This window comes from Arvicanthis niloticus, chromosome 6 (assembly GCF_011762505.2).
Source record: "Arvicanthis niloticus isolate mArvNil1 chromosome 6, mArvNil1.pat.X, whole genome shotgun sequence".
Lineage (NCBI taxonomy): Eukaryota > Metazoa > Chordata > Mammalia > Rodentia > Muridae > Arvicanthis > Arvicanthis niloticus.
In genome coordinates this window covers 33,963,178-34,104,193 of record NC_047663.1, presented here as the reverse complement: position 1 = coordinate 34,104,193, position 141,016 = coordinate 33,963,178, and the positions used below count along the sequence as shown (strand labels likewise).

The window sequence follows — 141,016 nt, the reverse complement described above, 5'->3', positions numbered from 1 at the left end:
GAACGTCCTACTTTATCATCTCGATCTAGTATTGGTTTTATTGTGCTTTGATGAGCTTGTTAATAAAGTGATGGTCAACTTAAGAATTCGTTGGCAAAGAAACACAGGACTAGCTGGCATGAGGATTGGTGCAAAGATGGCAAATGCTTTCTTTAGCGGAAGCTTACAAACGGTCGTTTTACAGTAAAGGATTGATACGCTTTAGATGTAGCTTAAACAATATTAGACTGAGTGTGAATTTGATAGAGGCTGAACAAAACAAGTCCTTTATGTAAGGGAGAAACCCATAGTTCATCTTCCGGAAGTTAGTTGAAAGATCCTATGAAATACTTTTAAAAGCTACTTAAACGATTCTTTTCCCGGATAAAGCTAATGCCAACCTGTTCATTTTCCCCCCACCCGATGAGGAGATGTGAAAGCTCATATTTAGTCCTGGACATGCAGTGTGTGCTGTGAAAATCTTTGAAAAGCTGTAATTTAGAGCTGAGGACAGTGAGTAAAGAAAGCCATTCATATGGAAAGGTGGCATAGCCAGGCAGTTCTAGTTGTCAGTGACCCCCACTGGGGAAATGCAGAGTTAAAAAGTCTCAGAGCATCATGCTGAATTTATATTTTTAAGCAAGGCTTAATAACCTGCCTGCTTACCAGATAACGTGGTGGGAAGTGAAAGTGTAGCTCTTAAAATATTTGATGGATGATTCGTACAGGACATTCGAGAGATGACTCACCGATGCTAATTTGTTTCAGTACAGAATCTTTTACCCTCTGGCAACATAGATTTCATGGTTCCACATCTTACCACCCTGGGTGATGAAATAACATTTCTGGTTTTGTTGTTGTTTTGTTGGTTGGTTTGGTTTGTTTGTTTGTTTGTTTGCCAGTCCCCAGCGAAAGGAAAACTTGAGGAGATGGAGAGCTGTACACTTGAGTTAGAAGATGAAATTTAAACTTTGATGTGGTAATGCTAGTCAAATAAAGCTTACTGAGAACTTATATTTGAGAAATAAATCACTTCACTGAAAGGCAGGCCATGGTTGTCAGAGAACAAGTTGAGGAAAATTGACTTTCTTAGCTAGTGGAGAAGTGTGGGCTCCCAGCAGTCTTCAGAGACTGATTCTCCTAGTGCTTCTGTAGCATTTTACTCAAGACATAGGGACCTGGTGTGGCCCTCATGAGTGAGTGTCAGTGATGCTGTAAACGAATCTGTAACGCATAAACACCTGAAATGGTGAATGACAGAAATTTCTTTTAGTATTCCATCCTACTAATGGTTGTTTACAATTGAAAAATAGCTCAAATGTTATAAGTTTGAACTTTGTCCAGAAGTTTTGCATTCTGCAGTGTCCGATCTGTTAGCCTTTGAAATTGTATATCCTGAGCTAGCTTCTTCAGCTCTTAACTGTTTGCAGTCTGCTTGGAAACTTGGGTATCCTGCTTAGCTCAAAAAAGAGTAAGATCAGAGACCAAGTTCTGCTATCACCTGGGTGAGTAGACCCCAAGTTCTAAGAGCTGCACAAATTAAATGAAAACGAGCTATAATTCAGTAACCCATTAGTAGCTACAGTTTCTGAGTATCATTCTAAAGCCTGAATGACATTTAGGTCAAAATTGTTAAATTCAGACTACTGCCTTTGGACGGACGCCTTGCTTCCTGACCTTTGGGGGAGACTGGTTCCAGGCATAGCCGCTGACTTCTCATGAAGTGAACACATGGGGTAGATGTTCCTGACTGTCAGGGGAGGAGCTTTGCCAGTCTCCTTGGGCATTTGCTGTTTTGTTTTCTGTGTCTTTAATCAACTTAGCTAATCAAGTGACTAATCAAGCGTATGATAGTAAGAAAAACTGAAGTGTCTGAGGTAGTGGGATAGGCTCTTCTTCAATGTTATAGGCTTAAAATATGTGGGACTTTTAGCTTTATCCTTTTAGGATTACAGATCTCAAATATAGGGCTCGGGTTCACTGTCAAGTATTTCAAAAATAATGTTGGTAAAGAATAACATATTATGGAGAGCTATTTCAAGCTTTTCCCATCATCTTCTAAAATTTCCAAATAGTGGTCTGGCTCCACCAGTCTTGAAGTAGAGAAGCACATCCTGACAGCATATATCTAATCCCTTATCCAAAGCAGTGGGTAAGGTGGGTGAGGTGCAGTGCGTGCAGTTTGGGTTTTGTTTTACTAGTGTTGGTTAAGGACGCAAACTCTAGTGGAGGATTCGTGATCTGAGAAACAACTGGCAGGTGTTTTGCCACCTTCCCAGATGCCTTCCCAGTTGATAAATGGCAGCTTTCGACTCAGCCAAATCTTGTAGTGGTGTTAAGTGATGAACTTTCTAAGTAGAGTTACTGGCTGCTCTGTGTCTCCACAGAGCACCATTCCTCATTGCTTAGCGGGCCCTTTCTCAGTCACTGGGTTTCTTCTTATAGAAAGGGAGAGAGAGACTTACTTGGTGCTTTTTCTGTCCTGAGTAACAGACAGTAGATGATTGTGTTAGTCACAACAGAGTTTGTATGTTGATGCAATCTAAGGGACTGTTAAATACTTAGTCTGGCATTTTATTTATTTTTTGACAAGTTATTTAAACTTGGTTTCTGTATTGACAGTCAGAACGCAAGGGGTTGCATCAACTAATATCCCTCATGAACCAGGGTACTGTATACTTTAGTCAGCTGTTTGAAAGTACGATTGCTGTCAGCAGTGTAGATGTAAAAACATTTTGATCAGCTGCAATTTTTATTGTTTTGTACCCAGAGCTCTTGAGAGTCTCTGCAGCTCTGTTGCAGAAAACAAGAGGACAGCTCACAGGCTCCTGGACTATCTCTTCTGCTCTCCTGTCTGGAGCATGTTGAATAGTTAAGGTCACTGTAGAGGCTCAAATTCTCAAGTGTAAATGTTTGGTTTTAGGCCCACGAAGCGTCCCATCATCAACAGCAGGCAGCGCAGAACAGCTTGCTGCCCCTCCTGAGCTCTGCTGTGGAACCCCCTGATCAGAAACCGTTGCTTCCAATACCAATTACTCAGAAACCTCAGGCTGCACCAGAAACATTAAAGGATGCCATTGGGATTAAAAAAGAAAAACCCAAAACTTCGTTTGTGTGCACTTACTGCAGTAAAGCATTCAGGGACAGCTATCACCTGAGGCGCCATCAGTCCTGCCACACAGGGATCAAGTTGGTGTCTCGGGCAAAGAAAACCCCCACCACGGTGGTTCCCCTTATTTCCACCATTGCTGGGGACAGCAGCCGAACTTCGTTGGTTTCAACTATTGCAGGCATCTTGTCAACAGTCACTACATCTTCCTCGGGCACCAACCCCAGCAGCAGTGCCAGTACCACAGCAATGCCTGTGCCTCAGTCTGTCAAGAAACCCAGTAAGCCTGTCAAGAAGAACCACGCCTGTGAGATGTGTGGGAAGGCCTTCCGGGATGTGTACCACCTCAATAGGCACAAGCTTTCCCATTCGGACGAAAAGCCCTTTGAGTGTCCTATTTGTAATCAGCGCTTCAAGAGGAAGGACCGGATGACTTACCATGTGAGGTCTCATGAAGGAGGCATCACCAAACCCTATACTTGCAGTGTTTGTGGGAAAGGCTTCTCAAGGTACTGCATTTTGCTTTGCTTCTTCGTTATGGTATTAGTGGGCTTCAGCTTGTCTGTGATCTAGGCTTACGTGAAGAGATGAATGAGCAAGGTCTGCATTAGTAGAGCAGGTGCTGATGATTATGATGTGCTCAAGGCTAACTCTGTTTGCTGTGATTGACAAGTGGAGACACAGCACTTAACCCGTGATGTCATTTAAGGAGGTACTTTGGTAACTCCAGGCCTTCATTTGGCACATGGATTCTTATAACTCCAAATATCCCACCAGTGTTTAGTTCCATTGGAGAACTGGATATAAGGATCACTGTGCAAATCAAAGAAATGTTCCTGTTAGTTGGGATGAACTTGGATATTCTTTTCTTCTCTCTCTCTCTCTCTCTCTCTCTCTCTCTCTCTCTCTCTTTAGATTTATTTATTATGTATACAGTAGTCTGCTTCAATGTATGCCTGCAGACCAGAAGAGGGCACCAGGTCCCATTACAGATGGTTATGAGCCATCATGTGGTTGCTGGGAATTGAACTCTGGGCCATCTCTCCAGCCCCACCTTGGATATCCTTAATGCAACTTTTAGCCAGGTCATCCTCTACCATACCCCCACCCTCCCCATTTTTTATGTTTGTATTATTTCATTAAAAGGCTATTAGAGTTGACATAGTAGTAGTTACTTCTGGTATTGGAACTAAAACTTTGAGTGTTTGTGATTGTAAAGAATCAGGACTTAGTATGATCTGCAGAAAAGTAATAGGTGAGTGATTAAGGTTTGTGTTTGTGACTTGAGAGGTAAGGAGATTTGCACTGAGGGTGGAGGGAGTTGGTAATTCTTGCTTTCTGCAGGATGCTCCCTGTAGTCTGCCAAGGTGCAGTGTCACATAAGTAGCATTCTCTCTGAGTGTTCCATTACATCTTCTGTTTGAAACTCTTTTACAGGCCTGACCACCTAAGCTGTCACGTAAAACATGTGCATTCAACAGAAAGACCTTTCAAATGCCAAGTAAGAGTTAAAATGACTTATCCTTACATAGCACTCGGTGCACATTATCCAAAAATTGGAGCCAGTCAAATCTCTCGCTCCTCAAATAGTGTTCAAGTCACTGATTGGAGTGAATGTGGTTCATTGGAATTCTACTTTTATAATATGTATGACAGTATATTTGTATAATAAAAGATGGTTTTTAAATATAAGTATATTGTTTTTGTGTAGCTACATTTTATGTAGCTCCCTTTCCTTAAACAATGGCAATTTTTGGTGTTAGAGGGGAAATTTTTTTGTAAATAAAAATATGTGTATGTGTATATACCTAAGTGTGTGACTGTGTACCATATGTGTGCAGGAGCCTGAGTAGATTAGAAGAAGGTATCAAATCTCCTGGAATTAGAGTCACAGATGGTTGTGAACCACTACATGGATGCTAGGAACTGAACTTGGGTCCAGTGCTCTTAACTGCTTAGCCAGCCCCTTTTGTAATTTTTTTTTTAAGACTTGGGTTTTTTTTTTTTTGATGTTATGTATATGAATATTTGCCTTATGCATATTTATATATGCACTGTGTGCATGCCTGGTGCCCAAGAAGGGCAGAAGAAGTTGTCGGATCCCGGGAACTGCAGTTACGGATGGCTGTGAGCCGCCATGGGGTGCTAGGAAACAAACCTGGGTCCTCGGCAGAGTAGCCACTGTTCTTAAACAATAGCCATCTCTCCAGCCAAAAGAAGGGGATTGTTTTTAGTGCATTTTCTGTTATCACTGGGATAATTGTATTTTCTGGATTTTTGTATGCTGTTACCAAATTGGAAAATTAAATATATATATATATATTTAGATTAGTGATTTTGACATAAATTGTGAGAATAAAAAAGTTAAGAATTTTGCTAAATCAAATGACTGTTTTAGGCATTCCTGATCTTAGTCTGTTGCTGGACATTTGTTAGTTCACCTTTCAGTTGTCCATTAATGACTGGTTTTATTAAGTAAATGACTTGAATTCTAAGAAAAACCTAATCCTGGAAGAAGGGTGCAAGTGCCATTGAGTGAGTACTAGCCGTGTATCAGGCTCTTAATCTGCCAGGAGTTTTGTGATAGCTGTTAATCCTATTCCATGAGACATCAGATAGGCTGTCTTTGTTCAGGATTGCACTGCTTAGTGATTTGCACAACTCAGTTTAAATCCAGGCTTTTTGTTTTTTATTGTTTTGTCCTTGCAGTGCTGGGAGTTAAATCCATGAAGGAGGTACTCTATCACTGAGCCCCACCTGCAGCCCTAAATCTAGGTTTAACTGAGTGTGGGCCTCATATCTTTTCACTACTCTGTGTTGATGTTTTCTTCTTCCAAAATAGAAGCATCTAAAATTAAACAGATGTTTTACTATGATCTGTGATTCTCGGTAACACATGCAATGAAAATTATACTAGTTCAGCCAGCTTGCTGATATGGGTAAGGGTAATATGTAAAATATACGTACTTTAAAATGAGTTGAACAGGATAGTCTATATTTAAAAAAAGTTTTCCTCCCTCATGCAGACATGCACTGCTGCCTTTGCCACCAAAGACAGACTACGGACACACATGGTGCGCCACGAAGGCAAGGTATCATGTAACATCTGTGGGAAGCTCTTGAGTGCAGCATATATCACCAGCCACTTAAAGACACATGGGCAGAGCCAAAGTATCAACTGTAATACGTGTAAACAAGGCATCAGCAAAAGTAGGTGATGTTTTAGATTGTTTTGCATTTCATATTGATGAAAATGTAGGTTTTTTTTTCAGTATATCAAAGATAATTGTGCCTATGCTTTCAGGACTGTATTAATGTTTCTCTTGTTTCCTCCTATCACCAAAATAGCATTGGAGAGAGTATATTGGGTTGGAACAGTGCTTTAAATACATGTATGCAAACAACAGTGTTACACTCTCCATTCATTTGCTTCTAGTTCCATACTTGTCTACTACTAATTGTACCATGGAGCAGAATTTCATCCAGCTGTTTTCAGTGGTGGTGTTTATGAGGCTTGATAAGAGCTCAGGTGCTTAGAATTGCAGCAGCTAAGTGTGGTCTTCACACCTGTATTCCTAGAGCATGGGGGGTGGAAGCGGGAGTATCAGAAGTCCAAGATCAGAGCTTACTACAGAGTACATTTGTGAGACTGTCTCTCAAAGTAATATAGGATAATTTAATACAATAATAATAAGCTGAGGATGGTGGCACATACTTATAATCCTAGCACTTGGGAGATAGAATTGGGAGGATCAGGAGTTCAAAGCTAGCATCACCAACAGACAGTTTGAGACCAGCCTGGACTACATGAGACCTTTTGTCAAAACATGCATGTGCATGCTTGCGCGCTCTCTCTCTCTCTCTCTCTCTCTCTCTCTCTCTCTCTCTCTCTCTCACACACACACACACACACACACACAGAGGGGGGCATATCATAACATTTGAGGGCCTGAATATTTGGCTTGCCTTAAATTCATAATTGAAGACAAAATATTCCAGAGACTTATGGATAAAATTTAATACTTAATTTACCCAACTTTTTATTTTAAAAATTTCCCTAACCACTAGAAAAAAGTTAATAATTCTGTATGGTATTACATATATATTTTATGCAACGGAAATGCCAGATTCTATAAATAAATGTTCATGAATGGCTTAAATAAATGGGAAAGTTTATTATGTGTTTTGTTTTGTAACCTTGGCTGACTTGGAACTCAGAGATCTGCCTTCCTCTGCCTCCCAAGTGCTAGTTAAAGGTGTGCACCACCACACCTGGCTCATTTAATATGTTTTAATCTCATCTACTTGTGCATCTTTGTGAGTGTACTGGGTTCATTATCTAGCATGCTATACTTTATGAAAATTTACTTTTAATGTGTGTCATTGTGATAAATATGTTTGATAGATTAGGTATTGAACCCATGCTAGCATTATCCAACTTCCTTTTTCAAAGATTATTCCTTTTTAGTATAGCTAAGAATTATTTTCTTTCTTATAGTAGTTTTCTGTAGTTCTATAGATTATTGAAAATGATATTTAGTGGGTGTACACAAATCCCATTGTGCAGGTATGGAGATCAGAAGGAACTTTGGGGATTTGATTCTCTCCTTCCACCACATAGGTCCCAGGGATTGAAGTCATCAGGCTTGGTGGCAGGTGCCTTTTACCTGCTGAGCCATCATGTTGGCCTTAGTTTCCCGGTTTTTAGTGAACGTATTTGTCTTACTTGATATAGATACAAGCAGGGGAAAATGCACTATATTAAGAGCTATTGGTTAAATGACAGTGGTTATAGAGGCACAAGGAGTCAAAGCATCTGGGTTTGGGTGTTTGTTGGGTTTGGAACATGGTCTTACTATATAATCGGCTGGCTTAGAGCTCACAATGTAGACCATCAGATTGGTTGAGAACTCATAGAGATCCATCTGCCTCTGCCTCTTCCTCCTGAGTACTGGGATTAAAAGTGTGCCAACCACACCCAGCTTGGGTTTCTTTGCTGCTGTTTTTGACAGGGTTTTATGTTGAGAATGGAACCCAGGCCTTCCTGCATGTTAGCTAAGCATTGTTACAGCTGACCTATATCTCTAGCTCCTAGGTTTGGATTTGAAAACGTGGCTGTACTTTTTTAAGGTAAACACAGTGTTTGTACTTTGTCTTTGGAATAGCGTGCATGAGTGAGGAGACCAGCAATCAGAAGCAACAGCAGCAGCAGCAGCAACAGCAGCAGCAGCAGCAGCAACAACAACAACAACAACATGTGACAAGCTGGCCAGGGAAGCAGGTAGAGACACTGAGACTGTGGGAAGAAGCTGTCAAAGCAAGAAAGAAAGGTAAGAAGGGGCTTTCAGTGCTCTGGGTGTGGTTCAAAAAGTGTGGAATTTAGTATTCCAGGTAATGGAAGTGGGGGGACAGCAGTGTAGGAGTCTAGCTTCACACTGCTGTTTCACTGGACAGGATTTAGTGCAGGCTAGTATTGGCAGCAGAGCTTCCATTTAGGACTTTACTGGGACATGTTCTCAGTGCTTCCTGCCTTGTTTTGTTTTTCCTGTGGATTTACTTTTTGTTAGATACACAGTCAAAGCTAGGCACCTTTTTTTTTTTTTTTTTCTGTTTTGTTTTGAGACAAGGTCTCTCTCTATAGGCCTAGCTATCCTGGAACTCTGTATGTAGACTAAGCTGGCCTCAAAATCACAGAGATGGACCTGTCTTTGCCTCCCAAGTGCTGAGATTAAAGGCATGTACCACGATGCCCATCATGGGCTCCTTTTAATTTTTAGAATGTTCCCACTTTTTGAGGTGAATGAGCTGTCTTTGAATATATTCATTTTCTCATAGTTTATTTTCTATTTCTTAGGACTGGTCCTACAGTGATTACTTGGTGGGTAATTCAGGCCTTATATCCTGCTGTCTTTTCTCTTGGCCCTTGGTCTCTCTTTTAGACCTTTGAAGGGCTGGCCCTACCTTAACATGTCTGCACCTCTGCTGTTGAGGACTTTGTATACAAGTTGAGAAATAATGATAATTGTGTAGTACTTGAAAGTAATACTGTGGGGTATTCTCACTAGAGAAGGAGTCGAAGTGTTTGAAGTCATAGTAAGAGGGTGCTTGAGGGCGGGGTACAGTTCAGTGGTAAACATCTCCCTTCTATGTACAGTACCAAAAGTTTGATCCTCTAGAGTGAAAAGAAGACTGGAGGGGAGGCAGGGAAGTGGCACCTGAGACAGAAACGCCTTCCTTTGAGCAGAGATGAGAAGAACCTCAGCAATGGCACCGTCACCCAGGAAGCAGAAAGCGCGTGTGCCTTCTCCCATTCCCACTCCATGCACACTTGTGTTCCTGTTGCTTTCAGTCTGTTCTATTTGCTTTGCACAATAAGACTTGTTCAGCTCATCTTCCGACCTGCATTAAACAGAATGCTATTGTGTTCTTGTTTGTAGCTGGAGTTGCTCTCTGTTAATAACACCACATTTAGGGAGAGAGGAGACTGCTATATTGAAAAGCTAATGAAAATCTAAACATGAATCAAAAATGTCACTTTTTTGTTTGTTTTGTTTTTTTGAGACAGGGTTTCGCTGTATAGCCCTAGCTGTCCTGGAACTCTCTATATAGACTAGGCTAGACTCAAATCCACAGATCCACACCTAGCCAGAAGTGTCCTTTAAATATTATACCTAAATAAATTTAAAATTCCCAAACCTGGATAAAAAAGTCAGATAATCATTGAGGGAACTTTAACTTTATAAATTTCCCAGGCTCCATTTCAGTTTCTCTATTGAATATACCTTAAATTTTTTTTTTTTTTTTTTTTTTTTTTTTTAAATGAAGCCTCTCTAGCTGGTTTCCATCATGAGTCTCGTGTGGCAACTCCTAGTGTGTAGTGTGGCGCACACAGATAAGGTCACCCCATCAGAGAAGGGCTGCGCACAACTCCAGCTGTAGATATGCATGGGTGTTCAAGGTCTGTCTCCTTACTGCCATTTTATGGCATATTGGTAGGTGGTACTGAGTTTTCTTGAGGGGGAGTGAGGTGAACTGTCATCTTCTAGGGATTTTTAAAATTAAGGTTTATTATTTATGTGTATGAATGTTTTGTCTGAATGTATGTCTGTGAACCATGTGCATGCCTGGTGCCAGCAGAAGCCAGAATAGACTTCAGATCCTCTGGAACTGGAGTTACAGATTCTTCTGCGCCACTGTGTAGGTGCTGTTAGAACCCAGGTTGTCTGCAAGAGTAACAACATACTCTTAACTGCTGAGCCAGCTCTCCAGCTCCAGGAATCTTTTAAAGAACTATTCAGGCATTGCAGCGTAACAAAGACTGGGGTTCTTTGACATGCCACAGGACTTCCTTGCTTTACTTAGTCCAATTTGGTCTGCTTAGTGGTGTGTGTAATGTGTACATTACATGATACTGGGCATGAAACAGATAATTATATCAGCATTAGAAAGAAAAGGAAGTGGGGGTGTGAAGGAAAGAAGAAGTCAAGACTGAGTAGTAGCTTTTCCCTTAATATAAGAAGCTTTATAAATCAGGCACACCTTTCATCCTATCACTGGGAAGGTAGAGGCAGGTGGAAGATCTCTGTGAGTTTGAGGCCAGCCTGGTCTACATAGCCAGTTCCAGACCAGCAAAGGCTACATAGTGAGACCCTATCTCAAAAAGAAAAAAAAAATTACAAACTACATTACTTAACTTAATTTTCCTCTGACTCAGACAGACACTGAAATAGTGTTCATTGTTCTTTATCTGTTTTTAAAACCTCAACAGAATGTGGCTTTCCACCCAAGAAGCCCTAAACATGTGCACATGAGTAGATCTCTGCTAGGTACATTGTGCCGATTGAGAAATCACCAGCACAGCTCTGTGTGGATAACTCTTTCCCACTGGCCTGCTGGTGGTTGACTCTTCCCAGGAAAGGCTAGAGAACTCAGGAGAACTGCATGAAAGAAGTGAGAACATTTAGTCCTACTTAGAATCTCTGCTCCCCAGAATGTCTTGCAGAAGTTAACTGATACTCTCAGCATCTCTGTGAGGTAGGTAAGTAAATCTGAACTGAAGTCAAAAGGTCAGGGCTAAACAAGTTGCTCAAGTCCTCCCAGGCATTAGAGAAGAGATCCATATAGTGGGGTCCCTGGCCCCAGGATGTGCTCAGGAGGTCCTCGCTTTGTATTTGATCACTTGCTAGAAACTGTAATTTGATTTATTAAATGTTCTTTTTAATTAAGAGAAATTAGTTCAGAAGCTGAATTTTGCTTATAGTTTTGAGAGTCTAAAGTCCCCCTTTTGTCTTCTCCTTTTAGAAGCTGCCAACCTGTGCCAAACCTCCACGGCTGCTACGACACCTGTGACTCTCACTACTCCATTCAATATAACGTCCTCTGTGTCGTCTGGGACTATGTCAAACCCAGTCACAGTGGCAGCTGCAATGAGCATGAGAAGTCCAGTAAATGTTTCAAGTGCAGTTAATATAACCAGCCCAATGAACATAGGGCATCCTGTAACTATAACCAGCCCCTTATCCATGACCTCTCCTTTAACACTCACTACCCCAGTCAACCTCCCCACCCCTGTGACTGCCCCAGTGAACATAGCGCACCCTGTCACCATCACATCTCCAATGAACCTTCCCACTCCTATGACATTAGCTGCCCCTCTCAATATAGCAATGAGGCCTGTAGAAAGTATGCCTTTCTTGCCCCAAGCTTTGCCTACGTCACCGCCTTGGTAAACAGTATTATAAAGTCAAAATTTGGGTTAAAGTAAATATTTACCAGCAACTTAACTTTAGTTGATTAAAGCAAAAAGCAGACCATGAAATTGGGAGGTATTATTATGTTAGTTAATAAGAGTGTAGTAGCTCCAGTTTTGCTGGGGTTGTCGAGAGTAGGGTATATGTGTGACTTATCACTGGACCACTTTAGTTTAATCAGAACCCCCGTAGCTGACAGCATTGCTTAAACATGATAGTAGCTGGCAGGGTGAAATGCCAGAATTAAAACCAATCATAAAACCATTTCAAAATAAAAAAGCATTATTTGTTTTTATTATTGTTTTTAATACAACAGAATCATTTTTTTGTAAACACTAGCAGAGTTCTTCCCTCTGTATAAGGTGGATGGTTTTAACCTGAAGTTCTAAGCCCACAGACTGAGAGCCAGTGTAGCATTGTCTGTGGCTTTGTTCAAAGTATGAGTGAACAGAGGCATCGTCATAATAAAATGCATTTCAGAGAATATGCATTTTACCTTTGGGAATATGTTAATTTCAGGCAGCATTCCCTATGGGAAAGGTGATACCAGCTCTGATATGCAAAGCATATGATAATTTATCATTCTAACTTCAACATATAATAGGGATTGTGACCTGATATTTGGAGATGTAAATATTGCTCAGCATATTAATCCTGATGGAATATAGCATTGTAGTTGACTTTTTAAAAAAAAAAAAAAGAAAGAAAAACTTAAAAAAAAAAAAAACCCAAGAAATTGTGTTTTGATGAGAAAAGGCCGCAGCTGACTGAGGAGAAGTCAGGTGTGCACACAGCAGGCTCCTAATGGGTCAGTGGATCCAGTTCAGGAGTAAGAGAACTTTGGAACAGTTTAAATCTATTGCTTTAAATTGGAAGACATTGGAGGCACTGGGATGTGATATGCCCCTCTCTCTCCCAATCAACGTCTGTTGATGTTACAACAGGCACAGATGTGTTAGATGCTCACTAGAGTTTATGTCTTATATTAAATTGTATACAGTTTTTATTCTAACCACTAACTAGGTAGTATGCCCCTTCAGAACAAGCAGAGTGTATCTTTTTCCCCCCTCCTTCTGTTTAATCAAGTATTGTGCAGATTTGTTCAACTTTGTAAATATGGACATCACTTTTTTTTTTTTTTTCCTTTGGGAAAAAAAAAAAACAAAACACTTGTAACCGCTTTCTGGAGTTTTCAGGGAGGCAGCTGTCTGCATGCTCCATGGAAACCCTGCAGTGACTGTGCACGTTGAGACATGTGCTTTTTGTTTCTTAGCGGGATGCTTTATCCCTGTACATACGGTAGAAACCAAAAGCTAGGGAAACAGATACTCCTTACGCCATCATGCCACACCTCATGTTTTCAAAGCATTGTGTTAGATACGAGTTCATTCAAACCAAGAGGCTCTAATTGTTTTCTACATTGCAATGTGTTTTGGGTCTTTTTCATTTTTAATCTTGCAGTTAAGAGATATGGAAATGAGTTTTAGCCCTGCAGAATGCATGCAGGACTGTCACACCAGATGACTTCCGTTTGTTTATACCCCACTGTGTCAGTACAAACATCAAAATACCATGTCTAAGGCAGACTTCCTACATCAGGGACAGGTATCTGTGTGTCATTATACAAAACAGTTCTAGGGGGATGAACTACATAGTAAAAAAAATTAAAATAAATAGTACCTAGTGTAAAATAATTTTATAAATGATCTTTTGTACTTTAGGACATTAAATTGTACAACTTTTGTATATATAAAGCTTAGGAACTTTCTGTTTAGCAGGAAGGCAACACATTCCTACACTTTTAATGTATATGTTTGTTATAATGTCCATGTAAACATGCCCTATGTTTGTGCCTTTTAATTAGTTTGTCTCAATAAACAAAATGTAGAGAAAAATATGTAGCTATGACTTTGTTACAACAGTTCTTATCCACAGTTGAAAAATGGTTTGTTTTTAAGTGTAGATCATTATGTGTGGGCTCCTGCAAGGGCTCATGGGGGAAGGCCTAGGAATGGCACTGCCAAGACCCGGGAGGGCAGTGGTCACATGTGGAGGAAACCCTCATTTCCTGGCATGTGCGCTGCCCGCTGGGCTGTGACATCTCTGTTGTGCTGGCAGTCATGGTCCGTATGAGACAACCCAGGCTTCCTCCACAGTGGCCAAGGAGCAGCCCTCAAAGTGGGCAGGTGTGGGCCCTTCCCCCAGGCTACAGCGTGGTCATAAGATCCTGAAAGTATTAGTTCTTACAGGAAAAAAGATGTATACTAGAAATGATTGTTTTATCAATTCATTGTAAACAGGAGTGAGACTTCATTGTATGACTTCAGTTAAAATGCTATTTTGTATGCATACTTTATTCACTTAAGAAGCTTGTCTGCAATAATAAAGCCACGTTGTGTCTTCTTTGGGGAGGGAGAGAGTTGAGGCAGGATGGGCGAGGGTAGGGCAGAGGGGGCACAAACAGGCCGTGTGGTGAAATCCTCCTGTCTTGGAACTGAAACTGAGTTGTGATGCTGATGTACTGATTCAACCGTGTGTCGAAGGCACCGACGGACGGCCACCATTCTACAAAAAGGCAGAGTATGTTTTCCCTCCCGGTTGTAACCCGGTGGAGAGCTTTCCCTTTATCAGATTGGCAGCTAAACAGTTGTATTAGATAATCTTCAAATCTGACATCCAGCCTGTTATGCTTGCTCTAGGGCTCGCTGCTTGGCCTGCATCTACCTTTTACTGTGTATTCATTTCCCTCCTAAGGTGTGCTCCTAAATGAAGGTTTCTATGTACGCGGATGATGATTTTACCTGTCAATACCAGCACTGTATTACTAACATGCAAAATACTGCAGATTTATTTTGACAAATTAAAGTTAACCAGTCACAACTGTTATGATGGATTGCTTAATGCCGCAGAAGCTTCCTCAGTTCACTGTGACGGTAGAAAAGTGATTGAAGTATTACTTCCCCTGGTGTGCACCTCCTTCTTAGGTATATACTGGGCTGGGAAGGGAGGGGTGGTTGGTACCATGGTGCCACAGAAAAGGGTGGGTGGAAAGGCACCAGACTACTGAAGAGTAATCACCCCTGCCACCCAGCTCCACTAAGGACTGACAATAAGCCAGGCTAGGGTAGGCATTGTCATGTAAAGCCTGGTGGGTGGGTGGGGGAGGGGTTAAGGCAGATGTGACAAGTACTCAAATGACAATATCACCAAGTAGCAGATCAAGATTCTGACTCTTCATTTAATGGAAAAGTTTTGGGTGCCTCCAGATTTCCTGTGATAGTTGCTTTAGTCTCTTTATTGATTCTGAATACAGCTGGAGGGATCATGTTCCTTGTAATGTTTTTGTCTTGGGAATAAGGGAAGCTTCATTTCACTGAGTTGCTAGTTGATCCAGCCCCATGTGTCAATGTTTCTGTTCTTCAGGGGCTCCATAATTTGGTCCTCTGGAGAAACCTGAGGTCAGGATATAGAGGGTAGAGGTTTGCACTTCATTATTCTCAAGGACCACTGGACAGAAGGTGTGATCAGTCCTTAGGCTGACCCAGCTTCCTGTCCGTTTCTTCTCTAAAGTGTTTATAGCCTCAAAGAATACCACTCAGACCCATGTGGATCTGTAAACCTCACCACCTTGGGGCTGAATATTGACTGAACTTGGGGAGTAAAGTCCAGTTTCTTTTAGTAAGCATCTAAGGTGGGTCCAGAGAACCCAAGTTTGATTCTCAGCACCTGCATCCGGAAGCTCACTCCTTTTTAATCCCAGCTCTAGAACATCCAACACCTCTGGCCTCTGGGAACACCCGTACTCAAGAGGGCATGCACACAGACAAACACACGTGCATATAACTAAAAATAATCAAAATATACAAAATACCTTTAAAAAGAGAATGGGGCCACTCATAGTAGGTGGGTCTTTCTACCTCAGCATAATTAGGCTCGTCCCCTCCCAGATGATTCTAGATCCTGCCAAGTTAACAAGTAACATTAGTTACAGGCCTAGTTCAATTTTGATTTAAGTGCATATAAAATGCTTATCACGAGGCCTGATGCAGAGTATGGGACCTCAAACTCAAAAGATTTTATTTTATGTATATGGATGTTTGTACATATGTGTGGCTAGTGCCCTTAGTGACTCTCATCACTGATCATCTGCAACTGGAGTTACAGTTGATAGGCTCCATATGGGTTCTAGGAATGGAACCCGAGTTCAATGGAGGAACTCTTAGCTGCTGAGCCATCTCACCAGCACCTAGAACCTCAAATTCAATGCATCCCATCTTTACCCAGTCCTCTTGCTTAGCTTTTGTTTAGGCGGTGCTGGGCATCGAGGCACGGACATAGTGATCAAGTGCTCTGCACTGAGATACACTGCCAGCTCTCTTAGATCCTGCCTCCTTTATGATGATATCAATTGGGGCGGGACTGTCGTTCAGCCTCGTCTCAGGAATGAGAAAATCCGATGGAAGACACGTTGGAAGGCTACCAATTGGAGATTAGCTTGAGATGCGAACTGAGGGGTTCATGCTAGAATCCCGAAAAAAACCCAAGAGGTCAGGAGATGGGCTATGTGCCTGTCTGGGTATGGTGATCTTGGACAGGCATTCCTTTCTCCCTCCTCTCTCCACCTTTACGGTGTCCATTGGAGGTATTGGGGTACAGCTCTCTTGAGCAATCCCACCCTGCGGAACAGCAGCCTCCCCCTTTCCTTTCCAAGAAGAAAGGGAGTGGCCCCACCTTTTTAGGTAGGATGAAGGACAGAGGTCACGCATCCTTTTAGACCAGTGGTTCTCAACCTGCGGGTCGAGACCCATTTGACAATCCAATCTCCAAAAATATTTACATTACGATTTATAACAGTAGCAAAATTGCAGTTATGAAGTAGCAACGAAAGTAATTTTATGGTTGGGATCACCACAACATGAACTGTATTAAAGGGTCGCAGCATTAGGAAGCTTGAGAAACCACTGTTCCTAGATCCTCTTACTCCTGAGGCAGTTTCCGCCCTCCTAGGATGTCCTGGGCATAGTGCAATAGGCAAATGCGGCGTTGCCATGGCTGCAGCAGTCCAGGTTTGTTCTTTGCCTGCACCTTTGGTTTAATCTACTTTGTCGGCCTCTCTGCAGCTTCCAGGCCTCTTTCTCCCTAGAACTGAATGCCAGGGCCGTGGGGGAGGGGCACCAGACCAACAAACAACTCTTTCGGAGCGCCAGCCCCGCCCTGCCTGGAACATCTCTGAGCTGGGATTGGCTGAGGTATACTGAGCCCTGATTGGTTGGTTTTATCCTCTTGCTCATTCACAGATTGCGGGCTACTGCATCTACAGAAGCTTGTATGTGGAAAGCTACTTCCCTTCTACACTTGGCAAGATAATTTGTAATCATTCCACGTAGACAGGCAAAATTCAATTCCATGGTTTCCCAAATCCGGCGCTAGCTCCTCTAAGGATGGCTGGCTGAGTCGGTTTACGTATCCTATATCCAAATCCTTTGAGAGCAAGCTAGGGAACCAGCCTGTGCGAAGGAGTGGAGGAACAAATATGTTTTGCAACCCAGACAAGACCGTGACTTGTCATGGAGGGTCGACTGCTAGGCTACCCTTGCACCCCCTTCGCCAGCGGCATCTATACTTACAACACCTCCTTCCTTTGGTCATACTGACCCATGTGCTAGAAATGTTTTTCCTTCCCATTTACCTATTGTTATAATGTGGCTAAATGCTTTTGCTCCTTTGGAACCCGTTCCTTACCCCAGTCCCCAGAGACAAAGATGATGCAGAGTTTATGCAGGGAAAACTCAAAGCAAAAACAAAACAAAAAAGTAAACAGGGTGTCATAGTCTCTGTGGTACCTGTTCCATGACTCAGTCAAGAATGCACATCCACCCAATTCACTGTCACTCTATTTTCTCTTCTCTTCTTCTTCTTCTTCTTCTTCTTCTTCTTCTTCTTCTTCTTCTTCTTCTTCTTCTTCTCTCTCTCTCTCTCTCTCTCTCTTTCTCTCTCTCTCTCTCTTTCTCTCTGTGTGTTTCTTCCTCCATTCCTCCTGCCCTACCTCTCTCCTTCTCCATGTTCTCATGTACCTCAGGCTGGCCTCAAATTATCTAAGTAGCCAAGGTTCATCTTGAATATTATTCTTTCTCAGAACAAAATAAGAGTGGCAAAAAGCAGAACAGACACCCGCTGTTGAATATGAAACTAGAGAGCAATAAACTACACAGCCTGACTACCCATGACTTTGGCAAAAAGCAGCAAGTGATTTAGTCTCTCTGTACCCAGCTTCCTTGTCTATGAACCGGGGATGACAGTGGTACCTGCTGCAGGGTCACTGAGCAGTGAGTCACCATGTGATTGACAGCTCAAAAGCTTTGTGTGCTTGCTATTAATGTTATCAGCAGCAGTGCAGTGAAGTGCCGGGCTCTGGAGTCCGGATGAGTCTGTATCTTTCTCTAGGACTTCAGATGACTTATTTGATCTCCCTGTATCTCAGTTTCTTCATCTGTAATGTTTGTCAAGCTTTTCCCTTGAAGATTAATTAACATATGCCAAAATTCTTAAAACAGAGCCAGACACACTGTAAATGTTCAAGAAACATCTGGACCATCAAGATAGCTTAAAGTTTACCTCTGACTCACACACACTGTGACCACGTCCATGCAAGTGCTCAATCAGACTAATACACATGCACGCACACACACACACACACACACACACACACACACACACACACGATAAATGTAATTTTAAAAGCTTTTTTAAAAGGAGAATGAAAGGTTATTCTTCACTATTCCTATTTCCAAGCTATTGAGATAAAACTATCCTCTTTGCCATTTATAGATTACAAAAATAGAGTCAGGGCTAGAGAGATGGCTCAGTGGTTAAGAGTACTGGCTGTTCTTCCAAAGGACCTGGGTTCAATTCCCAGCACCCACATGGAAGCCTACAACTGTCTGTAACCATAGTTCTAGGGGGTCTGATGCCTTTATACAGACATACATAAAGGCAAAATACCAATGCATATGAAATAAAGATAAATAAATCATTTAAAAATATTTAATGAATGAATGATAGAAACGGAGGCTAAGCCACCCAGCAAGGAGGTGGTACAGCAGAGATCCACCTGTATCTTGGCCTGACCATCATTTCATCTTTATCATGTTCTGGGCAACCAAAGGGAGTTCAGGAAGTACAAAGCAGGCAGAGCTCCCACACCCAGGGGACTAGCAAGCTCTTCTCTTGAGTCTGTGAATTATTTGACGCACATGCTTGCCTCCAACTTGGTTTAGCTACCTGGTATGGGGCCTCATTGCCTTAGCTCTTGATGTCTTCAGGAAAGTCAGAGTAAAAATTCCTGTCAGTTTTAAAATCTTCTTTAAAATCCCTGGGTGCCACCCCATCCACACAGGCTATAGATTTGGTCCTTTGTTCCACGTTCCAGACCATTCCCCATTGTCACATCCGCCTAAGGCTTCCCAATGTGCTTTGATGTTCACTAACCATCTGCCTTACAGACCACTTTGCTGCTATCCCTCCCCCACCCCCACCCCATGCACATGTCATCCACCCCACATCTAAGCAGAGCAGACGCTCACTGGTAGTCAGATGTTCCCTAACCTCTCTCCTCTATGCCTTTACTCCTCTTATGCACAGAACGGAGATACTCTAACATTTATTCAGTCATTTCTGTCTCTCAAGGCTCAGTGCTTCAGAGGCACCCTCCTTGGACCCTCCCTCCCTACAGAGCTAACCACTTCCTCCCTGTGCCCCCCACAGATATGCATGTCACATGTCATCAAGTGACATACACTTTGTGACATTAGTTAACAGTTCCTTCATATCTGCCTTCCCTGAAGACTTAGTTGTAACATCAGGGAGGAAGTACTACATATTTTTCATCTTTGAGGTCTCAGTGGGGGCCTATGAGAGAAACACATAAGTGGTTATGAACTGAGTTAAAAACATTGTATGTTAAAGATAATTATACAGGAACTAGGGATGTGGCTCACTTGGTATGGTCCTTGTCAAGCATGTATGAAGCACCGAGTTCTGACGTGATGGTGCCTACATATAATCCTACACTGAGGATCCTGAAACAGAGGGATCAGAAGTTCCAGGTTGGGGCTGGAAAGACGGCTCAGTGGTTAAGAGCATTGTCTGTTCTTTCAGAGGAATAGGTTCAATTCCCAGCACCCACATGGAAGCTCACAACTGTCTGTAACTCCAGTTCCAGGGGATCCGATAACCTCACAAAGACATACATGCAGGCAAAATAACCAGTGTGCATAAAAAAGAAATAGACCATTAACCAAAAAAAAATTTTTTTTTAAAGTTTGTTAAAGCCATGCCTAGTGATTCGCACCTGTGACCCCAGTCCCTGGGAAACAGGTGCTAATCTTCTCTTTATGTCTATAACTAACTAGAAGAGAATGAATGAGATCACCTTGCAGTGAATCTTTTGAAACATCTTTCTCAAAACATTAGATCAAAATGTTCTAGATAGTAAACACACTCTGAAAACAATTTTAATGGTTACATGGGATTCCTCACGTATGCCCAATTCCCCCTAGGCTTTACTGAGATCCAGCTACACAGCTTGTGTGCAGGAAGGTGGAACCTAGGGCGGTCAGATTTGTCACCACTCAACACAAAAGCACAAGGTGTTTTTTTGTTTGTTTGTTTTGTTTGTTTTTTTTTGCCAGGACAAAGTAGGTATGTCTTGGGGCTGGAGAGATGGCTTAATGGTTAAGAGCACTTCTCTTCTGTAGAACTTGAATTTAGTTCCTAGCACCTTCACTGGATGGCGTTGGGTGGCTCACATCTGTAACTTCAGCTCCAAGAGAACAGGAAGCCTTGTCTGCTCTCTAAGCAAACCCATTCCCACGAGGCATATACTCACACAGAAACACAAAACTAAAACTAAATCTTAGGGAAAAAAAAACTTTCAGAGCTAGTTATGTGTCATGTACCAAGAAGTTATTCCTGAGTCAGGTATGGTGTCACATGCCTTTAATCCCAGCATTCAGGAGGCAGAGGCAGTCAAGCTCTGTGAGTTAGAGACCAATCAAAGTTACATAGTGAGATCTGCCTCAAAAAAAAAAAAAAAAAAAAAAAAATCAAGTTAGATGTGGTAGCATTAATACTCAGTTGGTGAACTTCTGAATTTGAGCCCAGCCTGGTCTACAGTTAACAGAGGACAGCCAGGGCTACACACACAAAAAAAATTCTGTCTCCAAAATAAATAAATAAATAAATAAATAAATAAATAAATAAATAAATATCTCTTAAATAAATAAGTAAGTAAAATCAAGAAACAATAGAGACATAGATAGAGAGACAGAGAGACACAGAGAGAGGTTGGTCCTGGGGCTAGAGAGATGACTCACTGGTCAAGAACCAATATGGTTCTTCCTGACAACCAGTCAGCTCATAGCTGCCTGTAACTCCAGCTCCAGGGAGATCCAATCCCTGTGGCCTCCAGACGTGTCAGCACTCATGTGCACACCCACACAGGAACATAAATCTCTTTTAAAAGTTGGTCCTTAGGCAAATAGTTACTCTGTTTTACAGGCTTGGCAGGCTAGTGGTCTGGGAGGTAGAGCAGTATCCCCTTCTTCCCGGGAATTCTGCAGAAACTGATTACACTGCTGCTGGGCTTTCCCATATCTAGGCTGCCTCGCTGGATGTAGAGACAACCAGGGAGGAATATGCCTTACAGGAGAAGATGGTGAAACTCTTGGGATGTTTCTCAGGAATTAGAGTAACACCCTCCTAGTTATCCACTTAGTTATTATCCCCTAAAAGGATTGTGTTCCCCCCCACCACCTTGTTTTTAGATACTGCTTCTCTGATTCAAATCCTCAAGTGATGTCACCAGTGATTGACATGTCTCCTTTAGTTTCTCCATTAAATCAGCCAAGCTGTAGAGGAGATGGGATTATCCAAGTGACCAAGTGGTCATACACAACCTCCTCACGCCCATCCTCACTCTCCTGTCCTACCACAGGCCTTGTTAATGTCTTTGGTGGTGCTAAGAGGAAGGTGGGGGTGTGTCTCATGGTGGCACGGGGATGATATGGTCACTTTCAAAGCCATGACTGCTTGCTCGTGTGCATTGTTAGTGCCTTGGCAAGAAATCCTAAAGGTGAAGCATCCTGTCTCCCCTGGAGTCCAGCTGTTGGGCAACAGCTGTCCATCAGTCTCGTGTATAATGACATCATGCATAATGATATATGCTCCAGAAGCCTGAGCTTAGCATGGACAGAGTCTAGACCGAGGCTCCCATCACCTCCCCCATTGCACTATGATAGCAGCAAGCATCCATACATGGTTCTAGCACAGGCAGGCGGATCAGAGTAGGACAGGAAGGGGAATGGTAGAAAGGCACACTGGGAAGACCTTACAAAAGGAAGGTTAGTTTGGATGCTTAGTTTACCAGGTTCCGATTAGTGATGGTGGTTTTGGACTGAGAGATATCTACACCTCTGTGTATCTCTTAGGATGCTCCCCGAGAAGACAAATGTATGCAGTGGTGGCTGTAGAGAAAGACCCACCCTCAGCACAGCCCAGATCAAAGAGGAGTTTGAGGGAAAAGAATGCGTGCTAGCCTTTCCTTCTTTCTGAGCAAGTGTCGCTGCTGCTGAGTTCAGACACCAGCAGTACAGGCCTTTCAACATGGATTCAGAATTAACTCTCGCCAGAGATTTTGGTGCATGTCCTCAGGACTACTGTGGCATACCGCTTCTGGGTCTGAGCAGCTACTGGGTTCTTGGTTACTCCAGCGTGCAGATGGCCATTTTTAGGTTACCCAATTCCCATCGTGTAAATCAACCTAATAAATCCCCTTTAATTTTTTTTATTATCTTATCTTACTTTTATTTTTTGTGTTTTTCAAGACAGTGTCTCTCTGTGTAGCCCTAGTTGTCCTAGAACTCACTATGTAGACCAGGGTGGCTTCAAACTCAGAGACCCACCTGCCTCTGCCTCCCAGTACTGGGTTTAAAGGTGTGAGCCACCACTCCTGGCTGTGAATCCCCTTTTATGATATGTTATATAATATATAATAATAACATATACATGTTCTATTGGCCCTGTGCCTCTGGAGTTCACCTTCTTACACTGAAGGTCACACCCTCAGATTGGGTTGCATAACTGAATGTAAAGGTTACAGAATTTTTGGAAATACTAAAAGGTTTCTGGATGCATAGTGACCCAAAATTAATTAGAAATCAAACACACAAGGAACCTGAGCTTTTTCTGGCAGCATCCACGCGTGTTGTACCCATGCTTCACTGGAGACTTTGTTCTGAACATAAAGCAACATACACATTTCACACCAATGCCACTGCAGAAAGCAAACAACAAAAACCAAAGCCAGCTAATACATCCAGAAACACATTGGCTGGAATTCAAGACTATCATACGTTATGACTTGCAGTATTTTTAATATATGCAAAATTTCCTGTTTTTTTTTTTTAAACAGAAACAGAGCAGTTTAATTATAGAAAACAAAGAGCTTTAATTTGTCACTCCCCAGCATGGATCAAATTATTATTATTTGTTAGAGTGTTCGATTTTTAAAATTGCTGTTTGAGTTGCTGACTTGACATTCATAGAAAGTATTAAATGAAACTAGGCATAGTGGTGCTAGTCTTTAATCCCAGCACTCAGCAGGCAGAAGTGGGTGGATCCCTGGGAGTTTGAGGTAGGTCTGGTCTACACAGTTAATTTCAGAACAGCTAATGTTATGTAGTTGAGACCCTGTCTCAAGAAAAATTAAGTGAATTTTTGCTTGGGATTAGAACAGATTCCAGAAAATTTTGAAATGGCCCTAAACATATCTTGCCAACCTTTACTATGTATTTATCTAAATATGTTCTCAGAATTGATGATTATAAAAATCAATATATCAAAACTGAAAACCATTGAAGATGCTTTAAAGCCTGCAGCAGCAAATATTCAGCCAAGATTTGATTCTTTATGTAAAAACAAACAAGCACATGCATTACATTAGTGTGCAATCTCACTTTCACCTTTAAGAAATGGTAAAAGTTATATGTATATACCAAAAATGACTTAAGTATTTTTATTATTTATTAACAATAAACATTTGATTTGTATAACTATTTTATACAGCTATATACCTAGGGTCATGGAAAAAATCTCGAACAAAAAGAGGTCAAGAGTTTAAGAAGTCTTACTCTAGAGAGCCCTGACAAACACAGAGTCCATGATCAATGTGCCTGTGGCTTCACAGGCGTTAATGAAGCGACACATCATGACAGGGGCGTGAGTCGAGCAAAACTACTCATCTCCTGGATGGAGAGAGAAAGAGATGAGGAAGGGGATATAGGCATCACTATTCTCTTTGAGGTCATGGAAAGAATATCCATTGTGTCCCACTTCCCGAGCTCTGCTGCCTCCTAAATATGCTATCAGTAGGGACCAAGGGTTCACACAGAGGCTTTGGGTAGCACTCCAGACTTGAACGGGAGCAGAGTTTAAATTTTACCCTCCGTGACAGTTTGAAGATGCTTGGCTCAGGGAGTGAGACTATTAGGAGGTGTGGCCTTGTTGGAGTAGGTGTGGCCCTGTTGGAGGAAGTGTTTTACTATGGGCATGGGCTTTAAGACCCTCTTCCTGCCGGGCGGTGGTGGCCACGCTTTTAATCCCAGCACTTGGGAGGCAGAGGCAGGCTGATTTCTGAGGCCAGCCTGGTCTACAGAGTGAGCTCAGGACAGCCAGGGCTACACAGAGAAACCCTGTCTCGAAAAAACCAAAAAACAAAACAAAACAAAACAAAAAACAAAAACAAAAAAAACAAACAAACAAAAAACCCCCCCAAAACCAAAACAACCAACCCTCTTCCTAGCTGTCTGGAAGCCAGTCTTCTCCTGTTTGCCTTCGGAACAAGATGTTGAACTCTCAGCTTCTCCTGCACCATGCCTGCCTGGAGGCTGCCGTGCTCCCACCTTGATGATAATGGACTGAACTTCTGAACCTATAAGCCAGCCCCAATTATATGTTGTCTTTATAAGAGTTGCTTTGGTTATGGTGTCTGCTCACAGCAGTAAAACCCCGACTAAGACACCCTCCAAGGATTGGGGAGTCACCAGCCATGTTTATCAGAGGGAATCACCAACTGTATGCTTCAGAATAATAGCTGCTAGCACTGAGGAGGGTGGTTGGCAGGCAAGACCCTGGTAGCAGAGCCTGAACCAGGGTAGAGAATAGAAATTCCAAATAAATTCATAAGTCAGAAAGCCCTGAGGTTATTGTGGGGTTTGCCTAGGAATTCATAGCTCAGTGAATGACATATGTCTTTATGGCGTAAACGACAGAAACTTTGACAAATGAGAATGTGGGGATGCTGAATTATGTGAGGAAGAAATGGCCATGGTACAGTCTGTCCAATGGCAGCTGTGCATTCCAGACAGTAGACTCAAAAGGAGGGAGGTACAGGGATAGGCAGGTCATCGGCCCAATGTCTTAGGAAGACTATTGTCATTGTGAAACACCACGACCAAAAGGAAGTTGAGGAGTAAAGGGTTTATTTGGCTTATACTTCCACATTATCGTCTATCACTGAAGGTCAGGGCAGGAACTCAAAGCAGGGCAGGGACCTGGAGGCAAGAGCTGATGCAGAGACTGTAGAGTGCATGCACGAGAGGGCTGCTTACTGGCTTGTTCTTCATGGCTTGCTCAGCCTGCTTTCTTATAGCACCCAGGACCATCAGCCAAGGGATTGCCCACCTACTGTGTCTGGGCCTCTTACAACGACCACCAGTTTAGAAAATGCCCTTCAACAGGCTTGCCTACATCCAGATGTTAGGAAGACATTTTCTCAACTGAGACTCTCCTCTCTTTGATAATTCTAGTTTGTGTCAAGTAGATGCAAAACTAGCCCGTACACCCCAGTATACCAGACAGTAGATACAGGAATATATTTATAACAACACTGAACATGTAGCATGTCAAATGCTGTTCTGTGTACTTCAGAATGTGTGGACTAATTACATTCTCACCATGATCCTTTGAGGTAAATGAACAGGCTGGGGAGATAGCTCAGTAGTTAACAACACTAGATGTTTTTCCAGAGGACCTGCGTTTGATTCTCGGCATCCACATAAGTGGCTCACAACCATCTGGAACTCCAGTTCCAGGGGATCTGATGCCCTCTTTAGGCACAGACAATTATGCACGCAAAACACCTAAATACATTAAATGAACTAGACCTTAATTGGCACAAGTAAGGATACTGAAGCACAGAGAGTTAAACGCCTGGCCCAAAGTCATGTAGCAGATCGAAGAAGCCCTGAGGGTTGGTGCCCACTGAAAACTTAATCTCTGTGAACGCATCCTAGGAAGTAGTTTATTGGAAGAACAAGAAGGAACTGGGTGCTAGAGAAGGCTGCTAAAGGAGTGTGGGGGGAGTCGGGAAAGCCTTGTGGAACGGGCAATCTGTGGGGTGGGAGTAATTTCAAAGAAGCCTTAATAGCATCTGGGGTTGCATCAGAGCCAAGAAGTGGGGTGAGCAGGAGGTTCATGGGTTTAGACAACCAGGTGCCTGCCAGGGCCTCCCACCGAGTGTAGCTCCTGGGACGGCTGGGGAAGAAGGCCAGACCACAGGAAAGAAAAGCTAGAATGAGGCTGGAACAAGTAAGAGATATGTGTCTCTATTTTAGAGGAAGTCTGTTACGAATGAGAAGACATTAATAGGGTAATGGCTCGTGGGCAGGGCAGGGTCGGGACAGGATTTATTTAAAAGGGGGCATCTTGAAGTATTGGTAGGCTTGAAGCAAAAAGGGGGCGGTGGAAAGAAAGAATGATTGGAGTCCTCTGAAGCAGGCAGGAAGTCTGGCTAGAGAGCAGAAGGGGTCTCTCACCAGCTGCGGAGAGCAGAGCACAGGGGCTGGAGCAAGGCAGCAGCTGTGGGAAGAAGTGGGGGAAAGGGAAGGATGGACTACAGCTGGAAAGCAATAGAATAGCAAGGAGGGGGAGGGCAGGGGCTGAGCTGACTAACATCTGTGCCAAAGGTGGCCTTTAGATGAGGAAGGAATGGTTTTGAGTTTGTTGCTAGCTTCCATGAGCTAGCCAAGGGACCTGCTGCTGGAGATCTCAGGCAGGCAGCAGATATGAGGGGCTGGGTTGCAGGAGAGACCTGCTCTGAGCCTCTGGGTGCTCAGGAACAGTAGTAGGGGTGAGTGAGGCAGTAGGGGGAGCTGAGAAAAAGCTTCCGGGATCAACCCCAAAGGAGGACATTAGCAAAGCCCACAGACAGGATGCTTCAAGGGTGCCCATCACAGCGACTGGCTGGCTTTGCTAATGACTTTAATGACCATACAGTTAGTAAGCATTCCAGAGACATGCACAAACAGGGAAAATCTCCACATTGGTAGCTCCCAGCCCAGTCCCAAGTCCTGAAATGTCAAAGTGACTGGGACACAGATTAGAGAAAGATTCTGCCAATAAACAGAAAAGTGACAGGTGAAGTTAACACTATAGTATAAGGTGGAAAACTCGATACCATCATCTAGGCTTTACTGGTCAAGAGGATGAATCCTGAGTGCTTGGTGACAGCTCAGGGTCGGCAGCCACATCGGAGCACTCCAGATTCAGAATCTCTAACATGGGGTCTAGGAACCAACTCCTGGTAGTTTGAGGGTGAAGGGGCATGGGTAGAGAGGTACAAAAGATTCTCAGAGGTGAGGCTTCTCTCAGGGTATCCTCAGATTCCACCTTGCTGAAGAAATTACCCTTGACATGCAAATAATGGAAACGCTGGGACCTTGGTTTGTGGTTTTTACCATCAAATGTCTCTTGGGTCAGCATGCCCAACCTTCCCAGCAAAGCCTGCTGGTTGCCAGCCTTCAGAAGAGGAGAGGGGCTGTTTGCAGGGCTCCACACACAAATGGGCAGGCTCTTCCAGGAGGGTTGAGAGTTTTCATAAGATGTTGCTGATTTGACCTTCATCCTCTTTAGATCCCTCCTAGGTAGCTCCACTTCAAAGCAGGTCTTGGTAATCATCCCCTCTGCTCCCTCTTCTCATCTCCAAATTAGTGCACAAAACCAAACCACTTGGAAAATTAGCCAAAGTTGATCGACCGTTTATTAAACCATTAGTGGAACCCCTTGTCCAGGCTCAGAAGCCTTGAAGTGATGGCCAATGTTGAGTGGAGATGTTACTGGGTGGTAACAACTATAAGGTGAACCGGCTGGGACTTTGATTTCCCTCATCAACTCCACAATTTCTTCTGGCCTCGTTATTAGATTTTATTTCCTTTCCAGAACCCTAACTCCACAGAGCTGCCACTTCCCCACATTCCTGGTGTCACAAGGCCCAGAGGTTCGTGCACCTTCTGCAGCCCTCGCTCGGGGCTCCTGGTATATGTCTGCAAATTCAGGTCGGCCTTGCGCTTAGGTCCCCCACTCTCCCAAACCTCCCATGTCTCAGGTCTCCTTGCTTCAACAACCCCTTAAGGTGCTCCCCAAGTCGCCAGAGCCCAAACGCACCGCACCGGGCCATAAAGGATCACCGGTCCTCAAGAGGAGCGGTCCGGGCAGATGGCACGGGAATGCACAGAGGAGACTACTCCAATGTCCTCAGATGTCCCTTGCCCTTTATCCCTTGCCCCTTATTCCTCGCAACCGCATTGGCCTTCCGACCCCTATTCCTGCTTCCCGTTCTGGGAAGAGGGTCTGGGGGTGTCGCAGCCTGAGCCCCGCCGCGCGCGCAGCCCCGCTCCTCCCCGCGCGGCCCCACTTGTGGCCCCGCCGGCAGCTTCGCAGGGACAGCTGCATTTCTCGCCGCCCGCCGCTAGGAAGCCGGCCTCGCCTCGCTTTCTCCGCCTCCCGGCGCCCAGCCGCGCCGCCGCGCCACCGAGCCGGGCCCGCCGCCGCCGCGGGACCGCGCCCCTCCCCCGCCGCCCGGCCCCAGCGGCCCCGCGGGAGCGGACGCGCGTGCGGTGCTCGGTAAGACCCCGATTCGCTCTCGCCGCCCCTAGCGCGAGCTCGCGGGCGCCGCGCTCCACCCCGGCCCGGCGGCCCCACCTTCCCCGGGAGCATCGCCGAGGCGCGGCCGCGAGGGCCGGGCCGTCGCGAGTTTGAGTCCTCGCGCGGTGGCCACGGCTGCCCGGGCGCCCGCGGCAGATCCCCGGCCGCCCTCCCTCCGCGGATTCCCGCCTCGTCCCCGATCCTGGGCGCAGGGGGCGTGCGGAGCTCCGGGCCGCGATCCGAGGGGTGGTCGCCGGCCAGCCGGCGCCGCGGGGAAGGGACGCGAGGCCTTGGGGAGCCCGCTCGTCCCGGGTCTCTGCACCCGGGTTCCCCGCTTTGTGTGGACACCCTCCCGGCTTTGCCCCGGCTTGGGGGCGCAGCCTGAATGGCGATGGCGAGGCGGGGGCCTGGGCTGGGAGCTGAACTCCTTTTAGGGGGAGGGGAGAATCGTTTCCTGCTCCCGCCGTGGTCACCAGTCGGCTCAGCCTTTTCTGGTCCCACCCGGTCCCCTGGGAGCTGCGTCTCTCCGCGACCCGGCTGGAGAAAGTTCAGAATGCGCTGTCCCCGCCCCTGCTCCCCCGCCCCTCGGACTCTAAGTGCCTGGGGCGCTGAGCTCCAGGGGGCCGGGGCTTGCCTTTATTCCTTCCGTGCTCTTGGTTTTTCTCCCTGAGTGGTTGGTGGCTTTGCATCCCAGCACAGGCTTGTCCATTTTCTCCCCTTAATAAAAAGTTTTAGCTTCAAGAAATTTATACTGCTATTAAATTCCTGGAGAGGGTGTTTTAAGGAAGAGAGATTTTAGATTTCCTTTATTTGTTTGTTTATTTGCTTATTGTAAGAATAGAGGCTGGGGAATATTGAGGGGTATAGTGATGAGACACCCTAGAGGTGATGTCGGATAGAAGACCATGTGCCTTGATCTCCACCTGTTCTTCAGGTAGCCTGAAACCCTGGAAATACACCTTGCAACACCCTGAGCAACAGCCCAGGAGAAGGGGTTCTGGAGGTGCTCTGGGCCTCTCAGGCCTGCTGTTCTTTACAAGCTGACAGAGTTAACTATGCTATTTGAAGGAAGTGTATGATACTAGGAGTCTCCTTATAGATGCCATCTCATTATGAAGTTTGGCCCCTGCTGGATCAAATGTGAAGTGGGACCTCAATTTAAATGGAGGGTAACACCTTTGTGCAGCTGGCTTGGGCCACCAGAGGTTGAATCCAGTAGGGTTGGATTGGAAATGGCCCGTCCACCTTCTCCTACTGGAAGGAGCGGGAGACAAGGAAACAGCTGGGTACAGTCTTGGCAAGCAGAGGCTCTGGGCAGTTAGGGGAAGCTCAGGGCTGGTGAGAGATGGAGAAGACCAAGTCTGAGGGTTAGAGCAAGGGCCTCTTTGTGATCTGGTGAAAGCTATACCCTAACTACATCCCTAACATGTACAAGTGTTGGAGCAGTTCATGTCCACTGTCAGAGGGGTAATACGCCCCCTTGGAACTAGGGCTCTAGTTAAGATCCCTGTGTTAGAGTTTGCAATCTAGTCCAGTTCTTTCGGAGCAGATTCCTCCTTTGTGGCTGGTTAGTACATAATCCCAGGGGACCAAAGTAGAACTATTGTGAGGTTCTTTCTCATGCCACTTTGAACTTGTGGCCATGGAGACCTGGAAGCTCTGGCCCAGCTCCCAGCTCCCTCCTGTTAGTTAGAGGACAGGGGCAATTGAGGTGGCCGTTCTCCCAGGGCCGAGCTTGCTGTCTGTTTGGTGGAGAGGTCCTAAGCACTGTGTTAGGGTCACAGGGGGATTGAACTTGAGGGAAACAAAAGGACAAATGTGTGTAAGTATAGGAGACATTTTAAGGAGCCCCAGTTTGTCTTAGGGACACGAGGGGTCTTATGGAAAGCATTTGTAAGTGTGGAAGAAGAGGCTTCTGGGGAAAACAATCTGGGTATTTGCAGTTCTTTCCATACCTTGAGACTTCAGAACACAAGTGGAGGACAAACAAGCCATTGGGGTTCATCCCCTGTGCAATCCCAAAGACAGTGGTTCTGCGATTCTTACCCATAATGCTCTGGATGCTGGGCTGTTGGGGTGCTCTGCAGGTGTCTGTTCATCTACACCTTCTTGGGATCTGGAGGAATCCAGGATCTTCCATGTCAGACATATCTGCCTCAGTACTGAAAAGTCTTTCTTAGGCTCACACCATCTCTGATGGACTAGAGCATCCAAATGTCCTTTTAACGAGGCCGCTAACATTGTTTTTAAAGCCAGTCACAAACAGTAAATGCAGAAACAAGGCTTGGAACTCCCATCTCAGAAAATGCAACAATGGCATTTTTGGTTCTAGTGTGAGAAGAAGTTCTGACTCCACAGATCTAACCTGCAGCCCACCGCACCCCATGCCGTCCAGTGCATGGTGAGTTCTCTTTACCTATTGAGTACAGGGCTTGGTGTGCAGCAGCATCTGTTTTATTTCTTCAGAGTTCCCTAAAGTCACCCTGCTGTTACTAAGCAACAAAGCTAAGAATTTCTCAGAGCCTTGGGCTCACCTCTGACCAGGCAAGGTGAGCTGGAGCAGGAGGTGCCTGGGGTTTGCTGGCTCCTGCATCATGACAAGTAACAGATCTGATGACCCAAAATGACTGGGATCTAGCAGTCCCTGATATGGGAGTTGGAAGGTGTCATGGTGGCATGCAAGGCTCTAGTGGCCAGGACTTACTTTTCTGCAGAAGCTCTGGCTGTCAGACATTGGTGGGTAGACTCAAGATGTGAGTTGCCCTGGGTGCTCCGTTGTCTAATCCTGTCTGCTTCCAGCCACCCAGAAATACTGCCAATGTACCAGCGCAATAATAAAGTCTTTCCTAAGAAAGCAGCTAAAGTGCTCATCTTTGAAGGAAGCCATGGGGCTGGGATGCAGCTCAGTTGGTAGAGTACTAGTGCACTTTCCTAGCATGCACAAAACCCAAGGTTCAAGCCCCAGCATCCAATAAACTGGGTATGGTGGCGTAAGCTTGTCATCCAAGCCCTGGGGAGGTAGAGGCAAAGGGATCAGAAGTTCAAGGTCATCCTTGGCTATATAGAGAGTTTGAGACCAGCCTGGGTTATGTTAGACCCTGTCTCAAAAAAAAAAAAAATTCATAAATATAGCTGGGAGGTGGTAGCGCACGCCTTCAATCCCAGCACTCGGGAGGCAGAAGCAGGTGGATCTCTGAGTTTGAGGATAGCCTGGTCTATAGAGTGAGTTTCAGGACAGCTAAGGCTACACAGAGAAATCCTGTTTTGAAAAATCAAACCAAAGCAAACCATAAACCCATTCACAAACAATAGATGGGGTAATTGCTTGGGAACATAACTGCCTTCTTAAATATATATATATATATATATCACTGCTTTTCTGTCATGGGGGTATCAAGGATCTTCAAGGAATTCTTGGCTGGACACAGAGGTCTAACCTGTACTTCAGGAAGCAATCAAGCCATTTTTTATGCCCATTTCTACTAAGAAATCTTCATGGTTTGGTTTGGTTTTGTGGTGCTGGAAATTGGATTCAGGGCCTTGCCCCTGCTAACTACGCACATGCTCTGCCACCGAGTTCCACGCCAGCACCGTGGCTTACAGGATTCCCAGTACTTACTTAGACATCCCTTCCGGGCTCTCGATTTGACTCTGAAGCTTTATAAGTGCTTCCGGATCTCATTCTTAGAAGGTGTCGGAGGACCATTTACCCCGGACAGAATGAGTTTCTTTGATAGTTGCTGTTATTTCTGCATGTGGGCTCAAGAGCTCTGAAACTTGCTGCTAAGGAAATAATCTTTGGTCAAAACTGTAGAGGCTGAGACAGATGTGGTGTTAGGGGGAGGAGACAATAAGTGGAGGTGTATGGTTGCTGAAATGTCAGAGTGAGATAAGAAGCTTGAAATGACTCAGTGGGGTTGAATGGCTTGTCTTTTAATGTTACTGTTGGTCTTGAGGGACAAGGTACCTAGTGAGGGTGTGGCAGGGTAGGCAAATTAAGAGGGAAGTGGAGTGACTAGTAAAGATTTTCCTTCCCGTGAAGGAAGAAGCATGGGGACTGGGTATATGGCATAGTAGATAAAAGGTCTACACACACACACACACACACACACACACACACACACACACACACACACAAGTAAAAACATAATCTCACTCCACCAAGAAGCCAGTCCTTGCCATGGTCAGATGTATTCTTTTTGTTTTGTTTTTGTTTGCTTGAGACACGGTCTCACTCTGTAGCCCTCGGTGGCCTGAAACTTGCTATGTAGACCAGGCTGGCCTCAAACTCAAATATCCACCTGCTTCTGCTTGATGGTGTGTGTATGTGTATGTGTTGTTTTAAAGAAAATTGTTAAAGATTCATTCATTTTGTGTCTGAGTGTTTTAGTGCATGTACACCACTGTGCCCCTGGAACTGCAGTTACTTACAATCATTGGAATAGGTCTGGTAGGTTCTCCTTAATACAGTTCTGCTACCATGTGGCTGCTGGGGATGGAAATTCTGTCCTCTACAGGAGTAACAGTTGGCCTTAACAGCTGAGCCATCCCTTCAGCAAATCCTATGTGTTCTTAATTCTCGGGCTGGAAAGATGGCTCAGTGGTTAGGAGCTTTCTCATGAGACCCTATGAGGTGACGTTCATTTCTCAGGTGAGGAAACAGACCTAAGAGGTAGCAAGGAACTAAAAAACATGCCTCAGGTCATGTATCTCAACGTGGCAGAGTTGGGGTAGGTGGGAGTAAGGCGGCTGTGCTGTACTCAAGGTCTGCCAATGCAGTGTCTAGGCACTGGAATAGGTCTGGTAGGTTCTGCTGCCGTGTGGGTGCTGGGAGTGGAAATTCTGCTAAGAGTTGCTGGCCAGGCAAGCCAGGTAGGCCTGACCTAGGACACAAAGCTCACCAAGGCGGCCCTGTTCTCAAGAGGCTTGCAGTCCAGTAGCAGGATAAACTGTCAGTCTAGCATTTTAATCACCCTGGCTGTGAGGAGATGAAACACTGGCACCTGGAGTGTAGCTCAGGGGTAGAATCCTGATGTGAAGCCCGGAGAACCCATGCCCAGCCCCCATAAAAATGAAAAACGAGGTAAAACACGGAAGAAGAGGGTAATTGCCAGTCAGAAGTGCTGCTGGAGCAGACAAGGCTTGTTGGGGGAGGGGACTTTTGAGTGGAGTTCAGGTAAGTGGCAATTGTCTTCCAGGCACTCCATCTGGCTCCAGCATGTTCTTGCTCTGAGATGCTAGTACAGCCCTTTGGCTGGCCTGTGGCATGTGAGGCATGTTAGGTGGGTTTTTGTTTTTGATCCTGTAAAATCTTTGCTAGGTGAGGCAGGAACCCTGAAGTGTGGTCAATTTCCTGGATACATTGGGGTTGTTTCTTTGTCTTTGCAGGTTTTTGTTTTGTTTCTTATTTTTGGTTGTTATTTATTATTTTATTTTATTTATAAGTACACTATCACTGTCTTCAGACACACCAGAAGAAGGCATCAGATCCCATTACAGATGGTTGTGAGCCACCATGTGTTTGCTGGGAATTGAACTCAGGACTTCTCTCGAAGAACAGTCAGTGCTCTTAACTGCTGAGGCATCTCTTTTGCCCTTTTGTTGTTATTTTTGAGACAGTTTCTCATTTTAGCCCAGGTTGACCTGAAACTTACTATATTGGCCTAGACTGGCCTTGAAGTCAAACACTCTGTCTAGCTCCGCCTCCCAAGTGTTGGGATTATACTTGTAAGCTACTGTGCCAAACTTGAATTTGTTTTGTTTTGTTTTGAGACATAGTCTTACTTTGTAGACCAAGCTGTCCTCAAATTCACTCTGTAGCCTAGGCTGGGCCTCAAACTCCTTTTGCCTCTTCCCTGCCCTAAAGTGTTGGGATTATTAGCCACCATGCCCAGCTGCTTTTTGTGCTTTTTCTTTTTGATGATTATTTTTAGTTATGTGTATGGATGTTTTGCTTGCATGTATGTTGGTATACCACATTCATGCCTGCTGCCTGCAGATGCCAAAAGAGGGCCATCTAGTCCTTGGAACTGGACATACATATGGTTGTTAGCAATCATGTGGGTGCTGAGCATCAATCTGGAAGAGTTGCCAGTGCTCTTAGCTGCTGGGCCGTTTCTCCAGGCTGGTTTTTGTGGTCTTCAATAGCTAAGCAACAGTCACTTCTCATAATGCCTTCAGCGAACACACTGAAGAGACGGATGTCTCTTAGCTTTGATGCTAAGAACACAGCAGTTCACTAGACAGAGGACCAGAGGTGAATGAATTTAAATCACAGAGTGGGGATGTGAAGAAGATAGAGGGAGGATGTTCCAGATAAGCTGTAATGAGCGAGAAAAGTGGCTCACAGGAGCAGAGGGGAACGCCCTACCCCCACCTCCGAAGGGCTTAGGAAATAGGAACAAGATTCATTTATCTTTGTGGTTTAAGAAGTTCATCTGCAGACAGAAGGATGAAGTGGAGGCCCCTAGAGGTCTGTGCTGTATCAGTGATAGAGGGATGAAAGCTGGAATTTTTGAGGTAGAAGGTTGCTCAAATCTGGCTTAGCCTCTCCTTGTGGTGTGGAGTTGTTTAAGAATGCTGCGTGACAGAGGGCAGTTGGTCCATGAATTTAGAGTCAAGACGTAAATCCTACCTACTCAGCAGCTGGAACTCATGCTTTGCCTGGGTCCCTGTTACAGGAGTGCTCTCTGGGAGTGACCTGCAGCCCCATAGGATGGAGTCCAAGCCTTGGGAAAAGAGGCAAGCAAGCTGGAAGTAACTGGACATTTGTCAGTAACTGGCTGCAGAATCATCCGCTCTATTCAAACGACAATTGTGCTTGGGGCTCCTGGGTTATCAACTTCACTTTCTAGTCAGCTCCCTGAGCTCTGCACGGAGACAGGGGCCCTCAGTAAACCCTGTAGAAGGAATGAGCAAACAGTAGCTAATCCAAGTTAATTCTCTGTGACCACTTATTTGCCGAGCCTATGGTACAATCATTTCATGATTGCTCCCAGTGGCAGAAAAGGATCCTGATAGGCTGAGGGGCAAGGGCAGGGTTAACAAAGTACATCTGGAAAGCCTTCTCAAAATGTGTAATTCTTCCAAAGATCATCAAGGGCAGGCATGTTCATTTATTATGGCTTTTTCCTTTCCCCCGAATCCCGCTTCAAACATAAAAGGCTTCAACATTTAGGGAAAACATGCATTATGACAATCTCAGCACATTTAACAAGATAGCTACAGTAGTGTCAGAAGAAAACATGCTTGCTCTCAGAAGGAACTCATTAAGAATAAATCAGACTGGGCACATTGGCACACACCTTTAATCCCAACACTTGGAAGGCAGAGGTGGGCAGATGGATCTCTGTGAGTTTGAGGCCAACCTGGTCTACATGGTGAATTCCAGGAGAGTCAGAGCTTAATTAATCAGGGAGGCATAGCGGTACATGCCTGTAATCCATGTCGGGCAGCTTATAACCACCCATAACTACAACTCCAGGGGGGTCTGATGCCTCTGACCTTGATGGGCATCTGTACTATCTGTACTTCATGTGGGTGCATGCACACAACACACACACACAGAGAGAGAGAGAGAGAGAGAGAGAGAGAGAGAGAGAGAGAGAGAGAGAGAATGAATTTAGGTATTCTTTTTTTTAAAGCAGGGCTGGAGAGATGGTTCAGCAGTTAAGAGCTTTGCCTTTTCCAAAGCTGGATTTGGAGCATTGCTCAGGCAAAGATGCTTTGTGGTTGTGTAGGGTGACCAGGCACAGGAAATGATTTCACTTGGTTTGGGTCTGAGATTGGTTTCAGTTCCAGGCTGTACCAGGAGCGGAGTGCTAAGAGAGTCAGGGAGAGGCCCAGTGGAAGGGAATTTCCCTGTTGTTTGTGTACAGAATTGACAAGGTGGGTGGACAGGGGATTCCTGGCTGAGCAGGGAAAAAAGGTGACTCTGAGATGGAACCAGAAAGCAGCCGTGAGTGACTGGAAGCTAGGCTGGCACAATTGGTGTAGGGATTAAGTGGGCATATGAAGATATATGTGCAGGTCAGAACTGCCCCCCCCCGCCCCCCCCGCCCCCCCGCCCCCCCCGCCCCCCCGTTGTAAGACAAGAAAGCCACAGGCTTAGGCAGTAGGGAAATCTTACCCACAAATGACCTGGGTGAGGTAGCTTTCCCACAAAGAGGTGGAGAAGGCAAGCTCAGCATGGTCAAAGGTAATTACATCTTGTGCTGGCATCCTTGAGACTAGCCCCTTCTGTCTACAGAGATGGCCCGGCAGCTGAGTACTCTCTGTTCTTCCAGACAGCTGAATTCCCAACTTCTGTGTCAGGTGGCTCACAAGCACCTGCAACTGTAGCTCCAGGGAAATCTGACTCACTTCTCTAGCCTCTGAGGACACACGTGTGGCATGCTATCACACACACACACACACACACACGACTTTCTCTCACATATACACTCTCCCTCTCTCTCTCCCTCTCTCTCCCCCCCTCATACACACACAATTTTTTAATATTACTTATTTTATGTGTATGATTGTTTGCCTGATAGATATATGTGTACCACACATGCTTAGTGCCCTTGGAGACATAAGAGGACATCATTAGATCCCCTCAAACTGGAGTCAGTTGTGAGCGGCTTACACAGCAGCTTACATGAAGCTGGGAACTGATCCTGGGTCTTCTGCAAGAGCAGCAAGTGCTCTTTAACTGCTGAGCCATTACTCCAGCCCCTACAAATGCTTTTTTTTTTTTTTTTAAATTAACTTTTAAGGATTCATTTTATTTGCATGTATATGCACACATACAAATGTGTGTATGTGTGTGCACGATACGTGTGCAGGTGCCCTTGGAGGATAAAAGAGATTGAATCCCATGGGAGCTGGAGTATGAGCTGTTCATGAGCCACCATGTGAGTCCCATGGAAGAGCAATGCATGCTCCTGACCTCTGATCCATCTCCCTAAGCTTCAAATTAACAAAAAAGGGAGGGGGCCCAACCCTTCCATGGGACATAGTGGCACATACATACCTGTAATCCCAATTTTCAGGAGGTTGATTAGTCTGAAGCCATTCTGGGTTGTATAGTCAACTCCTGACATGAACAAATATAACTAGCCTCTGATGGGTAACATTTTCTTGCATTTGACTCTCTTTATTAAACACACACACACACACACACACACACACACACGTTGAAGAAGTAATCGTTGGAGACTTGCAGACCTTTGCATGCAGCAGAAACTCTGAGACCTTAAGCTGTCAATTTTCCCAAGGCAGCTTGGGGCCAGCCTGGTGGTTTCACTGAGACCATCATTACCCTAGGAAGTCAGAAGATTTCCTCCTGCCTGGTTCTGGGTGAGGCATACACAGATGTTTTTGTCCATCTTAGGGAGTTAGAACATCCTGCATTTGATTTTTTAAATTTTTTTTTTCTTGAGACAGGGTTTCTCTGTGTAGCCCTGGCTATCCTGGATTTTGTTCTTTAGACCAGGCTGGCCTCAAATGCTGGGATTAAAGGCATATACCACCATCTCTTTCTTTCTTCTCTCTCTCTCTCTCTCTCTCTCTCTCTCTCTCTCTCTCTCTCTCTCTGACTTGATGAGTTTAATCGGGATTGCTAGCATGAGCTTGTGTGTGTATGTGTGTGTTATTTACCAGAGCACAGGCAGCTTCCCAGTGGCTACACCACTGAAGAAAATGCCTCTTGCCCAGCCACCATTAACATCCACAGCTCCTCGGCTCGTGCTGTCTTGAGTAACATGGAAAACTTGTGACAGAGTATGTACAGAAGCCTTCTGTTAAGTGTTGATAGTGGACCTGAAAGATGTAGCTCGAACCCCTTGCTAGATCCTGTGAGACCTGGGAAGTGGAGGGCATCCTTGTGTTTAAATCATTTCTGCACACACCATTGACCAGCATTTAGAGGTTTCACCAGATTCTTTGCCTGTGCTCAGGAGTTTGGAGGTGTGTGTGATATCTCCATTGAGTTCTTCTCAGACTGGTAGTATCCATAAGCAAAAGCAGCAGGGTGGCCCTTCGTGCGTCAGGGAAATGCCCCTGTAGTTTGCTTGCTCTGAACCCAGGGTGAAGACAGTGCAGATGTTTTTAGAAATATATGAGTTTGGCAGGCGTTCACTGTGAGAGACCATGCCTACACAAATGCTTCCCAAGTGATTTATGCTGACCTTTTACAGAGTTGCTGACAGCCCGGGACCCTCCCGAGAGAGTCTGAGACACTCTGGAAGCCGGTGTGGGCCCTAGCCTTGAGTTGTCTTCATCACTTTTGGAGGGTGGCATCCTTTCCCTAAGGATGCTCTGGAGTGTTTTTCCTAGACTATGAGAAAGAACAGAAATTAATTTTGTTTGGCAAGCTACACATCACTCCCTTGAGACACTCACTGCCTTTCTGGGGGCCCAGAGAGTGGAAACTGGATTTTGATGCTGACACTTGAGACTGCTCAGATTTCCCTGCCAGGAAGAAGGAGCGTGTTAATGAGCGGGAGTTTTGAGTGTGCAAATTGGAACACACAGATAGAGCTCCTGTCGAAGCTATGCCATGTAAGGCAGCACCGTTCTCAGCAGGTCATGTTGCTTTCTAATCTTGTGCTTCCTCTCTCTCTCTCTCTCTCTCTCTCTCTCTCTCTCTCTCTCTCTCTCTTTCTTTTAAGATAGGGTCTTGACAGACCTCATGGAACGTGACTTTAGTGCCAGCACTTGGAAGGTACAGACAAGTGGATCTCTGTGAGTTTGAGTCCACCCCAATCTACATAGTGAGCCCCCACCCCCCACCCCAGCCAGGGGTACATGAGACCCTGTCTCAAAAATAAAAATAAAAACCAAACCAAAACACAAAAACAACCTACAGAGATCTGTCTGCCTTTGCCTTCAGAGTGCTTGGAGTAAAGGCGTGTGCCACCACTTTTGGAAGAAAGTAGTCCTGTTCAAACTGAAACGTGTTACGTAGGCCAGGTTGGCCTTAAACTTGTGATCTTCCTGTTCTTCTGCCATCAGACTGCTGAGCATGAGCCACCATACCCACTCCCATGTGTACTTGGGCTTTGCCACTGATAGTACCCTATCCCTGAATCTTGTTCTTGGCTTTTCTTCTACTTTTTATTCTGAGCCTGGATCTCACTAAGTCATGAAGGCCAACTTTCAGTTTATTCTGTAGCCCACGAAGGCCTTGAACTTGGAGATCTTCCTCCCTCCGTCTCATGAGTAGCTGTATTTCATGCCTGTGCCACCACTAGGCTCAGCTCTGGTGTATTATTTTTTCCACAACAACAAATGGCTGTAGAACATACTTGTCAAACAGAAGTAGAATTAACACTTTCTATGGCACAGGACTGCTGTGATGGTCCAGTGACCAGTCATATTTGTTGTATGCTTACTGGATGCCAGAAGGCTTTCTATCCATGTAGGAGTCCTACTGTATTTATTATTATTATTATTATTATTATTATTATTATTATTATTTGCTGGAGGAGATAGAATTGTTATTATTATTATTAAAGATTTATTTAGAGAGACTGTGTGTATGTGTGCACTTTTACATCAACCTCGAGGTAGATGCAGAAGTCAGAGGATAATTATCCAGGAGTTGCTTTTCCCTTTGGTGGCCTTTCATTGTTTTGAGCTAGGGTCTTTTGTTGTTTTGCCAATTTTTATCGCATCTCGCAGTCAGAATGTAAGATTACCAATAGAAAGCATCTGTCTGCCTTTTTTGTTTGTTTGTTTGTTCCAGGAATGCAACTCTGGTGGCCAGGCTTCTATGGCAAGCACTTTTGCCTGCTGAACTCCCAGAGGTCAGATTGTTACCAGTTTACAGGAGGGAATGAAGGAACACAAGGAAATTGACTTATCTAAAGTCTTCTCCCTAGGTAGTCGAGGAGGTGGGATTTGAACTCAAAAAATCCCTGCTGGGTCTATACACATTTCACTAAGGTGCTTTGTCATGCAGTGAGTTAAGGGAGGGATAAACTGAACCTGGGGCAGATTAGCTGTTCAGATCTTAAGTGCTCAGCTCACGGTACTGGGAGGAATGAGGAGCTGAGCGGAGGAGAACTGTTTTTGGAGTTCCGAGGAAACAGCTGTTTCTAAGTTTGGGATGGAGCTGAGGAGATTCTGTAGGGACAGAGAAGGGCCTTCATCAGGTAGTTTTTTACTCACTGCCTAGAGAGGCTGCACCCTTAGAGGTTTAAGATTCACAAGCCCCACCCCCACCACCATAGTGTGCATTTGGAAGCCAGTCTTTAAACGGGAGTTAGCCCAGCTTCAATGGGCGTAGGGAATTCAGCAAACTGCCAGAAACAGTGGATTCTTGAGACAGGGAAGGAAAAGATGTTCAGTGTGTCTAGGTGACGAGCCACGGAACAGCTTGTGTCCAGTGGATGGAGGGCTGGGGACATGGATGCTTCTCTTTTCTTAAGAGTTGATTTAATAAGGGAATGAATCATCCTGTTAGTTTTTGTCCTTGAAAAGATAGAATTCCGGTGACCTGGCATTTGACTGAAGCCAGAAGCCGTCTGTGTCTGTCACCTAGACAGATGCCTAGGCCTTGGCAACTCCTGGCCAGGATGCAGTCCCTCCAGAGGCCTTGGAAAGGCCCTTAGCAACCTGTTGTTACTCTCTTGGTGGTACTCTTGGTAGTACTGTCTCCTGGTGGGGTTCTGAGGTCATAATAAAGGGATACAGTGTCATTCAAAGTAAATGGCTAGGGCTGGAAAGATGGCTCCTAATAAGGACCTGGGTTTGATCCCCAGAACCCACACACCAAACAGGCAGTGGTCAAAATAACAAAATAAGGGCTGGAGAGCTAGCTCATCAGTTAAGAACCCTTGTTACTCTTACTAAGGACCTGTCTTTAGGACCCAGCATCCACATGCTGGCTCTCAACCATGCATAACTCCAATTCAAGGGGATCCAAAGCCTTCTGACTTCCATAGCCACCAAGCACATATGTGGTACACATATATACAACAGGCAGACCACTCATATACGTAAAATAAAAAAAATAAAATATAAGATAAGAACAAAAGATAGCCCTGTGCGATGACACACTCCTAATTCCAGCATTTGGAAGGCTGAGACAGACAGGCTCTGTGAGCTCTAGGTCAGCCCATGCTACATAGTAAGAACCTGTCTCAGAAACAAAAACAAGCCAGGCATGGTGGCGTGTATTTATAATCTCAGACCTGGGGAAGTAGAGACTAGAGGGTCCCTAGGACTTGCTAGCAAGCCAGCCTCTTCTGTTTGGTGAGTTCCTTATCAGTGAGAGAGTTCATCTTACTGGTAAAAAGTAGCTGGGCAGTGGTGGCGCATGCCTTTAAACCGGGCACTCAGGAGGCAGATTTCTGAGTTTGAGGCCAGCCTGATCTACAGAGTGAGTTCCAGGACAACCAAGGCTACAAGAGAAACAAAAAAACCAAAACAAAACAAAAAGTAGACATTCCCTGAGGAACATGGCCCAAGGTGGCCTTCTGGCTTCTACATATATGCACACAGACACCACACACACACACACACACACACACACACACACACACACACACACAAGTAAAGGACCAGTGAGCTCACAATGATAGTTATGTTGAAGATATTGGTATAAAAATTCATTCTACCACGAATTCTGTAATCTTTGCCTGTAAGCAAAGCTCAATGTCCAATCCTCAGTACTAGAAAAAAAAATCATTCTAAATGTCTGAAACTAGACAGTGGAGAAATAGTTTGACTTTCTGGGATATGAACAACCCCATCCCCTGCCAATGAAGGCAGCAGACCCCTTCTGTGCTAGTGCCGGATTCCCTGGACTGTCTGTGGGGACATGCTGTTCTCTCTCAGACTCCAGCTGCCAGCCTTTCACGTGTGTCCTGCCCAGCCTGTAATCTGGCTGTGGGAGACTGAGGAGCACATCCTGTTCTGAGCCAATCTCTGTGACCTCTCCGTGGAATGCTGACCTGTGACCTCACCTCAGACTCAGAGCTGAGTGAGATCTCCAAGGAAGTGAGAAGGGTGCCCAGCAGGAGACCTGAGGGTGCCATGAGAACCCCCAGATGTTTAGGAACATTAGCAGGGTGACTCCATGATTCCATTTGCAGACCCCGGCTGCTGGTCACACATTTCCTAAAGTGCTTGTTTTTTTTTTTTTTTTTCTCTGTGTTCCATTTGCCTTTGCTTCCTTCCTGTCCCCAGCCAGCAGCACTGGCTGCTCTGAAGAGCTTCCATCTGGAAGAAGACCTGCTTTGTTCAGACATTTTTACTTATATAATCTAATTTAGTTCTTACACTAACCGGTGGCCAGTGATTGCTGTCATTTTGGATATGGGAACTGAAGTTAGCAGGTGTTCATTTGTCCAAGCAACAAACCTACTTTCTGGGTGGAATTTTGCTTGCTTGAGTTTTTGCTTTATTTGTTTCTTTGTTTGTTTGTCTATTCATTCATTTATTTTGTTTTTGTTTGTTTGCTTGTTTATTTTGAGACTAGGTCTCTATGTAGCCCTGGCTGTCCTAGAACTTGCTGTGCAGACCAGGCTGGTCTCTAAGTTAATTCACAGAGATCTACTTGCCTCTGTCTCCTGAGTACTGGGATTAAAGATGTGTACCACCGTGCCTGGCTTTGATTTTATTTGAATTTTTGAGATTGGGTCTTATGTAGCCAAAGCTGACCTCAAATTCACTATATATCCCCAGGATGACCTTGAACTTCTGACAGTGTTCCTTTATCAGGCTTTGTGCCACGATGCCTGGCTTGTGCAGTACTAAGAATAGAACCCAGGGCTTTAAGTGTGCATTGGAACACACTACTGAGCTATACCCCTGGCCCTTTGATTCACACTCTTATTATAATAAATGTTAAACACATGCAGAGTGTCAATACAATGAATTTTCTTGTACCTACCACCAAGCCCTGCCATATGCCTTTGAGTCAGCTAGAAGAAGGGCTCCTTCCTCCAAGGTCCTCAGTCTGGTAAGCAGAGGGTGGGCTGAATTCCAGCCCTCTCTGTCCCTCTGGCTGGGCACTTTGTGCTGGGAACAGCCTATGTAACTGTATATGACAACCCTGCCTAAGAGTCTTTCTTCTCAACTTGCTTTTGGCATAACAAAAAGCACCAACAGCCAGACACCTGGCGGAGTGTTGATTGCGATGGTCAGTGCTTTGCTAAGTGGGACACAGGGAGAAAAGCTCAGACGACAGGGACTTTCCCACTTCATAGTAAGCCTGGAGACAATTCCAGAGGAGACTGCTTATATACAGAGGCAGGAGGAGACAGATGAACTGTGTCCTGCTGCTCCTATTTCCTGCAGCCCTCCTGTTGTCTCCAGGATGCTCCTGCCCCCACCACGGATGCTTCCCCTTTCCCTTCTGTGCCTGAGGGACAAGGGACGTGCTTGTCAGTGGCCACCACAGTCCCAGGCTGGCAGAAGGAAGTAGGTGGAGCTCAAGGTGTGAAAACCTAGCGTGAACTGCTGCTTGGCAGCTACCCTCCTGGAGTGCCTCACTGGAACATTCTCAGCCCCGGGTGGCTAGCTTGTTTGAGGCTCTGCTTAGTCAGGGGCTGGGTGGGAGTACTACTTTTGCACCTAGAGAGCTTTTTCTTTGAGTTCCAACCAGGCCCTGTGGATCATCAGATGTGGGGCTTCTTCAGGGTAGCCAGTGTGTGTGTGTGTGTGTGTGTGTGTGTGTGTGTGTGTGTGTGTGTATTTTTAACTGCTGTGTTCTTGGCTATGCCCAGCGCCGTACTTGGTATTGGTGTGCGAATACTCTTCAGACAGATGTGTTACACAATTAATGTCACACAGCATCCCATGGAACAGAGAAATGTGCCAGAGGGCCCAGGCTGCTGCTTCATGCCTCTGATTGCATCTCAGGGATACCCAAACTCTGACGAGTGGCTTGACACAGTTGAGGTGTGGTTTTTTGTTGTTGCTTTTTGAAACAGTGTCTGTCTCTGTAACCCTGCCTCTCCCGGAAATTGCTATGTAGACCAGGCTGGCTTCCAACTCAGAGACCTGTCTTCTTTCTGCCTCTCAATGCTGGGATTAAAGGGGTGTGCCACCACATCTGGTTCCCGGTGCATTTTGCTCATGGAGAATCTGATGTGCCTGAGGTAATCTTGACTTGTGACAACTCCGTCTGGAACTTGGGACTTTCAAGGCGATGACAGGAGCAGAAGAGGGAGGAGGAACCATTTACTTAGTAGGCAGAGGCAGGTGGATATCTGCAAGTTCAAGGCTAGCCTGGTCTACATAGAGAGTTTCAGACCAGACTGGACTACATGGTGAGAATTTGTCCTCTCCTCCCATTTGTAAAAACTATTTACTCATCGTATCTGTATGTGTGTGAGCATGCTTTAGCACTTTTACCTAAGCTATCTCAGGCTCCTGCTTTGTTTTTAAGACAGGGCCTTGCTATGAATCCCAGCCTGGCCTGGAATTTACTCTATACCCAAGACTGCTCTGGAACCCTTTACCCTCTGGCTTCAGTCTCTGACGTGGCTGAGGTTAGAGGCATGGACCACAACACCTGGCCTGTTACTCCTATTTACACTCTCCTGACAGAGCTGGTCAGGTAGCATGGGGCGTTGGAAAGGGTGAGGGACAAAGGACTATCTTCAGCTTCCAAAGGGCAGACTTTTATATTCCCATCATTGGTGGTAGGTCTACCCAAGTGCCTCTGGTTGAGTTGCTTGCCCCAGTCACTGTGTTTTTACTGGACAGAAAGAGAACACCTGCTACTTAGGCCCAGAAAGGAGGTGGGAGATAGCATTGAAGAGAGTCACAACGGCAGTGTTGGCGTTGACATTCATTAACAAATGTCATGTCTGGAACCTTTTTTTTTTTTTTTTTTTTTTTTTTTGGTTTTTCGAGACAGGGTTTCTCTGTGTAGCCCTGGCTGTCCTGGAACTCACTCTGTAGACCAGGCTGGCCTCGAACTCAGAGATCTGTCTGCCTCTGCCTCCCAAGTGCCCGGTTTAAAGGTGTGCGCCACCACTGCCCGGCTGGAACCCTTTTCTTATCAGTGTAGGGGAATGGTGAGAACAGCCTGTCTTGTTCACACTCCCCTGAGTACAAGAACAAAGCTATGGAAGTCATGGGAGAATTGAGGAACTGAGAGCAGGCAGCCCAGCTGGCCTCCCTAGGGGAAAAGGTGCCTCTGCCTGGTATACCTGCTTTTGTGAATGTGAATTTGGTGTCATAGTGTTTTAGTTCTCAAATATAGTAACCAGAGAGCAAACCGTGCCTGGACCTTGAGTCAAATACGTTCCTGGGAGAAGAATTTAATTGATTCATGTGAGTCTGCCTTCTGCTGGTCCAATCATCTGTGATTTGCAGACGTGGTCATATGGCACCCCATCTCACTGCAGGGTTCCCCTTATGAATGGGGATGGAGGCATCCTCACAGCAGAGACATGAACTGGGAACCTACTCAGAAGCATACCAGACTTACCTCCTTGGACCAGATTGAATAGGGTTGGTTGGATGTTATCTGAAAGAAAGATGTGAGAACTCTAAGGGACCACTTCAGTGTGAGCTGGTATGGTGGGGGTGGGACCTCACTGAGAACCTTGGGACATTGCACTACCCGAACAGGGCATGGGTAGGTCTATAATGCTGTACGATAGAATTGAAAAGTCCTGGTCAAGGCGTGGGAGCTGTTTGTGGGAAGGTCATGGAACAGGATGTAGGGGTCAGGTGGCTGGGGCCAGCCAGGCTACTGTTGGAGGAGGTAAGGCAGGTTTATAGGCTACTGGATCATAACCTTGTAAAACAGAGAGCAAATGTGTATCTATCCCCTACATAAACACAGCTGTTTCTGTGATTGAAATAGTGTGACCGGGAGAGGATGTTGGTCCGGATTTAGCACTCTGGTCCTTGTCCTTACACTACCCCAACTGGCTGTGTACCTATAAGGAAATCATCTCAGCCCTTTGGGGCTTGCTTTGCTTTGCTCTTTAAAGACTCTCTGTGTGAGCATTTTTATACCAGGGGGTGAAAACTGAACAGCTAGGTTTGGACCCTTGTTCTTCACTTGCTGGTGATATGACCTGGGCAGACTTCCTAATGGCCAGCCTTTCCTCCCCTCCCCGTGGGGGTATTGTGAGGATCACAGGAAATGGCTGCTCAGCGAAACATTAATATTATTATTAGAAACCAAGGCCACAGGGCTAGCGATGTAGCTTGGCTAGGAGAGTGCTTCCCTAATAAGTACAGATCTCTAGGTTTGATCCTCACAACTAAAACCCTACATGCGTGGGGAAGTGGAGGCAGGAATTCATATTCATACATCCTCATCTCTGGGGAGTTCCAGCATGAGTGGTATATAAGATATCTGGGGGGCAAAAGAGAGAGAGAGAAAGAGAGAGAGAGAGAGAGAGAGAGAGAGAGAGAGAGAGAGAGAGAGAGAGAGAGAGAAACACACAGATACAGAGAGAGAGAGAGTGAGTGAGGAGAAGGAGGAGGAGAAGAAGAGAGAGGAAGAGGGAGGGAAGAGGAAGGAAAGGAAGACTGAGACCAATTCCAGGATTGGACAGGTGTAGTTCTTCAGATGGTGGGAGCAAGAGCAGGAGCAGAGGAGCAGGAGGAGCAGGAGCAGAAGGAGCAGCAGGAGGAGCAGGAGGAGCAGCTGGAGCAGCAGGAGCAGGAGGAACAGGAGGAGCAGGAGGAGCAGGAGGAGCAGGAGGAGCAGCAGGAGCAGGAGGAGCAGGAGGAGCAGCAGGAGCAGGAGGAGCAGGAGGAGCAGCAGGAGCAGGAGGAGCAGGAGGAGCAGCAGGAGCAGCAGGAGCAGCAGGAGCAGCAGGAGCAGGAGGAGCAGGAGGAGCAGGAGGAGCAGGAGGAGCAGCAGGAGCAGCAGGAGCAGGAGGAGCAGCAGGAGCAGGAGGAGCAGGAGGAGCAGGAGGAGCAGCAGGAGCAGCAGGAGCAGGAGGAGCAGCAGGAGCAGGAGGAGCAGGAGGAGCAGGAGGAGCAGGAGGAGCAGGAGCAGCAGGAGCAGAGGAATGGAGAGACTGTCACAGAGGTAGCCTGGGCCTCTCAGAGGCTGTGAGTGAGGATCTTTCCACTAACCGGGCCCTGTCTGGGGTGTGAGTGCTGGGGTGGACACACTGACTGGGTCTCAGGAACCAACTCCAGCCACCTGTCATCCCAAGCCTCATCCGTTTCCCTCCTGCTCCACTGGAGCCTACATGATGGATGTTAGGAATGACTCTGCAGAATTCTGGAAGTTTCTAGGCTCTTCCTTTCCATCCTGGGTCAGGCATATGAGGCCTCCTGTTGGACATGAGAGCATTTCTGTCTTAAAGCTGCGGAGCTTAGAGTTTTTTGTTTATTTTGTTGGGTTTTTTTGTTTGTTTGTTTTGTTATTTATTTATTTTTGTTTTTCAGACAGGGTTTTACTGTGTAGCCTTAGCTGTTCTGGAACTCACTCTATTGATCAGGCTGGCCTCAAACTCACAGAGAGCCATCTGCCTCTGCCTCCTGAGTGCTGGTATTAAAGGTGTGCACATCACTACCTGGCTTTTTTTTTTTTTTTTTTTTTTTTTTTTTTTTTTTTTGATAAAGAAGCCCTTTGGACCACAGATCAGTTTAAAGGCAAAAGTATCATAGGCCTCCTCTTCTGATGCATTCTCCAAGGGCAGAGCTAGTCTCTGGCCACTCTCAGTATCCACAGCCCCACAGAGCCCACAGTGTCCAGCCCTGTCCCCTTCCCTCATTGCCTTTGTCCTCTGGTCGGTCCCTGCAGTCTCCAGCACCAAGCTTTGTGACTGCCAGGTCCAGACTGAGCCCTAGGACAGCCCCTCCCTTCCCTCCCCCAGCAGCTGGGGCCTGGCCTCCACCCATCTCTCTTGGATCCAGGCCCCAACGATAATGAATTACATAAATAAGTCATTCCCATTAGCAGCACATCCAGGCTGTGGCCCAGGAGACAGGGCAGGTCCTGAGGCAGTATGGCTCTGGCAAGCTGCTCCTCAGCAGGGTGGCTCCAAGCCCCAATGTTTCTGCTTGGTGTCTCAGGGAGCAGCCTCAATCCTCTGATCCCTTCCGGTGTTAGGTCTTCAGTCTAGAGGTTCCCCAACTATCTCCTTCCAACAGCCACAGGGGCTCAGGACAGGTGTGTTTGACAATAGTGGGGCCTCCTAGAAGGGGTTAGAGGTGGGGTGTCTGGTGGCTTAAGCTGCTCTTCTGGGCCTGCCTGGGCTTGGCTGACAAAGGTGCTCTGTGGCCATGGCAACCCCAGGCTGCAGGCAGCCCCAGGCAAACACTGGCTTTCAAAGGGGGCCTTGTTCCTTGTGGGAGCCTTTTGGTTTGTTGGGCCTTTCAGACCTGGGGAGGAAAAGGAAGACAGAGAGGAGGGGGGCGGGGCTGCCTGGGAGGAGAGGAGGGACTCCAGCCTCTCCTCACCCCCTTGCCCTGGCCCCAAGCATATTTCCTGGAGGCCACTGTTTTCAGACCTGCTGCTGGAGACTGAAAGGAAGAGTGAACAGAAGAGTGTGCCCAGTCTCCAGGCAACCGGGCTGTCTGTGCAGTTGAAAGGACAGAGGAAAGTCACACTGGGCACCTTAGTGTGGAAAGTCTTATGCTGACTGCAACATGCCAGCCACGGCCACTTAAGCAGATTCTTTGCTGGGTATCAAATATGTAACATGTATAACACTGGAGCTGGGAGGTAGCTCTGTTGCCTAATATACACAAAGTTTAATACCCAGCATAGCATAAAAATTGGGTGTGGTGGCACACGTGTGTTATACCAGAACTGGAGAGGTAGAGGTAGGAGGCTCCAGATTTCAAGATCATCACTGGTTACTCAGGGAGTTAGAAGGAAAAGATACTTGTACTGCAAGGAAGTTGGAGAGAAAACAAGAGACGAGAAGAGAGGGAAGGGAAGAGAAAGGCAATAAACTACTCATCAAATGTAAGGTGACTACACTGACAGTCTACACTCTTGTGCGAGTGTGCCATTGCCAGTGGATTTAGGGGAAATGTTGATCATGAACTTTGCTGTCTTTGCAGGGGGTCGGGCTCAGTTCCAGAATTCTCTCCTTTCACATTTTATCATTATACTCCTCATATATAAAAAACAGGAAGGCTGGAGCCAAAGAGATGGCTCAGTGGTTAAGAGCATTGACTGCTCTTCCAGAGGCCCCGAGGTTCAAATCCTAGCACCCACATGGTGGCTCACAATTGAGTCACAATATAGTCTGTAACTATAAGATCTGACACTGTCACATAGACACACAGGCAGGCAAAACACCAGTGCTCATAAAATAAAGGTAAATAAATTAAAACAAATCAAAAACCCAGGAAAGCTCTCATGTCTGTCATTTGTTCCCAAGCCACTATTAGTCAGAGAAGGCAGCATCCTGGTGGACAGACATTATTGTCATTGCTGGCAACCTTGGTGCCTGCCTTCCAGGTCTGATGGGAGTGGTGATTCTGGAACAAGAGCACCTGTGGGTAAGGACTCTGGCCATTCACACCCACCCAGGAAAGCATGGTGAGTCTTACTCAGGGCCAGACACTGTGACCAAGATCTGGTGGCCGGATTCTACTCCTCCACATCTCTGTCATCTCCTCGCTTTGTGACTCTTCCATGTCGTGTGGATTAATTGGCCAAATTGGTGTCGTTTAAAGGGCCTTCATCAGCTGGGGTTGGGGTGGAAGGCACTCATGAACTTTCCAAACTTTTCTTGATAAGCATAAACTAAGAGGTTTCACCTTGTAGCCTCGGCTGGCATCAACTTGCAGCAATTCTCCTGCCTCAGCCTCCCCAGGGCTGGTAGTTTAGGCATGAGCCACCATGCCTGGATGAGAGGCACACCTAGGGTTTCCGACCATTCTTTCAGTACGGTGGGTCACAAGTGGGGACAATTTTGCCTCCAGGAAACACTGGAGTGTTCCACTTTGTAGAAAGGGGCACTACTGGCATTTGCGACTAGAGGTGAGGGTTGCTGTTAAGTGACTTCCACCGTAGAAGACTGCCTCCTCCAACCAGGAATGATGTGGCTTCAAGTAGTGTCCAGGATTAAAAACTGCTGTAGTGACTGGTTCAGACCTGGAGAGAAAAGGATGTGGAAGAGCCGGGGAGGGGCGTTGAGTAGGATGACACACAGCTCCGGGTCTGAAGGTGGGGTGATGCCATTTAGTTTCTCAGAAGGAAGAGGTATATAGTCCCACAGGAGTCACCTGAGATTCCAAGGAGGTTTCCAGCCTGGTGCTCCCTGGCCCTGGATCTGTGTCTTCTTGAGACATCTTTAGCTGCGAACTTTAGGTCCCCTCTACTGTTTGCACTGCCTGTCTGTAATCTCATGGATTCTCAGGAAAGCCTCCTTCCTCACCCTTTGTGACTGTAACTGAAGGAGTCCTACCTAGGCACTATCATCACCAAGGTCATAGGCTTTCAGCTGACGTCCTCTGAGTCCATACCTTTGTGAGAGTTACTGCCCGGAAACTCAATGTTTTCTGGCCCCAAGTGACCTTGTCTCAGTTAAAGACCATGTGACCCTCCTATCATTTAACCCCACCCCCACCCCTGTACACTACAGGTGTTTGTAACTGCCTTGACAGCACCTGCCTCGCTATGGCTCCAGTATCTTTTTAAAAATCAATTTATTGTTTTATCTGTATGAGAATTTTGCCTGCATCCTTGCCTGTGCACCACTTGTGTGCCTGGAGGCCTGAAGAGGACATCAGACCCGCTCGAGCTGGAATTACAAATGGTTGCAAGCCACTGTGTAGGTGCCTGGAATTGAACTTAGGGCCTCTGAAAGAACAGAACCAGTGAGCTGTCTTTCCAGGACACTACCCCCACCCCCATCTGCATTTTGAATAGGGGAGTGAATTTTCTGAATGAATGGGAGACCCTTTAACTGCAAATTTCCCGTTTAATGAATCCCTTTGTTCTGTTGCTATGTTAACTAAGTTGAATCTGGAGCTTCTCACACTCTAGTGCGAGCTGTGCCAGTCGTCTGCATCCTTAGCCCACTGTTTACTGTTTATTTTGAGGCAAACTCTCACTAAGTTGTTCCAGGCTGGATTTGAACTTGTCATCCTGCTGTCTTAGCCTCCTGAGTAGCAAGCTCAACTCCTGTGCCATAGACTGGATTAGGAGAGACTGGTGCTGTCTCTAAGGACGGCCTCTACTCTGCAGAATCTCCAGGGACGACAGCAGATGCTAGGAGGGCCACCTGGGAAGGGGGGACATTCTATTTGCAATTATTTGACTGCTTGTGTCTCTTTCTGCCTGCAGGAGTTACCACAGAATGGTTTCTCCCCTCCTGCTTTGACCACAGCTCCTTCCTCTGAGGCTTCCAGCTCTTAATTAGATTTCTTAGGTCTCATAGCAGATGTGAAATGTGAATATCTTTTTTTTTCCCTGTCCTTTTTAAGTAAAAAAAAATTCTACCTAAATGTGTTTGAGCAGTTATCCTCACGGGCACGGCTGTCTGAGACTCAGCTGCTGTCTGGAACCTAGGAAGTAGGCTTAGCATCTCACAAGGCCTCTCCTTGTAGGTACTGTCTCCCACTGACACTCCTCTAAATGAATTCCACTTTTTTTTGGGGGGGGGTCTTCCCTCAAGCCCTTAAGGCAGAAAGGCTGTGGTTTCTGCCATTAGGGGAGAAGGGGTCCCCAGATATCCCAGGTTCAGCCAGGAGTTGGGGAGGTGTTTTGTAAGAATTGCCTGTGAATCACACCCAGTGCAGATGCCTTCTCCTCTCTAGGAGCCAGAGTGAGTGACCAGGCTGGTCCAGATCATTTACCACATCAATTCAGATGGAGTTCCCAGCACCAGGCTGTGGAGGCCCCTTTATACAGGTTCAAATAGAGCTCCTTCTCCTTCTCCTTCTCCTTCTCCTTCTCCTTCTCCTTCTCCTTCTCCTTCTCCTTCTCCTTCTCCTTCTCCTTCTCCTTCTCCTTCTCCTTCTCCTTCTCCTTCTCCTTCTCCTTCTCCTTCTCCTTCTCCTTCTCCTTCTCCTTCTCCTTCTCCTTCTCCTTCTTCTTCTTCTTCTTTTTGAAGGGGAGGGTTGTTTCAAAATAGGGTTTCTCTGTGTAGCTATGGCTCTCCTGGAACTCATTCTGTAGACTAGGCTGGCCTAGAACTCACAGAGCTCTGCCTGTCTCTGTCTGCCTCTGAGTGCTGGGATTAAAGGTGTGCAGGTAGAGCCTGGATGCTGGAAGTCAGGTCTGTAGAGAGCCACTGACAGCAACTTCCCCTGGTTAAAAAATGGGCATTGGGCATACCTTGGACACTGGAGTCACCTGCATTTAAGAAGGTGGCTCATTTGCACAGCAGGGTCTGAGAACGCCTGGGAAACTGAGGGACCCCTTTCTCATCTGTGCATTATCTTTTACACCCCCAGGTTTTGTAGAATGCCTTAAAGCCTGGATGCTGATTGTCTCAGTGCAAGGACAACTTGTTTCTTCAGTGAGCATGACCAGTCTGTGCAAGCCTGACAGCACCCAAAACTGGTCTGTACCCTGTTGAGAGAGGCAAGTCTGCGGAGCAGATGCCTGGATGTTGTGGCATGCGGAACTTTCTAGAAAGGGTTTAATCCTCTGTACTTCCCTTCACTGTTCTTAGACTCAGGGTTGAATCCTGGCACTCTCTGTGTGTTCTCTGGCAGCCCTGCCTGATCTTCGCTTTTATTGTCTTTAAATTAGGGATAGCAATGGCTCTGCCTCATAGGCTTGATTGCCATTTAAAAGGAAAAAAATAAAATAAAATAAAAGAAGGACACCAGATCTGCTCTTGAAAATCTTGGGTGTCAAGTGTTGACTCTGACAGTCCAGGGCTGTAGGTAATACATTTTGCCACTGTGTAGGTGCAAGCAAAGGCTGAGAGCAGACTGCAGACAACTTAGAACATGTTTAAAGTGCTGGGAAGAAGCAATAAACACTGTAGAAAATCTTCTGTCCCATAGGACCCAGCTGTTAACCCTTTCCCTCTTCTGTTAACCCTTTCTCTTCTCCAACCACGATGATGTATCCTGGATACCAGCTCCCAAGCAGACCGGCTTCTCAATGCCCAGTTAATTGCTTATGACTCTCAAACTGCCATGGCACCCTCCCTTTCTGGAAAAACTCAGACTTTCTTCTTGGTTATTTTTTGAGCAAGGAGGTGCAGTCAGATGTATGTTCTGGAGTGTTCCTCATTGACATTTGATTCTTAATTTTAACATTTTTGCGTATTTATTATTGTATGTGTACATATATGATATGTGTGTGCATGCTGGTGGATCTGAGAACAACTTTCAGGATTTCCTTCTCTCCTTCCACCGTGGGATCTGGGAATCAAACTCAGGTAGCCAAGCTTGTGCAGTGAGGAATTTGCTTTTTGTTGTTGTTGTTGTTTTGTTTTTGAGACAGGGTTTCTTTGTGTAGCCCTGGCTATCTTAGAACTCACTCTGTAGACCAGGTTGGCCTCAAACTCAGGGATCTGTTTGTCTCTGCTTCCCCGAGTGCTGGGATTAAAGTCGTGTGCCACATGCCTGGTTGTGGTGAGTGTTTTTAACCGTTGAAGGCATTTCAGCAGCCCAGGCCTTTAGTTCTTAATAATGTTTTTGGTCCCAGACCCCTTTGATAATTTCAGTGCCATTATAGTTTGCTTGCTTTGTTTGACTATCCAGTGCTGGGGGTTGAACTCAGAGCTTTGTGCAAGCATTGGAAGCGTTTTACCTCATAGCTCCATCTCCAGTTCCTCTTACAGTAATCAAAAGAAATGCACACATGAATATGTTAAACTGTGCATCCAGTTTCACAGGGGACTGGTAGACCTGGCAGAGACCTCCCTAGCTCTTCATAGAGGGTTATAAGTTCCAGGACACTTGTGCCTGCTATCCAGTATGCATTAAGGGGCTCTTGAGAGGCAATGGGGTAAAGTCCTCAGGCCCATGAGCCAAGTGCGAGGGTCTGTATACTTCTTCCTCTGCTACTTGCTTCCCCCCTCCATGTTAATAAACACTTTTTTTTTTTTTTTTTTTTTTTTTTTTTTGGTCATTATAGCAGGAGAGTTCCCAGCTGAATGTGACTTCCTGGCTTGTTGACCTTGGGTTCAGTTACCTACACTATTTAAGCGACCAGGTTCCCCCTCCCCCCAGTTGTAAGGTTGACCTTCCTTTGTGGCTGGAGAGATGGCTCATCAATCAACAACATTGCCTGCTTTTCCAGAGGACCTAGATTCGATTCCCAGAACATTCACAGTGGCTCACAATGTCTGCAGCTCATTCTGGAGAATCCAGTACCCTCTTCTTTGGTCCCCTTTGTGGGACCAAGCACACATGGTACACAGATACACATGCAGACAAAATACAAAATAAAATAAAAAAATGTAAAATGCTCCAACTGGGAGCACACAACAAAATTTAAAATGCTCACAACTGGGAAGAAGGTAAGGGTGACTCCTTACCTTCTGGAGGAAGCCCTCTGTGGTAGCAGGGACTTGTTCACCCCGTGCAGAGCTACAAGTAATTGGACCATAGTGAATATCTAAGGCTCTCCTTTGGACGAGTGGGGAGCAGAGTCCTTGCCATACCTCTGGGAAATTGGGAGGGGGATTAGAGGACTATGTCCTCTAGATACCATGCTTCTGCCTAGCTAGTCCACTGCTATTGTTTGTTTGCTTGTTTTCTCTAGATACAGAAATTCTTGCCTCTGGAGCTTCCCCAAGACTATTCACCCAGCCCAGTGTGGGGAGGTGAAGGGAAACCTCAATACAGCCCGAAGGAGAAGACATTGCTTTCCATAATGGACTTTGGTTCTTTTGCTCCAGGCTTTCAGTTCTCTGCAGTGGGAAGTAGGGTGTTAACTGTGGTCAGGGCAGTGGCAAGGTTGTGTCAGACTTCAGGGGACAAAGCAGAAAAGCAGGAAGTACCTACAGGTGCCACTGCTGCCCAGGCCCCTCTGTCCCTTGTAGCTGCTGGGCTGGGGAAACCTAGCCTCACCCTTGTCTCAGCCCTGCACCCTCTCAACTGTGTGTGAGATTGGCCAGAGTTAAAGAATTCCAAACATTGGCCCCCTACTGGACCCTTAATTACATTAAGGCACAAAGTGGCAGTGCCAGCAGCGGATGGGTTCTGGCCGGCTGTCCCAGGAACAATTGAAGGTCTGTTCTCAGGCCTGTCTCTCCCAGCTGTGCTTTTCCTCTCTGCCTCATTCCCAGGGATGCAGGGGCTCTGGCTTCCTTACCTCTCCCCATCTCATTGGTTTTGTGTCAGCCTTTCCTCACCCCAGGAGGCCCCAGCAGGGTAGCCTCTTGGCCCATTTCTTCACTCCCTACAGTAGCCCCATCCAGCTCTGAATCTACTGTGTGCCCAGTAGTCAACAACGAATACAGTAGTGCTCTGGAAAGTCAGGTGGTTTTGCTTCTAGTTTGTATATGGTCCTGAAGGGGAAGCAAAGCCCCCACTTTAGTGGTTTGTTTACTTGTTTGTTTGTTTTGTTTTTTCAACACAGGCTTTCTCAGTGTAGCCTAGGTTGCCCTGGAACTTGCTCTGTAGACCAGTCTGGCCTGGAACTCAGAAATCCACCTGCCTCTGCCTCCCAAGTGCTGGGATTAAAGGCATGAGCCACTACCCTGTAGCCCCCATTTTATAATGACGCTCCAAAATCCATGGCACCTTCAATTTATTTATAATTTGCTAGGGTTTTTTTTGCCTGATTTTTTGTTTTGTTTTTCGATTTGCCTGATTTTTTATTCGATATTTTATTTATTTACATTTCAGATGTTATCCCCTTTCCCATCCCCCCATTAACCCCTTATCTATCCTTCCTCCTTTTTTTTTTTTTTTTTTTTTTTTTTTTTTTTTTTTTTTTGCTTTTATACCGTTTAAATTACATGCAAGTATTATTAAGGTCAGTTCTAGGGTCAAGGAACTACGAATACAATAGGTGCAAATAGTCAAGGAACAAGCAAGACAATAAACACAAATACTCAAAGAACAAGCGAGGCAATAAACAAAATTCCATGATCACTCCCATGATCACTGTTTCTAAGGGCTTATCAGGATAACCAAAATATCTGAGCCAACTTCCCTGTCCTGGCCCAAAGTCATTTTCATGTCTGAAGCCTACTTCCTTGTTCTAGCCTAAGATTTAGATTCCTGCCTGGAATTACTTCTTTATTCTAGCCTAAAATTTAGATTCCTGTCTGAAATTACTTCTTTGTTCTAGCCTAATGTCAGATTCCTGCCTGAAGCTCACTTCCTTGTCCTTGGTCATGTCAGATTCTTGCCAAGCAGCCCCCAAAGCTCTCTGCCTCTCCCTCTTTTTAATTTCATAAACAAGACTGAACCTGTCTTGGGTTATATTCTGCCAAGAATGCCTTCTTTACTCATCATGGAATATACATTATCAAAAGCAATGTACTTCTGTCTTAGGTTGGTAAGGCTCTGTGCAGAATCTTACCTGTCCTTGGCTTGCCAGCCTGTTAAATTAATAACTCTGTCTGGGGGAATTTACTAGTTTTTAAAATGCAGTCTTCTACATTTTCTCCTCATATCTGTATTGATGTGGCAGCTGGGATGGGGGGGGTGTCACAGTGTTTCATGGGAGTGATGGAGCTTGGGAAAGGGAGAGAATAGACTGGTAGGTCTCCTTTCCAGGCCAGTGTGTGAGAGAGTGGTCCAGGGTGGGGCTTGAGACAGGATTTTACTATATAGCACAGGCTGATGCCCAGTGATCTTTCTCTGGCCGGTTTCCTTGGCTTTGGGAGTGTGGCCTTTTTAGTCCTTCCCAGTATCTGGTCAAAAATGTCCTGGAAAGAGGCTATCCCATAGATTACCCTGATGATATCATGAAGGATCTTCTAAAGAATGTGCTTTTATTACCAGGTTGTGTGTGTGTGTGGGGGGGGGATTAATTAAAATATAATTGCATTACTTTCCAACTTCTCTTCCCTCTAACCCTTCCAATGACTGTCCCCAGCCCCTCTCAAAATAGTGGCTCCTTTTTCTTTGGTTATTATTGTTACATGTGTGTGTGTGTATGCACACACACACAAATATATAAATACAATCTGCTGAGTCTATTTGATGTGTTGTTTGTGTGTCTATGATTTTAATGCTGATCACTTGGTATTAGGTAACCAATCAGGGGCCTCATCCCAAAGAGAGAGAGAGAGAGAGAGAGAGAGAGAGAGAGAGAGAGAGAGAGAGACTAATTCTCCTCTCAGAAGTCATCAGTTGCTTGGAATTCTTTGTCTAGAGTGGGGACCCTGTGAAAATTTTCCCATTCCGAGTTAGCATGTCCATTGGTATTGGCTTTGTTCGGTTCTTGTTTAGGCAACCATATTGTTGAGGTATAAAGGATATGGCTTGGTTGTTGGTTCTAAGAAACACAATCTCACAGCAGAGTTCCTGGTCCTTTGACTCTCTGACTCTTACAGTCTTCCCACCATCTCTTCTGTGATGTTCCCCGAACCTTAGGTCCAGGAGTAGTATTGTAGATGTATCTGTTATGACCAGCTGTGGTTTTGACTACAGAGAGAAGCGTCTTTGATCAGATGAGAGCTACACTGTAGGTATAAGGCTGTAGGGTGTGGTTTGGAATTATACTGGTCCAGTAAAGTGGTGGTAGTACGTTCTCCTCTAAGATTCCTGACCTCATTAGTTTGGGGTAGTTGTCTAAGGTTCTAGTACCAGGCATAATTTCCCTCCTGTTGAGCAGGCTTTAGGTCAATTAGATAGCTATTGGTTACTGTCTAGACATGAGTGCCACTGATGTATATTTAGGGCTGTTTTGCCATGTGGTCAATATTGTAGTTTATAGGCATCACAGGTTTATAGGCTGGATCAGACTATCGATTGCTTCTCTCCCCTGGCAGCTTGTACAATGCCTTCTGGTAGTCTGAAAGCTGAGCCACAGAGAAGAGACTTTCAAGGTAGATCCGTCATGACTCTTATATCTGAAGTATGTAGTGTCTTCAGCAATAGGACCTTACCTTCCACCATTGAGAGGCAACCAAAGGCAATAGCAACAGAAACCTTCATTGTTCTGGGGGGTCAATTAGATTACAGTGACCAACAGCTTGAGTTGGAGTTTCTCATGCCTGGTCCTGGGGCTCTTGTTAAGTAGGTTTCTGCTCTTGTGGGAAGCACTGTCAGCTCAGGTAGCATAAGTTCAATTATGCTGCATATACATGTATATAGCATACACTTATAGGTATTATATATACTTTTAGGTAAATATAAAATATGACTCTTTGAAACTTTATCAAACTTCCTTAGTGTTATTTGCTCCCCTTCCTTCAGCACAGAGGGTAACCCTGCCTGGCCTTGAACTCCTCCCCGACCCCTCCACCTGCTTTTCTAGCATTGGGGTTACAGGTGTGCACTGGTTGACAAGAATCTCTCTTCTCCACTTCTCTTCTTGACTTCATTCCTCCCCAGAATCAAGGGACCAGGATATTCCTTTTCCCCTCACTCTAGGGATTACCTTGACCGCTACCCAAGTCTTTAAAATCTTGGGAAAGAAATTCTCTAGTTTTCTCATGATCCAAAGGCTTGTAATCTGGCCCCCAGCATAGACTCCTACCCCTGTGATGAAGACAGGAAGCTGGACCAGTTAGATGAAGCTCAGCTCTCTCAGCTCCAGATAGGCCTCATACTGTCCCTGAGGCAGTCACAGACATAGTATGCAGGCACCCAAGAATGTGGGGCCCAGGTCTCCTTTGTTGGCAATATCAGGTTTTTCTTAGGAGTTCCGGCCCCCATATTTAGACCTCATTGGAGACAGCTGCTGGAGTTTCTGCAGCTTTTGACTTTGTTACTTCCCCACATTTGCAGATGGCTGAGGGACCTGCCCTGCCCACTTGCTGGGGTGTGTCCCTAGGAGGCCTTTAAGCCCCACATGGTGAAACTTGTCTCCTTTATGTCCTTGTGCAGTGGCAGGCCTTCAGCCCCTGCCTGGGGCAAAGCACCTGACTATACTGTTGGGCGAGGAGTCTTTTGTGCTAAACTCCTTTAGAGCATTTGAAAAGGAACAGCAGGTCTCCTATTGTTCCTCTGAGAATGTCAGAGCCTTAGGAAGGTATCTCAACAAGCCCCAGGGCCCTCATACCTCTGTGGTGTCCTCCATGACCCCCAGCCCCCACCTGCTATAGACAACTGCCTGGAGGTTGGTAGTGTCCCAGCAGGTCTTAGCTGCTTTAAATTAGAATGAGGTCTGCTTAGCCCTGTATTGTTACTAGGCCCCTTAAAGAAAAAAACAGAAAATACTGCATTCCTGAACCACTCATATGCTCATATGTAGATATTAAAGCCAGATTAAAAATGAAATGATATGGCTAAAAATGTCTACTTCTTTATTTGTGTGTTTGGATGCCACGGGATGAGTGTGGAAGCCAAGGGACAGCTTGGCAGTATCATTGTGTTCTCTCCTTCCACCACATGGGTTCCAGGAATCAAAATCAGGTCATCAAGTTTGGTGGCAAGTACCTTTACCCACTGAGCCATCTTGCTGGCCCCAGAATAGTTTTTAAAACATCATTCTGGTGGCTGTAAAACCTTTGATCCTAAGACTAGACGGTTGTTTACCATTGGCTCCTAACTCATCTTTACTTTAAGCTGCAGAATGTCACACAGTGAAAGTCGGGAACCATTTGTTGGGTTCTATGGGTGTAATATTAATATAGGACCAGGCCTTTTGCCAAAGGCCCTTCTTGAAAGGTTCTAGGAAGAAGGGCCTGCTAAGGTACAGGTCTGGGATAGGAGTTTCTGGTTTTAGCCCTCAGTTCTGTAGTGTGTTAACTGAGACACACATTTATCCGTAGAAGCTTCTCATGGCTTGTGTAGGGGTCTGGTAATGGGGTACAAGTTCAGGTTGGCTGTGGGGCCCATCAGCTCATGGGTTGAGCCTCAGTTTCATCCATGAGCCTGGCATGTTTCTTAGGTACAGGGAACATGGTGCTTTGACTTACTCCATAGCCTTTCTTGAACTATTGGGTGTCTTGGCTCTTGCAGCCAAACTCTTCCTCCAAAGACTCTTCAGTAGAAGTAGACTCTTCAGCAACTAGGGTCACCGGGTGCTACTCATATTAGCCAGAGCAGCTGTTCTCAACATGTGGGTCCTGACCCCTTTGGGGGGTCACATATCAGATACCTGCATTATGATTCATAACAGTAGCAAAATTGCAGTTATGAAGTAGCAACTAAATAATTTTACGGTTGGGGGTCACCAGCACGTGAGGAACTCTATTAAAGCGTCACAGCATTAGGAAGGTTGAGAACCACTGTTCTAGAAGAAGTTGACTGCTAGAAGATACCTGGAGTTGGGGGGGGTCTTCAACAATAAATAGATACCTGCCTTATCTTTTAGTTATGCTCGATGGTAATGGTGTTTAATAGTAATTATAATAAGCCCCTTCTAGCTCTGTTGAATTCTATACCCTTTCCCCTTTTCTTCTCTACTCCAGTAAATTCAGCCACTGAGAGGTTTAAAAGCTTTGAGTGGTGATATATTGGAGTAGGAGGGATTGAACAGGATTGGATTCCATCCTGGGTCTGTCCTGTGTAAGTCCCTTGTCACTTACTACTGGAGTCTCGTGTGTTCATGAAAACAGAAGTACCAGATTGGCAACGTTGACATGAAAATCAAATGAAAGCATTTATGTAAAGCTGCTCAGCCTGGGGGTGGTGGGGATGGTGGCATCCAGCACTTAGTGAGGCTCATGGTTCATAGTTGTTCTTCTTCTGTTTTTTGTTTGTTTGTTTCTTTGAGACGGGGCCTTATTATACAGCTCTGGCTGTCCTGAAACTCCCCCCTGTAGGCCAGGCTGGCCTTGAACTCACAGAGATCTACTGGCCTCTGCCTCCCGAGTGCTGGGAGCAAAGGCATGTGCCCCAATGCCCAGGTCAGAGCAACCTTTCAGCTGTGTCTTTAGCAGACCTGCCCCAGGCAGGCAGATTTCTTGCTTGGGAGGCATCTGGCTTGCTGGAGCTACTATTCCCCCAGCTTTTTGTGGCTGGGACAGCCTGCCAAGGCAGGCCACGGTCTCCACCCCACCCCCACTCATCCAAGTGAAAGTAACCAGGGCCGGTTCCCTCTCCCCCTGCTCCCTTTCTCTCTTGAGAAAGACAACTCTTTTATGAACACAGGGTAGACTCACTACTCATTTGCTGGTGTCTTTGTGACCACACTTGTGGCCAAAAAGCCAACAGGAAGCCAAAGGCAGAGTCATCTGGGGACAAGCTTTGGTTCTCGATCTTTGAGCCTCGATCTGAGGTCATGTCCTTGGCTGCTTCTAGGAGGCATTACGTTTCCTGCCTGGCTGGGGAGAGCTGCAAGGATGCAGAGGAGACAAATGCTATAAGCTTTCTAGCCATCTGGCCATGGCCTGGCGTTTAGGGGACCATTCTTCGGAGACTATGGACCAGCTGCATTAGCATCACCGTGGCCATAATTGGAAATGCTGAATCCTGGGTTTCACACCAAACATACTGAGTCAGAACCTACATTTTAGGAAGACTCACAGGAGGTTCAGGTAGATATTAAAAATCTGAGAGGCTGAAGTAGACCATAGTTCTCAGCCATGGGTGCACACCAGAGTCTCCCAGATTGCTTTTCAAAAATGTACTGGTTTCCTAAGACCTATACTCATCCCCTGAAAAAGGAGAAGATCTGGGCATTCGTATTAAAGAGGAAAAAATCAGATGTGGGATGTGTACTTATAATCCCTGTGTTGGGGAAGTAGAGGCAGGATGGTCAGGAAAAGACCAGGGCTAGTGAGGTAGCTTAATGGGAAAAGGGACCCGCCATCAAGCTTGACAACCTGAGTTTAACCTGAGGGATCCACATGGTGGGAGGAGAGAACCAACTCCTGCAAACTGTCCTGTGACTTTCACATATGGGCCATAACGTGCACACCTACACGGCCACTACGTGCATGCAAAATAAACAAATAATGTGATGTTTTACAAGGAGGAGTGGGGGAAGAAAGGAGTGTGTGTATGAGAGAGAATGAGAGACTTGTGTGTATGAGTGTGTGTGTGTGTGTGTGTGTGGTAGTGTGTGTGTGTGGTATAGTTGGTTGTTCCTTAGATGTTGTGTGCCTGGGTCAGGGACTGATGTCAACCTCTGCCTTTGGGAGGTAAGAGAGTGGCACTGCTGCCTGTGTTGAGTTCCTACTGTATACATAAAAAGAGATGCATTCTTGTCTATCATTCCATTTCAAACCTGCAAAGGTGCTGGAGGTCTCCCTGTCTTTATTTGAGACAATGGAGGCCCGGAGAGGGAAACCACACCAATCTGAGCTCCAAGATGAGAAAGGTGAAACAAGGCATTAACCATAGGGAGCTGAACCCCAGGCATCAAGTCCACTGCTCCTAGTAGCTAGGGAACAGTGTCAGAGACGTGGCCAAACCTTAAACCAGAACCTTGGAGGGCCTGAGAGCCTGCAGAGAGGCAAGGTGTTAAGCACAAAGGAAGTGGACCAATAGCTTAGATTAGCCCTTTCTTGTAACATTTTGAACCATGTCCTTATCTAATATGTTTGTTTGTTCGTTTGTTTGTTTGGAGATAGGGTTTCACTGTGTAGCCTTGGTTGTCCTAGAACTCAGGCTGGCCTCGAACTCACAGAGATCTGCCTCCCTCCGCCTCCTGAGTGCTGGGATTGAAGATGTGCACCACCACTGCCCGGCTCCTATTCTAATTTCTAAGGATTGAAAATCTGCCTGGTGCTTCCATGGAATCTGACTCCTGGTTACCCCAGTCTGTCCGCCATGTACAGCTGTGAGGTATCGGTGCATAGAGAATGGAAGCTGTGAGGAGAAACCTGTCTCTGGTCTTATCTCCCCACGCCTTCATCTCTCTTCTGTAAAACACTTGGCTCCTGTACTGTGCCGTGTACGTAGTTCAAAGGGGACCGTCTGTGCATCTCACCACATGCTCGACCTCTGTACCCTCACTGTGGATCTGAAAAGGGGCATGGACAGTTCCTCTTCTCTAACAGAGGAAGCAGCCCCACAGCAAATTAGGGGCAGAGCCTGGACTTGAACCCTGGTCTTTTGGTTTTGGTTTGGAGCACATTCGCTTCCTTTCTTGTGACTTTGGTGAGGCCAGAAACTACCAACCTTGTGTGTGTGTGTGTGTGTGTGTGTAAATCATAAATATAGCCAATTTGCAGTGGTCTAAACTTCTACTTTATTTTACTTTTGATGTGTTTGGGCATTTTGCCAACATGCATGGCTGTGCACCTTGTGCGTAACTGGTACCCTCGAAGGCCAGAAAAGATGTCAGGTCCCTGGGACTGAGTTACAGACTGTTTTGAACTCTCATGTGGGTGCTGGGAATTGAACCTGGTTCCTCTGGAGGAGTAGCCAGTACTCTTAACTGCTGAGCCATTTCTCCAGCTCATACACTCCCTCCTGAATACATGAAAACGTATTTTAAAACATATTTTCTGCCCGGCATGGTGGCACATGCCTTTAATCCTAGCACTCAGGAAGCAGAGGCAGGTGGATCTCTATGCATTTAAGGCCAGCTTGGTCTCCATGGCAAGTTCCAGAACAGTCAGGGCTACAGAGGCCCTGCCTCAAAAACAACAACAGCAGCAACAGCAACACCATGTTTCTGTTGATCATGGTGGGGCATGCCTATAATCCCAAAACTCAAGAGGCCAGTGAAAGCAGGAGATTGAGAGTTCAAGGCCCACCAGGGCTACATAGTGAGACCCTATCTCAAAAAACAACCAATCAATAAACACACAATGTGCTTTTATGTTTAATTCTATCAAGACACAACTGTGTAATTTTCATTTAAAATGCCAAATATGCCAAGCGTAGTGGCGCACACTTTTAATCCCAGCACTTGGGAAGCAGAGGTAGATGGATGTCTCTAAATTCAAGGCCAAGGCCGGCTTTGTTTACATCGGAAGTTCTAGGGCAGCCCAGGCTACATGAGACCTTGTCTCCACCCCAACCCTCCCCCCCCCCAAAAAAAAAGAAAAACCAAAGAAACAAGGCAAGCATAAGCCCCTGACCCTCCCCCTCCCCCACCGCATCCCCCTCCTGAGGAAACCTCTGTTGATAGCCAATGAGTTCTTCTTAATCTCCTTTTTGCATTTCAAACGTGTCACTGGTGGATCTTTTAAAGTTCTAATCCCTAGCCTTCTTTCCTGACTTTATGGCCAGCTGTGTGTGTTTGTGCCTAGAGAAAAGCAAACATAATAATGTTACTTCAGCAAGATAAAGCCAGTGTGGTTAACCAGCCGGATTCGCAGTTCACAGCAGCTCCCAAGTTTGCTAAAGTCCAGTAGGTGTGGATTCAGCCCTCTGGGTCCTGCTTTGCTAAAGAGTTGTACAGGTGTTGCTGCCTGCGGGCTGCAGTGTGAGCAGGGGGGGTTCTTGACAACTTGGGCTGTGGGCTCAATCAGACCCACTGGGTCCTTAACTGCTAGTTGAGTGGGCTAAGCAAGAACACAAGCTTTTTTTGTGCCTCTGAATTGGGAATAAGACTGATACCTGAAGGTGGGTGTGTTGGCCCACGCCTTTATCCCAGCACTAGGGAAGCAGAGGCTAACCTGGTCTACAGAGTGAGTTCTAGGATAGCCAGGACTACACACAGAGAAACCCTATCTTGAAAAATCAAAAACAACAACAAAAGAGACACCTGCCTTGTAAGCCACTGTGAAGACAAAATGAACCAAGGCCTGTGAAGCACTTAGCCCAGAGCCTGGTTCGATAAATATTAGTTATTAATATCGTCTAGAGACACATAGCATAAAGTGGTCCAAGTGAAACAGAAAATGCTTGCTGGTTGGCTCCTGTTCGGGCTTCCTGTGATGACACACACCTCCATTATTCCTTTAAGGTAGTTGCTGTCACCATCTTTAGAAAGTTGACTGTCCCTTTCTTTGTAGGACATTGTATTCATGCTCTTATGGGGAAACTGAGGCCCAGAAATGTTGAGTAACAGCCACATCTGAATTCTAAGCCTCAAAGCAAACACATATCCAGGTCTGGTGTTTGGTTTCTGCCCAGCAGCTGCCTTCTCCAGACAGCTGTGCCCACACCCAGTGGGTCTGTTACAAGGAACTATCTGCCTTCAGCATGGCTTTGGGGAAGATCAGTTGACTCCAAACTATTGTCCTTCCCACACCTGTCAAACGAATTGTGAAAGCCCATGGATCCTGCTCTTACTGAAAAACGTATCGTAACTTCAAACGGACTTCTTCTATGCCATATTCTTGATTCAGATATATTTTGGTCAAATCCCTAGAGTGACAGACTCAGCCCAGGAAGTGCTGGGAAGTGAATGCAGTCATTCCTAATTGCCAGACTGGATATCATGATGAGACCAGCCAGGCAAAGTCTGACTCCATTTTTTTTTTATTGTTATTGTTGTGTATGTGTACTTACCAGAGCACATGGGCCAAAGGTTAACCTTGGGCATCATTCTTTTGTGCTGTCTTTTTCTTTTCTTTCTTTTTTCTTTCTTTCTTTCCTTTTCTTTTTCTTTTTCTTTTTTTTTTAATTTAGACAGGATCTTTCATTGTGACCTAGGACTCTTGCTGATCAGGCTAGGCTGCCTGGCTATTGGTCTTAGGGATCCACTAATCCTTTCAGCATTAGGATTGTAAACACCTGGCTCTGTGTGTCACACACACACACACACACACACACACACACACACACACACAGAGAGAGAGAGAGAGAGAGAGAGAGAGAGAGAGAGAGAGAGAGAGAGAGAGAGAAGATTCAGGGAATTAAACCTGGGTCATCCTGCTTACAAGGCAAGCACTTTACTGACTGAGCCATTTCCCAGGCCCCTCAGTGTCTTTATTGAATGAATTTTGTTAGCCAAATGTCCTTTGGTCAGAATCCTCGCTTCCCAAGTCTACTTAAAATAAACAGATGCTTAGATAAGACACAAAGAAAATACAGACGGCCACCTTCTTTGGGTCCTAAGGACCTTTTGTCTCCCTGGGACTCCACCATAGGGCAGCCTTCCTTCTGTGCCTTAGACAGGGGATGGGGTAGAGTCAGGGATGAGGGCATCTTGAGGACAGAAGCTTCAAGCTCAGATGATGTACGGCAGGAAAGACAGCAGGTAAAAACGGGTACCCTGGAAGCCATGCATACACATATCTGAGCATCCTTGGGAGTCGACAGGTTCCCCCATGGGTTCCTCAAATAGTCCCAGTGGGACAATCATTCAACTCCAGCCCCAGAGATGCCACCTAAGTGTTTGCCCCACAAGGACTGCCCTGTGCCTCCCAAGGCTGTGGCTGCTGGGAAGGATGGCGGAGGGAGCTGGGATTCATTCTTCTTACTCAATGCCTGGTTGACACCTTGGATGTGTGTCATATGTTCATCTCCTCACCTTATAAGGATGTGCCCTTGCTACAGAGTGGCAAACTAAGCCCAGAATAGGAACAAATGTAGCCACAGAACAGCCACCCTTCTCACGGAGAGTACCACAGACACAAGTGCCTTGAGGTAGGGCTACAGAGCCTGCCCCCAACCCCCATCCCACCCCAGTTCCTGTTCTGTCTCCACCTCAGTGTCTGTTCCTTGGCTGCCCTGACCCCTGGTCTCAGTTGAATGAGGCTGATGTGGCAGGCATGAGGTAGGTCGTTGTCCACAGGCTCTGTAGCTGGGCAGAGCTGAGTCTGAAGATGGGCTTTGCCTCTTGCCAGATGCATGACACATTCCTCTCCTCCCTCTGCCTGCTTCCCTGTTAGTAAAGGGAGAGGATAATGGCTCCCTCGTGGGGTGGTGAAGAAGATGAGGGAGTCTAATAGTTCCTTAGTGCCTGGCCCACACAGGATGCTCAGGGAATATTTTGGTTACTATCCTTGGTTTCCATTCCTGTAGGAATTATAGACAGGAAAAGATCTAGCTCTGTAACATCCTGAGGAGACTCTCCAAGGACAGGTTGGTAGCCTGCTTTGTCTTCTTCCCGACATGACTGCATGTGAGAAGTGGGTACTTAGCATGTGTCACCTGATAAACATCAAGAGCAAGCCAAAGGGGCTGGGAAGAGGGCACGGCTGGCACAGAGCTTGTTACCCAAGTGTGAGGACCTGAGTTCAGATCCCCAACACCCACATAAACAGCAGGACACAGTGTGCACCTGTAGTCCCAGTGCTAGATGGGTGTAGACAAGAACATCCCTGCAGTTTGTTGGTCTCCAGATTCAGTGAGAGACTCTGCCTTAAAAAGTAAGGTAGAGAGTGGCCTGGAACCTCTACATACATACCACACACACACACACACACACGCACACGCACACGCGCACGCACACACACATACGGGGGGGGGGGAATATCGAGGGGGAGAGAGAGAAACAAGCTAAGGACTCTAGTGACTGCATTAAAGCTCCTGCCATCTGCTGAACACACACCTGGCATCTTTTTTTCAACCCTCACATTTTGAGGGCTTCTCAGGTTTCTTGTCCGTGTCCATGGAGAGATGATGCCTGTTCCCCACTCTCCATCTAACTATACCGGCTTGAAGAGTGAGCATCCACACACCCCTCAGGATCCTCAGGCACCTGCTGCTGCATCTCCTGTTTTTTTGTTGCATCTTTTCTATCAAGTCCTCTGGTACAATGTGGGCCTCTCCCGGCAGATGTTTTATAAGCAGGGCCCTGTGCCCTCCATCTGCCTCCACCCTGTGGACATTTTGCGCCCTCTTTTCTTATAAACTTGCTACTGGAAGTTACTCCCTCAGTCTCTTCCCTGTTCCTCAGAAGTTAGTCATGAGGCAGAGAGAAAGCATCTGCCTCCCAGCCTTTCTGCCTAGTTTCCAGGAATTCCTTTGTCAAGCTAAGAATCTCTTTGTGAGGAGAAGAATCTCTCACTTGGGATTTCTCTTCAGGTTTTTTTCAGGAGTCAGGGCTGGGCAGGCAGTTTGTTTGCCTGGGGGCCAACTGAAATGGCTCCCCATGTGCTTCTAGATCTGCCGATCACCTTTCACCCTTCCGCTGTCTTCCTGTCGGGGCACTGGCCCGCCAACATCGATCACGCTGGCCCGGAAGGTGGTGACGGGCTTGTGTTTCTTGCTCTGTGTTTTGTTCCTTTGCTTAGTCAATCGCGTCTCCATGGGAACAGGTGCAGCCTTTGTGTTGCTTTTGCTTTGGGTGAATCAATGCTCCCCCACCTCCTCTGCTCTTTGGGATCAAAGGGGGAGGTGGACTCATCACAGCAACTGACAGGGGGCCTTATGGTGGCCTGGGGAGCGGGGCAGGGATTAGTCTTCTAGTCAAGCACCCCCACAGCCACAGTGTGGCTGCTGCCCGGTCCACACAGTCTCCCTTTCACCTCGTGAGACCATCGGGATGCAGTAGGGTATGCCGCGACTCATAAATACCCTCGCCCCAACTCCCCAGAATCTCTATTCTCAGAGGCAGCTGCTGGCCACCTGGGGCGGGTTCCTGAGTAGGGGTCAACTTGCTGGCGCTAGCTCTGCTTCTTTGGTGTGACCTGGGAGGCAAGGCCTTTGACCTTTCTAGGCCTTGGCTTCTAAGAAATTGGAGAAGCTTAGAATTGGGGAAAAAGTCAGGCCTTTGGTAGCAGAACTGCATTTCCCCTAAAGAAAACCACATCTGGGTAGTTTTTGTCCTCTATTCTAGGGTCAATTGTAAATTCTACGTTTGGTTCAAACCAGTGACATTCAAAACGGGAGCGTATCTCCAAGGAGCATCTTGATTAAAAACCTATCTCCCGCCCCCTCCCTACCACGCCCTTCCCTCCCCTGCTGGTCCAGGGTGTTCAGTCTTTCCTGCTGATGACAACCTGTCAGAGGCCTTCTGTTCCAGGCCAAAGCTCAATTCTTTTGGATACCCAGGATCTGCTTTGTGTCCTGAGGATCCTCCAGTGTTTCAGGCAGGGGCGGGCAATGGGCAGGAAGGGGATCCTGAAGAGAGTTGTGAGCTTTCTGCCAGAGCTGCTTGCCCGCCTGTCCTCGCTGTGTGGGCGTGGTAAACACCTCTCACTGTCCAACAGGTGCACTGGGAGGGTCTGCTTTTAGTAGGAACTCAGGTGCAAACTTCAATGCAGTTCCAGTGGTGATTAAATCCGAAAACCCTGCCTTATTTATTGGGGGTGGGGTTGGGGGAAAGACTTCCTTTTAGTATGTAACCTCTCTCACCATCTGCTTGTTAAGTTTAGCAAAAGATGCATGTGACCTCAGATTTTGCATTGTTCAAAAGCCTCCCTTGAGACTGGAGGTGGGGCCACGTTGCCTGAAGAGACCTCTAAATGGGGTCTGTGGTAAAGATTAAGTTATCCATTGCCTGCTGAGTGGCCACTTGAAGCTGCCGCTTTCCCAGGTCTATCCTGAGGAGTAAACTCGACCCTCTAACATCTCTTCTGGAGTCTAACCTAAATCCTTTTTTATTTTGTTCCATCTTTAGAAAGAAAGATAATAAAAAGCAAGTATCCTTCAGGCTTTCCTCAAAGACTGAGGTTATCTCTCTTCAGCCTTGGCCAAACACACCCAGTGTTTGAGGGCTGCCTCCTCCCAGTGTCTGAGTTTCCTGTTGGTTAAACAAGGAGAACAGTAGCTGCCTCGTCGGGCTGTTGTGGAAATCAAATAAAGACTGTGAGATGCACCTTGCCAAGTGCCTGGCATATGGTCCATTTTCAATTATGCCAGCAGAGTCTGAGGAGATTTTATTTCCTGCCTTTTATGCCATGGAGACCTCCTGCTTTTCCCCCTCCTCCTCTGTCTTCTCCTGCTCCTCCTCCTCTTCTTTCTCTTCCACTTCCTCCTCCTTTTCTTTCTTCTTTTCAGCCTGTTCTGAGTAAAGCCCCTTGGGCTAAGGGACATCTTCAGTCACCGAGAAAGGCCAAGAGGGTCCTCACCCCTCTGCTGCTCTCCTCTAGGCTGTCATCTCTTAGCTACATAGCCTGGAATATCCCCTAGGCCTCCTTGATTTATTTACGGCCTTCAGGGAAGCCTCTGGTGATGAGGGTTCCTGCCTGAGTCCCTTAAAGGTTTTTTGTTTGTTTGTTTGTTTACTTTTGGGCATTGTTATCTTTTTTTGTTTATTTGTTTTGAGGTTGAGGTTCAGTCTGTAGCCCAGGCTAGCCTGTAAGTCACCATGTAGCCTAGGTTGATTTTGAGCTGGCCAGGATGCTCCTACCTTAGCTGTTGTTGATGGTGTTTTATATTTCTTAGATTTATTTATTTGTTTATTTTAGATCTATTTATTTATTATAGTGTGTGTGAGTGTTTTCCTTTCACGTATGTCTGTGCACTATATGTACGTCTGGTGCCTGTGGATGCCAGAAGAGGATAGTGAATCTCCTGGAACTGGAGTTACAGACAGTTGTGACGTACCATGTGGGTGCTGGGAATCAAACCTGATTCGCCTGAAAGAACAAGTGCTCTTAACCACTGAGCCATTTCTTCAACTTCATTTGTTAATTTATTTCGGTTTTGGAGACAGGGTTTCTCTGTGTGGCCCTGGCTGTCCTGGAACTTAGACCATGCTGTCCTCAAATTTCTGTTTTGATTTGAGACGGAGTCCCAAGCAAGCCTCAAACTTTTGTTCTAATGATTTATTTATTTCTTGTGTACGTGCATGTGCCTGGGTACATACATGCATGTGCACCATATGTGTGCCTGGTGCCCACAGAGGTCAGAATAGGCACAGGATCCCCTGGAACTGGAGTTATCCATGGTTACGAGTCACCATATGCATGCTGGGAACCAAACTCCAATCCTCACCAGAAGCAGTGTGTGCTCCTAACTACTGAGTTGTCTCTCCAGCTCTACCTGTGCTAAGTGCTAGGATTCCGGCATGTACCACCATGCCTGGCGTTTATGTTTTAAGCTCTCCCTTTTTTCTACCAAAGGGAAAAGCTGTCACTCCACTTTTTGGCTTTACTATTTTTTTTTTCTCTTAGTAATAAATATTAGCAGAAAGTGAAACTCAGTCACAAAACTTGAAAGCTGTCCAAAGTCTAGGAGAAACCAACCTGCCTCCTAGAATATGGTCTCTTTGGCCTGCTTAAAGTCTCACTTGGCAAAAGGCCCAAGGTTCTGAAGCCCCAGATGTGTGAAGAAATGGGGCCCTGTCCACTCTTAGACGTCCGCAGCCTTTTGGTTGGGAGTCGTCGAGGTTTTCTCTTCTCTTTTTAGTGAGAGCCAAGCCCGTGTCGCTCCAGCCATTGTTCCTGTTTGCTTTGCCCGCTTGCCTGGACATCTGTTCTGATAATGTTTGCTCATAAATCCTGTCCCCTAGTGCAGGGTGGCTTAGCTGAGGAACAATGGAGTCCACGGCCCGCAGCCAAGCCTTCACTATGGTTACATGATGGGATGACCGCATCTGTATGTGCTTGCTGATGGGCACCCACACCTGCATCTCAGGCCAGGCAGGGGTGTGTGTGTGTGTGTGTGTGTGTGTGTGTGTGTGTGTGAGAGAGAGAGAGAGAGAGAGAGAGAGAGAGAGAGAGAGAGAGAGAGTCTCAGGGGCTGAGGGTGTTTGCATTTGGGAGCATTCTTCAGAGTGTTTTCTGCCATAACTCATGTTTGGTAATGCTGGGTCTCTGTGAAGAAAGGGATTTTTTATTTCTAATGCGTTTTAAATGTTATTTCCGTATTACTTTATTTACCATGTTTTTTTTGGCTAGGTATTTTTGTGGTGGTGTTGGGGATCAAATCCAGGAGAGTTGCATGAACTGCAGGCTCAGGGTAGTCCCTACCCTACCTAGAAGGTCAGCAGAAAGCCTCCTCAACAGAAAAATTGTAAGAAAAAAGAGATGAAGGAGAAGCAACAAATTAAAATGGACTTAAAACCAAGCAATGGGGGAGAGCGGGCTGGAGAGACGGCTCAGTGGTTAGAGCACTGACTGCTCTTCCAGAGGTCCTGAGTTCTCAGCAACCACATGGTGGCTCACAACCATCTGTAATAGGATCCAATGCCCTCTTCTGCTGTGTCTGAAGATGGCTACGGTGAATTCATATAAATAAATCTTTTCAAAACAAAACAAAACAAAACAAGCAATGGAGTTGGACATGGTGGCACCCACCACATGATAATCCCAGCACTGGCATGGCAGAGACAGGAGGATTGTGAGTTCAAGACTAGCCTTTAACTATTTATTGAGTGAAAAGCTAGCCTGGGCTAGGCTAAAGGTGACCCTGTGTCAAGCAAGCAAGTAAGCAAGCAAACAAACAAACAGACGAGGCAACCAGTTCTCTCCCTACACCTTCCCTGCAGGAAAGGAACATACTAAAGGAAGAAAGCACTCTGCCCTGCGGTGCACGCTTGGCAGACAATGCAGAGAAGTCAGCAGCCAAGGTGCGGTGCATGCAGAGGACTCGGGAGCGGCTGCAGTTCTGCCTCTCTTCTCTCTTTTAAAGATTTATTTAGTGCTTATTTACTTTTGCTTTGTGTGTGAGGGTACTTTGCTGGCATGTATGTATCTGTGTACCACATGCATGCAGTGCCCAAAGAAGGCAGAAGGAGGCATTGGATCCCCTAGGACAGGAGTTACAGATCATTGTGAGCCACTGTGTGGGTGTTGGGGATTAAACCAGAGTCCTCTGGAAGAGCGGTCACTGAGCCATTTCTCCAGCTCACACAGTTGTGTTTCTTGACGTGGGTAGTTACAAGGCGTTTGCTGTATGGTAATTCATTATGCTTATTTTTTTTTTTTTTTTTTTTTTTGCAGTTTTCTGTATCTATTTAATTTTTTAAAGGGGCTGCCAAGTTCATTCAGAGGCTGGCAAGAGCTCAGAAGGTGTGACCACCGAGCTGGACAACTGGAGTTAAATTCCTCCAACCCCCATAGTGGGAGAAAACGGACTAACAGGTTGTCCCCTGATGGCCACAGAGTTTCATGGCACGTGTACGTTGTTTTAAAAGCTGAGGGCTGGGATGGAGCTCAGAGCTTGTCTCACACGCACAAAGCCTTGAGTTTGATCCCAGCCTCATGTAAACTGGCTGTTGTCGTGCAGACCTCTGATGTGAGCACTTGGAAAGTAGAGGCAGCAGGATCAAAAGTCTCAGTGGCATAGTGAGTTCATGAGCTCTCAGTGGGCCACCTGAGAGCCCACTTCCAGCCTCCAGAAAAGAGGGAAATGAAAAAAAAGCCTGCTCAGGATCCATGGACAGAGCCAGACTCACAGGGTCTCCATCTTCCCTTGTTCCAACATTTAGTATGGTGTCTCTTCAGCCTCAGCCCCCAATCTGTTACCAGCATGAAATATGTAGATTTATTGGTCAGCTGGGTTGACTTTCAGGGCTAAGCTGAGACCAGCTGGGGAGTAAAGGTGCTGTCTGAGGGCTGTGCATTGACTCAAACGGAGAAGTTCTCAAGGAGGCTGGATGAGTGAGGGTGGTAATGGTCGGGGTGTAGACCACTGAAGGGTGATGATGATGATGATAGGTGTGTGTGTGTGTGTGTGTGTGTGTGTGTGTGTGTGTGTGTGTGTGCTTTGCATGGATGGAAGAGGCTCAGTCACCCCCTCCCATTTCCTTCAGTCTCCCTCTCCCTTCCTCTTCTCTGGCCAAAAAATAGGACAACATACAGAGAGTTTTTTTTTTTGTTTTGTTTTTTTTTGTCTTGTTTTGTTTTGTTTTTCGAGACAGGGTTTCTCTGTGTAGTCCTGGCCGTCCTGGAACTCACTCTGTAGACCAGGCTGGCCTCGAACTCAGAAATCCGCCTGCCTCTGCCTCCCAAGTGCTGGGATTAAAGGCGTGCACCACCACGCCCGGCCATACAGAGAGTTTTAACCATAGAATTTAACATAGAATTGTTAAAAACCTCTTTACTTTCATTTACTTCCCCTGATCAGAGGTTTCTTGAGGTGGTGGTGGTGGTGGTGGTGGTGTGTGTGTGTGTGTGTGTGTGTGTGTGTGTGAGAGAGAGAGAGAGAGAGAGAGAGAGAGAGAGAGAGAGAGAGAGAGAGAGAGAGAGGAGAGACTTCCGTAAGCACATACCTCACAGTCCTTCTCCTGCCCCAACTTTCCATTTTCTCTTTTCTTTCCATTGCACTGGAAAAGGCAGATCCATGCCCAGATACTCCCAGGAGAGGGACAGTGGGGGACTCTTGATGCTACTAAGACATGTAGTATGTGTCTTAGTAGCATCGAGTACTTACTAGTACCACACCCACCTACCTAAGGCTATCTGGACAGCATTTTTTGACTCTCACACTTCCTCTCAGCTTCTGCTTCCTTCTGCCTCGGTGGAAGATTCCTTAGGAGCCAGCCAAAGCTTTGATCTAGGATGAGGCAGGGGTCACCAGTGGTGGAAGGACACAGAGCAGGAAGCCTCCTCTTTTGGAGATGATTTCCCATAGTCCTCTGTCTGCCCTGATAATTGGGATTGATCACTTGCAGGTAGAGTCAATCAAGGCTTTTGTCCAGGAGTTGGACTTTTCTCTGGGTTCTCTCAAGGCTGCCTGACATAACACCCGGTGGAAACGCCCTAACATACGTACTGTTCACCATGATGGCCGTTATCCACAGGAATGTCAGCACAGTGTGAGAACCAGAGTTCTCAGACAATAAATGCTGGGAAGGTAGAAATCCCAGAACTTGGAAGGCAGAGGCATGGAATCCCGAGAGCGTGTGCTGCCTGGGTAGACTGACCAGCTGAGCCAGGTAAGCTGTGGGTTCCAGTGAGAGAACTTACTATAATATGTAAGGTGGAGAGTGCACAAGGAAGCATGTGACATCAACCATGGGCCTCACCAGGCATGTGCACACATGTGAGCCCCGTGCAATCACACACCCCCAGGCATGTACACACATGTGAGCTTACACACACACACAATCACACACACACCAGGCATGTACACACATGTGAGCTTACACACACACACATACCCCAAGCATGTGAACACATGTGAGCCCCCACACAATCTCTCTCTCTCTCTCTCTCTCTCACACACACACACACACACACACCAGGCATGTATACGCGTATGAGCTTACACACACACACCAGGCATGTGAACACATGTGAGCCCCCACACAATCACACACACACACACCAGGCATGTACACACATGTGAGCTTACACACACACACACATCCCAAGCATGTGAACAAATGTGAGCCCCCCATCTCTCTCTCTCTCTCTCTCTCTCTCTCTCTCTCTCTCTCTCTCTCACACACACACACACACACACACACACACACACACAGGCATGTACACACATGTGAGCCTCCACACAACCATACACATACACACACACATGCCCTTGTGCAAACACACACACACACACAAGAAAGCAAGCAAAGCAAGAAGTGGTTTGTGCACTGAGAAAGTACAGGTTTGATCTCATTTAAATAAAAATGTCTATTGCCACACATGAGTAGTGACTACCTTTTTGTCAAGGAATGTTCTAGAAGCAGGTTTCTTAGAAGGCCATAGGGTCATGCCAGAAATCTTTTCAAAACTGCTGCCCTCGCCTCATGCACGCTTGCACATGCCTGTATACACACGCGTGCACGTGCACACGCACTCACACAAGGACAAATGCTACCTGGGATGCTCTAGATGCTGTGTCGTTTTATAAAAGCTAAAAGCTCACTGTTGAAATCTTATCTTGAGTGAAGCAGAGCTGCCGTTGACCACAAGTGCCCCCGCCTCCACACTACTTCTTCTTGTCCTTGTGTGACAGAGATAAGCAAGCAGGAAACCACGCTCCAGCAAGTCTGCCTTGGGCAGTCTCAGGCCTCAGAGCATGGCATCCCATTCAGGCAAGCCCAGGCTCCCTTACACATCCCCTCTAGGAAAGAGGAACCAGCATCCATTTATAATCCGTGATGCGTGCACTTGTGTGCGACCGAGCCATGAGCGTGTTCAGCCCTGCTGGCTGTTTGCTGCCATTTCTTATTGTGGATCTGAAGTTTTGGCCTTAAGTAAGAGAGATTTTGATCTTCTGCAAGACACCCCCATGTTTTATAGTCGTGTGTGTTTTTGAGCAAGATGGGTGGAGGACAAGTGACTGGGGGTGCATGGGGTACAGACGAGCCCGCTTTTGATGGTTCTCCCTTGGACTTTTCAAGTTCATGATGAAATGAATGTGTACCTATGCAGCAGGTCTGTGTCTCACTTTCACTGTGGCATTCAACACGTTACACGAGCTCGTCAACACTGAGTATAAAGCAGGCTTTGTGTCAGATTTCTTTGCCCAGCTGTAGGCTAACATAAGTATTCAGAGCTCATTCAAGGCGTGTAGCACTATGGTATCTGGAAGGTAGGTATATGGAATGCGTTTATGACTTATGATATTTCCAGTCCACAGTGGGTTTATCAGGATGCAGCTCCAGCATCGAGGAGCATCTGTATTTACCAGATGGGTCTTTTCTTTTAGTCTCCACCCCCACTTTCCCACACCTAGAGCCTGGAAGCATTCCTCCATCCTTGTCCTCTGAGTAAGTGATCTGTGCCCCTCACAGCAGCCTCTAGGTGGACGCCCCTTGTTCTCTCAGGCCAGGCTGTTGGCCCTTTACTTACTACACCAGTTCCTCCCTCTGTCCAAGGCTCCCAGATACACGCCTCTTTTTCTTGCATACAAACTGAAAGTCTCCCAGGATATCACATCCCATCAATCCCAAATGTCCAGGAAGTAACCCTGCATGCACTTCTGTCTCCCCTAGCCCGGTGGCATGTAGGACTCTGCAGGCCATGTGAAGAGTCCTCATCAACAGGAGTGCCATTGTATCCCAGCCCACTCTGTGCAGATGGCGACAGAGCCCCTCTGTGTTAGCCAGGATTTCCTGTGTGCTGATTGCTGTCTGAATGTCCCAAGTAGTGCTCCTCTGTGTTTCTGCTTTACAGTCCTCTAAAACCTAGCACCTCATTCTACCCGAGGATACAGGATGCGCTTCTCTCTCTCCCTGGGTGTACAAAATATACATAATATAAATATTATCATTTAACCTTAAAAATTAAATTATATTGATTTAGTGTGTGGGTGTCCCCCAAAGTGTGTGGGGGTCAGGGGACAACTTACAAGAGTCAGTTCTCTCCTACTGTTATGTGGATCCTAGGATCAAACTTGAAGAGTCAGCCTTGACAGGTACCTTTATCCACGGAGATGTCAGTCTGGGTCCTTGTTTATTTGTTTGTTTGGTTGTTGTTGAGTTAGGTCTCCTGTAGCCTAGGCTAGCCTCAAACTTGCAATGTAGCTGAGGATGACCTGGAACCTCTGATCCTCCTGCTTGCACTTCCTGTGCACTGAGATGACAGGTGTATACCATTACAGCTGGTTTGAACAGTGCTGGGGATAAACCCAGGACTTCATGCATGTGGCATGTACTGTGCCCACCGAGCCACACCCCAGCCCCAGAACCGTTTTCTAAGGCACAGCTTTATGGCATTTAGTGCATTCCCTCTGTTGTGCAATCATCACCGCTGTCCATTTATAAAACTTATCATTATCCAAAGAGCAACTCTGTGCGCCGTAGATAACTCCCAAGTCCCCGAGACCCGGAAAACCTCTGAGCTTGCCTGTTCTGGGAGTCTCATGGGAGTCAAATCATATACTGTTTGTCCTTCAGGTTTGGTTTATTTTATTTAACATATTTTCAAGGCTCATGGCTCATTCATATTATAGCATATATCAGAATCTCTCTCTTGTTGAGTAATGTTTCATTGCTGTTGTTGTTCGTGGTGGTGGTGTGTGTGAGCACACGTTCTAGCCTTTGTTTATTCATTTGATGGCCACTTGAGTTGTTTCCCCCTGTAGGCTATCTTGGGCAATGCTTCTATCAATACTGGCATAATGACCTGTGTGTACCCCAGTTTCCACTCTTTTATAAGGATACCCATGATCAGAATGACTGGACCACATGAGAATTCTGTTTTCCACTTTTTGAGGTTCTAGCAATTATTTTGGCTGAACCGTTCTATATTCCTATGGATGCTGCATTTAATATTTTAAAATCTTTTAAAACTATACAAATAACATGAGGAGCCTGGTGTGATGGTGTACATCTGTGATCCCAGCTCTCACACCGTGGAAGGAGGAGGACCAGTTCAAAGATCAGTTGAGGTTACCCTTCGGCTGCATAGAAAGTTTGAAGCCAGCCTGGGCTACCTAAGGATCTGTATTAAAAATAAAAAATCATGGCACGTGTCTTTAATCCCAGCACTCTGGAGGCAGAGGTAGGCGAACTCTTTGAGTTTGAGGCTAGCCTGGTCTACAAAGAGAGTTCTAGGACATCCAGGGCTGTTATACAAAGAAACCCTGTCTCAAAAAACAAACAAACAAACAAAAATTAATGAATTAACTAAAAATAAATCAAGGTGGTGACCCTGTACAGCAGCACCCCTTTCTTTTGCTAGTTGCTGCCAGTGAGAGATAAGACATGGGTGATTTCTCTGTTTACACGTGCTCTCCAGATTGCAGCCTGTGTGGAGAACGCAGTGTCGGTTGAGCCTTGGACTGGAAGCCAGGATCCCAGAGCCACCTTCCCACAGTCTCGGCTTTTCCTAAATTGTTTCCCTGTGTTGCTCTCATAAACAGAGCTATGAGCTCCCTCTGGCAGGAGGGCCACCCACCTGGCCTTAGGAGGTTGACAGACAGGTCAGGCCACCTTCCCCCCTGGGAATACCAAGTTTCACTTCAGCAAGGAACTCAGCCTGAGTAGGAGGTGAGCAGCAGGCTGGAGGGTGTGGGGGTGCATACACGTTCGAGTGCACACAAACACAAGTGTGTGTGAATCTGTCCACACCAGGCTCCAGTAGTATTGGAGGGAAGGGTATTCACTCTGATAGCTTCGAGGGGCCCCAAGGCACACAGTCTCTTCATATGCTCAGCAAGACCTATTTAGGCCTGGCGAAAAGCCACCTGGGAAGCCAAGGCCCAGTCTTTTGCCAGCACCTTTCTCAGCAGAGCCCTGGGCAGCTGCTGGGAGAGAGGACACAGAGGCCTGGAAAATCCATAAACAGAGTAATCAACCCCCGTGTCTTGGCCCCTTGACTCTGTTTATTGCTTCCTGCCCCGGAAAGCCCTTTGCAAACACAGCCGCTTTGAGGAGGGGTGAGTGGGACCTGGTGGGTGGCCTGCTCACGCTGGGCGTCCAGAGTGCCCAAGGAATGGCGTCCCTAAACAAGCCTACTGATTGTTGTCTGTCTTTTGCTGCCACCCTGTAGATTCCAGAGAGCAGGGTAGAAGGATGGGGATGGATGAAGGGAGGGGGTGTTATCTAAGAGATCGGAGACCCTCAAAGAAAGGCAGTGCCCTAGAGAGCATTTTGTTACTGACAAAGGCAGGGGTCTCCCTTCTGATTTCCTTCAAGATTTCAGCTCTGATGGGTGTGGGCAGAAGTAGAAAGTAGGTGTAGGTGAAGAAGAGTTCAACTCCTGGGGACCTTGAAGGATGGAGTGGGGAGAGGGGGAATGGGTGGCCATCCCCTAGGCCTGTGACCAGTCGTGGTTTAAGCATTTATGGTGCTGGCTCATAGTCTGCCTGAGACAGGATGTCATGTGTTCCAGGCTGGTCTCGAGCTTGCTCTACAGCATGGTTAGAAGCTTGCCCCACCATGCCCCATATGAAGCCTGTCTTCATATTGTTTACATTGCTTTTGTAAGAACAGATTATTGTTTTTTCTCCCTGGTAACCACATTCCTTCTCTCCCTTCCTTCTTCCTCAGAATTAACTACATCTCATATTTTTCCTACCACAGCTGGCTGGCTGGTGGCTGAGGTGTGATTCTGTGGGTTTTGCTGTTGTTTGTTTGTTAAAGGAATTTGCTTATTACACTTATTTATTTACTGTGTGTTCTGTGACTGCAGGCGGTTGTGGGGGGAGAGGGTAAGGGTATGCTCTGTCACATGCTCGGCCGGAGGACGACTTGAGTTGGGAGTTGGTTGGCTCTTTTTTCTTTCACCATGTTCAAGTTCCCAGAATTGAACTCAGGTTGTCAAGCTTGGTGGCAGGTGCCTTTCTGGCTTGTGGTGGTGGTGGTGCTGCTGCTGCTGCTTTTTTTTTCTTCTTCTTCTTCTTCTCCTTCTCCTTCTCCTTCTCCTTCTCCTTCTCCTTCTCCTTCTCCTTCTCCTTCTCCTTCTCCTTCTCCTTCTCCTTCTCCTTCTCCTTCTCCTTCTCCTCCTCCTCTTCTTCCTCTTCTTCTCCTCCTCCTCTTCCTCCTTCTATTTTTTCTTTTTCTTCTTCTTCCTCATCACCTTCCTCCTTCATTTCTTCTTCTTTTTCTTCTTCCTTCTTTTCTTCGTCTTCCTGCTCCTTCTTCTCCTTTTTCAAATCAAGGTATTAAATAGCCCAGGCTAGTCTGAAACTTGATTTGTAGGTGAGAGTGACCTTGACCTCCTGATCCTCCTGCCTGCATCTTCCAAATGCAGGGCTCACAGGCGTTTCCCACCATCCCTGGTGTAAGTCTGGCTCTGGAGAACAGCTGCAGCACTAGCAAGCTGCCTCGGTCGCAGTTCCAGGGCTACCTGCCTGTGAGGACTTTTGTGGGGGTTTCCCTCTAGTCTGAGAACAGGAAGGGATGTGACACCTGCCTTCTTTAGGAATGCTGGGATACAGGCAAGCAGCCTTCCCTCACATAGACAGTTGAGGGATATCCTCCAACTTTCAGATGCTGGCTCCTTCACACTACTGGTTCCAGAATCTTCCTTATAATGCTGGCTTGACCTTCCTGACACACAAACCTGCTTCTACCCTCTCTTGAAGCTTCTCTGACTTAAAAAGTTTTGGGGTTGGCCTGGTCTGCTATCCCGGCACCTGCTTGGTATGTACTGGGACCTGTAGCTTGCTTGTCCTTTTTTTTTTTTTTTCCTTTGTCAGTGCTGAGGATCAAAGCTGGAACTGTGTACAGTGTACATGCTAGACAAGCTTTCTACACACAGCTACACTCCTTGTCCTTGGCTTTTTTTTGACGCGATTTCACAATATAGTTCAAGCTGGCCTTAGACTCCTGATCCTCATGGCTCTCTCTGCCGCTCCAGTGCTGTGATTAGCGGTGTATGCCACCATGCCAGGCCTGCCTATGTTCTAAAGGTGGACTGTCTCTGCCAACTTCCACAGGGGATCTGTGTTTTTGGTTGTGCAACTCTGAGCATGCCACACCCTCCTAGCTCCTCTCGGAAAGTAAAATAGGATACAGTCCTTGCTCAAGAACAAAAGCCCTCAGCTTAGGCCTGCATGTTAATGATTTTCAAGTGTGACTACTTCCTCTTGCCTGGCTTGACTTGCACTGCCAGCGGGCGGAATGTGCCTGCATTAGTAATATGTGAGGAGAATCTAGACCCTGGCAGGGAGGCCCTGCTTCTGACACTAGAGCTTGGGACCACAATGGCCGAAGTGCTCACCTATGAGCTGTGACCCCTTTTCTCATCCACCCCTGTTTCCCTGCTCACTCGCTGCAGCCACAAACTCAATGCCGTCCAGTCTAGCTTCTGCTCCAGGAGGACTGGAGGGGGTGCTGTGGCCAGATGTGCCCAGCCTCCTCTGCCAGTGTTCCGTTTGCCCGAGGCAGAGTTACAGAGTTATTTTGAATAGGAATGTAAGATTCAGGGCAGAAACCTGACCTGGTTGCTCCCTGGCTGTGAGACCTTAGAGAATTACCATGTACCCCAGTTTCCCTATGTGCAAATAAGAGTTCCCAGTTTTTAGGGTTACTGTGGAGAGTTCCTGTGGCTAGCCCTTCTAGCCCGGCTGACGAAAAGGCTCATGGACTTTCTTCTAGTTTTGCAAACTATTGAGTGGTTCGTACCTGCAGCGCAGTCACTGAGGGCAGTCAGCATGATCAGAATGGAAGTGACTTACTTTAGATTCCTTAAATGACAAGAGTGGCCGGGCGGTGGTGGCGCACGCCTTTAATCCCAGCACTTGGGAGGCAGAGGCAGGAGGATTTCTGAGTTCAAGGCCAGCCTGGTCTACAGAGTGAGTTCCAGAACAGCCAGGGCTACACAGAGAAACCCTGTCTCAAAAAAAAAAAAAAAAAAAAAATTACAAGAGTGGCAGATGTTGGTAAATCCACAGATGTTTCTCACTGTGGAACGTGGGTTTCCATCTCACCTCCTGTTTCCTATTCGCTCTCCCCTTTAGACAAAATTTTAAAGATTTTTTTTTTTTTTTTTTTTTTTTTTTTTTTTTTTTTACAAAATTAGGTCTTCATATGGGTATGTGCCTAATGGCACATACAGGATGGCAGGTACCCGAAGCCAGTGGTGTTGAGTCACCTGGATTTGGAGTTGTGGGCTGTTGTAAACCATCTGATGCAGGTGCTGGGAACTGAACGCAAGTCCTCTGTAAGAGCGATGTATGCTGTTAACATCTAATCTTTCTTCGCAGCCCCTTTCCACTTTAATTATTTTGTTTGCACAGGCTCAGCACAGATGAAGGTAGTACGAACCTGAATTCATCCCCATGGTGGCCTGTGCTCTCTGATGGAGACGCTACAGCACCCAGGAAGCTCAGCATGTTTGATACATACAGTTGAACAGGGAGGCAGCGTTATTGCTTATATCTGAATCAAGGAGGCAGGTTTAGCTAATCTTGGTGGGAGCAGTCTCTATAGGGGCGCAGTCTTCAGACTGTAAGTAGGCAGCATGGGAAGAAAGCTATGGCAGACACTTTTTGGATACACTATCAACATTCTCACTTGGACCAGAAGACAACTTTGCCCTCTGAGCCTCCAGGGGCAGGGAGTCTTTGCCAGTTTCCCATAAGTCTGAGGCTTTGGTCCTTGACATGGCTGACTCTTGTCAACAGCTCACATCCACTTATAATTTCATATACAGGGAATTCTCCGCTCCTCACCCAGCTCTAGAGAACCCTACAGCTACTCTGGTAAGGACTCATAGATTTGAAAAGTGGTCATCGTCAGGCAGTGTTTGATCACTAGCTGAATACAGTGTTATCTCTCCTTCGTGTGTGTACACGTGGAACATACACACACATGGAAGCTAGGGGACAGTGTAAAGTATCATTTTGTTTTATTTTGGTTTTCATTGGACTAGAACTCACTAAGTATGCTGGGCCAGCCAGTGAGCCCCTAGGATCTACCTAGGATCTACCTAGCCAGGTACTAGGATTATAATCACATGCTACACATTTTTTGAGGCAGGGTCTCTTTATGTAGCTCTGGCTGTCTTGAAACCCTCTATGTAGAACTCACAGAGATCTACCTGTCTCTGCTTCCCAAGTGCTGGGATTAAAGGTGTGAGTCATTATGCCTGCTACAAAAATTGGGTTCTGGGGATCAAAGTCACTCCTTATGCTTGGAGGGCCACCACTTTACCAGCGAAGCCATCATCACAGCCCCTACATCGTGGGGTTTTTTTTGCTGCTGTTGTTTCTCTGTTTGAGACAGGGCCTCATCATGTAGCCCTTGGCTGACCTAGAAGTCTCCATTTAGATGAGGCTGGCCTTGAACTCATGGAGGTCTATCTCTACCTTGGGTGCTGGGATTAAAGGCATGGGCCACCACATTCTATTTTAATGGCGATTATGAAGCGATTCAAGGACCGAGGAACGTCTTACTGCTTCTGGAAGGTTCTAACAGCTGCTGTTGTTCCTCATACTGTCTCCCTAATGTCTGGATAACCTTGCAATCCATTTGTATTCTCTGCACCTTGGTTTTGTCCTGTGCCAAGAGGAAACGCATGTCCACACACCCCAGGCTGCCACTTCCCAGGAGCCTCAGAGCCTGTGCAAGTTGGGGCTTGTGAAGCAATTTGGCAGCACTTTTGTTTGATGACTGTTGACTTAGCCCAGGTGTGCAGACCCAATGTTTACAGAACCCTGGTTGGCTCTGGGTTGGAGCTGGAATGGAGAAAAGAGATGCTCCCGGGAGGAGGGAGAGGGTGTGGATAATCCAAAAGCCATTTGTTTAGGGCTTGGAGCCAGAGATAAGCTGTTTCTGCAGATTTTCCTAAATCAACCAGACAGGAACTCTTTGTAATGAGCCTTCAATGTATGTTGACCTAATAATAATCCTCAGTACTCACCCCATACACATGTGAGCCATCTGTGCTCTCAGAGATGCACAGGGATAGGCGGGGTCTCGGAGCTCACACAGTCTTCCCTGATCATTTTCACAGGAGGTTTGAAAGGTAAACAGACTTGCCCAAGGCCACTTGGCTTCTTAGTGACGGGACTAAAACTGGAATTCAGGTCTCCAAACTGCATCACCCTTTAAGACAGCAGTCCTATGTGACCATGGGTCAGAATGACTAGGAGTTGTGGATTGCAGGTTCCCTGGACACATACTCCCAGAGGTTGTGATTTAATAGCAGTGGAGAATGTGTTCTTAGCAAAGCTCCAGGGACATCTGATGACAGTGAGTGCCATAATCTCTGCAGATGCTACTAGAATGTAAAAAGCATTTGCTTCCCAGGTTGTCGGAAGGCACATATGCATTCCTTGAGGTCAGAGATGCAGTCAATTCAGAAGGTGAGAGCCGGAGGGGCAGGGCCAAGATTTAGTTATTTAGCTAGTTTTGAGACAAGGTCTTATGTAGGCCAGGCTGGCCTTGAAGTGCTATTCGTAGCTAAGGATAATTTTGAACGTTTAATCCTCCTGCCTCCACTTCTGTACTATTGGTAATCTAAGTAATGAATCACCATGCTTGTGTTATGAAGTACTGAAGATTAAGCACGGGGCTTTGGAGTTCTATGCATACTAGGTATGCATTCGGTTGACTGAGTCATAGCACCAACCCCTTATCTGGCTTTAAAGCAGAATGCAGGTGACCAGAGTGTTAGGAGATTCTGAAGTCTCTTTTCTGCCCTGTGTGACAAGGCTGGTTAAAGTTGGCCAAGTTCTGGACAACTTGGAGCATGCCCCTGACTCACTGTTCACATCTATAAAATGGCTAGAGTGAAGAACAAGGTCATGATCTATTGGATACATTGTCATGAGAATCCCATGGCAGGATGTTTAAGGAAAATCTGCCCAGCAGGCATCCACTGACAGGTTCTGGGTGGTGAGTAATTGCTGGCCGTGGGTGAGGGCAGGCCTCTGCTTCACACTGACGAATTTCTACTGACTGATCCAGTGAAGGGACAGGGGTTCTGGTTCTGTGATGAAAATGTCCAGGTCCTTCTGACTCTGAGGCACTGGGATGCAGCGACCTTTTGCAGAGGTGTCACTGTGGGGTATCACTAGGTGTCTTTCCCTAGTCCTGATCCCCACCCTCACCTGTGCATCCCAGGGGTAGTTTTCAGTGGTCTGACCAAACAGAGACTGTTGCTCTTCGTTTTCTGGAAGTAAAGATCAAGGCTCCTGGGAAGCCAAGGAGGCTGGTTGAGGGAATCCAGGGATGGCCACCCCTTCTCTGACTATCAATTTTGAGAGCTAGAACTACAAGCCCTGCTGGCCCTAGGCCCTTCCCTACCGTCCTGCCAGGAGCTAGGCTTGCAGGCTGTCAGTAAGCAGAGCTTTAGCTGGCGGGCCAGTGCTTGCTTCTGCCAGTTCTACCCTGTCAGGTCAGCCTGACCCCCACCAATGCTATAAACATGATAGATACAGATGGCAGCTGTGGGAGGGAGTTGGGGGGAGGATTCTGGGGCTTCAGGTGGCTTTGCCATCAGTCTGGTGAAGGGAAAGCTATGTAGAGCATCAGGAAGTAGGTGTGCTAGTGGTACCCATGGGTATATATATGTGTGTATAATTTCAAACCTGCTTCAGAGCTGGAGAAGCAGACCTGGGTCGAGTGAGAAGGGTCTGGAAAAAAACCCTGAGGAGGGTGTCTGTTTGAGACGGTTGGCCTGGAATAAGCATGTGGCATGGCTTAAGTGCTTTGCTGAGTGAGCACTGAGCCTGTTAGCATGCACGGGCCTGTGAGCTGTGTGTTGGAGGAAGCTGGAGTGTATTCAGAGAGAGAGCCCTGGCTCAGGATGCCAAGGATATGTGTCCTGTCTCTTTAGTTACTACTGTCTGACCTTTGGACAGTTGTACCTTCTAGAGGGGATCACACGAGGTTGCGACTGTCTTTGTGACCACAGGGACTTCAGAGTATGTGTGTGAGGGGGTGACTGAGACTATCTGACAGGGAGGGATGCTGGGTGCTCCCAACTGTAGAACAGGAACCTACATCTACTAAACTATGGAGGGAGGGGGTGTCAGTGGGGTTGGGGTTGGGGCCCAAGGAGAGCAGGGAGCAGCCACTGGCTGGGGAAGTAGCTGGGTTTTACTCTAAACAATCCCATCAGCCATCTGTGCTGGGCCTCTCTGGGTGGAATTTCTGACTTTCCCGGCTGGTGTGTGTGTGTGTGTGTGTGTGTGTGTGTGTGTGTGTGTGTGAGAGAGAGAGAGAGAGAGAGAGAGAGAGAGAGAGAGAGAGAGAGAGAGAGAGAGAGACCCTCTCTGCTGCAGCTGCTGCCTGTTCCTTTGAAGTTCAGCCACGGGCCAGTCACCCCTGTTCCTCAGCCTAGCCTGTCATTCCTGAGCTGCCTAAACACTGTTTCTGAGTATATAGACTGTCTCCTAGAGCCTGAAAACCCTTCCGTAGAGGGCAAGCTCCCTGGGAGCCAACCTCCTGTTTTAATGGCAGAAAGGCTGGGCCACCCAGGCTGGGATCATAATATTCAAGTTACTCTCACCTTACAAACTTCTCTGGGGTCCAGGTCTGGGCAGCGGGACTGTGGGTCCAGCTCCCTGAGGGCTGCAGGATCATCCATCCTGAGGCCTCTGTGCATCATATAGTTTCTGCAAGGCTGAACCGGGCCCAAGATCACAAGCTGTCCCTGACTCTGCCCCTGCTGTGTAGTTTTGGAGGATGCAGGGCTTATGGCAGCCCTATACCTAACCAGTCCACCAGGAGTCCCCCTTGGAAGGCCCACCTAAGAAGTGTAAGTCCCCTTGTTTTATAGACTTGCTGAGAGATGCGAGCCACCTAGACAGCCGCAGAAGCAGGATCTGCTACATCCACAACGATGCCTACTGCCTCTGCTCGTTGACCTCCTATTCTAGCTCAACACAGGCACCACCAACCACATCAGGCCTCCAAGCCCAGGTCCCCGTCTCCACAATGCTGTGGACAGGGACACCCCACTGTCCACTGGGCCTTCATTTTCCCCTCGTCTTCTACTAGGAGTAAGCAGGTCCCTAACCAAGGTTAGGGCAGAGGGGAAATGCATGATGGGAGTAGGGGGTTCCAGAAGAAAGTCTGCCCAAACATTCCCAGCTGGTAGGGCTGGGGGTGGGGAGTCTAAAGCTGCTATTTTGTTGTTGTTGTTGTTTGTTGTTTGTTTGTTTTTGTTTCGAGACACTGTTTTTTCTATGTCTGTCTGACAGACAGTTCCCTGGCAGTCCTGGAAATTCCTCTGTAGACCAGGCTGTCCTCAAACTCAGAGATCTGCCTGCCTCTGCCTCCCAAGTGCTGGGATTAAAGGTGTGCACCGCCATGCCTGGCTATGCATGCCTACCGTTCTTAAAGGCCAGCCTGCTCTGGGCTGGCTTTCTTCTGGAGACTTTTTCTATCCTCTCTGTCTTCTGTTGCTGTTGTTTTCTTTACAGAGACAGACCATATAAGGGAGGTAGTTAGAACAGCTCAACTGGTAGAGCGCTCGTCCTGCCATGCAGGAAGGTCAGTCATCCCCAGCCCTGCATAAAATGGGCATGGCAGGACATGCCTATGATCCCAGCATTTAGGAGGCAAAGGCAGAGTGATGAGACCCTTAAGATCATCCTCGGTTTATGTTGCAGACTGGAGAGAGCAAAACATGACTTTGGGGCCAGACTGTTGATTCGGATTCTGATTCTGTTGCTGTGTGATTCTATGTGAGTCAGTTAACCTTCCCAAGCTTCAGTTTCCTCATCTATAAAATGGGTAGAGTGGTGGTTTCATTATGGTGAGATGATACACAACAAGCGTTGAGCAAATGCCTGTCCATAGTGTGTACTCATAGGTACTTTTATCGTAATTATCAAAGAAGCAGCTCAAGGGGCCAGAATTGTGGCTCACTGACAGAGCACACGCTTATCAGGCCTGAGGTCCTGGGTTCAATTCCAGCCTCAAAATAAACAACTGATGCCCATTGTGGATAATATACATACTGAAAATGAACCAAGAAAATCACTGGTGCTGCTAGTCTTTCGATGTTCTTAGGGTTCTTTACATATTTTCAAATTAATAAATGAATATGGACGAACATTTTGAAAGTATACAAAACCTTAAGAGCCCTCCGACCCCCTAGGTACACATGTGTAGGCACTCACCACCCCAAACCCCTTCCGGGGCACACTACAGTGTCACAGCTAAACTCACAGGTGGTCTCACTGCACCATCCCAAACCCCTTCCGGGGCACACTACAGTGTCACAGCTAAACTCACAGGTGGTCTCACAGCACCACCCCAAACCCCTTCCGGGGCACACTACAGTGTCACAGCTAAACTCACAGGTGGTCTCACTGCTCCTCTAAGTCTCTAAGAGCAAAAAAAAGAGACATGTTGAGGGGCTGGAGAGATGATGGCTCAGCGGTTAAGAGCACCGTCTGCTCTTCCAGAGGTCCTGAGTTCAAGTCCCAGTAACCACAGAGTGGCTCACGACCATCTGCGATGGGATCTGACGTCCTTTTCTGGCCTGCAGATGTAGATGCAGGCGGAGCATCATGCCCTCATTTCCATGCTCTACTGGAGGACATTTCTAGTAGTTCTGATCATGCACTGTCCCATGACCACAAGGCTCAGCTTTCTGTCTGAGCCCAGTTCAGGCCCAGGTCTGAACTGAAGTATAGGAACACTCCATAGAAGTGGAATTCATGAATCAGCGAGTGGGAACGCAGAGCACAGCCGTGTATCAAGTGGAGACATGGGCCAGGACCTTTGTTCCTTAGGCTCTCTTATCTGCCGTCCTGAATCCAGCACCCCCACCTGCTCTTACACTGCTTGGTCTAGATTTTCCAGGCATGCTCACAAGCTAAGTTGTGGAGGAGCTCATCTGTAGACCTTGCAGCTCCCTCTATTCAAACTGTTGGGCCTAAGCCAACATGAGCTCACTCCTGGAGCCAGATCAGCTTCCTGGGCCTGCACCTGAGCTGCTGGTGGCCCCTTCTCCAGGTCTGGGTCTGGAGAGTTTCACTCAATCCCAGGCACGTACATGTTCCTGCCAGTCCCTGGGGTGGAGTGGGGAGCAGCCCCTCTCCACCCAATGAGTTTTCATCTCCTCAGCCCAAAGTTGAACTGTTGGCTGAGTTGGCAGTGTTTGTTGATAGAGAGAAAAACTGTTGTGGAAATATTCCTTAACCCGCCCAGGTTTTGGTACTAAACAGTCTGTTACTCAGGCAACTTAACTGCTTTGGTGGGATGGGGAATAGGAGCTTGGTAAGAAAACTGGTTTTTGCAAGCTTTCTGTTCTCCTGGATGCAACTTTACCTTCAGTGCTCTCTTCCCTTGCTCCCTGGACTTGAACACTACTTGATAACTGGGAGACCCCTCTCCTGCACTCCTCAGCTCCGCCAGGGTTAGTTTGCACCCTAGGAGTCAGTGCCTCTCCCAGTCTGGAGATCTTGCTGTGTGCCCATTCTGTGCCCTGTGCCAGGGAACAGAGTGGCTCTCCAGCCTGCCGGATGTTGTGTTGAATCTGGAATCAGACAGCTTGGGTTCAGATTTCAGCTTGGCCACTTAGCCATGTGACCTTGAGCGAGTGTTTCACTCTCAGTAGCTCACTTTTCTGTCTATACCCTCGGAGAGGGTGGGGGAGCATTTACTGCGCAGGGCTACAGAGAGCATGGAAAACATTGATACACGTGAGGTCCTTTGCCACGGTGCCTGGCGGGGAAAGAGGCTCAGGCGGTGGCCATCAGTCATTGCAGCAATGATGTCGGTATCATTTGTTGGAGACAGGGTCTCACTATGTTGTCCTGGCTGGTCTGTAACTCACTATGGTAGGTCAGGCTGGCCTTGAACTCACAGAGGTCTGCCTGATTCAACCTGAGTGTTGGGATTACAGGGTGTGAACTATGACACCTAGCCTTAAAAAAAAATCTGTTATTGCATTGAGTTTATTTTTACTGTATGTATGTGTGCTTAAGCTCACCAAAGCACACATATGAAGGTCAGAGGACAACCTGCAGAAATTAGTTCACTTCTACCATGTGGATCCTGGAGATGAGACTCAGGATGTTAGGGGTGGTGGCAGGTGCCTGAACCCACTGAGCCACCTCACTGACCATATTTATTTATTTATTTATTTATTTATTTATTTATTGAGACAGGATTTTATTATGTAGATCAGGGTGGCCTAGAACTCACAGAGATCCTTTTGCCTCTGCCCCTTTGTGTGAGGATTAAAGGCATGCACCACCCCTGTGTGCACTCGTGTGTGTGTGTGTGTGTGTGTGTGTGTGTGTGTGTGTTCTCTCTCTCTCTCTCTCTCTCTCTCTCTCTCTCTCTCTCCTGTTTTCTGTTTTGATCCTGGTTTCTCTCAGTGTAAGCCCATTTAGCATTCCTCCTGGGCTTCCAGGTATGAGCCACCCATGAGCTTAACACAGGAACTGGTTGTGTTATGAATGCCTGCAGAGTTTCATTGCAGTTGGAAGCAGGGTTGGACTCCCCGGGGCACCTTTTATGGCTTCTAAGTGTCAGGGCAGGGATGAAGGATGGTGTCCTAAGGGCTGGCTGAGGAGCTAGGGCCAGATCTGCCCATGGGGGAGGGATGTTAACTTCCTTTGGAGCCCTTTACCCTGGTACCTTGTCCTTATACACATGTGGATACAGACTTGGTCACTCGTGTTGAAGCAAGAGAGGGAAGAGTCAGGAAAATGTCTCCTCACAAAACAAAACAGATCCACTTAGATAGAAGGTGGGGATGTAGAGGACTTGTCCCGTGTGCTAGCCCTGGGCATGACCTTCTCCCTTCTCACCCTGCTAGCTGTCTAGCCTGGAAACCATGTTTCTTCCTAGCAAAGAATTTGGGAGTCTTTTTTTTTCTTTAAATCTATTTTTTATGGGTATATGTGTGTATGTGCACCTGTGTGAATACCATGTTTATGTGAGTACCCACAGAGAACAGATGATCCCTTGGAACTGGAGAAGGGAACTGGAGTTTCAAGTGGTTGTGAGCCAGCTAGTGGATGCTGGGAACTGAACTCTGGTCCTTTGCCAGAGCAGCAAACTCACTTAACTGCTGAACCATCTCTTCAGGACACACCCCGCCCCCTTTACTCACCTCTCCCCCGCCCCTTTCTTCTTACCCCCTCCAGCGCTTTAAAAAAAAAAATCCTCGTGTTTAACAGGTGAAAAAAGAGATGACTAACAGAGAGGTAAGGGGCCAATCCTGGTCACACAACCGGGCGTGGCAACAGTGTTTTTCCCTCGGGTTTCCCTCCCCACCCCCATGTCCAACCTGGCCTCTTGCTCCGGTTGCTGCGCCAGGGTTAGCGATTGGGCACAGGTGTAGCTGCCCTGCAGTTCTGAGGGCTCTGGGAATGAGGCAGGCTTTGTTGTCATCCCAGCAGCTGTGACCGTTGGGGCTGAGTATCCATTAAGCCGTTTCCGAGCCTTGGGCGGGAGCAGGAGGCTCGGCATTTAAAGGTCACCCGGCTTTTGAAGCTACAGCGACATTAATAGCTTGTGAAGAAAACAAGCCTGTGCAGGGGCCGGAGGACAAGGCGGCTCTGTCAGCGCTGCCCCTCCTCCCCAGGGTGCTTGGCCGCACACACGCCGGCGCGCACTCACACACACACTCACATACACCCGGTAGCTTCTGCCTCTTGCTCGCCCACCTCCCCTCTCCTCCCTTTCGAGACTCTTCAGTTCAGAAGCCTTACGCTGGGCAGACTGCCCTGCACCCACCCCCACGGTGTCCGAGGTGACAATTGGGTGAGGAGGCAGCTGCCGGAGCCCAGCAGCTTCTCCGTTCACACCGCCTCACCCACTTAAGGTTTCCCTGGGACTTAGCCACATGACCTCATTCTGACCCCTCTGGCCCTGGTATCCTGGAGTCTTGCTGAAGCAGTGAGCTTGGGCCCCCCTTCCCTTCCCGGGTGGGCAGGGTACAGATGTCACCCTTCAGGTCTGATGGCTCGCTTCGAGGCTCAGCCACAGCACTGGCTGCACGGGGGTCCCAGTCCGGGTAGGCACTGGAGGACAAAATGCTTGGGTGGATTAATTCCATCTGCTGAGGAGCAAGCATAGAGAGCGGTGTCTCGCCTGCCACCCCAATCCCCACCCCCACCCCTTTCTAAGATGCCTGTGCTATCCAGTGGCTCTTCTGTCCTCTAGTCAGTCCCGAGGGTTGGGGGGTGGGGCACAACAAGGTTCTGGGAGGGCAGCTGCGGTTAGCCCTTTCTTAGGAGCAGCTGTGGCCTGGGCCCTGGGACACCACCTAGTGGCCTGGCCTGTTGGTGTCACTGGGCTGTGCACGGCTCTTAGGCAAGAAATGAGTCCCAAAGACTATTGCAGGTGGACCAGATGTTCCAAACACTCCTCATTCACTGACAGGAAGAAGCCTGGGTTAGGTGGAGACAGAGCTGATCTAGGACAGTTCCTCCCTTCCGTTCCAGAGAGAGAGAGAGAGAGAGAGAGAGAGAGAGAGAGAGAGAGAGAGAGAGAGAGAGAGAGAGAGAGAGAGCGCTGGCTCACAGCTTCATACCTCCTCCTGGGGTCTCAAGTTCAAATCCCCACATTTCTAAGTTGATTCTGTTCCAGCTTGGGGAAAAATGCATTCAAGTCAGCTGTGGGAGAGGGACTGTCTCCTGATCCATGGAGCTGACATTGGTGTAGCCATCACAATTGTGTGCTAAGGAGAGAAGGCCCTGGAGACAGACAGAGAGAGTTTGTGGGACCCAAGCAGGTGCTGAAGCACCCTAGCCTCAGTCACTCTGTCTGGGAAATGGGATCATGGAGCCTTCTCCCTCTAGGCCTTGTAAGTTGCAGGGGAGTAAAAAAGCAGAGGAGAAAGGACTTTAGATGTCCATGGTTGGTTACTGTGTTCCTTCTCTGCTCGTCCACTTAGCTGACTGTACTGGGTGCTGTGGGAACACTGGGGACTCCACACTGGATGTGGCAAATTTGCCCTTAAAAACACTGATCTAGTGTAGAAGATGGTCACTAGCAAGTGCATTGTATATGGTGTTTGTGACAGAGAATGACAAAGGAGGGCAAAGGTCAAGGAACTGGAAGATCAGAGCAGGCCCCCTGATAATGCAGCAGGGACCAGAAGGAAGGGAGAAAAGAGCCGGAGGCACTGAAGAAGAGTGTAGGCTTGTTGGTAGAGTGACCCACTCCGAGTGCTCAGGGCGGCTCAACAAACGGCAGCTACCGGTATGTGTTTACATGAGTCTCTGCGGGTGTACCTGTGGGCATACACATGTGTTGGTATGTGTCTACATGTGTGTCTGCAGGTGTACCTGTGGGCATACACGTGTACTTTTTCTGTCTTGTGTCCCACTCTGGCTTTGAGATTGCTATGTAACGAGGATGACCTTGAAGCAATTGTTCCTCCCGCCTCCATTTCCTGATGGTTGGGATTACAGGTGTGCACCACCACACCTGGCTTCTGCAGTGTCGTGGATCGAACCCAGGGCCTCCTGAATGACATACAGGCACCCTACTGACTGAGCTATGTGCTTAGCTCCAAACAGACGTATTTGAGGGTAGGAACACAAAGGGCCTTGTAGGTCACCACGAAGTTCTGGGATGTGGTCTAAGGACTAACAGTCAGGGGCTTAGGAGGTAAGGAAAGACATGTGGCCATAACATGCACACACACAAAGAAGCAGGGAGGTGGCAGAGGGCAAGAAGCCACCAGGTCCTGAGGGACAGTGTAAAAGGCAAGAAAGATCAGGATTGCTGTGCGTTGACTGGGGGGTATAAGGGAGACATTCTTAAAGATGGCCTTGGGGCTTTGACCTCAGTGGGCAGAGATGGTGTCCATAGACAGGGGGCACAGGCAGGGTTGGACTAACCTACTCTGTCAGAGCTACTGGTGGACATCTGAGCGGAGACCATAGTTGGTTGCATAGTTGTGGTGTGAAGGGAATGTCTGGAGGGAACTCAAGAGCGGGAGCCAACACACAGCTGGCAGAAGATACTAAAGCCACAGGATTTCCTCAGGGGGTATAGCATGAGGTACCAAGGCCTTGGACCAGCCCACCACAGCCTGTCCCAGCAGGGATGTCCTCCATCCTAGGATCCCATAAAAGTTCCATCCCAGCATTTTTCCTATATATGCATTGCTTCTGCCAGAGAGGAAGATGAGGTTCGGAGTCCTGAAATCATTTTCCTAAGCTGCACAGCCTTCCTGGGGTCACATGTGGGCCCAGCCCTCTGATCCTCAGGCTATCTTATCCCTGGTGCAGACCTGGTCATCGGTTTCACGAACAGGCCTTCCTAAGGCAGGAGGCTGGCTGTTTTGACCTTGGACAAGGCCGGCTAAGCCGCACTGGGGCAGCCTGCCCACCTCCCTAGGCCAGGCTCCAAGTGACTCAGGCCTTGCAAGCTTCTCACACTCCAGTTGGAAGTTGGAAGCAGACTGTTCTGGGCCTGGCTCCCTGGGCCCTGGGGGAGGACAGGTATGAAGTTTCTGCTTCCAGGTCCTGAGGTTACCCACGCCCATTCGCTCAGGGAGAGGTCTAACGGGTCCAGCAGGTTTGATTCACTTCCTCCATCTCAAGCCCATCAGGGATTACCTTTCTGTCTTCTTGCCCACACTAGCAGTGGGTTCAAAGAGGCGTCCTGCTCTCTCCAAGGTCACATAGCCAGGTCTGGGGCAGTGCCAGCAGACCTCCCCCGTTCTGTCTGGGTCATGTTTCCTTTGATGGAATGTCCTAAACCCAGGCACACGTGGCTGCATTTCTCAGGCTCCTTGGCTCTCAGCCCTGCAAGCCTTACTTGGCATGTTAGCTCTCGGGAGGTAGGGATGCCGATTCCGGTTTTTCTACCTACCCACTAGCTGTGTGGTTTTTGGACAAGTTACTCTTCTGCACGATTCCTACCGTTCATTACTGAGAGAAGATGGGCAAGAGAATTATAATAAAGATGAGGAGAGCTTTGGTGGAGAGGACAGGGGAAAGTCCATAAGCCCAGGTCATCTGCATTCCTCCTTTCTTTCCTGCGTTTTAAACCGCTTTTTGTTGTTGTTGTTACAAAAGGCAACGTGACTTGATGATTCTCTCCCCTGCTGCTAGCATACCTCAGCCCTGGCCTCAGGCTGGCTTTAAGTAGCAAGGAACTGGAAGGGACAATGCAAACCCCTACCTGGTGCTCGGTAAAGCAGCCTGGATGTCTCTGAGGTGGGCCTGCTCATCAGATCCAATTTCCCTGGCTTCCTCTTTCTGAACTACTTTCTCCAAACCCCACAGAGATGCCTTGGTGGAAAGAGCTAAGCTTTTCCATTACTCACGCCATGTTCTTGAGCTCCTGTCTGCCTCTCCAACTGTACTGATGTGGGGGCGCAGTTGCAGGGGCAGGTTTGGGTGGTCACCTGAACTGGGGTGTCTCCTGCTGCAGAGGCCTCAGGACCTGGCTTGTGCTGGGAGAGAATCAATGTATCCTTCAGTAATCCGGAGGAATCCCTGGGTTGATAGCCAGGGACTGGGAAAGAGCCCCCAAAGCTTCCCTCTCTCCCTTCCACTAGGCAGTGCAGCCGCACACCTCTACCCCAGCCTCACGGGCAGTGCAGCCACACTCCCTCACAGGCTGAGGACCACTTTGTTTTCTTTGCATGGAAACAGTGTAAGCCCCTAAGAGCAGGGCCCTGCACAACTAGGGAGCAGAAATCCCCACAGAAGAGTAAGCAGTCAGTTCCAGAATGCCTTTCTGGGGTGTCTCAACATTCAGAGAGACCCAGTACCCAAGGGACCTGTGAGAGGGGGTTCATGGGATTTGCCCTTGGCAGAGCGACAAGCCTGGTCTCTCTAATCTTTCTGTCTGAATTACACTCAGGTCAGGGAGATGGTAGCTGTATTCTCCAGGGCCTTAACCAGAGCCTCTGACCCTATGTGTACTATCACCAGGGCTTGGCTTCTGGGGCCTGGTGGCTCAGAGGTTAGAGTGTAGGCCTCCAGAGTGGAGTACTCTTCACAGAACCACTGAATTGCCTCAGACCTCCTGCTGTGGGGTGGGCAGGGAAGGAGAAAAAGCTGTATGTATTTGGCAACCTTCTTGGACTCATTCTCACAACCAAATCCCTATACTGATCATCCGAGACCACCCTTATTTCTCCTTGTCACATGACTTTGGACTCCCTTGGCTGTGATTTGCTTCTCTGGGCAGGCAGGAAATAGAGGGAGAGGGATGGTAAATCCTGCTTCTCTCAGTTGACAAGCATGTAACATGATGGGCTGGCTCTCTGTTCTGATGAGGGGCGATGCCCGCACTGTTCCTTTAAGTAGATAAACATAATGGTACAGTAGAATTTACGGGTTAATGACGTAGCAAAATAAGCTCATGCATGTGTTAGCATGTACAAGGATCAGATAACATACCTACACATGATGTGGGCACATGATCTCGTTAAGTGAGTTCTCTCAGGGCAGGAAGGGACTTCAGTGTCCACTAGCTATTCAGGACCTGTGTGCCTGTAATTTTCCACTCTCAAATCCAACCCATTAGGTGGGCATGGTGGTATATGGCTATAATTTCAGCACTTGAATAGTGAGGCAGGAAGATCAGGAGTTCAAGATTATCCCTAGCTACATAGTGAGTTCAAGGACAGACTGGACTACATGAGACCTTGTCTTTAAAAAAAAAAAAAAAAAAACAGACAAAATGTCAGCAAGATGGCTCAGCAGGTAAAGGCACTTCACTTACCAATAAGACTGGTGATTTGGGTTTGATCTTTAGGGCCCACACGGTGGAAGGAGAGAAGTAACCCCTAGGAGTTGGTCCTCTGATCACATGTATGTCACTCCCTCCCACATACACAAAGTAAATGTAATTTTAAAAAATGTTTTAAAAGTCCCATCCACCTCTCTGGAAATAGGCAGGCACCCAGAATAGGATTGCTTAAGAATGTTATGTCTGCCAGGTGGTGGTGGTAGCTAGCACACGCCTTTAGTTCTAGCACTTGGGAAGTTCACTTGTGAGTTCAAAGCCAGCCTGGTCTACAGAGAGAGTTCCAGGACAGCCAGGGTTACATGGAGAAACCCTGTCTCAAAAACAAACAAACAAACACAAAAACAAACAACAAACCAAAAAAAAAAAAAAAAAAAAAAAATAATGTTCATGTCCTTTGGAGGAAAGGGAGGAAGTAAGGTGTTAGGACCTCAGTGTCGTAGGTACTTGAAGCCCTTCCTGAGAATGAGATCTGACCTGAAGGTGTGTATCATTAATAGCATTGATGGCTCTTCCCATCCTGGGTGGGGTGGCCTCCCCTCTACCACATCTTCCCAGCTTCCTCCTGATTCTGTCTTTTCTGTCATGGCAATCAGTGCGCAGCCACTCTGAGTGTGACAAGGATTTTCTCACAGGACAGTTTCTCCATCCATGGTTAATGCCATGGCTCCACCTAGAAAACAGAGACTAGGTTTGCATTTGGTTCATCAAGCTTAAGGATACCTTTAGAGGAGCTGCTTGTGGCAGTCCTGCGGTGAGAGGCAGACAAAGGAAGGGACAACAGGGGCTACAGAGTGAGACCCTGGCAGTGTTCTACAAGTTGCTTATCTCAATCTTGGGAGGAGATGGAGAAAGTCAGAGCCAGATTTTGTTTGGTTGGTTTTTAATTTTTATTGCTTTGCATTGCAGTGTGTGTGATGTGTGCACAAGTCAGGGTACAATTTGTAGAAGCCAGTTGTGTCCCTCCACCGTGTGGATCCCAAGGGATTAAACTCTGGTCATCAGGCTTTCTGGCAAGCACCTTGACCTACTGAGGTATCTCACTGGCTCCAGGTTTTGGATTTTTGAGACAAGTTCTTTAGTCTAAGCTGAGCCAAAACTTCAAGGACAACCTCGAACTCCAAATCCTCCAGTGTCTGCCTCCCAAGATCTGAGAGTGCTGGGCTTACACCCATGCCTCTCCTGAGTTTTATTCTGTGGTTTTATTCTGTGGTGGGAATCAAATTAAGAGCTTCATGCATGTGAGGCACACACTTCACCCACTGAACTGCACCCCCAGCCCCCCAACCCCCAGCCCCGGACAGAGTGCCTTCAGACATTCTTGTCTCCTTTGTCTACACTACCAGTCACATCACCTTGGTTACCATTTGCACGCCTGGCTCTGAGAGGGCTGGGTGGTGTTCTGTTGTAGATTTCGGTCCCTGATCACACTTGACTGACAATCCTGTCTGTGTACACCCTTCTGCTAGCCTTGGGGACCGGCTAGGTTAACTGTGGCAGGGAACTGGGTTTGAGATGGAGCATGAACAAGACATAAGATGTTCAGGATTCCTCAGGACAGGTGTGGAAAACTCGGTATGGTGGTGTATGTCTGTCATCCCAGCCCTTAGAAGTCTGATTCAGAACTGTAGAAGGCTGAGGCTCGGGGATTAAGAGTTCAAGACAAGCCATGCAATGGTGGTGCACTGTTGATCCCAACACTCAGGAGGCAGAGGCAAGGGAATCTCTGTAAGTTGGAGGCTAGCCTGCTCTACAGAGGGAGTTCAAGGACAGCCTCAGCTACACTTTGAGTTTGAAGTCAATGTGAGCTAGATGAGATTCTATCTCAAAACAACAACAAAAATGAAAACAAAATAAAGGAATAAATAGGAAAAATATATGTGTATATATGTATATATGCATATATATGTATGTATATGTACATATTAACATGCTTATCATGCACAAAGTTCCAAGTTCTATCCCCAGCACCCAAACTAGGGAGAACAGAGAGAAGCAGATTTCCCTAGGCTAGATTGGGGTTACCCTCATTTCCTAACAGCCTACCACCAAAGAGTTTAGGTTTGTTTGCTTCAGCTTCTGACTCTGTCCCTCATTTCAGGTGACACGATCGATCAGTCCTCAGTCTGTTGCAACCCCTTGTGTCAGGATGACTCGAGGATGTGGATGATCTGCAATCCATCTAAAGCCTGGCCCAGGTCCGCATGCTGCCACCACCCTGGTCCCTGTCGCCTAGCCCGGGCCATGCATTCCCGCCAGGAGGAAGTACAGGAGTGAGTCTTCTGAGCCTGCGGAGCAAGCAAGTGACCGACGACGGAGGGACCCCGGGCCAGCGGCTTCTCGGTTTGTTGGAAACATTCTTCCGCAGCGGCTCCGCAAGATGACCAGCCTGTTTCGCAGGAGCAGCAGCGGCAGTGGCGGTGGCGGGGCCACAGGGGCTCGCGGTGCCGGGACAGGGGCTGGAGATGGCAGCACTGCCCCTCAGGAGCTCAACAACAGCCGGCCGGCCCGCCAGGTGCGCCGCCTCGAGTTCAACCAGGCCATGGACGACTTCAAAACTATGTTTCCTAACATGGATTACGACATCATTGAGTGCGTGCTGCGTGCCAACAGCGGTGCAGTGGACGCCACCATAGACCAGCTGTTACAGATGAACCTGGAGGCAGGCGGTGGCAGCGCCTACGAGGACAGCTCGGACTCGGAGGACAGCATCCCACCAGAGGTAGAGGTGGGGCTGGGACAATTCACCTCCGATAGAGGTCCAGTCTCTTTTAGCGGCTCTGGGTTGCTCCTAGCCACAGCCACAGAAGGCGAGGGTGTGGTGGGGTGAATATCTGGCTTCTAACCAACAAGCATGACCCCTTAGGAAATTCAGACAGTGACCAATATTATGGGTAGCAATCATGTACTCACTCAACAAACACCCAGGGAACAAGCACCTACTCGGTGATATATTAAGGCTAGTACAAAACCTTATGTTTATGGCTTAAAACTTTATGGCTAAAGTCATAAGAATTAAGGCTTGTTTAAAATGTAGATACATAAGCCCCACTCCAACGTTCTGACCCCTTAGTTCCAAGCCTAGCATTTCCAGTGTGTATTTTTCAAGAAAGACCTTTTGGTTTTCAAGACAGGGTTTTTCACTGTGTAGACCTGGCTGTCCTGGAACTTGCTCTGTAGACCAGGCTGGCCTTGAACTCACAGAGAGCTGCCTGCCTCTGCCTCCTGAGCGCTAGGGTTAAAGTTGTGTGCCACTGTTGTGGGTTGCCCTGGTGTTGTTTATATTCTGATGTTAATCCTGTTTCCTCAAGAGAGGCTGCCCGATGAAGAATGGATCAAGTATACAGGTGATTTCATGTGACCCTTCTCCTCCATTCTAACTGGTCAAATAAAGGCTAGAGCCTGTGATTGGACAATGGAAGGGGAAGGTGGGGCTGGAGGTCTTAGAGAGTGGAGGAAGGGTAGGGAGCGATGGAGGAAGAGGAGGAGGAAGGAAGATGGATCAGAGCCACATGACCTGGAAAAGCCACAAGTAACAAGGAATCTCATAGCTGGAGGATAGGTTAGTGTAGTGGATCTGCTCAGTCTAGGCAGCTGTGTTTTTTTACATGGGCCTATTGAAGTCCTGAGGGTTAAACGCAGGGGTTCATTCCCTCTCTCTCAGAGCCACACCCCCAGTCCTCTTTTTATGTAGGATTTCCCTGGGGGTGGAGAGCAGATGTAACATAGAGACTTATGTTTACTCTGTAGCTCAAGCAGACCTTGAACTTTTCCATCCTCCTGCCTCAGCCCCTCAGGTAGCTGGAATGACAAGCGTGCTCCACCAGGCCCAGCTGAATTCTGCTCTCTCCAGAGTCCAGCCTGTGCTGGACATCTCTGCTGCTTCAGGAATACATCTTTTCTGTTTCTCAAACTTGACAAGAGCAGTCAGTCACCCTTGTTTGTGTGGGAACTCTGGACCAGATTTGACTGCAGAGCCTGGCCTCCTTGGTCCTCCTACCTCCCCCTCCCTCCCTTAGTGAGTGCTTCTAGGATTCTCTCTCCGTGAAGAAGCTGTGTGGGCAATGGTGACTTGAGCCAGCGTGGTGTTTTCTCTCCAAGCACATAGCGGTATAAGGGGGATGTTCGCAATGAGTAGATCTTACTAGTGTTTGTGTGTGTGTGTGTGTGTGTGTGTGTGTGTGTGTGTGTGTGTGTGTGTAAACCAGAGATCAGTTTAGGGTGTTGTTCCTCAGGAGCCAGCTACCTTGGTTTTGGGGGCAGAGTCTCTTGCTAATCAGGTAATAGTTAGGTTGCTGCTGGGGGATTACTACTGCCTCCACATCCTCTGGACTGGCATTACTAGTGGGGGCCACCAGCTTTTTATACGGGTGCCATGTATTGAACCCAAGACCTTGTGTGGCAAGTACCGACTGAGCCATCTCCTCAGCCCTGTTGACAACGTTTTTGCACAACTTTCTGTCACCTTTACCTCTGTAAAACACCCCTTTGACCTGCCTGGATTAGTCCATGGAGAGAACACTGGGAAATCCAGACGCTCCTCATAAGGAGGTGTGAGTTTGTGTGCATGTGTGCGCGTGTAGGTGCATTCTTTCAGTGTGAGCTGGGTCGTTCCCTGCACGCTTTGACTCTCTATGGTCCTGTTGATCCTGACAGTCTGGCAGGCGGGCGTTTCCTGCCTCACCCACAGCACCTGTGGCATCCCGGACCTCTGCTTTCTCAGCCCCGGGCAGCCATCCCTGTGTCTCACTTCTGTTCCTAGGCAGTCTGCTGTCCACGTTGAGCTCCTTCTGGGCCATCCTTGGCTCTCTCCCAACCCCCACCTCTGGAGGCCTGCCTGGGCTCAGCAGACAGCTCCTGAGCCAGTGCAAAGCGCTGCAGAAAATTTATGAGGAACAGTAAGAATGACAATAACTGCTGACTGGAAAAGGCCCTGTCTCTAGAGGCTGATGGATGGTGGGCTAGCTCAAGGGGTATCCTTGTCACAGAAAAACTGGCTCCTGTCAGATAAATGGCCCAGAGCTCGCCTCCCTCCCAGCCTCCGAACACCTGGCTGGCACCGGTCAGTCAGCCAGTGAGTTAGGCTAGGGGACCACAGAACCTCTAGAGCCAGAAAAACTCCTTGTGGCTAGAAATATGGGGGATAGACAGAAAGATGCTGGGGTTCCCTCTCTGGGACTACAGATTTTCCTTTCTGCAGCTGGCCTGCCCACCACCAGCCTCCCCCCCCACTATCAAGCATTCTTCTCTAGAGGCTGAGAGGAAACTGCACTGTAACAAGCACAGGGTCCGCCTGCCTCTGTTGGCTCCTTGAGTCTGGGGGCACACCACAGATCAGAAGAAAGCCACAGAACTCTCCTCTACCTCTCACCAGACCAGGCCTGGACCCTGTCCCCCAGACCCAAAGGCTGTCAGAAGTGGGATTGTGTGGGCTGGAGGAGCAGCAGCCAGTCTTCTGGGTACCGCAGGATCTTGCGGAGCATCTCTTGTGCTAGGCAACAGGGTGTCACCAGGAGCCCATTCCTCACACCATCCCCCCACCTTGCATCCTTTTCCTTCCTGGTGGAATGTGGGGTGAGCAGTGCTGCGGCCTGGCCAACCAGGCGGCCTCATTCTTCTGCAGAAGCATCTGTTTAAATACTTTCCGGCTCACAGGAAAGAGCACACATTCCAGGGCGGGAGCCTCCTTGGGTCAGGCCATCAGGCAGAGCACTGCAGTGTGTGTGCCTGCTCACTGCCAGGGAGTCCCTGCTAGACTCCCCTGTTCTGAGCTGGGGGTCAGATATATCAATGGAACCTGGCCTGGCAAAAGTGGAGACACAGCTTTAGGGGTGTCTTCTACAAACCCAGAGTTCAAGTGGGGCTGGGGACTTAGGGCCTGAGGCAGCCAGGGCCTCTGAGCCCTTCCCAGGTTCTTTGGTCTCTGAGAAAGTGGCAACAGAGCTGGGAGAGGGATGGTTGAGGTGTGAGGGAATCTGCCCATATGCCTCTGGGGGGCAGATTCATATCCACTGGATCACAGGAATTTGGCTTCACCCTATCTATCCTTGACCTTTCCCTGCCTGCTTTCTCAGTGAAGAGAAAAGGGTCCAGAAGGACAGTAGGCAACTGGGCTGTCCACCCTGAGCATCTTACTTAGGTGTGCAGGCTGCCTGAGGGAGGGGTGTGCATGACTGTGAAGCCCAGGGTTTGTGTTGAAGATTCCAGTCTAATGCCAGTGAGTGTTTTTGCCGAGTTACTTAACCGGACCTCAGCCTCACAGGGCCTGTAATCTGATTCTCAGCAGACAGAGTAGGAGAATCAGAAGTGATATGTCCTGCGACCCTTTGAGCTGTGACATCTTAGTCAGAATAGTCAGAATAGCTCTGACTTCCTACACCAGCTCTTCAGCAAGCTTGGGCCTGTCCTCTCACAGGAGGCAGGGAGGGGCATTCCCTCAGGAAGGCAGAAAGGGTCATTAGAGGGTCGCCTGTGATTTTAGCCCCTCCCTCTCTCCTATAGCCACCTCCCAGTAGAATGCAGTTTTGCTCCAGCTGCAGATGGATTGGAGAGATTGGGTATTCAAGAGGTTAGCTAACTCAGGGGCTCAATGGAGCTTCAGGAGGTTGTTACCCATGCTGGGCTGGGCCTTTTGGTGATACAACTGTTGTGTGTGTGTGTGTGTGGGGGGACACTCCCAGATTTGGGTGAGACAACTTCTTTGGCTGGCCATTGGTGTCCTCTCTTCTTCACATCTTCCCAAGAGAAGTAATAGGTTCAAGGCCAGCCAGGGCAACTTAGTGAGACCCTATTTCAGAATAAAAGTCCAGTGAGGTTTCATAGCATGTACATACCATGTGATAGGCACCCAGATCCATAAACCTCTTCCATGGGCCCCAGAGTCCCCAGCACCTCCTCCCATCCCGCCAACCCTCACTGTCTCTCTCTTTCAGCCTGTGTTTGTTTTGCTGCTCTTGAGGGTTGCTTGGATAGATGCTGCTGCCACGAACAATCCTTTGGGGCAGTGCATTTCCTGTTTGCTAAGTATGATTGAGGGGTCATGGTGGCCACGTGTTAGTGTTAATACGTAAAGCTGGCATCGCCAAGGTGCAGCTCCCAGCAGCAATGGCACAAAACTTCTTAAGATACATCCCCGCGTGTACCTGGTTTCATCCAAAAGCTACCGAGGCTGAAGGATGGGTTATTAATATCCTGACCAATAACTGTTACCACGTCTCTCTTTGTTGTCTCTGACTTAGATCTTGGAAAGGACTCTAGAGCCTGATAGCTCTGAGGAAGAGCCCCCGCCTGTGTATTCACCGCCAGCGTACCACATGCACATGTTCGACAGGCCTTACCTGATGGCTCCTCCAACTCCACCTCCCCGGTGAGAGTCCATTTTTGTCTCAGAGCGCAGTGGGTAGAGATGGAGATAGGAGTTGGGGTTGTATAAATTGGCGGCCCCCACCAGACATTATTCTACTAACTGCTAACTTGTACTGTGGCAAGGAACATGTTCACAGGACACCTGGGAGAACTTTCAAAACTTCAACACTGTGGGACTGGGGAAATGGCTCTCAGTAGGCAGAGTGCTTGCTGCACAAGCGTGGTGGCCTGGGCTTGAATTCCTAGCCCTCTACATGTAAAAGCTGGGCACAGCAGCTTACATCTCTAACACCATTAGCTGGCGTGGCAGAGACAGGCAGATCCCTGGAGCTCAGCGGCCAGCTGAGTTAGCCAGTCAGTAAGTGCCTGCTTCAGTGCAAAATGATCCTAAAAATAAGGTGTAAACTAGAGAGATGGCTGTCCCTAAAGTGCCTGCATAGCAAACACAAACACTCGAGTTTGGAACCTATGTAAAAAGTTGGCTATAGCAGCATATGCCTATGGAGTACAGTTAATTAAATACGGTATAGCCTCTGGGTTCTTGGAATGTGTAATCAAGGGAGAGGCAGGGTAGGAAGATGAGCTCATGAAATATTGTACTGACCCTTCCCTTCCCCAGCCTATGGACACATTAATAATTAATCATTGTGCTGTCTCCTGCTGAGGCAAGATGAACCTTAGAATCCCTCCCAACCCAGCACCCCCAGGTAGCCATCAGTCACCAGTGGGATAACTGTTCGTCACCCCTGAGCTAGTAGTGATGTTGAGAGGCTTTTATAAGCAATGTGAAGATGTGCCTTTTTCTGGGCTAGTTTGATGACTGGAGACAGGAGAGTGGACAGCAAGGACCCTGGAGACTTGTCTCAGCTTTGAGACTCTTGATATTTGGAAGCTTAAGATGAAGCTAGTGCCAGTGGGGTCTGTTGTATGTGAAGTACTTGCTTTCTGGGCTCTCTGTTTGGCAGATGCTAGAGCCTAGGTGTGGTTGCTTTGTCCTGGAGCTGCTGTTTCTTAGAATGACAGACTGGGTGAGAGGAGATGATTCAAGGAAGACATGCTATAGTGATCCCCCAATTCTAGACATCTTAAGAGCCCCAGAACAGTAATAGCAGAAAGCCTGGAGCCAGTAAGAACAGCTGCCATTTGGCAAATACATACCCTTCAAATGCCAGCAAGGGCCGTGGTCCTTTACTCAATGACTTAAGTACTTAAGTGGTAAGCAGTGCAGTCGCCCATTTCATAGCTGACAAAGCTGAGCCTCAGAGGGTTACTGCTGTCCCCGTGGCCACGACTGGGGTGTAAACACGGGTCATCTGATTTTAAGGCTATCAGTTTTTATTGCTATGTCCTCTCCTCCCTGCTGAGAAGTCAGACTGTAGCTCAGGGAGCCGAGAGTCTGGAAAGCTAGCTGGGTGGGGTAGAGGTCCTCCATTGAGTTCACAAGTGGTACAGGAGATGCAGACTGGGGGTGGGGGGTTAGAGGCCTCGGTGAGCCGGCCAGAGAGGTCACACCTGGGGCAGCTTACTGAGATCAGAGCTAAATGATTTTCCTTTGACTCCCCCACCTCACCCCCAGACAGGGTTTCTTCATGCAGCCTTGCCTGTCTTAGAACTAGCTATGTAGACCAGGCTGGTCTAGAGCTTACAAAGATCCACCTGCCTCTACCTCCTGATTGCTGGGATTAAAGGATATGTGCCACCAGCGCCTGACTTGACTTCTGTGTCGTTGCTGTCTTAATCCTCTATTTCATTTCTGTTGCTGTGACAAAACCCCCGAAGGCAAGGACTGGAGAAAGACTCAGTTGGCTCACGGTCAGAGGGATTTTAGTTCATTATGGCAGGAAAGGTGTGGCAGAGCAGAGGGCAGGGCCATGGGCCTTTCACATCACTGCATCAGGAAGCTGAAAGAGCTGGTCTAGAGCCAGAGGCAGGTACAACCTTCCAGGCCTGCCCCGAGGGACGCAGATCCTACCTGCAGAGAGCCCATAGCTTTCCAAAGCAGTGCTGCTAGCTAAGACCAGGAGCTCAGCCATACAAGCCTGTGGGAGACACTGCAGACCAAACTGTAAGATTTATTCCAGTACTTAAATATTTTCAATTACACGTGTGTGTGTGTGTGTGTGTGTGTGTGTGTGTGTGTGTGTGTGTGTGTTGCTTGTCCTCTTGCCCCCTCTCCAGTAGATCAGAATTTAGGGGAATCACAAACACGGGAGGCCCAGAAGCTGCGGCCCAAGCGATGGCCTGACATCCCCACCTCCTTACTTTAGTGAAACTGAGGACAGGAATGTGTTCCAGACACAGGAAATGGTGTATGCACACGAGAATCAGGGCGAAGGGACCATCTCGAAGAGCTCCTGCACGTATAGTTCACCAGAGTGAGTGGAGAGGAACATGGGTCCGTCATGGGGCCTCTGTGGAGCTCTCAAGGAGCACACACCTTACCCTGCAACTACGGGGGACTCTGTGGGACTGTACCATGGCAGGGCGCTGGTGGACTGGTATTCTGAAAATCTTTGGCTGCTGAAGGTTAGATTTGAGAGGGGCTAGTGGTCTGGTCCCTTTCTGTCACCATGCCCCTGGGATGAGCCTGGTAACAGGACAGAGTTTCAGAGTTCAGATACTGTCCTGCTAGGTCCAAAGAGGCAGGGCCATCCCAGAGAAACAAACCTGGAATGCCTAAGCTTTGGCTGAATGATACAGCTATGTGACCTGTGACAGGGTCTGGCCCATGTGAACTGCATGTCTGGACTCCACCAAAACCCCCTCTGGAAAAGCACATGTCTGAAATCCATCCCAGCCAGGTGGTCCAACATCCTGTGGGTAAGCGTGAGGTCATCACCTACACCTACATCATCTTGAAATTATAATCTGGGGGCTCTGGGGACTCAGTACCTGAAGATCCTCCTGGGCTCCATCTCCTTCTCCCTCCCCTGCTACTGAGTTCTTCCCTTCCTCTGCCCCTCCACAGGCCGCCTGCTGTTTTTGTGTGGAAATTGTTTTACCTCAGCAGCTCATTTCTCCCATTCCTTTCCAACCACAATGGAGTTGCTGGGCTGCCTGCACTGGGCTGGCCTCCTGCAGCTAAGTATGACTTCACCCCAGGGTTTGGAGGACTGTTCTGTCTTTCCAGAGCCCGTGCCCAGCAGCCTGAGGAAACTCTGGAAGAAAAGGAATTCTCCCCATGGTCAGCCTTCACCCTGTGGGCATCCCAGAAATACAATAGCTAGAAGGGTCTTGGTCAGAGTTTGGACTCTCGCTGTGCAGTCATCCTGGGTGGCTTCCAAATATAACTGAGTTGGGGTGTTTACTTTGCCCCAAACGAAGCCTAGACAAGCCTTCTTCCATTATGGCTGGAAGTGGTGTCTGTGGGACTGACAGATGAGCCTTGGGAGGGAACCAGAAGTTGGGACAGAGACAGAAGTGACAGAGCATTGTGGAGGAAGCCTAGCCCTGGGTTCCCCTGCAGGCGCCTCTCTGGATATCCCTGTGTGTCTCTGGCTGCGAGCAGAGTTCCCCCTAGCACTTAGCAGCTGGTTATCCGTCTGCTGCTGCCCCCGCCCTCCCTTCAAGCCTCCCCTCATACCCACCGGGCCACCAGCCCAAAATAGAAAAGGAAAGGAAGTTATTTCCACAAGTTAGCAGCAGACGGAAAAGCTCCCCTCCAGTGAGGGGGTGGAGGGATTCCTGAAGCTGGAGGCCAAATCAAAGCCAGGCTGAGCCCAGCATGGCCCCCACCATCCCCAGCCGCCTGCCTTCTCCATGTGTCATTTCCCCGATTCAGCGGGACACGTGTCCTGCGGTTGCCACGCAGCAGGCTGCTGAGGAGCCCTGGAGCTCCTGGCCCAGCTCCAGGCTTCTTTCAGGCCTGGGCTTAGGATAGAGCCTGGGGTCAGGACAGCCAGGCCCTTCTTCCTCTCCTGTCCTGGCTGCCTGGCACAGGCACACCTTGTCTGGGAAGAGAGGCCCCATAGACTCTCTTGGAAACAAGAACCTCCGCCAGTTCAAGCAGCAGCTACTGTGGAGTGGTGTGTGTGTGTGTGTGTGTGTGTGTGTGTGCGCGCGCGCGCACGCGCGCGCGCGTGTCCCAGTACCTGGGCAGGATCAGCAAGGTCTGGATTTTGTAACAAAAGTACCAGGGGCTCCCCAATGCTTCCTACCCTTTGCTGGCTGTGGTTGAGCCGGAATGGGAACTCAGATCTGCATATTGTCCAGAAATCTTGGGGAGCCTTCTTCCTCAACAGACAAGGACAGAACGGACTGCTGGCTGGCTACTTGTCTGCTGCTGGGAGGTGGGGGTGATATCTGTTATTTAACAGTTCAGCACTGTGTCAGCTAGGGACACAAGCACAGAAGTGTCTGACCCCACCCCGACCCCTAGTCTGTAGGGAACATTCATAAAGTCTGTATGTAAATCCACAACATTGACATTTGTAACAGAGACACTGAGTAACAGAAAAGTGGCCTAAGCCCAAGGCCAAAGCAGAGGAAAACAGAGCTGACTGAGGAAAGCCCCAGAGAAGAAAGAGAGAGAGAGAGAGAGAGAGAGAGAGAGAGAGAGAGAGATCCCCACTGCCCCTGGCCTGGATGGGTTTCCCTCAATCAGCAGAATGCATGCCTGTACCTTTGTTCTGAAGGCAGTGTGGACACTGGACACTCTGAATAAAATCTCTATCTGCCCAAGGGCCTGTGATGGGTCAACAGAGCTATGGCTAAACCTGACTACTCCCTGCTCTCCTTATCTCCCATGCCCCAGGATTGATGTCCTGGGCTCCGGACAACCTGCAAACCAGAGGCGCTACCGAAACTGGAACCCACCCCTGCTGGGCAACCTCCCAGATGACTTCCTCCGAATCCTGCCCCAGCAGATGGACAGCATTCAGGTAAGAGGCTCCCCTCAAACCTCCACACCTACCTGCCTGTCCAGCATCTCTTCTGGGCTACATCATGGTCTGTACCAGCCAGTTTTACTTCTTGGTTTTCAAGCTCAGGCTGGGCTGCTTCTGTGGATTAGAATTTGTTAGGAAAGAAAAGTGAACCCATAGCCTCACTTTCGGTCTGGCCTGGTTCTCTGGCTGCAGCCATCACCTCAGGCTGGAGGAAGGGAAATGGGGTAGCTAATAGGGGATTTGCTGCTTTCCTCTCCGTAGAAGCTTCTTTCAGAAGGTGCCCCTGGTGGGGTATGCAGGTGGTGAAGAGCCAAGTGTGAGATTGACTAGAAGTCCATGCACAGGTGGCTGAGCTGTTTGCAAATTGATTTTCAGGATGATTTAAGTTCCAGAAGTAGGAATGAGGTGGCACTAGGTTGGGAGGAAAAGTCCTTTTGATGTCCTTCCTGCTTCTGCTGCAAGGGTAGTTCTGAGCTGTTCAGTGAATTCTGGCTAGTGACTGGGTCCCATTGGGAGGAGGAGACCACACAACGGGGCTGGAGGATTCTGGGAAGGCACACCTGCTTGTATAGCTGTACATGAAGTTAAGTAGGTGATGTGTATGCTCACTCTTCCTCAGGGTCACCCCGGGGGCTCCAAGCCTATGAGTGGAGAGGGAGGCCCACCTTCAGCGCCAGGGTCTATGGCCTGTGACCAAGACAGCCGCTGGAAACAGTACCTAGAAGATGAGAGAATTGCCCTCTTCCTGCAGAATGAGGAATTCATGAAAGAGCTGCAGCGAAACCGGGACTTCCTCCTCGCCCTGGAGAGAGGTGGGCACCAGTCTCACCATGCAAGAAGAGACTGACATGGGCCGAACCTTGAGCCTCAGTAGGCATTGTGCTGGGTGCCAGCATGCCAGGCACTTTCTAACGTGCATAAGCTTGGCCCTCCTTGGGTCATGCAGGAGCTCCAGGTTTCAATGGGGGCTGAGAACACCTGAGAACCCAGAGGAAGAAGGCATACCTATTGAACATTTCCCCCTGCCCTGCGTATTTGAGCTCAGCATTAGCCTAGGCTTGAGTGACAGGGAAAGACATGCAGCCTTTCCTACCAACCTCTAGCTACCAAGCAGGGGTACCATGTATTGAGCCCTGGGAACGAGGTGACTGGCTTCATGGGTGCCAGAATAAGAGGCTTCCTGAATGGAGGAGGTTAGAATGAGATATTTGCATGATCTTTGGATGGGCTACCCTGCTCCCCAACCTGGCTGCCTTTTCTTTTGAGGTAGGCTTTGGAGACAGGACTGAGAAGGTGGTCTTGTAAAGGTCACAGAGGGAGGGAGGGAGGGAGAGAGGGAGGGAGGGAAAAGGAAAAGAGAGAAGGAGGAGGGAAGGGAGGGAGTTTGAGGTGTTTGGGAATAAGGGAGTAAATTGTGCTGCTGGTGTGTTGGGCTGGAGGAAGCAGGCCCACTGGCAGCATAAAAATGGCGTGGCTAGAGTCAGGCAGTGGAGGTATACACTTTTAAACCCAGTACTCAGGAGGCAGAGCCAGGCGGATCTCTTTGGTTTGAGGCCAGTCTGGACTACAGATGGAGTTTCAGGATAGCCAGGGATACACAGAGAAACCCTGTGGCGAGAAACAGATCAAACCAAAACAAAACAAACAAAAAAAAAAGAGAAAGAGGCTTGGCTGTGCATGCAGCTGATACCATTAGAGATGGTTGTGAGCCACCTGAGAACCCAAAGGAAGAATGTGTGCCCATGGAGCCTTCTCTCCTGCCCTGCATATCTGTTTGAGCTCAGCATTAGCCTGGGGGAGCTGTCTTGTAAACCCAGCATTAAGGACAGAGAGGAAGGAGAGCCATGAGCTCCAAGAGACCCTGGGCTCCATATCAAGACCCTAAAACAATATGATCAGATAGGTTTGGACTCTCTGGAAGCTGCTAATTCTGACATTCCAACATTGCAAATGCTTATTAGTTAGTTGTTTCTAGTATCACAACATGTTCTTTAAGAGCTGACAAATGTATGCTTTTGTGTGTGTGTGTGTGTGTGTGTGTGTGTGTGTGTGTGTGTGTGTGTGTTCATGTGTGCTTTGGGGATTCAGCCTCCTGCAGCCTTCAGTGTGCCCCTGGGCACTCTGGAGCTCACTTCCCTGATAAAATCTGTCTCCTTTTCCAGATCGATTGAAATATGAATCCCAGAAATCCAAATCTAGCAATGTGGCTGTTGGAAATGACGTTGGCATTACCTCCTCTGTCCCAGGTAAGCTTGCTGTCCTGAGAGGGCCTGAGGGGCTCACTGGGCCCACACCCCAACTTTATCTCCAATATTGAGAACTTAGGGGTAGGATGAGGAAACTGACTAAGGGTGGGACCTGAGGCCCCTCAGCAAGCAAGAAGTGAGGCCTCCTGTGGAGTGAGATATCCCCTTCACTGAGTGATCCTAGGTTCTTGCTGTCCTGGGAGCTGTAGGTTACCTACCACAGGCTGGCTGACCTACCAACTATTTCTGGATCTTGGACTACCAGAGGACACACCAAACCAGTTAGTGTCTCTTAATAGCAACTGAGAGGAGGAAGGCTGTAGAATCTTGTGAAGTTGGCTTAATGAGACTTAATGCCTAATTAGTACACCAGCAAAGGCAAGGCATACATGCTGACTGTATTCAGCCCATGGAGAGGAAGAGGGTGAGCTTAATCTGGGAAGGGTGTATTCACTGAAGTAGCTGAGGACTCTCTGCCCCAAGTCATGCACTGCCAGGTAGGGAGAAGAGAAATTCTCAGCATAGTCTGCAAGATGGTTCAACCACTGCCAGAGAAGGGGATGGAGAGATGGCTCAGTGGTTAAGAGCAGTGGCTGCCCTTCCGGAGGTCCTGAGTTCATTTCCCAGCACCTGCATAGTGGCTCACAACCATCTGTAATGGGATCTGATGCCCTCTTCAGTCATACAGGCATACATGCAAATAGAGTACTCATAATTAAAATTCATTAAAAAAAAAAAAAAAAAAAGAGGGCCAGAGAAGCAGGGTTCACAATTCCTCCTATGACTGCCTCCCCAACTCATTTCAGACTACATGTGACTTCCCTCCAGTGCCCGCAGCACTGGGGCTGACAGGCCAGAGGGTGAGGGACTGTATTACTAGGCTGCGTAGACTACAGCGGAGCCGAGGTTGGGAGTATGAACAGAAACTCTGTGTTCATCCTTGGCCCCTGGACTCTGAGTCCTGGGTCAGTTTCTGCCATCACCCCATGTCCATATTTAAAAAGGCTCAGTGTTTTTTTTTTTCCAGGAGCTGAGCCTCCATCATACAGTTGAGCTGGGAAGGCAGGAACAGAAGGGTAAGGTGCCCCGCTAATCCCAGCTCAGAGAAAGAAAATCCCACAGAACTGATTCATAAGCAAGCGGCTAGGAGCTTAGGCCTCACCAGATGTTCAGCTGGGAGTTTTCACAGAGCTTCTTGTCCTTGATCCCAAATTAACGAGGGACACTGGGGCTGCTGAGCTGAATCAGAGTGACTAAGAGGGAAGTTAGCAGGCAAGGTGACTCGGGATGAGCCAAGTTACAGGACGGTGAGCTGCAGCCCAAGGGTCCTGAGAGACCCACGCACGCACGCGCGGGTGGCTCACTGCTTTCCGACTCTCGGGTGAGCCCTGCTCTCCTTCCGGTTCAGCATCTGGGAGGCGTTCTTGGCTCTTTGTCTTTTCTGCTTCCCCTCACTAGAGTTAGGATGCACAGAGGGTCGTGATGTGCTGGTAAATGGTTGACATTCTGCTCTGGGTACAGGAGAAGGCTGACATGCAGTCTAAGGGGATTTCCATGACTTCGATCTCCCCAACCAGCTCATTTCAAACCACCATCATGACTTTGAGGGTATGGGACTGACTGCTGGAGAAGTTGGAACACACAGGCAGCAGATCTTAAGACTGCCCTCATTTGCTCCGAAGAGGAAAATGCACCTTGCAAGAAGGAAGTACTCTTGCAACTTGACTTAAAAAAAAAAAAAAAAAAAAAAAAGCCTGCACTTTTGCTGTAATAAAAGGACAGAAACAACCATGGAGGGGTATCCTCCGACCTACTTCCTAGGGCCTTGCCTGCTGCTTACTCTCTCTCTTAGGGGGACCTCGGAGACCCAATGGGCCTGGTTCCTCAGTAGGTATCTTCTCCTTCCAGGAACCAGTGATACCAACCCCACTGTGTCAGAAGATGCCTTATTCAGGGACAAGTTGAAACACATGGGAAAATGTAAGTCCTGCTCCTTGTCCCAGCTCTCTTGAGGCAGGCCCCGTGAGAGGGAGGGAGCCCCCCACCCCGAAGACTTTTAATTCTATTGACTCTTGGTCAACTGCGGGTGACATTTTAATCACAGGCTAGCTCCCTCGGCCTTCCCGCCTTACTTTATTCCGCAGCTGAGTCTGGAGACAAATTAAGTTTAAATCCTCTCGAGCCAGCTGTCTGTAGGGAAATAACGAGTGTCAGTATTCACATTCTCTGTGGCGTGAGGGCTTGACCCAGACAGGAGTCACTGGCTGAGTCTGCTTTCTGTGGCAGACATTTTGGGATAGGGGAATCTCTTTCCACTCCCCGCTTTTTGTCATCCTCCCCTTTTCAGTCTCATAGACCCATAACCAGTGGGAATGAGGCTGGATCCTTTCAAGGTTTTATTTCAGGGAAAATTTCCGATGACTCATGGAAATCCTAGGATCAACTGTGGAGGTTGCTGGGGAGGGGCGGGAAGGCCGTGGCAGCCGGCAGCGGGAAAGCAAGCCAAGAGCCGTGGTTGTCCGCCTCAAGGGAAGGAATACCCGGATCTTGGTCTGGAGGCAGGCTGCTGCTGTGCACTTGACTAGTGGTGGCCTGTGCTGCCCCCGGAGGCCGACCTGGGATGGCGCACTTGCTCCCTAGGTGGCACTGGTGTCTGCAATTCCTGTCACTTTCCTCTTCCCAGTCCCCACCCAAGGGGCCTGGTGCTGCCCTGGCTGCCCCCAAACCTGGAGGGAAGCCATCTGATGCTCTGGCTCTCTGGAGCATGAAGGGCTCACGAGTCTCTCTGCCCCAGCCACGCGCAGGAAGCTGTTTGAACTCGCCCGAGCCTTCTCTGAGAAGACCAAAATGAGGAAGTCAAAGAAGAAACATTTGCCGAAGCTTCAGTCGTATCCTTCTGCTTGGCCCTGGGGTGGGGTGGCGAGTGCCAGCAATAGTGATGGAGATTCAGGCTGAACCTTCCTCGGGACTGGGATGTGACTCTGTGGCCGCCCCTCCTTGATCTCTGAACTAGGAAACCCCGTCGTCGTCAGTTCCTGTGTTCTTTCCCTGGGACACTGTCTTTCCTGTGCCTTCTTTACTTTTGGCCCTGAGTCATCTGCACTTTGAGTCATCTGTTTTTTTATATTGTCCTCTCATTGAAATCACTGAGTCGTCCCCTAATTTTGCTAGTTGAACTGGTTCATAGGTCCCCTGCAGCCTCGTCTCCAGAGGCTTGCTTTTTTTCACTTCTGGCTCTTTGAATGAAAAGATGTTTCCCTGTCTTCATACCAAAGTTCGGGATCGGGTCTGGTTAGCTGGCCCACTGATCCCAGGAGAGGGGCCTGGAAGGGACACCGATAGGCAGTTTGGGGACAGGAGGGATAGTAGAAGCCTTGTGAGGTTGCTGGGTTACCAGGACAGAGCACAGGCAGATTGAACAAACTGTGACGGTACCCATACATCTCTGGGATAGTTTTCCTGAACAGTCTGGCAGGCTGGGGGCCGCTGCATCCACAGCCAACCTCCTGGATGACATAGAGGGCCATGCTTATGGTGAGGCTGGGCAGGGAACTCTAAGTTGCTTGGGATGGGTGACCCTTCAGGAGGAGGTCCTGAGTGTTTAACATTCAGCAAGGGAGTACTCAGTCTGGGGGACATGTCAAGAGTTAGCAGGCAGGTGGCCCACAGAAATGTGGTCCGTTGCTGTGAGGTGCACACAATGCCACCCCCTTCCCGTAGTCCCTGAAGGGGAACCCAGGGTGCCAGGCACTGTTCTTGGGCCTCAGAGGTCTTCTGGATAGTCCACCCCTGTCCTATTTGATAGATTAGAAAACCAAAGCCCAAACAAAGGCAAGACTTGTCCAAGGCCTCAGAGCTCAGTGGAAGAGCCAGGCTAGCATCCTGGCTGCCTTTGCCTCCCTTAGGGTACCCTGGAGTGTCACGATCCAAGCTAAGGGACAGAGGCTAGGCAGCCTCCCTGCCCAGCCTAGGACGGGCCCATATGAGGTTCTGCAGGGTGGAAGATGAGGCCTTTTCCCTTTGCCTTTCAGAGGAAGACTTCCGCGGAAGGCAGCAGGAGGTGCCTAAGGTGGAAGAGGTCCTAAGAGAAGCACAGTAAGAGGTAAGGCTTGGGACCACAGCTCCCAGGGGCAGGTAGAGCAAAGGCCCATCACCCATCGTGTGTCCTCCAAGGATCCAGAGGTGCTGGGCTGGAACATCAAGTAACAGTGGCCCTTGCTTATTTCTCACGTGGCAGGGCACATGGGTTTCCCCCTGAAGACCAGCATATATAATACAGTCTTATGTAAACCCTACTACCTTTGCACCGGTTATATAAATGAGGCTGGCTTTGAACTTCAGACTCTCCTGCCTCCACTTCCCAAGTGCTGAGATTACAGACTTGCTGTATCACACCTGGCTCTTGTACATTTTAAGAATTTGGTTATGTATTCGTGTATTTATCTGACAAACCACAATCACACCTGCCTTTGACAGATGCCCTGAACAGAAAAACCAAATCAGCTTGTGACCTTGAGTAGTTTGTAGCCCCACTGACAAGACATTTCTGGGACACACAGTGAATATTAAGAGGATAACATAAGAAACACTGTGGCGGCCATGCACATGCAGAACTGTGTTCAGTCCACTGCTTAGGTTGGATGGTCAGGGATCTGCTGAAGGTCAGGAGATAGTCCCTGGAGTGTCTGGAGCCTCAGGGCTGGGCTGCCTCTCCTCTAGTCTCCTCTGTAAACTCATCTGGGGGGATGCACTAAGGAATGCCAGCATCTCCTGCAGAAACTAGGTGTGCCTGCACCTCTCCAGGTGCCTCTTCCCCCAGTGAGACGCTGCCTGCCCATCCACCTGCTCTGCCTGCCCAGCTGCTATCCTGCTCTCAGCACTCAGCATCTTTTAGGCTTTCCTGAGCTGTGTGGTGCAGCAGGTTTGGCCCTGTTTCCAACTATGGAGGAACAGAGATGCTCCTTGTACGGTAGTTGTGGAGGTGACATAACCCAGGTGACAGAGGCCATGGTCAGCAAATGCAGGCACCACACGCTCCCATCTTGTCCCCCTTCCACGCTCTTCTCTCTTCAGCTCTCTCCCCTGGATTTCCTCACCCACAGAGCTGCACCCTAGCTTCCCACTTTTCCAAGGTACCCAAGTAAGGGCAGCTAGGGACATTTGCCTACCCCTGCCCCTTCTCCCATCCCAGTGGTCCCCAGGGAAAAGGCGGTCCTCCCAAAGCCACCTCATCTTAGAACTTGCTCGTCACTTTTGTGTTTCCAGCCTGTTTCCTCTCCCAGCTCCCCACTGTAAAAACCAGATTGTCCTGTATCTACTGCAAACTGACAGGCTCCAGAAAGGGACTGAGTCAAGGAGATCATCTGCCAGCTCCAGGGCCTGTTGTGCGTTCCGATGCCCCACATCAACTCCACAGTCAAGGCCCTGATTTGCCTGAGACTCTTCCTGGTTTGCCTATCACCTCAGGATCCCTGGTGTTTCTTCTTCCTGGGAGTTTGTCTCTCCTCAATGCCTATTCATAGCTCTGCCTTTGATTCTCTTCAGTCTTCTCCCTTCCCTCTCAAAGGGCCGAACCATCCTCTTCTACAAGAGCCACTCTTCCAGATCTATTGGGTCCTTGCTGTACCCTCTCTGGTCTTTACAGTGTGTCTTTCTGTCCTGTCAGCTCACTGCAAGCTTGTCTCTCCTCCCTGCTTTCTTCCCCCTAGCTTTTCCCATCTGTCTTGACAGATTATCACTCATTGCCCTACCTATTAATCCTTTCACCACCCTCGCCCCCACCCCCACTCCCACCCCCACCACCGCCCCTCCCCAGCCTTTTTGGTATTTTTCGAGATACTGTTTCTTTGTGTGGCTCTGGCTGTTGTGGAACTAGCTCTGTAGATCAGGCTGGCCTTAAATTCACAGAGATCAACCTGCCTCTGCTTCTCCTGAGTGCTGGGATTCGAGGTGTGTGCCACCACCACCCTGCCACCAAACAGCACTTCTGTGCTTTTTTTTTTTTTTTTTTTTTTTTCATGAGTCTTCTGAGCAAAAGTCACATGAACTCAGTCTGGTGTCTGAGGCTCGCCGAATTCTAGCCTGGGATTACTTTTCTGCCCCTTCAAGTCCTCTGACTTAGTGTAGCTCCGTGAAGCTGCTAACAGGACACAGAGGGGTGGGCCAGTCTCCCACCTGTGAGGCCTCCCCATGTAAAGGCTTCCTTTCCACTCCAGTCTCCCACTCCATGTCTAGCTGCTAAGGTCCCTGCAGCTGAGCAGTAGGTGTGATCCAAAGCAGAGTTCCAGAATGATCTAGAACCTCTGGAAAAAGGAGGAGGTGCCTCATATTCTCCAGGAGCCAGTGGCGGGGAAAGACCAAGATGCTCGTTTGAGGAAAACTTCACATTCTCTCTACTTCCCAGGTGCCAGCAGCTTCACCTTGCCAGAGAAGCTCTGACTGGGTTGAGGCAACCAGAGAGCAGCACCAGGGCCCTCCAGTTGCAGCCCAGACAGATGGTGCTTGCACGCCAAGGCTCAGGCTTCTTCCGCCACAGTCCAGCCCAGCCACTGCCGCGTTCCACGGGACTTAGAATTTTCAGAGCTGCTTGTGATTGGAGGAGGGGCCTGGAGCCTTCGAGACAGCAGCCAGCCAGCCACAATTCCTATTTGTAGTCTGGCTCCTCTATAGGGGATGAGCAGAAATGCAGGAACTACGTCTCCTCCGCCGCCCCCCCCCCCGCCCCCAAATAAAGAAAGAAAAGAAAAGAAAGAAGAAAGAGAAGAAAAAGAAGAAAGATTCCAAGGTTGCAGTTTAGGAACTGGCAAAATGACCAATGTGGAGGTTCGTTGGGCCTGGAGAGAGTTCTGTCTGCTTCTTTCCGCTCTCTCCTGACCTGCCACAGTAGGTCTGATCTACACCCTCCTCCAACCCCCTGTGATCTTTTCCCCCCAAAGGTCTCCTGCACCTCAGCCTTGCCGGGGACTGCTGACTCTTGGCTCCAACCCTGCACGGAACTCTGGACACTTTGGTCCTGTCGGGTCCAGCTTATAGGGCTGCTTTTATTAAGGGCTGGCTGTCACCTCCAGCAGCCTCCACTTGACCCAGCAGGGATGGGGAGGGTGACCCCGGAGCTGGAGGATTCTGTATAAGCAGAGTCTTTAGTTTTGGCTGAACACAGAAGCTGGTTCTAAATTTACATCACAGTGGAGTACCTCAGGGGCTGGACCTATCCTGCCGTTTTGTAAGATGGGGAGGTGCTGGAGGTTCACAGTGGGGTGACCCCAAATTAGAAGGTGCCGGCTGAAGTGTAAGTTGCAGAGGCTGCTAGTCTAGGCCAGGGGAATCGGGCGGCAAGCACCTAGAACAAGAACTTGCCGGGTGCCTCGAGTGGAGAAACCAGAGGTGATTTAAGGAACCGCCACCAACCACTGCCACTGGACAGAGGCCGCATCTGCGTCCCGCTGGTCCCATGACCTGGCAACGCACTGACCTTAGAGAGATCTGGGAAGCCTGGACAGGAGCGGGGGTCCTGGTTGACCATGGGATCCGATGCTTGGGTGGTGGGGGCTGCTAAGGACTGGCAGAAAATGGGAGCCTGGTGGGAATGGGACCGCAATCGCCTCAACTCCTGCGGGTCAGTCGAGCTTCCCCGGGCTCGGATGAGCAGTGCAAATAGACACTGGCCACGTCTGGAGGCGTGCGCAGCCAGTCCGGGTCCGGGTAGGGGTAGGGGTGGGGACCATGTTGGCTCCGAGCCAGGCCGGTGACCCCTGGAGAGAAAGCTTCCCACCTCCAGGAGTCCCGGGAGGCTAAACTGAGCTCCAGACGTGTCTGGGCCCTCCCTGCTCCAAGGCGGGGCGCACTTGGGGAAGCCCTAAGTTTGTGTGTGTCACTTTGTTATTTTTTCCCTCCAGTGTGTGTTTTTTTTTTTTTTCCCCTTGGAGCTGTTTCATAGGAATTCCGGTAATAAAGACTTGGTGTTCTCTTGGTGCTCTGATGTGGCCGGCGGCGTGGGCTGGACCCTCCCTCCTTTTGCCTCCGCAGGGGAGAGGGTTTGGCTTTTGGAGTCGTGCTGAATCCTAGGGCCACCTGCCTCACTTTTCCCTCCCCTCCCCTCCCCGCCCCCCCCCCCCCCCCCCCCCCGTGCGCTCGGTTAACCCTCACTCAAGGTTGTTTCTAGGGTTCAAAGGACTCAGGCTCCCTGCACACCGCCACAGGTAGTGACACCTGCTGCCTGTGTCTATCTAGCAAGCCTCCTTCCTCTTTGCGGCGGGGGGGGGGGGGGGGGGGGGGGGAGGGGGCGCTTGTGGTAGGCGAGAAAACAGAGAAACCCAACGGGTTGCGAAAGCGTCATACCGTGCCTCCCTGCATTAAACAACAAAGCAGGGATTAATGGTGACTGGGGGCCGATAGGAGACTCCTAGGTGTGCATCACAAAGGTGTGCACCTTACACTTACTTGAAAGGGAATGCAGCAGTATCTTAGCTTCCTCAGTCTCTAACTCAGCTGGACTCCCTTTCACCTTTACATGGGCAGGGACAGGATGCTGGCTACCGAAAGAGGAAACGGGCAATTCTCAAGGTTAAAATTCTTTGTGTGAAGCCAAAGGCCTTGTGGCTTTTAATAGCACTTGTTTCTTGTTCTGGCTTGAGAGTCATCTCGACAAGTCTCTTTCCCCTAAGGAAAGGATCTTAAGTTGGGTTATAAACAACTGGCGCCCTTTCCTCAGGGTCTTACCTTAACCCTAACAGACACAAGTAGGCCGGTACGACAGCATTCCTAAATCAGGTGGCATGCTACACTAGGTAAACTAAGATTCTCTTCCTTCCTTAGGCCAGTTATTCATCAATATCCTAGAGCTATGCAGTACCAAAAGGAAGCTGCAGAGCTCCTGTGAGCTTGAAGAAATGCTTGCTTTCTAGGTTCTGGAGAGCTGGCTGAGTGGCTAAGAGCACACACTGCTCCTGTAGAGGAACCAAGTTCAATTCCCAGCAGCTACATCAGGCAACTCTCAATTGCCAGTGACTCGACTCTAGTTCCAGTGGACCTGATGGTCACTTTTGCCAACACACACACATGCATAATTTTTAAATAAAAAAATGTTTAAAAAGACATGCTCCATTCAGAGACATGCTCCATTCCAGACCTTCTGAGTCAGAAACAGGGTGTCACCAAGCAGTCTGTGGTTCCTATACACACTGGAACTTGGAAGCCATGGTGTTAGGCTACTACTCCCCAAATGCTTTTTCAAAATTCTTCCACTTAGTACTCCAGACCAATTCAATCAACAACTGTAAAGTGTCCGAGGAGGTTCAAGGTTCAAATTTGCCATCAAGTTAGATCCAGGGCTCCGAGTTGTCAGTCTCCTGTTTGTCAGTCTCCTGTTGATCTAGCCCAATAACCACTTTACAGACAAGGAAATGACATTACTTTAAGTGACCTACCAAGATCACAGAGTTGGAGCTGAGTTAGGCTAGAAAAGGAGCCCGAGGCTGCCTCATCTGAAAGCTCCTCGCCTCTTCTGCTCCCCTTCTCCTCAGAGTCTGCTCTGTGTACCAGCACCTCTGGAAGCTTGTTAGAAATGCTTATAAGATATTTATCTACCAGCCAGGAGGTAGTAGTGCACACCTTTAATTCCAGCACTCCGGAGTCAAAGGCAGGTGGATCTCTATGAGCTCAAGGCCAGCCTGGTTTCCAGAGCAAGTTTCAGGACAGCTACATAGAAGAAACCTAGTCTTGAAAAGCCAAAATAAATAAATATAAAAATCTATCAAAGTTACAACTGGAAGGCAGTGTAACAAGCTCTGAAGATGACTCTAATCTATACTCAAGTCTGAAAACAAGTTCAGGGCCAACAAGGTAACTTCATAGGGAAAGGCACTGACATCTGCGACAACCTGAGCTTGATCCCAGATCTCACTGTGAAAGGAGAGAACCACCTGAAAGTTCTCTGACCTCCACGTATGTGCCTTGGCTTGTGCACACAGGAGCGCACACACAATTGTAATAAACATAAATTTAAGAAGGCAGCTCCCAAAGCCCCAGAATTATATAGCACGTTTTAATTCAAGTGTCTTATGAACATTGTAGCTTAAAAACTACATAGGTCTGAGATTTGCACTTTAGAATACGTGCATCCCTATTGAACTTGGTTTGCAATTTAGCCTGGGAATTTGTAAAATCTCAGGTGATTCTAATTTACAGCCAAGTGCCATTTTTGCTTATTAGTATAAAAGATATTGAAGGTGATTGTAACTGCACCGCAGAGTGAGGGGAGAGACATTACCAGGCTAAAGAGCATAAAGACTGGACCCAGAAGTGGAGACAGCCTGTCCCTGACCACGGTCATCAGCCCTTGGACATCATGTTCATCTGTACATGTTAAGCTCCTGGTGATCACACATACTCCTGAGTGACATAAGGTGATACTCAAAGATTTCTGTAAAAAATCTATCTAGATTCAGAGCCTGCCAGTGCCCCGGCCCTTTATACATTTTGGTATTCCTGGGCAATGGCCTCAACTTACAAGAATATCATGGGATCTGGTAAGCAATGTGTACAGAAGAACTGGTGTGGTTATGTTGGAGTCTCAACTTCTATCCCCTAGTTGTCTTGAAGCTGCTAGAGAATGGGAAATAATGGTCAGAGAATTTGTCCTGAAGAACAAGAGGCAGGTAAGGTGTGAGGTGCAATCACTGGGGGTTCACTGTCTGCCGGCCATTCTCCTGGGGTGCTTTATTGTACCCATTCCTGCAATGAGAATACAAAATCAGTGTTACTCCCCATTTTTATACAGCAGGAAATGGAGGCATACAGAGGTACAGAGATGAAGTTGAGCTTCTTATATGATCTCCATCTTTAGTAAGTATCCCTGGATTGAACTCAAGCAGTAGAACTCCAGAGCTGATACCTAAGTGCTAAGCTTCCTGCTGGGGGACAAGAGGAGGACAGGTGACAAGATCCCAGATCCCACATGGATACAATTTGTGAAGAACAGAAAAGGCCTACCTGCTCAAAACCACTTCCACATCTGTGACAGAGCAGTGTGTCCGGAACACCCCTGTTAATATTCTTTATCTGGGCTTCAAAACAATCTCTTAAGTATATCCGGCAAGCCGCAAGCCTGCTATTGAGAGAGCACGCAGACGCCTTATGCCCATTATCACAGCAAAGATTAATTTGTTGGATTAGTGATCTGGGCCAGCTAGGAGAAAGCTGGAAGTGTGTGTGTGTGTGTGTGTGTGTGTGTGTAAAGGGTCTGTGTAACTCTACTGCCACCAGGTGGTCATTTTGCAGAAGTGTGTGTCACTACCACAGAAAAGTGAAACATCACTCCCCACACCACCCCCAAAAGGCCAAGAGTACGTCTTTGGCTTCAAGCCATACAGACTAAGGTTTGTTCATACAGCCACATTTGGTGAAAGTTGCAAAACAAGGATGTTTTTAAATGTAAAGTGTCACTAAAGTTATAGAAGCTCCAGGGTCCATAAGGTGAGCTCTACTCTACCTGGGGTGGGGGAAGGGGCACAGTTGTCAATTCTAGATTTGTGGTTGTTTTATTTTGTTTCAGAGAGGATCTCACTGTGTAGCCCTGGATGTTCTGGAACTTGCTTTATAGACTGAGCTGGCCCCAGACTCAGAGATCTGCCTGCCTCTGCCTCCCACGTGCTGGGATTAAAGAGTGTACCTGCCCTCAGGATCATTAATTAAAGAGGGGAAATCATGTCGAGAGGATTATTCCGGGGACTCTAGCGTGAGCTGTTGTGAAGCTCAGTTTGAACTCAGCGGAAGCCTGCCTCGCTGTGGCCTTGTCACTCAAAGTGCAGCTTGGATGCAGAACTCTCCACGCTAGAACCAAGAAAGTCCATTCAAACTGTCACTATGAACTTGAGAACGCTGATTACCCCATTTGCAGAGTAGCAGAAGCTTGTTAGAGATGCAGTTCAGGCCCCCAGTCCAGACCAACCTAAACAGAATCCGCCTTCTCAAATTCCCTAGGAGCTTCCCCTGCCCCAGATTCATGTGCCCCAAAATACCTGCCATGAAAACCCTCAGAGTGTGTCTAGTTAGTATAAACTCCAACGGAATGTCTCGGGCTCAGCTCACTTCTCTTTCCTTGGTTGTGGAGAGGAGACAAAGTCACACAGACCTCCAGAATAGTTATGGGCACAAAGTGTACCTCTCTTTTTTTGTCTGTGTCTTCTTCAGGGCAATCACTCGCTTCTGGAGGCGACTGTGAACGTCTTGTGAACTGTTAGATGTGATTTCACTGTGGAACGCTCTGCTCCTAAGTGTGGAGTCTGTAGAAACCATCGTTAGTTTGGTTCACTGCACAAGTACTTTGCAGCATTAACGCACTGCGTCTTCTCAACAAGGATCTTTCGAGCCTTGCCCCTGAGACAGGATCTCACTCTGTAGTCTAGACTGTTCTGAACTTGAGATCCTCCTGCCCCCACCTCCCAAGTGCTGAGATTCCAAGCAGGCACTGACACTCACAGAAAACAGGCTTTCTGTTAGGTGCTATGGTTATCTCCATTTTTTACCAAAAACATAGTGAAAGCCTCAGAGGATTATAAAAAAATATTTATCCATTGCTGAGGCAGTGGACATCCATAGGTAAAAGTGAAGGACACAGTGCATGGTGGGGTAGGAGACTATCTCCACACAGACAGTGTGTCCTGCAAGACCTCAAAGGGCTCAGGTGGCCATGCCAGATGTGTGCAGGCAGGCATAAGTGGCCTGTGGTCACTACAGCCTCATTTGCCCTAAGTTGGCTTTATTTATTCATGCTGTTCATTGGAAAACTCACTAAGAACCAGTGGCTGGGTGTGGGTAGAGACAGGCCCAGTTCCTATCCTGAAAGAGACCCAGGGAAATAGACTCAGACAAGTAAACAGACAGAATGGAGAAGGAAAGACTAAGTTGGGCACTAACCCCATGTACCTTGGTGTGGTGGGGGCTGCACACCTGGGCATCCTAGAGGGCATGCTTAGCTAGAAAGAAAAGCAGAGCCTGGAGAAGAGCAAAGGGACCACATACTCCCTTCCCCCCTCACCTTAGACCCATTCAGTAGAAAAGTGTGTGTATTTTAAGATAGGGTCTCTTTCTGCAGTCCAAGTTGGCCTGGCTTGGAACACATTACATAGTCTATGCTGTGCAACCCTATAATTCTTATACTGTGTATAAATACATATTGTTTCTTTCCTCCCATTTAAAGCAATTGCTGGGGCCAAGGAGATGGCTCAGCAGGGAAGGGCACTTGATGCCAAGCTGGGGCACCTGAATTCAACCTTGGCCTCTACACAGAGAAAGTAGAGAACCAATGCCCATAGGCTGTATTCTGGCCTCTACACCTCTCATAATTTTTTAATATTTAAATGAAGCAACTGCCTAAATACCCTTCGAACCCAGCTCTCCAGCCTATGAGGCTAGGAGTTCTCATGATTTTGACAAGAGGCTGGCATTTCCAGTGTTCTCTTGTCTGACAAATTCCCATGCACTACTTAAGCAGGGGTGCTATTTACACGGATGTTGGCAGAATATATGGAAGCCGTGTGGGGTGGGTTTGTAGACTGGACACCAAGAGCACAGTTCAGTGAGCTGATCCTGGTCTGAGGGATGGCTGTGCTGAGTGACTCAGGGGAGTCTATGAGACCTTACGTTCTCGGAGTGTGCAGGGATGGAGGAGGAGATGGGACAAAGTTCACCTCTATGCTCCTTCCTTCTACTTCCTGCCAGTGCCTTCAACTAGAATCTATCTGGAAGCAGAGAGTGAGGGGATGGTGGATGCACCCCACATACAGGCTCCTGCAGTGCAGGGTAAGGTGAAGGGAAGCAGAGGCTGGCTATGATAAGCCGGCAAACAGGAGTGTTCAGTTTTTTGTTTGTTTGTTTTTTGTCTTTTTCTTGTTTGTTTTTTTCAAGACAGGGTTTCTCTGTGTAGCCCTGGCTGTCCTGGAACTCACTCTGCAGACCAGGCTGGCCTGAAATCAGAACTCAGAAATCCACCTGTCTCTGCCTCCCAAGTGCTGGGATTAAAGGTGTGCACCACCACTGCCTGTTGAGTGTTCAGTTCTTGCTAACTGATGCCATGGGTTGAACTGCCTCTCCTTCATTCAGTTCATAGAGTCAAGTTCTAACCCTAAGTCCCTGAGACTGTGTTTTTAAAGCAGCAATTGAATTGAGGCAAGCAGATAATGGTGGGCCTTAATCCAGTATGACTGGTGTCCTCATACGAGATTAAGACACACATATCTTTGCTCACAGCAAAGGCCATGTGAAGACGAAGGGAGTTGGCAGACATCTACAAAGTAAAGAACCACGCTACAGAAATACCCAGCCCCACCCAACGTGATGGTGTGTGCCTGTAATACCACTGCGGAGGGAGGCAGAGGTCAGAAAATCCCAGAATGTTTGAGGGCAGCCCGGGCTACAGAGTGAGTTTAAAGCCACTCTGTATATAAGGCTGTGTAGTGAGATTGTCCCCTCCTAGCCCCAAGACAGGGACTTAAATAGCCTAGCGTGGCCTCAAAGTTGCTTTGTCGCTGAGGACACCCTTCAGCTTCTGATTCTCTCGCTTCTGCCTCTGGAGACCTGGGATGACTGTTACGCACCATCATGTCCTGTTCCATTTGATGCTCTGCTTTGTGCGAACTACACAAGCACTCTACCCACAGAACTGCATTTCTGGACTCAGCCCATCTCTATAAACCACCACCGCAACCAGCATGGTGGTACACCCCTTTAATGCCAGCACTGGGGAGGCAGATGCAGGTAGATTTCTGTAGTTCCCAGCCAGCCAGGCTATAGAGACTGTCTATAAACGAACAGCAGCAGCAACAACAAGCAAGAGTCTGAAGAGAAGGCTCATTAGAACACACACTGCTCTTGTAGAGTCGGGTGAGAGCTTGTGTTTAAGTGCTAAGTGGAAAGAATGGGTCACTTTTCAAGGGGGGAAACCCAACAATTCCAGGTCTTGTACAGGCTTGCAATTCAAGCCACTCTAGAGGCTAAACTAGAGGGATTGAGAGTATAAGGCCAGCCTGGGCAACTTAGATCTTGTCTAAGTAAAATGTGAGAAGAGGGCAGGGGTAGGTTGAACTTAGCAGTAGAGTACTTGCAAGTGAGGTGCTAAGTTCACCGCATCTCCCATAAGGCCATCTGTGGGATGCCTTCAGCTGCACTCCCAGATGACCTCATAACAGTGACACCACCATGGGCCAGTTGCTGGCTAGCACTTACTGTGTGCCCTAACCCATCCCCTTCAGCCTAATCTAGAAGACAGGGAGCCTCGGCTCTCTGTTCTTTCTGTTCACAGCTACCCAACAACTTCATCTCCTGCTACGAGTGAACACGACTTGGGTGTGGACTTCTGATCAGCCAAGTCTCCGCATCCCCGAGTCCTCCTCTCCGCCCACCAATATTCTTTTCTTTCTGTTACAGAAAGGATTAAACATGGCATGGAAAGTTTCAAAGGCTCAAGATGGACCGCTCCAAGATAATTTAAACACACACACACACACACACACACACACACACACACAAACACACACTTGTAGTTTCTTCTGAATTGAGAAGTTTCATCTTTGACTTTCCTTCACGAAACTTGGAATAAACCTTTCCAATTCTTTCCCATCATGGGCTATGCTAGCTTACGGGAGTAAGCCTTGGAGGGAGGAGGGAAGTATGATTTTTTAGGCAAGGCTGGCAGATAGCTCTAGCAGACAGATTTAGACAGTTGTTGAGGGCCAGGAAGGTTATATTTAGCTAGGAGCATGTTTACTCTCTAGAGCTGACTACCCTAGATCTCAGGAACTAGGACCTTCACAGCCTTCACAGCTGACCTGGGGGTCAGAGTCTCTTTGCTTTCTTCATTTTTAGATTACACATATGGTTCTGGTTTATAGGTAGTGGACTTGAAGACACATATCTGTTTTTTTTTAAATAAATATATATTTATATTTGATATATGATATATTTATTATATATATCAATTTATATATATATATATATATATATATATATATATATATAAACACATACATACATTTTTTTTTTTCTGAAACAGGCTTTCTCTGTGCATCCCCTGGCTATTGGGAACTTGTTCCTTAGACCAGGCTAGCCTCAAATTCAGGATCCACCTGCCTCTGCCTCCCAAGTGCTGGTGTGCTCCACTACCACCTGGATGAATTATTTTATTTTTTTACTTTCCCCGCCCCCGTCACCATGTGTGTGTAGTACAAGTACGGCTGATGCCCATCAACTCCAGAGGCATGAGCTCTCCCTGGGGTTGGAGTTACAGGCTCTTGTCATGCTAGGAACTGAACTCAGGTTCTCTGAAAGAGCAATATATGCAGGTAACAGCTTTGCCACCTCTTCAGACTCTGTTCTGGAATCTTGAGGTAGCAGAGATGCCCACCTCTGAGGCCAGGCCTCGGATCACTGCATCTCCTGCTTATGAGGCCAGTTTTGTTAAGCCTTTGTCTCCCTAGCCTTCTGTTTTAGGCTAGTTAAGGTAGCACTGTTTAAGCTAGTTAAGGTGGCACTGTGGGATACAGGAAAGTGCCCAGGTTGGGCTGGGTTCAATCAGTTGCATATCAGACAGAGGTGCTTAAGTTTCTGTGGCTTTGCTTTCTCATCCATAATGAGGATGATAATAGCTACCCTGTGGGTGGGCAGAGTTATCTGTGAGATAACACAAGTGGCGACTTCTCTGAAAACTTTCGCTGCTTTCCTTTCTGGGGGCCTCCCTTAGAGCGGGAGGATTTTGACAGGATTTCACGATCTTTCCTAAGGACAAAGAAAGATAATGGGCTCCTTGGAGACCTCAATTTGCGTGATTCAAAACATCCATTGGGGGCATAGAGTTTACATATGAATACAAGCTCTCTACAAGGCAAACTCTGAGACTAGAATAAAGGAGGTGGGGGGAAACACAGCCCTGAATTCACCCTTACATTTTTGTCCTTGGGGATAACTGAAGTTCACAGTCCCAGATTTAATCCTCCTACACAAACACTGTGTTTTCCTCCCCACCCCCTTACAGGTTGGGTTCCCCCACCAAAGTATTTCTGCAATGTTTCATTTAACCATACACAAACCATGGACATTAATCTAGGTAGGTAAATACAGATGTTCTTAGCTTGTTAATTTTACTAGGTGCATAGGGTTTCATAGAATGCACAAACCCTAATTTTCCAGCCACTGATTTGTTTATTTTGAGATAGGGTCTCTCTCTACATAGCCTTGGCTTTTCTGGAACTCACCATGTAGGTCAGGCTGGCCTCTAATTTACAGATATCTGCCTGCATCTCAAATGCTGGGATTAAAGGCGTGTGCTACCACATCCTGTACTACTTTTTATTTAACGAGATATTTTGTTGTTGTTCTGTTTTTTTTTCCCCTAGGCAACATTTTTCTGGCTGTCCTGGAACTTGATCTGTACACCAGACTGGCTTCAAACTCAGAGATCGCCTGCCTCTTGCCCCCTGAGCTCTGGGATTAAAGGTATGAGCCGCCACCACCCGATCATATGATGAATTTTAATTAATTTTATGTGTATCAATATTTTGCGTGCATGTAAGTCTGTACACTATGTACATGTCTGGTGCCTGCAGAGTTCAGAAGAGGACATCAAATCCCCGGGAACTGGAGTGACAGGTGGCTATAAGTCATCCTGTGGGTGCTAGAACTCGAATCTGGATCCTGTCTTCTTAACTTGTTGAGCTCTCTCTCCAGCCCGATGTTTGTTTTTTTTTTTTTTATTTAATTTTTTTTTTTTGCTTGTTTGTGTTTTTGGTTTTTCGTTTGTTTGTTTAATCTTGTCACTACAATCAACAATGATGATCCTTGCACAAATACCCTGATGAAATTTCTACGGGGTGCTTCTCCTCGGAAGAACAGATATTCCTCCAAACCCATACTTTGAACAGTTTAACAGTGACAGACTACGTTCCCCAGATTTTTATTTTTTTTCTCCGAATGCATTAGTTCCGGACTCTCACTTCTTAAAACTCCAGCGCTAGCAGGCGGGCGAGTGACGCCTCCAGTGGAGGAATCGCTACTTGCAGGCAACTTTCCACTGAGTGCGAAAACCGACTGTTCCAGCGAGCCCCACTTAAGGTGCAAGGCCGAGGGAGGAGGCCTGAAGGCTTGTGTCACTTGGAAAAGTTACTTCCCTCCTCTTTGTGTCTCAGTTTCTTTCTGAGTAATGTGAGTGGCTAAGATTAGGTCCAGTCGAGCCTGGTGGCCTCAAATGTCAGACTGGCTACCTACTCCTGACTGTAGGATGTGCCTCATTCCCGCGAGCCCCACACTGTATTCCCTCCACCCTGCCAGGCCTGCAGGAAAGGAGGAAGCTTTGTAAAGTTAGAAAGAAGAAAGCAGGCGACACGATCTTTCCCCTGGACCGGTTGTTTACTACTCTTGCGCAGCTTTGGCGCACTCCCGCTCTTTTGGCTCGGGAATCGATTGTTCGTGTCTGAACCTTCCGCACGGAGTACCAGAGCGCTCCCGCTCAGCCCATCGTTTGCTTCTGCCTGGTTCCGCCCTCTGGATGACGTTAAGGCAGGACTGTGATCCTCGGCTCGGCCAGCAGCTTGTTCCCCCTTCACTTGCTTGCTGCCGCTTCCGCTTCCGGTGACAGCCAGCGGCTTTCTATCCCAAGTGGCGATGGCGGGGAGCCGGCTGGAAACGGTGGGGAGCGTGTTCTCCCGGTGCGTGCTCCGAGTTGGGCGAGGGCAGGGTTCCCAGCGGGTCACGACCCTCCTGGCATAGTCTGAGGGGACGCGGTTGCGGGTGTCCGAGCCGGGTGATGCCCTTGGCACGGAATCGGTGTGTTTGTCTACGTCCCCTTGGATTTCTATTCTGTCAGATAGTGTTCGCCACACCATTTCGGTGGAGACCCTCTACAATAAAGAGGCTGAAGGGCCTGACTGGACAGACTTTGCTTTTCTTCTATGGAACGGTGGGCGGGCTGGGGGGTTGGGACCCGTGCAAGAAGATTGAATGACTTAAAGCTCACGCACGTAATCTCGGCACTTGGGAGGCGAGGCAAGAGGATCTCCCTCCACAAGACCGGGGCTAACCTGGCATCGTAATGAAGTTCAAGCCAGTGAGGCTACTGGCGGACTTTTATCAAAACAAAAAGCCTGCGTGGACACGCTGTAATCCTAGCACTATGGAAGTGCAGGGAAGCACTAAATTCAAGGCCATCCTCGACTACTTTGCGTTTAAGGCTAGCCTAGGCTACCTGAGACCTAACCAACAGAACTTAACATTGTGGCCTTGCTGGGTTGCTGTGGGTATTGGCCATGCCTCCTCTAGGTGGGAGGTCCTTTTCAGCTCACCACTACCAGGCTGCTTGCTCTTTCCTTCGTTAAGTTGATTCAGAGGCTTTGGCAAGCTGTTATAACCGACTGACCTTGGTTCTGTTCCCTCCCTAAGGACGAGGGATCTGATGCGGGCCGGGGTGTTGAAGGAGAAGCCACTGTGGTATGACATATATAAGGCCTTTCCGCCTTTGAGAGAGCCTGTCTTCCAAAGGCCCCGTTTGCGATACGGCAAAGCCAGAGCTGCCATCCAGGACATCTTTTATCATGAGGATCAGATTCGAGCGTAAGTGTCTATCCGCTGTAGTAAGCAGGGCGCAACCTACCTTCAGAGAGGAAGGCTTATGTAGAAGTCAGGGGCTTGCTCTGTGGGCTTGGTCTGGTATAGCAAGTAAAACCATGATATCTCACTCCTCCCCTGTGGTGAGAGGAAACAGGTTCTAAGAAGTGGGATCTGGAGACCCCGAACTGACAACATTGCAGTAACGTGTCAGTTTACTGGCCTCTGTTTGGTATGAGGTACTTGATCAGCCCTTGACAACCATCAGTTCATAGACTTTATTATTCTAACCTTGTCTGCGAAGGCAGGTATCATTGCCTCTGTTTTATTCAAGAGAACTGTCGGGTTCAAGGAGGTTAGCCACCCATGGCTACTCCAGAGGGCGACAGATCTGAGAAATCCCATCTGACTCCACACTTAAGCTGGTGCTATCGCATTAGCGTCTTCGGAAGTGGAAGTAAGAGGACTATGGTCTGAGGATTTAATGTCTAACAGTGGTGCAGCCACTCTGGAAAGGATGCTTAGAAGGTCAAAGTACTTACAGTAATTGTTACTGAAAATCTGAAGGAAAGTGCTTGCCGACTTTATTTCTTTAGCATCTATTTCTTTTTTCCCTCTTGAGACAAGGTCTTGATCTTCCTGCTTCTGCCTCCGGAATCCTGGTGTTATAGGCTTGTATCACCATGCCTGGAGTATTAATACACACTTACTGTAGAAAACCGGGGCAGCACAGAGAAGAGCAGCGCACCCACCGCTCTCTTCTGAGGTAGTGGTTTGAGGGCAGCTCCTGGGACTTAGCTGTCACTTTGGAAACATTGTCCCTGTAATCTTGTTTAACATCACAAGACAAAATACTAATACCTCAGAGTTGTAAAGGTGAAGGAAGTACTGCTTTAAAGTATTTTGCTATTTTTAAGATTTATTTTTAATAACTTGTCTTTGTGTTGGTGCCTGTGAGTGCTGGCGCCCTCTGGAGGCCAGAGGTCTTGCAGTTTCTTTTAAATAGTGATTTATTTTTATTTTATGGGTATGAGAGTTTTCCTGTATGTTTATCTGTGTATCATGTGTGTTCACTGCTTGAGGGTGTCACATACCCTAAAGCTGTAGTTAGAGGCAGTTCTGAGAACCATCATTGGTCCTTTGGAAGAGCAGTACTCGTATGTAACTCTTGAGCCATCTCTCCAGTCCCCCAATTCTTTTTTTTAGCATATAGAAGTTGTTTATTTCATTTTACAAGTTTTCTCTTGGGCTTTCTGTCAAACACCACTCTCCATGTGTGAGGCGCTAAGATATGTGCTCCCATCTACGGCTTTTCTTCTTGTTGGCCTAATTGCCTTTATTCTTAGAGTGGGAAGGTCTTTTTCAGTAAATTCAACTATTTTATTTACTTATTATTAACCCAGGATAATCTTTAACTTCTAACCTTTCTGACTGACTTCTGCGATTTCAAGTATGTGCTACCACATCTGGTTTGTTGTTGCTGCTGCTGCTTGTTTTGTTTTCTTTCTTCCTTCCTTCCTTTCTTTCTTTCTTTCTTTATTTCTTTTTTTTATAATTTACCACATTTACTTGTGCATATGTTTGTGGGCATGCGTGTGGGATCAGAGGACAGCTTGTGGGTATTGTTTTTTTTTTTGTTTTGTTTTGTTTTGTTTTTTTTCCTTTTACCATGTGAGTCCCAAGAATTGAACTCATGTCATCAGGCTTGGGAGTAAGTACTTTTTACTCATGCAGCCATCTTGCTGGTCTCAGTCAAGTTGTTTTTTATTTACTTTCAAAGTGCTGATCAGGTGTTGTTGACACAAGTAAAAATATGTGTTCTTTAATTTGCTTTCCACTCTTTTTAAGTAATGTTGGAAAATGGACTTCTTCTCTTCTTCCTCTTCCTCCTCCTCCTCCTCTTCTTCCTCTTCTTCCTCCTCCTCCTCTTCTTCAGATTATATAGCCCACTTGTTTTTCTTTTAAATAGTAAAGAAAAATTCAGATGTCACACTATAGGTAGGCATGATAGCTCACACATGTCATCCCAGCATGTGGCAGGTGAAGCAGCTGGATCAAGAGTTTGAGGACAGCCTGGGTTACATAGCATAGCTCTGTTCCATACAACCAAGGGCTGTATTTCAGTGGTACAGTGCTAACTAGCATGTGTGAGACCTTGGGTTCTTCAGTCTCCAGTTCTGTCTCTCTGACACCCTAACCTAAGACAAGCAAAGACCAAACTTGCCTTGGACCATGTGCTGCCCCACTCATTGCTATAATCTCAGTGTCTAGCCCAGTTCATGGCCTGTAAGTTGTTTATAACCCTCTGTTGATGAAAACATCAGTGGCTTAATGACTGGATGAATCCACTGGGCTAGCTGAAGACACTGAACAGGCAGGCTGGAGAGTCAAGATTGAACTAGTTTTTTTGGTGTTTTGTTTTTTTGAGACATTTGTGAAACTTCGTACTTTAGTCTCCATAGTGTGGGGGTTACAGACATGAGCTATCTCCATAGTGTGGGGGTTACAGACATGAGCTATCCCCATAGTGTGGGGGTTACAGACATGAGCTATCTCCATAGTGTGGGGGTTACAGACATGAGCTATCCCCATAGTGTGGGGGTTACAGACATGAGCTATCCCCATAGTGTGGGGGTTACAGACATGAGCTATCCCCATAGTGTGGGGGTTACAGACATGAGCTATCCCCATAGTGTGGGGGTTACAGACATGAGCTATCCCCATAGTGTGGGGGTTACAGACATGAGCTATCCCCCATAGTGTGGGGGTTACAGACATGAGCTATCCCCATAGTGTGGGGGTTACAGACATGAGCTATCCCCATAGTGTGGGGGTTACAGACATGAGCTATCCCCATAGTGTGGGGGTTACAGACATGAGCTATCCCCATAGTGTGGGGGTTACAGACATGAGCTATCCCCATAGTGTGGGGGTTACAGACATGAGCTATCCCCATAGTGTGGGGGTTACAGACATGAGCTATCCCCATAGTGTGGGGGTTACAGACATGAGCTATCCCCGTAGTGTGGGGGTTACAGACATGAGCTATCCCCGTAGTGTGGGGGTTACAGACATGAGCTATCCCCATAGTGTGGGGGTTACAGACATGAGCTATCCCCATAGTGTGGAGCAGTCGTTGAAATCATTTCCTCTAAAAGCACAAGTGAGGGCTGTGAGTGTTTAATGGTCCTGGGCCTTTGTGGGGGACGATCAGGATGGTTTTGAAGGGCCAGTGAGATGGCTCAGTGGGTAAAGGCACTTGCTGCCAGGCCTGAGGACCTGAGTTCGAGCCCCAGGATCCACATGGTGAAAGGAGAAAATCCCCTCCCTAGATTGTCCTCTGACCTCTGCTCCCGTGCTGTGACATGCACCTCTGACCTCTGCTCCCGTGTTGTGACATGCACATACCTCCACACAGTTAGTAAATAAATAGATGTAACAGTTGTGTGACTGATCATACTAAATGTCACTGGGACACTTGAGGGGTTGTTAGATATTTTTATTACATTTTATTAAAATGGGGATGTGCATGTATGTACATGTATGAGTACATGCTACAGCATGCATATAGGACTCAGGACAACTTAATAGGAGTCCTCTCCTTCCACCATGTAGGTTCTAGGGATCAAACTCAGGGTTTTAGGTTTGATGGCAAGTGTCTCTACCTATGCCACCTCAAAGGCCCAACAAAGATTAATTTTTTGATATGCAGATTCTTCCCCAATTTCAAAGAAGGGGGGCTTTAACCCCTTCTTTGGGTTAAAGAATGTCGCTGGAGACTTGAAAATGGTGTAAGAGCACTTGCTGTGGAGTATAAAGACCTGAGTGTGAATCTCCAGCACCTGCATGGAGAGCTGGGCACACCCACATGTGCCTCTGACTTCCACATTGGAGGCAAGAAAGCAGATCCTGAGAGCTTGCTGGCCAGCCAGCCTAGCCAAAGTGCTGAGCGTCCGGGCCAGTGAGAGATCTGGTCTCAGCACTAAAGTGGAGAGCTGTAGAGGAAGACACTTGATGTCCTACTCTGGCCTCCACATGCACCTGAACACTCAGTGTGCATGTGACACACACACAAACACATGTGTTCGATGATACATCTGTAGTGTTATCTGTTGGTGAGGTATTTCTGAGTGTGGTGACACATGGATCCAGTTAGTGTTGTTCTCTGAGACAGGGACAGGGAAGTTGGTGGGGCAGAAGGAGGAGGGAGTGTTAGTTTTCCCTGAGGCTTCTTTGTCCACTTGGTGCATGCATTGCCCTTTGGCTTAGGCTCTGTAACGTGTCGGGGCCTAGCAGTTATTCTGTATTCCCTCTCTCCATTGCCTAGAATTGGAGATTCATATTGTTTCTATATTTCCTAGGAAATTCTTTTCAACCTATGGATCTGGTCACAAAGCTTTTGATCTTTTCAACCCAAACTTCAAGTCTACGTGTCAGCGGTAAGCATTTCCCAGGCCTGAGTAAATCCAGCTCCCCCTGAGGGTTAAGCTGTCGTTTTGAGGAGTTGTGTAGAGTTCTCCTTCAGGAGGGGTGCTTGAGGAGGGGTGTGCCTCTAGTCAGGTCTCTCTGGGCCCTGCTGGGTACTGCGTAGCAGGTGTCTCTATAGCCCCAACACAGGCCTAGTATGGGCTGTTTGGATTCCAGGTTTGTGGAGAAGTACCTAGAGCTGCAGAACCTTGGAGAAACAGATGAAGAGAAGTTATTTGTAGAAACGGGGAAGGCTCTGTTGGCAGAAGGCATCATTTTAAGACGAGTTCGAGAAGCAAGGCCTGTGAGTATCTAATTGTCAAAGCTGTATTGTTGGGCAGGGGTATAGCTCTGCAGTAGCATGTGTGCCCACTAGCACGTGAGCGAGCGCGTGTACACACACACACACACACACACACACACACACACACACTTCAATTGGCTTGTCTCTCTGTCCATAAAAGGGGTATTTTACTTTCTCAATCCTTGGCTAATGCCTTAAACTCTAGGTCAAATACTGTTGTATTGAATATACTGGGATTCTTTGGTCACTGCTTGGAACAAGTGGGCTGCTGTTAGGCTCTTGAGGATGTAGTTCTATAGACGTTTGTGTGCCTGGTCACTGGTACACTGGCAGCACCTGAGAGTCATGCTTGTTCCTGGTCTTATAAACAAGCTGGTGGTAGTCACAGTCTCTGCAAACCCTAACAGGTCAATGTGAGACTCCAAGCCTCGGTGGAAGGGAATGAGCCTCAGGAAGAAGATGGTCAGAAGCAGCGTGTGCAGGTGAAGCAGGAGCCAGAGACAGCTCCCTCTGCTCCCCGAGACCCTTCAGTGCACTGAGCATGCCCACCACTGCTGGCCTAAGCTGTCTGGACTCTGATGGTCTCCATCTCTCAGGCATGTGTGTATGCCTTCTCTTAGTTCCTGTTCCTCGGTCGTTATAAATCTCAGTATCGTGGTTTGAAAGCACCAGTTTTGTGAACTTTCATTTCATGACATGGTTAAATAAAGAGTTCTCCAAGGCTTACAAAGTAAATGTACTTGGAACCTGTAAATAACACCAGGAAACCTTTAAAGGTGCCTTGCCCTGGCTGTGGGCCGCCCACATCTGAGCTCACTGTGTTTCTCGTCTGGATCCCTCAGAGCCCTGCTTGGCCACATAGTGTGGTCTCTCAGCCAAGTGTCTACAGATGATGTTTGTACTTTCTGCTGTACAGCTATTGACTGCAGCTTGACAGGCATGGCAGAGGCTCAGCTGGTCCTGCTGCAGTAAGGCTGAGGGCCTGGTTGATGTGGACAGAGACCAAATCCAGTACTTGAATGCCACGGGTTGGGTTAATTGTGTTGGAGATGATTCGTATGAGCTCACAGCTCATAGACTGCCTAGAAAATGTTTGCTGAATGAATAAATGATCACACCTAGCTAAAGACTGATGTTTTTCTTAGTCTCTGGATTTCTAAGATGGCAGGGGTAGGGGCGACAGATTCAGATGGTCTTCCCCACAAACATCCTGCCTCCCTGATACTGCTTCATTGTATTGTGTTATACTAAATAAATGAGATACTGTTGTGATTCAGCTCTCGGATTTGTAGGTGGTTTCATCCAGCAGTCAAAAGTCTTATAGCCTCTGGCTTCTCCACGAAGTTCTGTTTGTTTTTGTTTTTCGAGACAGGGTTTCTCTGTAGCCCTAGCTGTCCTGGAACTCATTCTGTAGACCAGGCTGGCCTCGAACTCAGAAATCCACCTGCCTCTGCCTCCCAAGTGCTGGGATTAAAGGCATGCACCACCACCGCCCGGCTCCACGCAGTTCTGAATGCAGGCCTTTTCCCATCTTGGATGGAAGGACAGTCCATAGCCCGTCCACCTCATGCATGTGAGTGTGGGTGAAGGTAAGTCCTCTACCTGAAGTGTTTCTCTGCTGTGTTACCCACTGCTTCCAGCATTGATACTGCTTTCTGTTTCTTCACAACGGGGGAATCTCACTTTCTGAGAAGCAAATCTCACCCATTCAAAGACATTAGATACCTAGTGGGTCCCAAATATCAACTTGGACTTTGGGGAGAGATGGCCCTGGTTGCTGGACTTGTGGGTGACACAGCCCCAAGGTCATCAGAGTGGGAGAGCTGGTTCTGCCCCTCACCTGCTGCAGCACTTGGGAGATCAGGCCCTGTACCTTGCCTGGGCAGCACAGTAGAGCTGGCTCTGGTGGCCTGGGTGTGGCTGACCAGGCCAGAGGGCATGAGAGCTAGGGAATTGGCCCTACCCTTTGCTGGCTGCCAGCATTGGGTGAGCTGGTCGGGGCAGTGTTGGAGAGCTTCCCCTGGGAGTACCACCCTAGATATTGTGGGTGCAGGAGAGATGGCAGTCTGACCAACTCAGATCCCACCCAGGCCCAGATTCAGGGCTTTGTGTTGTCCCACCCCAACATCTACCCCATCTATGAACTGCTGGAGCATGTGAAGGAGTCAGTCCTGTAGATCCAAAACTGCAGGATCTCCACGACACAGGGCAACAACAGGACATCCAGGAGTAGCCCTGGTGAGGATCCAGTTTTGATGGAGTCGCAGAAGCCAGAGGCTTGGACCCAGACTAATGACTCTTTGCAAGCAAAGAAGTGTGGACAAAAGTATATACTTTGGGACCCACTGTGACACAATCCAGCTCTCCCCGCCACCAGGGTCAGCTGTCTTACACTCATGACTTTGTGGCTGGCCCACATGCAACCCTACAAGCAGGGTCGGCTCTACTGTGCTGCCCAGGTGAGATGCAGGGTTCGCTCTCCTGAGTGCTTCAGGCGGTGAAGGGCAAAGCCACATCTGCTGTCATGATCCCCAGCATCCCAGTGAAGAATAGAAACCAGCCCACATATGCAACCCTAATGCCAGGAGACAGTGGGTCCCTGGGGTCCAGCTAGCTAGCCAGCTTAGCCTTTGAGCTTCTGGCCAAATTACAGACCCGACTCAAAAAAAAAAAAAACCAAAAACAAGGTGGGTGGCACCTGAGGAATGACACCTGAGGCTGACCTGGTTTCCACATGTGCACCCGAGTTCATGGTAGAGGTTCCTGGGGGTGGGGTCCTCCTTGGATTCACCTTGGAATACTTCATGAGGGAACATGGAAGGTTCTCTGCTGGAGTTTTGGCTATTTTATGGGTTCCTACTTCTACCATCCTTCTCCACCCTTATCCCTTCCAACCCCCAACACAAGGTAGATAAAGCAGGCTAGAGGGGAAAGGGGACTGTCAGTGTCTCTAGACTACTTCCTGCTGCTTAGGGGCTTGAGTTCCTTGGGGCACTATTGATCTTCAGGATATCTCCAACCAGCATAGCAGGGGGAGCAGCAGCCACTGCAGCCCTCTGGGGCACTTGCATTTATACACTCTCAAGAGTCCCCAGAATCTAAATGTAAACTGTTTGCAGCTGGCAAAATCAAGCCCCTGCCAGAGCATGAAGCAAATCACAGTCTGCTCCTGTGGACAATCTAAAGCAACCCGTATCCCACGCCTGGCACTAAAATAACACACTCCCATAACGTTTCTATGTTTTTAAAGAAACCAACATTCTCACTACACGGGGACCCCTCCTCAGCCTTGATGGTTTCAAATTTCACATGGTGGCTCAGGTTGGTATCTTTATGGTTCAGACTGAGTGTCAACTTCCTGATTAAACTCCCCCTCCCCCATAGGGACTGCACTCAGGTGCTTCACTGTGGTTCCTGTATGGAGTCTACAGCCTGTGCCCAGCACCAAACTTCCTGCGGCCTTCAGCTTCTTCAAGCATTCCTTTCCTATTAAGAACAAACAAGGACAGACATTTTTACTTTGTAGCCACTGAAGCATTGAGCAGCTTCAGAAGCAGGTTCTCCTGAGGGCTGGCAGAACTGAAGCTGAAGGTAGGCATCCAGACTCCAGTGGAGTTTGCAGAAGACAAATCTGAGGAGCTGGGTCTTTCTGGATGCCCTTGTTTGTACTGGTGTCACCTTGTGCCCATCACAGCCACCCGCTGACAGTATAAGTGCAAAGGTTGCCGGGACTTCCACTTGTGAGGTGAGTTGAAACAGTGGGCACACAGCTTCCTGGTTTTGTGGTGGGTATGGACCACTGTTTTGAGAAGTGATGGGAAAGATGTTGGAACAGACAGGGTGGGATGAGATTGTGATAGCCATGGCGGCCACCCTGAGGAGTCGGCTGGGCAGGAAAATGATCTGGGAAGCCATGTGTGAAAGCAGCCCCCAGTCAACGGAAGGCTTGCCCAGGACTTGGGAGGGAGGGAAGAGGAGCTAACTAGTCCCAACTACAAGTGTGAGTGACCAGGAGACTGGTCCTGTGAAGAGAGACTCAGTGGGGAAGAAAGAGGGTTTTAACTCTGCTCGGGTGGAGGTTATAGCCCAGTGCCCAAGGGATATTCTATATAGGGCTCAGGTATTTAAGAAGTGGATAAAGTCGGTAGTAAAGGAATAAGATGAGAGCTGGGAGAATGAATGAGGTAATGGTGGTGGTGGCAGTGGTGACAGAGGCCAGGGAAGTGTTCCCAGTTAGGGGTAGGAAGGAGAACCCTAGCCCTACCTGTAACCCTAACCCTAACCCTAACCCTAGCCCTAACCCTGGCCCTGACCCTGGCCCTGGCCCTGGCCCTGGCCCTGGCCCTGGCCCTGGCCCTGGCCCTGGCCCTGGCCCTGGCCCTGGCCCTGGCCCTGACCCTGGCCCTGGCCCTGGCCCTGGCCCTGGCCCTGGCCCTGGCCCTGGCCCTGGCCCTGGCCCTGGCCCTAGCTCTGATCCTGACCCTGACCCTAACCTTAACCCTAACCCTGAGGCAGCAAAAGAAATCTAAGCCAGGGGCTGAAGAGATTGCTAAATCAGTAAATGGCTTGCCTTGCAAGCATAAAGTTCTGAGTTCAAGTCTCACGATCAATGGTTTAAAAGAAAAAAGTGGGCATTGAAGTATACACACGTATAACCTCAGTGCTGGGGAGGCAGAAGTGGGCAGATCCCTGGAGCTTGCTAGCCAATCAA

The 141,016-nt window shown here is 47.8% G+C and overlaps 3 protein-coding genes across 9 annotated transcripts in view; all 3 read left to right on the top strand.

Moving 5' to 3' along the window:
* Window positions 1-14,724, top strand: part of Vezf1 (vascular endothelial zinc finger 1) — a 16,405-nt gene extending 1,681 nt beyond the window's left edge. The window contains exons 2-6 of one of the 3 annotated variants that reach the window (XM_034504888.2): window positions 2,903-3,597; window positions 4,526-4,589; window positions 6,115-6,298; window positions 8,254-8,418; window positions 11,390-14,724. In XM_034504888.2, coding sequence (XP_034360779.1) covers window positions 2,903-3,597; window positions 4,526-4,589; window positions 6,115-6,298; window positions 8,254-8,418; window positions 11,390-11,817 — 1,536 coding nt within the window. In that variant the 3' untranslated portion in view covers window positions 11,818-14,724. Of the gene's footprint in view, window positions 1-2,902; window positions 3,598-4,525; window positions 4,590-6,096; window positions 6,299-8,253; window positions 8,419-9,242; window positions 9,929-11,389 lie in introns of those variants that run through there. The other 2 variants (XM_034504887.2, XM_076936052.1) reach the window with 2 other exon arrangements.
* Window positions 14,725-28,681: 13,957 nt separating this feature from the next.
* Window positions 28,682-119,914, top strand: Cuedc1 (CUE domain containing 1). Of its 3 annotated transcripts, none has more exons than XM_034505712.2 (11): window positions 28,682-28,797; window positions 99,549-100,169; window positions 104,686-104,813; window positions 109,566-109,692; window positions 110,318-110,510; window positions 111,861-111,944; window positions 113,853-113,924; window positions 114,739-114,832; window positions 115,420-115,478; window positions 115,976-116,046; window positions 118,348-119,914. In XM_034505712.2, exons 2-10 carry the CDS (start codon window positions 99,828-99,830, stop codon window positions 116,041-116,043), a joined length of 1,167 nt encoding a protein of 388 aa, XP_034361603.1. In that variant the 5' UTR covers window positions 28,682-28,797; window positions 99,549-99,827; the 3' UTR covers window positions 116,044-116,046; window positions 118,348-119,914. The 3 variants fall into 3 exon arrangements, with proteins under 3 accessions (XP_034361603.1, XP_034361602.1, XP_076792166.1); XM_034505711.2 differs by having other exon boundaries at window positions 115,417-115,478; XM_076936051.1 differs by lacking the exons at window positions 114,739-114,832; window positions 115,420-115,478; window positions 115,976-116,046; window positions 118,348-119,914 and adding an exon at window positions 114,628-114,738.
* Window positions 119,915-130,478: 10,564 nt separating this feature from the next.
* On the top strand, window positions 130,479-137,581 carry Mrps23 (mitochondrial ribosomal protein S23). Of its 3 annotated transcripts, none has more exons than XM_034508025.2 (5): window positions 130,479-130,639; window positions 131,370-131,540; window positions 135,896-135,973; window positions 136,179-136,305; window positions 136,713-137,581. In XM_034508025.2, the coding sequence occupies exons 1-5, from the start codon at window positions 130,596-130,598 to the stop codon at window positions 136,842-136,844; spliced, it is 552 nt and encodes a 183-aa protein (XP_034363916.1). In that variant the 5' UTR covers window positions 130,479-130,595; the 3' UTR covers window positions 136,845-137,581. The 3 variants fall into 3 exon arrangements, with proteins under 3 accessions (XP_034363916.1, XP_076792165.1, XP_076792164.1); XM_076936050.1 differs by having other exon boundaries at window positions 130,529-130,619; XM_076936049.1 differs by having other exon boundaries at window positions 130,626-130,757.
* Window positions 137,582-141,016: the final 3,435 nt, after the last annotated feature.

Coding starts and splice junctions, on each gene's coding strand:
- Cuedc1 (XM_034505711.2), top strand. CDS start 99,828: ATGACCAGCCTGTTTCGCAGGAGCAGCAGCGGCAGTGGCGGTGGCGGG. Junction 113,925..114,738: donor GTTGAAACACATGGGAAAAT/GTAAGTCCTGCT, acceptor TCTCTGCCCCAG/CCACGCGCAGGAAGCTGTTT. Junction 115,479..115,975: donor CATAGAGGGCCATGCTTATG/GTGAGGCTGGGC, acceptor TTTGCCTTTCAG/AGGAAGACTTCCGCGGAAGG.
- Mrps23 (XM_034508025.2), top strand. CDS start 130,596: ATGGCGGGGAGCCGGCTGGAAACGGTGGGGAGCGTGTTCTCCCG. Junction 130,640..131,369: donor GTGGGGAGCGTGTTCTCCCG/GTGCGTGCTCCG, acceptor TCCCTCCCTAAG/GACGAGGGATCTGATGCGGG. Junction 136,306..136,712: donor GAGTTCGAGAAGCAAGGCCT/GTGAGTATCTAA, acceptor AAACCCTAACAG/GTCAATGTGAGACTCCAAGC.